Raw genomic sequence first — 144,179 nt, 5'->3', positions numbered from 1 at the left:
TTTAGAATGTGAGTCTATCGCACTCTCTGGAGCAGAAAATGGCGGTAATGCACCACTAAGCTGGGTGCCAACCGCCGTAAAACAAGACGGACAGAGAGAGAGCCTCTGGCTGCGGGGTTGTTCCTGTCCAAACATGGTGTCTGTATCCCTTCTCTTCACCTTCATTGCCTCTGCCTGGAGCCTTGCCTTGCCTCGCCTCGCCTTACCTCTGCCTGGAGCCGAGCCTCGCCTCGCCTTGCCTCTGCCTGGAGCCTTGCCTCGCCTCGCCTCGCTTTGTCTCTGCATAGAGCCTTGCATCGCCTCGCCTCGCCTTGCCTCTGCCTGGAGCCTTGATTCGCCTCGCCTTGCATCTGCCTGGAGCTTTGTCTCGCCTCGCCTTGCCTCTGCATGGAACCTTGCCTCGCCTCGCTTTGCCTCTGCCTGGAGCTTTGCCTCGCCTCGCCTTGCCTGTGTCTGGAGCCTCGCCCTGTTTGGAACTGTCTGTCTATGCCCATGCCTTCGCTAGGTTGGTCCGGCCGTTTTGCCGCTACCTACTGTTGGGAACTGTCACTCGGTGTCCACGCCTTCGCTAGGTAAGTCCGGCCGTTTTGCCGCTACCTAGCGTTGGGAACTGTCTCGTCGTGTCAGTGTTCTGTGTAATGACTCCCCGCCCTACGTCCTGTATCCAAGGAGGGATCCCGGTTCGGTGTTCCATGTTCCTGTTTCTCCCTCGACAAAGGCTCTGGGTTCTCGTCATTTTCAGTGCCTCGCCCAGCACAGGAATACCTTGCCCAGCCCGGTGCTAGGATTCCCTTGTCCTGTCCTTGTCCCGTCCAGGAGTCTCGCGTCCAGCCCTATGCCTCTCCTCGTCCTCTAGCCACGTATTGTCCTCGCTGGGTTTTGGAGTCCGAGCCCAAGTCAGGACCCAGCTTCTGGGTCCTTCTCCAGCCTCTGGCTCGGAGTCCACCCGAGGCTCATAGTCCCCAGTTCCATGTCCAGGTTCCCTATCCTAGTCAGGTCCTAGCCCAGGCCCGGAGTCCTTGTCTCGTCCGGTGCCGGTGACATGTCAAGCATCTTTTCTTCCTCTCTTCCCTTGTTTCCTTCTCACGCCTAGTCCTGTTCCTGGTAGGTCAGTAACTGTATATTGCTTTTGGGTCCACTCCCAAAGCCCTCGCAATGACACATGTAGTATTCACAGAAGTTTTCCCCTCACCAGAAAACCCACTCTTGCGGATTAACCAAGTGACAATCACACTTCCGCAGCCAAATGAAACCAAACTCACCCTTACGGGCTACTTAGAGAGCGAGAGTCCAAACACTGATCTCTTTATCACTAGCTTTCTTCTGTTCCAAACCTTTCTTTCCTCTCCTCTCTTCCTGCCAACTTCTTCTCGTTGCAGAAAATATGTGAGAGTCATTTATCAATACTCGGGATCGAACTTAACTCACCCCTTTTGGGCTACTTCCATTGACCGAATCCATCTTGACTCTAATCAGAATCAGAATCAGAATCAGACTTTAATCGCCAAGTACCTATGCACATACAAGGAATTTACTTCCGGCAGATGTTGTCTCTCTGCTCATAACAATAATAATGATAAATATAAATGAAAATATGGATTATACATACAGGTAGTGCAATCCAAGTAATAGTTAGCCGACAGTTAACCGGCAGTTAACTGTTCAGCAAAGTGACCGCAGTAAGGAAAAAACTTCTCCAATGCCTATTAGTCTTAGTCTGGAGGGATCTGAAGCGCCTACCAGACGGAAGCAGATCAAACAGTCCGTGCGCAGGATGGGAGGAGTCCTTTATGCTGTTCCCCGCCCTCTTCTTCAACCCGGAAGAGTACAGGTCCACAATAGAGGGCAGGGACGCTCCAATGATGCGCTCGGCAGTCCTCACTGTGCGCTGTAGTCTGGTTCTATCCTGCTTGGTGGCGGCTCCAAACCACACAATGATGGAGGTGCTCAGGACAGACTCAATGACTGCAGTGTAGAACTGCAGCAGCAATTCCTGAGGCAGACCGTATTTCCTCAAGAGCCGCAGGAAATACATCCGCTGCTGGGCCTTCTTCAGGATGGAGCTGATGTTCTGCTCCCACTTCAGATCCTGAGAGATGGTGGTTCCCAGGAACCTGAAGTTCTCCACGGTGGACACAGGGCGGCTGAGGACTGTGAGGGGAGACATAGCGGGGGGATGTCTCCTGAAATCCACTATCATCTCCTTTATCTTGAGCGTGTTCAGCTCCAGATTGTTCCGACTGCACCAGAGCGCCAGTTGGTCCACCTGCTGTCGATATGCAGACTCATCACTATTCTGGATGAGTCCGATGACGGTAGTGTCGTCTGCAAACTTCAAAAGCTTCACATAGGGGTTGGAGGAGGTGCAGTCATTGGTGTAGAGGGAGAACAGCAGTGGAGAGAGGACACACCCCTGGGGGGCGCCGGTGTTGGTGATTCGAATATCCGAGGTGACCTGTCCCATCCTTACCTGCTGACTTCTGTTGGTCAGGAAGCTGTAAATCCAATCGCAGAGGTCAGGTGGCACAGTAAGGTGAGACAATTTGGAGCAGAGGGTATGAGGGACGATGGTGTTAAACGCCGAACTGAAATCCACAAACAGCATCCGAGCATAGGTCCCAGGATGATCCAGATGTTGCAGGATATAGTGCAGTCCCAGGTTGACTGCATCGTCTACTGACTTATTTGCCCGGTAGGCAAACTGCAGGGGATCCAGCAGGCTGCTGGTGAGGGTCTTCAGGTGGTTCAACACCAAGCGTTCAAAGGATTTCATGACTACAGATGTCAGTGCGACAGGTCTGTAGTCGTTCAGTCCTGGTGGGTTTCTTGGGGACCGGGATGATGGTAGAGTGCTTGAAGCAAGCCGAAACCTCACTCAGCTCCAGAGATCTGTTAAAGAGCTGAGTGAAGATGGGAGCCAGCTGATCAGCACAGGCTCGTAGACAGGAGGGGGAGACCCCATCTGGGCCTGGAGATTTTCGGGTCTTAAGTCGCTGGAACAGTCGACATACTTCTCCTTCGCTGATTCTAAGCTGTGATCCAGGGGGGCTGGGCAGAGATGGTGGGGAGGTGATTGCAGTGATTGGGGGATGAGTGCCAGTGAGTGATGGTCGAGGGAAGGCAGGAAGAGAGACCGAAGAGGGGGGAGGGACAGGTGTCTTTCTGTGTCTTTCTGTGTGTCCTTGTATATTCAAAAGAAAAAACCGCGGGAAAAGTGTAAACAAGCTGCAGAGAAACCATAACATCGATTATCCATCAAATAACTCCACCTCTCTTCGCCATAGCAACTCAGAAGATGGTAGTGCTCTTGCATAAGTCCAATCATACTGTAGTCAGTAGAAATCCAAAAGTCAGTCTCATTCTCCCGGCGTTTTAAAGTGATGGTCCACAGAAAAAAAAATGAACCCTTGGGGTACAGAACACTTTTCCTTTTTCAGCTTGTCTAATTTGATTGTATTTCCTCCCGATCTATAAATCGTCAGGACATTCCTCATGTCTTCCAACATGCTGATAACTTGCAATTTACTGGGCTCAACTGCGACATCTTGACTATTGACATATGATCCTTGTCTAAGATGAAAAATCTTTAGGGCCTTGTATTTCTTGAACAAAGAAGCACAAAATTCTCTTTCACTAACTTTTATCCCCATGAACGAACTTGTCCTTACTCTTAACAATTTCGATTTCACTTCTTTACACATCTGAATATCAAAGGTGTTGACATTCACACATGCATGGGCCTCAGCTGCAGCTGTCTTTTTGTTCGCTGCATGATATCGCTGTTCAGGAACATCATAGAACTCTTTCACTACTACTTCAATGGCAGCTCCTGTCTTTGTACTGCAGTGTTGTGGAAATCATGAACTTCATTACCTATACAAACTACTTTCAATTCAACTGGACCATTTCTGATTCGCGAGCTCTCTTTCGGGGTCTTTCTGCATCCAGCTCAGGAGACAGACTACTAGTAACATCTTCCATATGTCGATTTATTCCCAGAGTTTCCTCTTTCAGCATCAGGTCTGACCCCAGTGTTGACCCATTCTGGATGACATCCTTTTTTCCCAATTTTTCCATCTCTAGCCGGATCATTTCTCAAGAGGTGGCCTTTTTCTCCATGTCATCGGAAGTATCTTCCTTCATTCTCTATGCAGCCTCCTCTCCGCCGTTGCTGGTAGAGCGCACGCACACATTGCCTTCATTTCCTGTATGGCTACTCTTGTCACTTTACCCCTTTTAGTGAGACAAAAAGAAATCAAGATCCCGTAATCCACCATATACATCCCACTGGCCTTTGCGCACAATTAGTGCTACAATTCCCTCTGGCTCCAGCTTGATCTGTGGTGTCACTTGTATCGTACTCATCCACTGTCTAACTTCGGCTGGGCTAACTGTCTGGTCCTGCTACTCCAGCTATGCCTCTTGTCTCGTATCGCCTTCTCCTGCAACTGCAGGAGTAGTAACACCTGTCCTGCCATGTTTGCCCTCTGTGTCATGATGACCTGTGCTCGCTCTGCATACCCGTTATGACCTTGCAGCTGCATGTCATTAGAACTGTTATTCTAAGCTGTAAACGCATCATGCTAACCGCCACACTACTGAGGTGCCCTACTTTGCTAACTAATTGTTCTTTGATCTTAAACCGGAGCCTACTAGTTTTAGCACCTTTTCACCAACCTGATTTAGCGGTCTCTCTGTCCCTCGTGATCTTATCTACTTGTATATGGTCACCTCTCCAGCCTCTACCTTCCAAGGAATAAAGTCCTAGTCCATGAACCCTTTGTAACTCAGTTCCCCAAGTCCGGGTAACATACAGTTAAATCTGCACGCTTCCTAGTTAAATTGCATCTTTCACTTAACGGGGTGACAAGAGTCACGAGAAAATAGTAACAGCTTCATCTCCTTTCCTGCCAGAGATCTGAACAGTCCACAAACGCATGGACACTAACTTATTCTTCCTATTTTTGCACTATAATTTTTCTGAGCTGGAGCACTGGCTGGATTTTCTGAATTTAATCTATAAGGTCTATGTAAATTATATAGACAAGAATGGGTTCAGTGGGACATCGGCCAAAGACAGGGAAATGGGAATAAATTCGTGGAAACCCTGGTCAGGCATAGAGCCTGTTTGCATGCTATTACTCGATAACTCTGCAGATTAAAGAAAGACAGTCACAGAAGGCCACCGAATAGAACAAGAGTGACTGCAGTATGCTTACAGACCATTTCCCCATGTATCTTTGAGGAGCCCAGCCAGAGTTAAGCTAAACATGAGAGAAGCAAGAGTCCACGGGCAATGTTGGTGGAAAACTCGACAGTGAGGAAATATAGAGAGTTGCTTCTGCAACTATGCATGTAAATCCAAAAAATGTGTATTTCGGCCACCGTAAGTAACATTTACTACAAATAAGTTCCGGGATCTAGGATACCAGAGAATCTGAAAGGATAGGTCCAGCAGAAAAGAGTCGTGATAAAAATAAGAAAGCTGTGGCTCTGCCACAGTATAACTGTTAAGAAACTTCGACTAAAAGTGGATTTATTTGCCAAACTACAAGTATTTTTTTTAATTTTCCTGTATTTTCTTTCTGCTCACAGACCTATAATTCCCAGACTACATAAATACTTATAGCCTGGCAATGAAAGGCAGTGGTCCTAAGCTCAGCAAAGGAAAGGTTAATGGAAGAGATTCCGTGTTCCAGTACAATAAAGCAGATGGGATTCATAATTTATTCATAGAAAGCACAGGGTGATGACCGAGGGGTGCCTCCTCTGAAGGGCTGTGTCTACTAGTTTGACACACTGGTTGGTGCTGGATACTTTGTTTCTTATAAAGTATATAAATTACTTGCGTGTGAATGTACAAAGCATGCTTAGTAAACTTTCAGATGATACTAAAATAAGTGACGTTACAGACAGTGCAGGATGTTATGAAAAATTGCAGTGTTATCGTGATCAGATGGAAATGTGATCCAATACTTGGAAAATGTACTTTAATCCAGATAAATCTCAGGTGTTGTATTTTGGAAGATGAAGCAATGTTAGGACTTATAAATTGAATGATAGGACCTTGGCAAGTGCTGTGCTTCAGAGGGACCATCGAGCAAAAGTTTGTGGAAAGTAGCATCTCTGCTCGAAAACTAAGTAGTAATTGGGAGACATTGTGAGACATGAGGTCTCACTTTGATGATTGTGCACTTTGAGTCATTATCACCGAAGAATTATGGAACATTTGTTGTTCTTCAGTAGCCTGAAAGCATTCCTTTCTCCTGAGGAATCCTTGCGTATTAAGGATGGGCAATTTCAACCCCGGCGGAATCGAACTGGACTGAACAATCTAGAGACGTCCCATAACGAATCGGCAGGTGGGGGAGACCCGCAAATAACCGACTGTTGTCGGTCTACCTTGGGACTCCGCATTTCGCACACAGAGTGCCCCTCTCTTAAATAATCTTCGAAAATCTACATCTTCCATTCTATCCCCAAATCCTGCTCCCAGCGCCTAATGTTACGAGGAATGGGGTAAATGAGACGGAAGATACTGATTTCGAATAAGCACATTAATCATTTATTTACAAACAGATTCGGCCAATCATCTAAGCAACCGTAAGTTACAGAAACTACAAAACTAAACATTCAGTAATACTTTAACAGGCTTTAACTTCCCCTAAGATACGGAACTACTAAACTAAATATTCAGCAATCAGATGCTCAGCTAAGAATGCACGTGCGCCCAAAATATATCTACAGCATATTTTCCCATTGCTTATTAAATCGGGAACTCAGCGTGGAGATCAAACTTTAAAGACAAAGGGAAGTCCCTGTGGCACACAAGAAAATCAATTAAAGCAGTTACTGCATCATTCCAATGAGCAAGCGATGACTGGTACAGCAGAACAGCTTTCCATCGGCATGTGAACAAACCGTTCACATTACAACATTTGAAAAAGCACTTGAACTTATTTTCCAGTTAGAAAAGGGTTGACTAGAAATCCACTGCCAAAGTTTGTTGCCCAGTCGCTCTTTTAATCGTACCATATAACACCCGGATGTAAGCAACATGCAGATAAACAGAAAGAAAGGTTGTATAAAATGTGAAGGAGCGTACATTTCACGCACATAGGAACAAAATAATGTAAGAAATCATGTAATTAATTCTGCCTTGTTTGATGCCTCATTCCGGGAAGATGGCGCTGAATTCGATTTCAGCAGTTTCAACGGGGCAACCAAATGTGTTATTGTCTTTTTAAAACGTACATTATTTTTTATTTTCACAAGACCTTTACTTCTTGAGCCTCTGTTTCTGTTGTCAATAGAAACAGGGCTTCAGCAACCACATAATATTTGCAAGATTTTTTCCTCAGTTTAATACGTTGCCTAGCAAATGCTTGTATCCAACCGTTTTAAAACATTTCCTTCCGCAGAGTATTCCTTGTCTTCTGAGTTGTTGCTCTGCCACCGCAGCTTCTCTATCGATACCTGCAAGTGTTTGGGCACTATGGAATTACGCAATCGAAGTGGGCTTGTAGTTCTTTTTGAATATAGTCACCATCATACATAGTGCTTCGAAACAGCCATTGTATCACATCACCTAGCATTTGTTTCTCTGGCCGGTGTGTGTGGGTGTCAAAAAGAAGATAATGATCTCCCTTCCATACGGCGATTCCCTCTATACCAATTCTCGTTCTGGCACACCGAAATAATACCTCACCTGCCAGTTCCTTTTCTAATTCACTGCGCTAAAAGTTGCTGTCTACAGACTATCTGGTTCCATCTGTAAACGACTTATGTCTACGACAGCCCCCTACCTACTGCTATAAACAGTCTTTTTTTTCATATACCTCTCACCGCTGATCCGAAAAGTCGACACAGATCTCCTATCTGCACAAATGCTGCTCGAATTGCCTAATTCATCCAACGGCACTTTTATAATCTTACACAGTTCTGTACCTTGAAGTGGATGTGACTTGAATTCGTATAGTTAGTTCCAAATCTAAGTCTGAAAGTCCCCATTGCTGGCTGTCCTGTGCTCTCCATAGTTTGTTCGCAAATTCCGAATTTATATGGCTGAATCCCACATTCAGCACACCAAAAAAATGTCCGTAGAACTGAGTAACGCCTTTTACGAATATTCCCTTAAGTCTAGTTTCATCCAATAAAGCTATGCATTCGAACCCATTAGTACAATTTTGCGCTGAAGGGATTTCGTGATAGCAACTTTGCACTTGGACAAGTATTTCCTAATCGTCAGAATTTGCTGCAAAACCTTGGTGAAACAGTAAAAAGAACGTACTCAGTAACATGTATTCTGGGGTTATCTCTTTTGCAAAGAATTCACTTTTTTGGATAAATCCTTTAGATGAGATCTCGTGGTCTCCTGAATGTTGTAGCTGCACATAATGTAGCAAATTGCCGAAATACATATCAGAAAATAGATCGGTTCCGGATATGGGCGTAGAAATGGCAGGTGAAGTTTAGTGCGCTCTAGGGTCAGGTCTTATACACTGGGGAATCAAATATAAAGGGACCATACGCGGTTAATAGTTAGACACGCGGCACTGTTAACGGACAAGTGAAAGTTGTGGTGCAAGTCCATACTCGCTGAAAGTGGCAACGCGGTTTGAAAAGCTGGTAATAGCAACATAGAAACATCGAAAAGCTACAGCACAGTACAGGCTCTTCTGCCCATAATGCCGTGCCGAAAATGTACTTACTTCAGAAATTACCCACGGTTACCCATAGCCCTCCATTTTTGTAAGCTCCATGTACCTATCTAGAAGTCTCGTAAAAGTCGTTATCGTATCCGCCTCCACCACCGTCACGGGCAGCCTGTACCAGGCACTCACCATTTTCTGCCCAAAAATACTTACCTCTACATCTCTTTTCTACCTGCTTCCAAGCACCTTAAAACTGTGCCCTGTCGTGTAGCCATTTCAGCACTGGGGATAAGCCTCTGACTATTCACACGATCAATGCCTCTCATCATCTTATACACCTATATCAGGTCACCTCTTATCCTACGTATCTCCAAGGAGAAAAGGCCGAGTTCACTCAATTGGTTCTTGTTAGGCATGCTCCCCAATCCAGGCAACATCTTCGTAAATTTCCTTTGCATCTTTTCTATAGCTTCCGCATCCTTCCTGTAGTCAGTTGACCAGAACTGAGCACAGTACTCCAAGTGGGCTCATACCAGTGCCCTATATCGCTCTAACATTACTTCTCGGCTATTGAACTCAATCACACGCTTGATAAATGCCAATACACTATATGCCATCTTGACCACAAGTCAACGTGAGCAGCAATCCCATGGTCTCCGACCACAAGTCCCTCTGATCTTCCACACTACCATTAATACTATATTCTACCATCATATTTGACCTACCAAGATGTACCAGCATGCACTTCTCTGGGTTGATCTCCAACTGCCACTTCTCATCCCAGTTTTTCATCCTATTGATGTCCCGTTGTAATCTCTTACAGCCTTCCACACTATCCACAACCCCTGAACCTTTATGTAAACAGCAAATTAACTAACCCATCCGTTCACTTCCTTATCCAGGTCATTTTTTATAAAAATCACGAAGGGAAGGGGGTCACAGAACAGATTCCTGACGCACACCACTGGTTACCAACCTCCATGCAGAATATGACCCGTCTACAACCACTCTTTGCCTTTTGTGGGCAAGCCAATACTGGATCCACAAATCAAGGTTCTCTTGTATCCTATGACTACTTACTTCCCCAATAAGCCTTCAGTGAGGCACCTTATCAAATGCCTTGCTGAAATCCATATACCATACATTTACTGCTCTATCAGCTTCAATGTGTTTTGTCACATCCTCAAAATGTTCAATCAGCCTCATAAGGCACAACGTGACTTTAGCAAGGCATTGCTGACTATTCCTAACTATATTATTCCTTCTAAATGTTCATAAATCGTGTCTCTCAGGATCTTTTCCATTCACATATCACATTGAAGTAAGACGCACTGGTCTATAATTTCATGGGCTATCTCTACTGCCTTTCTTAAATAAGGGAACAAGATCTGCAACCCTCCAATCCTCTAGAACCTCTCTTGTCACCATTGATGATGCAAATATCATTGCCAGAGGCTCAGCAATCTCCTCCCTTGCCTCCGACAGTAGCCTGGGATACATTTCGTCCAGTTCCGGAGACTCATCCAACTTGATATTTTCCAAAAGCTCAGGCACATCCTCTTTCTTAACATCTACATGTTCAAGCTTTTCAATTCGATGTATGTCCCTACTATCGCCAAGATCCATTTCGGTAGTGAATACTGAAGGAACGTATTCATTAAGTACCTCTGATATCTCCTCCGGTTCCATACACACTTTCCCACTGTCATACTTGATTGGTCCTATTTATTCACTCATGTCCTATCCTCTTGTTCTTTAACTACTTGTGGAATGCCTTCTGCTTTTCTTTAATTCTGCTCGTCAAGGCATTCTCATGGGTCCTTCTGTCTTTCATAATTTCATTCTTAAGCTTCATCCTGCTAGCTTTATAATCTTTAGATCTCTATCATTACCTAGTTTTTGAACCTTTCGTAAGCTTTTATTTTTTTCTTCACTAGAGTTTTCAACAGCCTTTGAACAGCACGGTTCCTGTACCCTTCTGTACTTTCTATACTTCCCTTGACTCATTGGAATGTATCTATGCAGAACGGACATTTCCCTGGGAACATATGTTCCCAATTTCTGCTTGCAAGTCCCTACCTAATAACTTCATATTTCCTCTTACTCCAAATAAACGCTTTCCTATCCCTCTGCAATGCTATGTTAAAGGAGATAGAATTGTGATCACTATCTCCAAAATGCTCTCCCACTGAAAGACCTGACACCTGACCAGGTCCATTCCCCAATACCAGATCAAGTGCAACCTGTCCTCGCCTCGGCTTATCTACATATTCTGTCAGGAAACCTTCCTGAACATACATAAGAAACTCCTCCTCAACTAAACCCCTTGTTCTAGGGAAATGCCACTCAATATTTCGGAAATAAAAATCTACCTCTACGACAACACTGTTATTATTACACATTTCCAAAATCTGTCTCCCTGTCTGCTCCTCGACGTTCCTATTACTATCGTGTGGTCTATAAAACATCCCAGTAGAGTTATTGACCACTCACTGTTTCTAACGTCCACCCATAGAGATTCAGCGGACAATCCCTCCATGACTTCCTCCTTTTCTGCAGACGTAACAGTATCTCTGATCAGCAGTGCCTCGCCCCCACCTCTATTGCCTCAGTACGTGTCCTTTCTGAAACATCTAAAGCCTGGCTCTCTAAGTAACCATTTTGGCCCTGAGCCATCTGAGTGTCTCTAATGGCCACATCACCATAACTCCAAGTACTGATCCAGGCTTTGTTTATGATGCTTCTTTCATTAAAATAGACATATCTCAAGCCATCGGTCTGTGTGTAAACCGTCTCTATCACCTGCCTATCCTCCCTCTCGCACTCTCTGCGAGCTTTCTCTATTTGTGACCCAACAGCACCTTCCTGCGTCTCTTCAGTTCGGTTCCCATCCACCAGCAATTCTAGTTTAAACTCTCCCCAATTGCCTTAGCAAACCTGACTGCCAGGATATTGATCCCCCTCGGATTTAAGTGAAACCCGTCCTTTTGCAAACGGTCACAATGACCTGTCGCAAAAGAAGTCCCAATGACTTCAGAAATCTGAATCCCTGGCCCCTGTTCCAATCTCTCAGCCACGTACACCTCACCTCACATTATACTCACTGTCCCGTGGCACAAGCAGTAATCCCGAGACTGCCAACTTTGAGGCCCTGCTTCTCAACTTCCTTCCTAACTCCCTGCATCTGTTTTCATGAATCGTCTTTTTTCATACCTATGTCGTTGTTTTCAATATGTACCACCACCTCTGGCTGTTCACCTTCCCACTTCAGGATAACGTGGACGCGATCTGAAACATCCCGGCCCTGGCAGTTGTGATGAAAACTACCTTCCGTGCTTCTTTCCTGCGTCAACAGAATCTCCTATCTGACCCCTTGACTATAGAACCGCGTTTTATACCTATCCCTCTTCCTTTCCCTACACTTCTAAGACACTGTTGCTTTCCCCAGGTAGGTCGTCGCCCGAAACAGTACTCAAACAGAAGTAATTATTTAAAAGGGGTCAGCCACAGGGTACGCTCAAGTACCTGACTCTTGCCTTTTCCCACTCCCGACGTATTTGCGTCCCGAGGCCACGATGTGATAACTTGCGTATTGCTCCTCTCTATCACTTCCTCACTTTCCCATATCAGACGAAGGTCATCGAGCTGCATCTCCAGTTCCCTAGCCCTGTCTCTAAGGACTTACAGGACGCAGCTGGCGCAGATGTGGCCGCCCGGGCGGCTTGGAGTCCCCGGACTTTCCACATCCGGCACCCTCTACAGAAGACCCAGTACAAAGAATGTGTACAGCATGCTTGCCTTTATTAGTCCAGGCACTGAGTTCTAGAGTCGGGAAGTTATGCTGCAGCATTATAAATCTCTAGTTATGTTCCATCTGGAGTACGGCATTCAATTTTGGTCGCCACAGGATGTGGAGGATCTGTTGAACAAGACAGCTGACCTGAAACGACGTATGTGTGTGAAGTGGTGCTGAAAATGTGACTGTAAAATCCAAGAGCTCTTGATATGCCGCATTGTTCAAGTCAGAGGGTTATAATTTCTCCCGTTATCCTTTTAGATATGTGCAAATGCACAGACTGTACGCTTGAACTTAGAGCTAACGAAGGGCCACATGCAGTAGGGATTGTACTTGCGGACTCAAAAGATATTATCATTCACAAAAATTATCCAGACTCTGCTAAAATTAATGAATTGATTGTAACAACGCTCTATTAATTTACCGTCTTCATGTGCCGCTGCTGCTGCAGTTATAAACATTCTGTTTAATTGGATAAAAATTAAATGGATAATCTTCTGAAAGTGACAACACTGGCCCAAGTATTTTTGAAAAGCCACAAGGTATTAAATTCTTTCCACTCATTAAAAAGGAAGCAATGAATTTTGGAACCCAAGTTGTACTTTCATGAATTAAATGCTTGGTTTTGCATGGATCTTCGGAGCAGGAAGAGAGCAACTGAAACGGAGCTTTAACAAATTCAATCACGGCTTGTAAAATATTTTACATATGGCAGCATTCCTGAATATTAGAACACAAAAAAATTGAGAGAAATGACGTTCAGAAAAATGGACAGTTCTAATGCTGGAAGAACAAATCACCTAAAGTTTGAGCTTCGACTACGAACGGAAGGCTTGAATGTGCCCTGACTTGTCCTTCAAACTTGCACTCATCCATACTGCGCAAGATGTCACAGGCAAAATAACCAGAAAGTATGTAATTTAATGCATACCAGTATTATAAGGAAATCCTTCAACTGTAGATTGTAAAAAAAGAACATATAGATGCAGTTAGAATAAACCGGAAACCTGGCAAACACACGTTTGCAGGCAGTGACAAATATTGCAACTTACTGTGTTCAATATAAACATTCATTAATTTTACAGCATTAAGGGGAAAAATGGCCTGGGGTTAATTGGGGAAAAATGGAGCTGAAGCCCAAAGTCATCCATCTTCTCAATGAACGTCTGATACCGGAAGGGGCCCTGAAAGGTTTTTCCATGGACATGTTCAGACCTCGTTAAGCACTGCAGAACTTGTAGTGAATTACCACGTGTTCTAAAGACAATTTCAGTTGTTCCTTGTGAGATAAAGGCACCATATGCACTCAATTATTAGAATTTACAGAATCCGGCTATTCGATTCCCAAACCATTTTAACCCGTTCTTTAACTCTTTTCTGAATTGACTCTGGGTGCCCACATAAATAAATGGATTTATACAAAAACTCAAAAATTGAAGCATAAACGAACTTTCCTCCAGTATAAACTTTGAGTTACTAGCATTGGAGCCTGAGAAATAACTAAGCTTTGCAATTCGAACATAAAGGAATCGAATCAGAAACAAAAGCCAGAAAAGGATGAATCCGCCAGAAACACAGAAGAGCAGCAGAATAGATTTTCTGCGGCTCTCCAACTCTCCGTCTGTCCGCCTCTCTGCATTTTTATTGACTAGGATTCTGCTTCGGATTTTCATCGTCATGATGATGTGTCTGACGGTGAGTACATTAAACAGTAATATAAGAATGAATGGAAGACACGGGGCACAAATGCGCTGAAAGATGTCAAATGCAATCCACCACCGAGAGGTGTAAAATAAACGCTTTAGATCGCAAAGCCAAGGTATACCGTTAATTACAACGACTGGATCATATACGAAATAATAAGGGATATGTGTAACACAGCTGAGTACACAAATCGTTCCGACAACCACTACAGCCGTTCTCTCTGTACAATACTTCGTCTTCAGCTTTTGGCAACAAATTGCAACATATCGATCAAAAGTAAATGCGACAGTAATCCAAACGGAGCAATTTCTGAATCCGTAAATAAAAGCAAAGTTAAGTTTACAAACCGGTGTGATGGAAAGGAAGCTGTATTCAAAAAAGTTACCCACAGTTCGGTTCAATATCGATCCCGTTATAATGAAAAAGATATCGGTCACAGCCATCGCCACCAGGTAACAAGAAATACATCGAGACAAGTTACATTTTCCCAGTCGCAGGATCGCAATCACTACCAAGTTCGCTGTAAGAGAGACAGGATTTATGGTCAATTAACAGTTGAGTGTGAGGCGGAAGAAAGGAGCGCAGAAATAAGCGAACTGACCACAGGAATGTCAGATTTTGTAATGAGGAAAACGGGATGGAGATTATATTATTTTACTAATTTAACCATTCCTGCAACCTGAATGCGGTTATTAATATCATTTCGTGGTATCCATTTTTGTTCATGGATTAAAGGATGGATTGATGGATTGAAGGAGCAGCTAAGGACAATTGTGGCTTAGCATTCACGTAGACCTGAAGCAGATAAGGACCTTAGATTTCTTTCCTCGACTTACATCAGCGAACCCGAAAATCTTGATGTTACATGATTAGGATTACAGAGATGAAAATTTTTATATAAAATTCTAGAAACAATATTTACAGCAATCCATTTCCAGGCGAAGGAGGCATCCTACGCGGAAAGGTGGGGTGCAATAAAACTCATCTCTTCAGTGTGGAACATCCACATTCCCCTCAGTGCGTGACAAATAACAATACATGCTCCCACAGCAACATCACTGGCTGCCAAGATCTCACATTTTGGGGGATGCGTTCTGATATGCAATGGGAGCTGCAGCAAAGCAAGAATAACCTACTTGAACTAATAAGCTACCTGAGTTCTACGTTTACAGATACGTTTAAATAACGGAATAGGCGAACTGAACGGCTGATTCGACGCCGTCTTGCTTTGCCTTTGAATTAATTAACAGAATGTGACAGAACACTATTTTTCTTATACGTTAGGTTGAGCTCAGATTACAGAAAATACCTGATGGAACTGCGTACGACTGAATTTAAAATAACTAAATAGGAACATTAAAAGGAAGGAGGTACAGGATCCGACACTTGAACACCCAAAATCATAAAAGATCTGCAGATTACGTTCTGAAGAATTGAGAGAGAAAACCATTTCACCACTCTTCAAAGTGATTTTCCTCAGGCGGTGGTACAGACCGTGTTGGAAGGTGGGACGAACTTGCTCAGTTTAATTTCGACAGATTCAGCGCGAGGGAATGGATTGCAATCTTTAACGTCGTAGCCTTTCTCGGGGAATCGATTCAAGGGTTTGTCGAGAGCACAAAGAAGTGGCTTGCATTAAATGCGATGGAGTGCATTGTAGCACAGACATCGCACGAGCAGCAGTAACAAACGAAGTACATAGTTACACCGAATATCAGTCTGCCGTTCTTCTGTAGTCATGATAAGAATAATTTCTATAATGTCGAGTCGTGTTACTATATGATCACTTGCATTCAGCTATAGCGAAGATTGTAGATAACAAGCAATAATACAGCTCAACAGCAAACTCCTTGGAACATCATTGTCGTACATTACCTGGAATGCCGATAGCTGCAACGCCAGAATAGTAAAGGGCAAACAGCAAACCTTTCGGTATTCCGTGCATTTCTTTCTGCAGTTCTCAGCACATTAACTGCTGTGTAAAATCGGTTTCATATTTATACCTGATGTCATTCTCCGGATTTGATGTAACATTTCATATTATCAGTAACCGAACAAAACTGCGCAGCCACTCATGGGACTAACGTTATGCTCCTCGGAACTGAACTGCGTAAAGGGATCTGGCACGGAACCAGAAAATGTTATGAAAATTGTTTTCATTTAATAAGAGACAGTTTATAGTGATATATTTTTGCAATATTCGCATTACGTTGACAAACGCCTGTTTCAAGCCTTTTAACCCAGAGATTCACAATATTAGCATAATAAGGCATTAATGTTATATCCTATTGGCTACTCAACCAAGCTTTAGAGCTGGGCAAAATTCAGCTTTTGCATATTTGACATCAGCTGCGTGCCCTTGCTGCAATATATGTTGTAAGAGTAGAGACACTTTACCGGTGTATCAGGAGCGTATGTATATTGCGGTCGTCCGTTTTGTAATGTATTATGTCAGTATTCGTAAGTCAGAGTGCCAATGTAGTCAGAACGCGGGGGTTTTATGAAATGGAAGTCTGGTGATTAAACGTGTGTGTTTAATACTGCGGTGTCCGAGTCACATTAACGCTACATGGTGTCAGAAGAAAGCGGAAAGGAAAGGAAAGGAAGAGAAGACACGTAAAAAGATGTCACAGTTACAGCCACCGTCAAGTTTAAGCCTACGAGGTAATATTGCTGAGAATTGGAAGGTCTGGCTCCAGCAGTTTGAGCTGATTTGCACCGCTAGTGGCGTAGATGACAAGACGGAGAAAGTGCAATGTGCTACGTTTCTGCATGTGGCTGGAGCAGAGGCAATAAAGGTTTGCAACACGTTTGTCTTCCAAGAGGGTGAGCGAGATAAAATTGAAGTGTTGAAGAAAATGTTTTAAAATTACTGCGAGCCGAGAAAAAACCTACTGTACACTCGACACATATTTTTTACGAGGGCTCAACGACCGACAGAGTCAATGTAACAGATTTGAAGAACAAGGCAAAAAACTGTGAATTCGGGCAACTGCATGATTCTTTAATACGCGACAGGATTGTATGCGGTAGACGAGATGATCATGTGAGAGGCAGGCTGTTGAGAGAGGCGGAGCTTACATTGGAAAAAGCGATTGATATGTGCCGTGCTAGCGAGATCACGTCGAGTCAGGTTAAAATGCTTAATGAAGAGACTGATGTATACAAAATAAAAGCTGTGAAAACTGACAAGAGTAGGACAAAGCCTGCTCCACAGGATAATCAAAAGGAAGTTAACTGCAACAGATGTGGTTATAAACATGGATACAGAAAATGTCCAGCCTTTGGTAAGACATGCAAGTTATGCAGAAATAATGCATGCTGTAGAAATCGCAGGAGCAAGCAAGGAAAATGCATGCTGTGGAACAGAGTGAGTGCAACAGTTACATGTTCATTGGAAAAATTGAAGTGGAACGGGAGGTCAGTGCTCCACTTCGAAAGCTACTAGAGAGCAACACTGAATGGCATTTGGAAGATGAACAAAAGAAAAGTTTTGATACATTGAAGCAGTTGGTCACCAATGCACCAGCACTCAAGTTCTATGATGTCAATAAATCGGTGACAATGTCTGTGGATGCCAGTTCGGAAGGAATAGGAGCTGTTATACTGCAGGATGGGAGGCCTGTGGCGTATGGATCACGAGCACCTACAGACTGTCAACGCCAATATGCTCAAATCGAGAAGGAATTACTTGCCATAGTTTATGGGTGTGAGAAGTTCCACCAGTATGTATATGACAAAGAAATCCAGGTTGAGAGTGATCACAAACCACTTGAGAGCATCTTCAAAAAGCCACTTCATCAAGCTCCTACGAGGCTGCAAAGGATGCTTCTCAGGCTACAGAGGTACACTCTCACAGTTACCTACAAGCCAGGAAAAGAACTGCACATCGCTGATGCTTTGAGCCGTGCTTACCTCAAAGGGCAAAAGGAAGAGTTGCTAGGAAGAGTGCTGGAGGTCAGCTGGGTTACACCTCAGCTACCTATTTCTGAGGAGAAGTTGGACATGTTCAGGAAAGCGACTGCAGAAGATCCTGAAATGCAAATGCTGAGAGACATTACAATGAATGGATGGCCAACGGAATGAAAAGATGTTCCAAAAGAAATACAGTAATACTGGACATTTAAAGAGGAAATTAGATATGCATCAGGACTAATGTTCAAAGTGGCAAGACTCATAGTACCAAATCAAATGAGACAGGAAGTGCTCAACAGAATTCATGAGACACACCTGGGGATAGTGAAATGTAAAGAAAGAGCAAGGGGCATTCTCTATTGGCCAGGTATGTCAACTCAGATAGAGGACATTGTGTCTCAGTGTGCTGTTTGTAATGAAAACAAAAGCAGCAATCCAAGAGAGCCTTTGCTTCCCCATCCACTACCAGGAAGACCATGGGAGAAGCTTGGCACAGATCTCTTTCACTACAATGGTGCAGAATATCTGCTTTGTGTGGACTACTATTCAAAATATCCGGAAATCACCAAGTTAAGTGACACGTCCAGTCAAGGAGTCATTACCGCAATGAAGACGACATTTGCAAGACATGGTATTCCAGATATTGTCGTCAGTGACAATGGTCCACAATATGCCAGTGGTGAGTTTAGAGAGTTTTCAGAAAGCTGGGAATTTCAACATGTTACTTCCAGTCCTGGGCACGCTCAGTCTAATGGACATGCAGAGAGATCTGTACAAACTGTGAAGAACCTGCTCAAGAAGGTACATAGCAGTAACAGTGACCCGTACATTGCTCTGCTTGAATACCGCAACACACCGATTGAAGGTGTGGGGTTCTCTCCTGCACAGTTGTTGATGGGACGTCGTCTGAAGTACAAGCTGCCAACATCCACAACTCTACTGACTCCTAAAAGTAATGCTCATGTACATGACAAGCTAAAGTACAAGCAAATAAAGCAAAAGAGCTACTATGACAGACATACAAGACAGTTTCCAGATCTGCATATAGGTGAAAATGTCAGAATACAGAGAGGAGACACTTGGCAGCCAGCTGTGGTTGTGAACAGGCATCAGCAACCAAGATCCTTCATAGTTCGCACGCCGGATGGAAGAGTCTACAGGAGGAACAAGAAGCCTCTGCTGAAGACAGGTGAGAGGGTGTTTCCACCTACAGATACTCAGGACATTTCCACGGATACAGACATGGAAACAAACGACACCAAGAGTGAGGGGCGTGACGAAACCCCACGACGCAATGACGGTGAAAGTTCGGCGCAAACAGTCCGAGGTGGAAATGCAGACACAAAGGTTACTCGAGAGACTGACTCTGAAGGACAAGCACATTCACAGTTCTATCGTACAAGGTCTGGGAGTCAAGTCAAACCTCCAGCTAGATACAGAGACTAGATCTACCTACAGTCTCGCACAGTTTGAGACAAAATCACAGAAGTTATAAGTTCCAAGGTGTGAAATAAAAGGTTTATTAGTCTATGTTAGTATTGTAAGATACAATGTAGAATACAGTATAAGAAGTTAAGATTTTTAATAGTTTATGTCATGGCTGTTGTAGTGTTAGAAAGTCATACCTAGAAGTATTGTTTTGGTAATTCAAAGTATTGTAAAAAAAAAAAACTTGAGAAGGGGGATGTAATGTATTATGTGAGTATTCGTAAGGCAGAGTGCGTTTGACGTCAGAACGCGGGGGGTTTGTAAAATGGAAGTCTGGTGAATAAACGTGTATGTTTAATACTGCGGTGTCCGAGTCGCATTAACGCTACACGTTTTAGCGGTTACGTTCAATGCATGTTGATCTAGTTAACAAACGGAATGGGGAAAGAAAAGCTTTGTGAGTTTAATGTTAACGGGTCAGAGTCCAGAAGAGTGCGCTTAATTCTGATGTGCAACCATGAAAACTCTGTTCAGAACTGTAAAGTTGTCATATCAGCTGTATATTCAGAGGCAACAATCCAGATTTGACATCCACTCCAGTCAGTCTGGCTCAGTGTCTGAGTGTGCAGATCAGTGGCCTTGAACAAAGGCCTGGACGCCAAATCGTAATTCCACAGAGGCTACCAAACCTGCAAGGTGCTTCCAGTATTTTCCGTTTTTATCACTGGTTTCCGATTAGTGTCACAGAGCACGCATTAAATAGGGCATAAACGGCCAGTCACTGGCAACGTGAGTTTCTGATTTCAAATGGGACAGTACCAGATAACTCATGTGCAACTCAAGCTAAGTCCCAAATTCGTATAGCCTACCTGGTGACAAGGCGTTATGGGAAGGACCCACCTGAAAGACCTACATACTGTATGTTGCTGCCATTTTGATAGAGAAGCTTGAGAAGCCACATTCCCACACTTAACACTAAAACCTCTTTCCTGTGTAGAATGCTTCTGGTTAAGCGATTTGTCCTTCAGAATAAACATATTTATATGATTAATGATCAGTGCTTTGAAGGGCCATCGGGCTTTGCTTTGCTTAGCTTTTCCATATAGTTCCAAAATGCATGAAATGCAATATCAGCATACAAACATTTAGATTTTGAAGTTAAATTAAGTCTGGTGAATAGCAGAATCGGTGAAGAATTGCTGAGAATGTAGAGAATATAATCAAAAGGATGTAATAGAGTATTGGTTCATTGTATTGTGCGGTTCGTGGTTGCGATGGACTCGTAGGACAAAGGTTTATTTCATAAATACACCTAGGGCATGATTAACCCGAGCGTAAGGATCGATACGAAAGTCATGCCTCGGTAGCAAAATATGTATGGTCCGAAAGTGGCTACATGGTTTGATAGGGTGTTAATAGAAACATCGAAAAGCTACAGCACAGTCCAGGCTCTTCTGCGCATAATTCCGTGCCGAACATGTACTTACTTCAGAAATTACCCAGAGTTCCCCATAGCCCTCGATTTTTCTAAGCTCCATGTACCTATCTTGAAGTCTCTTAAAAGTCGTTATCGTATCCGCCTCCACCACCGTCACCGGCAGCCAGTTCGAGGCACTCACCATTCACTGCGCAAAAACTACTTACCTCTACATCTCTTCTCTACCTGCGTCCAAGCACCTTAAAACTGTGCCCTGTCGTGTAGCCATTTCAGCACTGGGGATAAGCCTCTGACTATTCACAAGAACAATGCCTCTCATCATCTTACACATCTCTATCAGGTCACCTCTAATCCTTCGTATTTCCAAGGAGAAAAGGCCGACTTCACTCAATTTGTTCTTGTTAGGCATGCTCCCCAATCCAGGCAACATCTTTGTAAATCTCATTTGCACCTTTTCTGTAGCTTCCGCATCCTTCCTGTAGTCAGGTGACCGGAACTCAGCACAGTACTCCAAGTGGGCTCATACCAGTGCCCTATATCTTTCTAACATTACTTCTCGGCTATTGACCTCAATCACACTCTTGATAAATGCCAATACACCATATACCATCTTGACCACAAGTCAACGTGAGCAGCAGTCCCATGGACTCGGACCACAAGACCCTCTGATCTTCCACACTACCATTAATACTATATTCTGCCATCATATTTGACCTACCAAAATTTACCAGCACACACTTCTCTGGGTTGAACTCCACCTGCCACTTCTCATCCCAGTTTTTCATCCTATTGATGTCCCGTTGTAATCTCTGACACCCTTCCACACTATCCACAACCCCTGAACCTTTATGTAAACAGCAAATTAACTAACCCATCCGTTCACTTCCTTATCCAGGTCATTTTTTAATAAAAATCACGAAGAGAAGGGGTTCACAGAACAGATCCCTGACGCACACCACTGGTTACCAACCTCCATGCAGAATATGACCCGTCTACACCACTTTTTGCCTTTGTGGGCAAGCCAATACTGGATCCACAAATCAAGGTTCTCTTGTATCCTATGACTACTTACTTTCCCAATAAGCCTTCAGTGAGGCACCTTATCAAATGCCTTGCTGAAATCTATATACCATACATTTACTGCTCTATCAGCATCAATGTGTTTAGTCACATCCTCAAAATGTTCAATCAGCCTCGTTAGGCACAACGTGCCTTTAGCAAGGCGTGTCTGACTATTCGTAATCATATTATTCCTTCTAAATGTTCATAAATAGTGTCTCTCAGGATCTTTTCCATTCACATACCACATTGAAGTAAGACGCACTGGTCTATAATTTCATGGGCTATCGCTACTGCCTTTCTTAAATAAGGAAACAAGATCTGCAACCCTCCAATCCTCTAGAACCTCTCCTGTCCCCATTGATGATGCAAATATCATTGCCAGAGGCTCAGCAATCTCCTCCCTTGCCTCCGACAGTAGCCTGGGATACATCTCGTCCGGTCCCGGAAACTCATCCAACTTGATGTTTTCCAAAAGCTCAGGCACATCCTCTTTCTTAATATCTACATGCTCAAGCTTTTCAATCAGATGTATGTCCCTACAATCGCCAAGATCCATTTCGGTAGTGAATACTGAAGGAAAGTATTCATTAAGTACCTCTGATATCTCCTCCGGTTCCATACACACTTCCCCACTGTCATACTTGATTGGTCCTATTTATTCACTCATGTCCTATCCTCTTGTTCTTTAACTACTTGTGGAATGTCTTCTGCTTTTCATTAATTCCGCTCGTCAAGGCCTTCTCATGGGTCCTTCTGGCTCTTCTAATTTCATTCTTAAGCTTCATTCTGCTAGCATTATACTCTTTAGATCTCTATCATTACCTAGTTTTTTGAAACTTTCGTAAGCTTTTATTTTCTTTTTCACTAGAGTTTTCAACAGCCTTTGTACAGCACGGTTCCTGTACCCTTCTGTACTTTCTATACTTTCCTTGACTCATTGGAATGTACCTATGCAGAACGTACATTTCCCTGGGAACATATGTTCCCAATTTCTGCTTGCAAGTCCCTACCTAATAACTTCATATTTCCTCTTACTCCAAATAAACGCTTTCCTATCCCTCTGCAATGCTATGGTAAAGGACATAGAATTGTGATCACTATCTCCAAAATGCTCTCCCACTGAAAGACCTGACACCTGAACAGGTTCATTTCCCAATACCAGATCAAGTACAACCCCTCCTCGTCTAGGCGTATCTACATATTGTGTCAGGAAACCTTCCTGAACATACATAAGAAACTCCTCCCCAAATAAAACCCCTTGTTCTAGGGAAATGCCACTCTATATTTCGGAAATTAAATTCTACCTCCACGACAACACTGGTATTATAACAATTTTCCAAAATCTGTCTCCCTGTCTGCTCCTCCACGTTCCTATTACTTTCGTGTGGTCTATAAAACAACCCAGTAGAGTTATTGACCACTCCCTGTTTCTAACTTCAACCCATAGAGATTCAGTGGACAATCCCTCCATGACTTCCTCCTTTTCTGCAGACGTAACAGTATCTCTGATCAGCAGTGCCTCGCCCCCACCTCTATTGCCTCAGAACTTGTCCTTTCTGAAACATCTAAATCTGGCTCTCTAAGTAACCATTCCTGGCCCTGAGCCACCTGAGTGTCTCTAATGGTCACATCATCATAACTCCAAGTACTGATCCAGGCTCTACGCTCATCCGCTTTGTTTATGATGCTTCTTTTATTAAAATAGACATATCCCAAGCCATCGGTCTGTGCGTAACCCGTCTCTATCACCTGCCTATCCTCCCTCTCGCACTCTCTCCGAGCTTTCTCTATTTGTGACCCAACAGCACCTTCCGGCGTCTCTTCAGTTCGGTTCCCATCCCCCAGCAACTCTAATTTAAACTCTCCCCAATAGCCTTAGCAAACATGACTGCCAGGATATTGACCCCCTCTGATTCAAGTGTAACCCATCCTTTTGCAAACGGTCACAATGACCTGTCGCAAAAGAAATCCCAATTACTTCAAAAATCTGAATCCCTGCCCCCTGTTCCAATCTCTCAGCCACGCACACCTCACCTCACATTATACTCACTGTCCCGTGGCACAAGCAGTAATCCCGAGACTGCCAACTTTGAGGCCCTGCTTCTCAACTTCCTTCCTAACTCCCTGCATCCGTTTTCATGAATCCTCTTTTTTCATACCTATGTCGTTGTTTTCAATATGTACCACCACCTCTGGCTGTTCACCTTCCCACTTCAGGATAACGTGGACGCAATCGGAAACATCCCGGCCCTGGCAGTTGTGATGAAAACTACCTTCCGTGCTTCTTTCCTGCGTCAACAGAATCTCCTATCTGACCCCTTAACTATAGAGCCGCCTATTATACCTATCCCTCTTCCTTTCCCTACACTTCTAAGACACTGTTGCTTTCCCCAGGTAGGTCGTTGCCCGAAACAGTACTCAAACAGAAGTAATTATTTTAAAGGGGTCAGCCACAGGGTAGTCTCTAGTATCTAACTCTTGGCTTTGCCACTCCCGACCTATCTGCGTCCCGAGGCCACGATGTGATAACTTGCGTATTGCTCCTCTCTGTCACTTCCTCACTTTCCCTGATCAGACGAAGGTCATTGAGCTGCATCTCCAGTTCCCCAGCCCTGTCTCTAAGGAGGTACAGGTCGCAGCTGGCGCAGATGTGGCCGCCCGGGCCGCTTGGAGTCCCCGGACTTTCCACATCTGACACCCTCTACAGAAGACCCAGTACAAAGTATTTTTATAGCATGCTTGCCTTTATTAGCCCAGGCACTGAGTTCTAGAGTCGGGAAGTGATGCTGCAGCATTATAAACCTCTAGTTATGTTCCAGCTGGGGTGCGGCATTCAATTTTGGTCGCCACAGGATGTGGAGGATCTGTTGAACATAGACAGCTGACCGGAAACGACGTATGTGAGTGAAATGGTGCTGAAAATGTGACTGTAAAATCCAAGAACTGATGATATGCCGCATTGTTCAATTCAGAGGTTTATAATTTCTCCCGTTATCCTTTTAGATATGTGCAAATGCACAGACTGTACGCTTGAAATTAGAGCTAACGAAGAGCCACATGCAGTAGGGATTGTACTTGCGGACTCCAAAGATATTATCATTCACAAAAAAATATCCAGACCCTGCTTAAATTAATGAATTGATTGTAACAACGCTCTATTAATTTACCGTCTTCATGTGCCGCTGCTGCTGCAGTTATAAACATTCTGTTTAAATTGGATAAAAATTAAATGGATAATCTTCTGAAAGTGACAACACTGGCCCAAGTATTTTTGAAAAGCCACAAGGTATTAAATTCTTTCCTCTCATTAAAAAGGAAGCAATGCATTTTGGAACCCAAGTTGTACTTTCATGAATTAAATGCTTTGTTTTGCATGGATCTTCGGAGCAGGAAGACAGCAAATGAAAAGGAACTTTAACAAATTCAATCACGACTTGTAATATATTTTACATCTGGCAGCATTCCTGAATATAAGAAAACAAAAAAAAAATGAGAGAAATGACGTCCAGAAAAATGGACAGTTCTAATGCTGGAAGAACAAATCACCTAAAGTTTGAGCTTCGACTACGAACGGAAGGCTTGAATGTGCCCTGACTTGTCCTTCAAACTTGCACTCATCCATACTGCGCAAGATGTCACAGCAAAAATAACCAGAAAGTGTACAATTTAATGCATACCTGTATTATAAGGAAAACCTTCAACTGCAGATTGTAAATAATAACATAGAGATTCAGTTAGAATGAACTGGAAACCTGGCAAACACATGTTTGCAGGTAGTGCCAAATATTGCAACTTACTGTGTTCAATATCAACATTCGTTAATTTTACAGCATTAAGGGGAACAATAGCCTGGGGTTAATTGTGGGAAAATGGAGATGAATCCCAAATTCATCCATCTTCTCAATGAACGTCTGATACCGGAAGGGGCCCTGAAAGGTTTTGCCATGGACATGTTCAGACCTCGTTAAGCACTGCAGAACTTGTAGTGAATTACCACGTGTTCTAAAGACAATTTCAGTTGTCCTTGTGAGATAAATGCAGCATATGCATTCAAATATTAGAATTTACAGAATCCAGCTTTCGATTCCCAAACCATTTTAACCCGTTCTTTAACTCCTTTCTAAATTGACTCTGGGTGCCCACATATATAAATGGATTTATACAAAAACTCAAAAATTGAAGCATAAACGAACTTTCCTCCAGTATAAACTTTGAGTTACTAGCATCGGAGCCTGAGAAATAACTAAGCTTTGCAATTCGAACATAAAGGAATCTAATCAGAAACAAAAGCCAGAAAAGGATGAATCCGCCAGAAACACAGAAGAGCAGCAGAATAGATTTTCTGCGGCTCTCCAACTCTCCGTCGGTCTCTGTATTTTTATTGACTAGGATTCTTCTTCGGATTTTCATCGTCATGATGATGTGTCTGACGGTGAGTACATTAAACAGTAATATAAGGACGAATGGAAGACACGGGGCACTGATGCGCTGAAAGGTGTCAAATGCAGTCCACCACCGAGAGGTGTAAAATACAGGCCTTATATCGCAAAGCCAAGGTATACCGTTAATTACAACGACTGGCTCATATACGAAATAATAAGGGATATGTGTAACACAGCTGAGTGCACAAATCATTCCGACAACGACGACAGCCGTTCTCACTGTACAGTACTTCGTTTTCAGCTTTTGGCAACAAATTGCAACATATCGATCAAAAGTAAATGCGACAGTAATCCAAACGGAGCAATTTCTGAATCCGTAAATAAAAGCAAAGTTAAGTTTACAAACCGGTGTGATGGAAAGGAAGCTGTATTCAAAAAAGTTACCCACAGTTCGGTTGAATATCGATGCCGTTATAATGAAAAAGATATCGGTCACAGCCATCGCCACCAGGTAACAAGAAATACATCGAGACAAATTACATTTTCCCAGTCGCAGGATCGCAATCACTACCAAGTTCGCTGTAAGAGAGGCAGGATTTATGGTCAATTAACAGTTGAGTGTGAGGCGGAAGAAAGGAGCGCAGAAGTAAGCGAACTGACCCCAGGAATGTCAGATTTTGTAATGAGGAAAACGGGATGGAGATTTTATTATTTTACTAATTGAACCATTCCTGCAACTTGAATGCGGTTATTAATATCATTTCGTGGTGTCCTTTTTTGTTCATGGATTGAAGGATGGATTGATGGATTGAAGGAGCAGCTAAGGACATTTGTGGCTTAGCATTCACGTAGGCCTGAAGCAGATAAGGACCTTAGATTTCCTTCCTCGACGTAAATCAGAGAACCCGAAATTCTTGATGTTACATGATTAGGATTACAGAGATGAAAAATTTTATATAAAATTCTAGAAACAATATTTACAGCAATCCATTTCCAGGCGAAGGAGGCATCCTACGCGGAAAGGTGGGGTGCAATAAAACTCATCTCTTCAGTGTGGAACATCCACATTCCCCTCAGTGCGTGACAAATAACAATACATGCTCCCACAGCAACATCACTGGCTGCCAAGATCTCACATTTTGGGGGATGCGTTCTGATATGCAACGGGAGCTGCAGCAAAGCAAGAATAACCTACTTGAAGTAATAAGCTACCTGAGTTCTACGTTTACAGATGCGTTTAAATAACGGAATAGGCGAACTGAACGGCTGATTCGACGCTTTCTTGCTTTGCCTTTGAATTAATTAACAGGATGTGACAGAACACTATTTTTTCTTATACGTTAGGTTGAGCCAGATTACAGAAAATACCTGATGGAACTGCATACGACTGAATTTAAAATAACTAAATAGGAACATTGAAAGGAAGGAGATATATGATCCGACACTGGAACACCCAAAATCATAAAAGATCTGGAGATTACGTTCTGGAGAATTGAGAGAGAAAACCATTTCACCACTCTTCAAAGTGATTTTCCTCAGGCGGTGGTACAGACCGTGTTGGAAGGTGGGACGAACTTGCTCAGTTTAATTTCGACAGATTCAGCGCGAGGGAATGGATTGCAATCTTTAACGTCGTAGCCTTTCTCGAGGAATCGATTCAAGAGTTTGTCGAGAGCACAAAGAAGTGGCTTGCATTTAATGCGATGGAGTGCATTGTAAAACAGACATCGCACGAGCAGCAGTAACAAACGAAGTACATAGTTACACCGAATATCAGTCTGCCGTTTTTCTGTAGTCATGATAAGAATAATTTCTATAATGTCGAGTCGTGTTACTATATGATCACTTGCATTCAGCTATAGCGAAGATTGTAGATAACAAGCAATAATACAGCTCAACAGCAAACTCCTTGGAACATCATTGTCGTACATTACCTGGAATGCCGATAGCTGCAACGCCAGAATAGTAAAGGGCAAACAGCAAACCTTTCGGTATTCCGTGCATTTCTTTCGGCAGTTCTCAGCACATTAACTGCTATGTAAAATCGGTTTCATATTTATACCTGATGTCATTCTCATGATTTGATGGAACATTTCACATTATCAGTAACCGAACAAAACTGCGCAGCCACTCATGGGACTAACGTTATGCTCCTCGGAACTGAACTGCGTAAAGGGATCTGGCACGGAACCAGAAAATGTTATGAAAATTGTTTTCATTTAATAAGAGACAGTTTATAATGATATGTTTTTGCAATATTCGCATTACGTTGACAAACGCCTGTTTCAATCCTTTTAACCAAGAGATTCACAATATTAGCATAATAAGCCATTAATGTTATATCCTATTGGCTACTCAACCAAGCTTTAGAACAGGGCAAAATTCAGCTTTTGCATATTTGACATCAGCTGAGTGCCCTTGCTGCAATATATGTTGTAAGAGTAGAGACACTTTACCGGTGTATCATGAGCGAATGTATATTGCGGACGTCCGTTTTGTAATGTATTATGTGAGTATTCGTAAGTCAGAGTGCGTATGTAGTCAGAACGCGGGGGTTTTATGAAATGGAAGTCTGGTGATTAAACGTGTGTGTTTAATACTGCGGTGTCCGAGTCACATTAACGCTACATGGTGTCAGAAGAAAGCGGAAAGGAAAGGAAAGGAAGAGAAGACACGTAAAAAGATGTCACAGTTACAGCCACCGTCAAGTTTAAGCCTACGAGCTAATATTGCTGAGAATTGGAAGGTTTGGCTCCAGCAGCTTGAGCTGTTTTGCACCGCTAGTGGCGCAGATGACAAGACGGAGAAAGTGCAGTGTGCTACGTTTCTGCATCTGGCAATAAAGGTTTGCAACACGTTTGTCTTCCAAGAGGGTGAGCGAGATAAAATTGAAGTGTTGAAGAAAAAGTTTCAAAATTACTGCGAGCCGAGAAAAACCTACCGTACACTCGACACATATTTTTTACGAGGGCTCAAGGACCGACAGAGACTATAGACGCCTACGTAACAGATTTGAAGAACAAGGCAAAAAACTGTGAGTTCGGACAACTGCATGATTCTTTAATGCACGACAGGATTGTATGCGGTAGACGAGATGATCATGTGACAGGCAGGCTGTTGAGAGAGGCGGAGCTTACATTGGAAAAAGCGATTGATATGTGCCGTGCTAGCGAGATCACGTCGAGTCAGGTCAAAATGCTTAATGAAGAGACTGATGGATACAAAATAAAAGCTGTGAAAACTGACAAGAGTAGGACAAAGCCAGCTCCACAGGATAATCAAAAGGAAGTTAACTGCAACAGATGTGGTTATAAACATGGATACAGAAAATGTCCAGCCTTTGGTAAGACATGCAAGTTATGCAGAAAAAAAATGCATGCTGTGGAAATCGCAGGAGCAAGCAAGGAAAATGCATGCTGTGGAACGGAGTGAGTGCAACAGTTACATGTTCAATGGAAAAATTGAAGTGGAACTGAAGGTCAGTGCTCCACTTCGAAAGCTACTAGAGAGCAACACTGAATGGCATTTGGAAGATGAACAAAAGAAAGGTTTTGACACATTGAAGCAGTTGGTCACCAATGCACCAGCACTCACGTTCTATGATGTCAATAAATCGGTGACAATGTCTGTGGATGCCAGTTCGGAAGGAATAGGAGCTGTTATACAGCAGGATGGGAGGCCTGTGGCGTATGGATTACGAGCACCTACAGACTGTCAACGCCGATATGCTCAAATCGAGAAGGTATTACTTGCCATAGTTTATGGGTGTGAGAAGTTCCACCAGTATGTATATGGCAAAGAAATCCAGGTTGAGAGTGATCACAAACCACTTGAGAGCATCTTCAAAAAGCCACTTCATCAAGCTCCTACGAGGCTGCAAAGGATGCTTCTCAGGCTACAGAGGTACACTCTCACAGTTACCTACAAGCCAGGAAAAAAACTGCACATCGCTGATGCTTTGAGCCGTGCTTACCTCAAAGGACAAAAGGAAGAGTTGCTAGGAAGAGTGCTGGAGGTCAGCTGGGTTACACCTCAGCTACCTATTTCTGAGGAGAAGTTGGACATGTTCAGGAAAGCGACTGCAGAAGATCCTGAAATGCAAATGCTGAGAGACATTACAATGAATGGATGGCCAACGGAATGAAAAGATGTTCCAAAAGAAATACAGAAATACTGGACATTTAAAGAGGAAATTAGATATGCATCAGGATTAATGTTCAAAGTGGCAAAGCTCATAGTACCAAATCAAATGAGACAGGAAGTGCTCAACAGAATTCATGAGTCACACCTGGGGATAGTGAAATGTAAAGAAAGAGCAAGGGGCATTCTCTATTGGCCAGGTATGTCAACTCAGATAGAGGACATTGTGTCTCAGTGTGCTGTTTGTAATGAAAACAAAAGCAGCAATCCAAGAGAGCCTTTGCTTCCCCATCCACTACCAGGAAGACCATGGGAGAAGCTTGGCACAGATCTCTTTCACTACAATGGTGCAGAATATCTGCTTTGTGTGGACGACTATTCAAAATATCCGGAAATCACCAAGTTAAGTGACACGTCCAGTCAAGGAGTCATTACCGCAATGAAGTCGATATTTGCAAGACATGGTATTCCAGATATTGTCGTCAGTGACAATGGTCCACAATATGCCAGTGGTGAGTTTAGAGATTTTTCGGAAAGCTGCGAATTTCAACATGCTACTTCCAGTCCTGGGCACGCTCAGTCTAATGGACAAACAGAGAGATCTGTACAAACTGTGAAGAACATGCTCAAGACGGTACACAGCAGTAACAGTGACCCGTACATTGCTCTGCTTGAATACCGCAACACACCGATTGAAGGTGTGGGGTTCTCTCCTGCACAGTTGTTGATGGGACGTCGTCTGAAGTCCAAGCTGCCAACATCCACAACTCTACTGACTCCTGAAAGTAATGCTCATGAGCATGACAAGCTAAAGTACAAGCAAATAAAGCAAAAGAGCTACTATGACAGACATACAAGATAGTTACCAGATCTGCATACAGGTGAAAATGTCAGAATACAGAGAGGAGACACTCGGCAGCCAGCTGTGGTTGTGAACAGGCATCAGCAACCAAGATCCTTCATAGTTCGCACGCCGGATGGAAGAGTCTACAGGAGGAACAAGAAGCATCTGCTGAAGACAGGTGAGAGGGTGTTTCCACCTACAGATACTCAGGACATTTCCACGGATACAGACATGGAAACAAACAACACCAAGAGTGAGGTGCGTGACGAAACCCCACGACGCAATGACGGTGAAAGTTCGGCGCAAACAGACCGAGGTGGAAATGCAGACACAAAGGTTACTCGAAAGACTGACTCTGAAGGACAAGCATATTCACAGTTCTATCGTACAAGGTCTGGGAGTCAAGTCAAACTTCCAGCTAGATACAGAGACTAGATCTACCTACAGTCTCGCACAGTTTGAGACAAAATCACAGAAGTTATACGTTCCAAGGTGTGAAATAAAAGGTTTATTAGTCTATGTTAGTATTGTAAGATACAATGTAGAATACAGTATAAGAAGTTAAGATTTTTATTAGTTTATGTCATGGCTGTTGTAATGTTAGAAAGTCATACCTAGAAGCATTGTTTTGGTAATTCAAAGTATTGTAAAAAAAAACTTGAGAAGGGGGATGTAATGTATTATGTGAGTATTCGTAAGGCAGAGTGCGTATGACGTCAGAAAGCGGGGGTTTTGTAAAATGGAAGTCTGGTGAATAAACGTGTGTGTTTAATACTGCGGTGTCCGAGTCACATTAACGCTACACGTTTTAGCGGTTACGTTCAATGCATGTTGATCTAGTTAACAAACGGACTGGGGAAAAAAAGCTTTGTGAATTTAATGCTAACGGGTCAGAGTCCAAAAGAGTGCGCTTAATTCTAATGTGCAACCATGAAAACTATGTTCAGAACTGTAAAGTTGTCATATCAGATGTATATTCAGAGGCAACAATCCAGATTTGACATCCACTCCAGTCAGTCTGGCTCAGTGTCTGAGTGTGCAGATCAGTGGCCTTGAACAAAGGCCTGGACGCCAAATCGTAATTCCACAGAGGCTACCAAACCTGCAAGGTGCTTCCAGTATTTTCCGTTTTTATCACTGGTTTCCGATTAGTGTCACAGAGCACGCATTAAATAGGGCATAAACGGCCAGTCACTGGCAACGTGAGTTTCTGATTTCAAATGGGACAGTACCAGATAGCTCATGTGCAACTCAAGCTGAGTCCCAAATTCGTATAGCCTGCCTGGTGACAAGGCCTTATGGGAAGGACCCACCTGAAAGACCTACATGCTGTATGTTGCTGCCATTTTTATAGAGAAGCTTGAGAAGCGACATTCCCACACTTAACACTAAAACCTCTTTCCTGTGTAGAATGCTTCTGGTTAAGCGATTTGTCCTTCAGAATAAACATATTTACATGATTAATGATCAGTGTTTTGAAGGACCATCGGATTTTGCTTTGCTTAGCTTTTCCATATAGTTCCAAAATGCATGAAATGCAATATCAGCATACAAACATATAGATTTTGAAGTTAAATTAAGTCTGGTGAATAGCAGAATCGGTGAAGAATTGCTGAGAATGTAGAGAATATAATCAAAAGCATGTAATAGAGTATTGGTTCATTGTATTGTGCGGTTCGTGGTTGCGATGGACTCGTAGGACAAAGGTTTATTTCATAAATACACCTAGGGCATGATTAACCCGAGCGTAAGGATCGATACGAAAGTCATGCCTCGGTAGCAAAATATGTATGGTCCGAAAGTGGCTACATGGTTTGATAGGGTGTTAATAGAAACATCGAAAAGCTACAGCACAGTACAGGCTCTTCTGCGCATAATTCCGTGCCGAACATGTACTTACTTCAGAAATTACCCAGAGTTCCCCATAGCCCTCGATTTTTCTAAGCTCCATGTACCTATCTTGAAGTCTCTTAAAAGTCGTTATCGTATCCGCCTCCGCCACCGTCACCGGCAGCCAGTTCGAGGCACTCACCATTCACTGCGCAAAAACTACTTACCTCTACATCTCTTCTCTACCTGCGTCCAAGCACCTTAAAACTGTGCCCTGTCGTGTAGCCATTTCAGCACTGGGGATAAGCCTCTGACTATTCACAAGAACAATGCCTCTCATCATCTTACACATCTCTATCAGGTCACCTCTTATCCTTCGTATTTCCAAGGAGAAAAGGCCGACTTCACTCAATTTGTTCTTGTTAGGCATGCTCCCCAATCCAGACAACATCTTTGTAAATCTCATTTGCACCTTTTCTATAGCTTCCGCATCCTTCCTGTAGTCAGGTGACCGGAACTGAGCACAGTACTCCAAGTGGGCTCATACCAGTGCCCTATATCGCTCTAACATTACTTCTCGGCTATTGAACTCAATCACACGCTTGATAAATGCCAATACATCATATACCATCTTGACCACAAGTCAACGTGAGCAGCAGTCCCATGGACTCGGACCACAAGACCCTCTGATCTTCCACACTACCATTAATACTATATTCTGCTATCATATTTGACCTACCAAAATTTACCAGCACACACTTCTCTGGGTTGAACTCCACCTGCCACTTCTCATCCCAGTTTTTCATCCTATTGATGTCCCGTTGTAATCTCTGACAGCCTTCCACACTATTTACAACCCCTGAACCTTTATGTAAACAGCACATTTACTAACCCATCCGTCCACTTCCTTATCCAGGTCATGTTTTTGTAAAAATCACGAAGAGAAGGGGTTCACAGAACAGATCCCTGACGCACACCACTGGTTACCAACCTCCATGCAGAATATGACCCGTCTACACCACTCTTTGCCTTTTGTGGGCAAGCCAATACTGGATCCACAAATCAAGGTTCTCTTGTATCCTATGACTACTTACTTTCCCAATAAGCCTTCAGTGAGGCACCTTATCAAATGCCTTGCTGAAATCCATATACCATACATTTACTGTTCTATCAGCATCAATGTGTTTAGTCACATCCTCAAAATGCTCAATCAGCCTCGTAAGGCACAACGTGCCTTTAGCAAGGCGTGTCTGACTATTCGTAATCATATTATTCCTTCTAAATTTTCATAAATCGTGTCTCTCAGGATCTTTTCCATTCACATACCACATTGAAGTAAGACGCACTGGTCTATAATTTCATGGGCTATCGCTACTGCCTTTCTTAAATAAGGGAACAAGATCTGCAACCCTCCAATCCTCTAGAACCTCTCCTGTCCCCATTGATGATGCAAATATCATTGCCAGAGGCTCAGCAATCTCCTCCCTTGCCTCCGACAGTAGCCTGGGATACATCTCGTCCGGTCCCGGAGACTCATCCAACTTGATGTTTTCCAAAAGCTCAGGCACATCCTCTTTCTTAATATCTACATGCTCAAGCTTTTCAATCCGATGTATGTCCCTACAATCGCCAAGATCCATTTCGGTAGTGAATACTGAAGGAAAGTATTCATTAAGTACCTCTGATATCTCCTCCGGTTCCATACACACTTCCCTACTGTCATACTTGATTGGTCCTATTTATTCACTCATTTCCTATCCTCTTGTTCTTTAACTACTTGTGGAATGCCTTCTGCTTTTCTTTAATTCCGCTCGTCAAGGCCTTCTCATGGGTCCTTCTGGCTCTCCTAATTTCATTCTTAAGCTTCATTCTGCTAGCATTATACTCTTTAGATCTCTATCATTACCTAGTTTTTTGAAACTTTCGTAAGCTTTTATTTTCTTTTTCACTAGAGTTTTCAACAGCCTTTGTACAGCACGGTTCCTGTACCCTTCTGTACTTTCTATACTTTCCTTGACTCATTGGAATGTACCTATGCAGAACGTACATTTCCCTGGGAACATATGTTCCCAATTTCTGCTTGCAAGTCCCTACCTAATAACTTCATATTTCCTCTTACTCCAAATAAACGCTTTCCTATCCCTCTGCAATGCTATGGTAAAGGACATAGAATTGTGATCACTATCTCCAAAATGCTCTCCCACTGAAAGACCTGACACCTGAACAGGTTCATTTCCCAATACCAGATCAAGTACAACCCCTTCTCGTCTAGGCTTATCTACATATTGTGTCAGGAAACCTTCCTGAACATACATAAGAAACTCCTCCCCAACTAAACCCCTTGTTCTAGGGAAATGCCACTCTATATTTCGGAAATTAAATTCTACCTCCACGACAACACTGTTATTATTACAATTTTCCAAAAATCTGTCTCCCTGTCTGCTCCTCCACGTTCCTATTACTATCGTGTGGTCTATAAAACAACCCAGTAGAGTTATTGACCACTCCCTGTTTCTAACTTCAACCCATAGAGATTCAGTGGACAAACCCTCCATGACTTCCTCCTTTTCTGCAGACGTAACAGTATCTCTGATCAGCAGTGCCTCGCCCCCCACCTCTATTGCCTCAGAACTTGTCCTTTCTGAAACATCTAAATCTGGCTCTCTAAGTAACCATTCCTGGCCCTGAGCTACCTGAGTGTCTCTAATGGTCACATCATCATAACTCCAAGTACTGATCCAGGCTCTACGCTCATCCGCTTTGTTTATGATGCTTCTTTTATTAAAATAGACATATCCCAAGCCATCGGTCTGTGCGTAACCCGTCTCTATCACCTGCCTATCCTCCCTCTCGCACTCTCTCCGAGCTTTCTCTATTTGTGACCCAACAGCACCTTCCTGCGTCTCTTCAGTTCGGTTCCCAACCCCCAGCAATTCTAATTTAAACTCTCCCCAATAGCAAACATGACTGCCAGGATATTGACCCCCTCGGATTCAAGTGTAACCCATCCTTTTGCAAACGGTCACAATGACCTGTCGCAAAAGAAATCCCAATTACTTCAAAAATCTGAATCCCTGCCCCCTGTTCCAATCCCTCAGCCACGCACACCTCACCTCACATTATACTCACTGTCCCGTGGCACAAGCAGTAATCCCGAGACTGCCAACTTTGAGGCCCTGCTTCTAAACTTCCTTCCTAACTCCCTGCATCCGTTTTCATGAATCCTCTTTTTTCATACCTACGTCGTTGTTTTCAATATGTACCACCACCTCTTGCTGTTCATCTTCCCACTTCAGGATAACGTGGACGCAATCGGAATCTTCCCGGCCCTGGCAGTTGTGATGAAAACTACCTTCCGTGCTTCTTTCCTGCGTCAACAGAATCTCCTATCTGACCTCTTAACTATAGAGCCGCCTATTATACCTATCCCTCTTCCTTTCCCTACACTTCTAAGACACTGTTGCTTTCCCCAGGTAGGTCGTTGCCCGAAACAGTACTCAAACAGAAGTAATTATTTTAAAGGGGTCAGCCACAGGGTAGTCTCTAGTATCTGACTCTTGGCTTTGCCACTCCCGACCTATCTCCGTCCCGAGGCCACTATGTGATAACTTGCGTATTGCTCCTCTCTGTCACTTCCTCACTTTCCCTGATCAGACGAAGGTCATTGAGCTGCATCTCCAGTTCCCTAGCCCTGTCTCTAAGGAGGTGCAGGACGCAGCTGGCGCAGATGTGGCCGCCCGGGCGGCTTGGAGTCCCCGGACTTTCCACATCTCACACCCTGTACAGAAGACCCAATACAAAGTATTTGTATAGCATGATTGCCTTTATTAGTCCAGGCACTGAGTTCTAGAGTCGGGAAGTGATGCTGCAGCATTATAAATCTCTAGTTATGTTCCATCTGGAGTACGGCATTCAATTTTGGTCGCCACAGGATGTGGAGGATCTGTTGAACATAGACAGCTGACCTGAAACGACGTATGTGTGTGAAGTGGTGTTGAAAATGTGACTGTAAAATCCAAGAACTGATGATATGCCGCATTGTTCAATTCAGAGGTTTATAATTTCTCCCGTTATCCTTTTAGATATGTGCAAATGAGCAGACTGTACGCTTGAAATTAGAGCTAACGAAGAGCCACATGCAGTAGGGATTGTACTTGCGGACTCCAAAGATATTATCATTCACCAAAAAATATCCAGACCCTGCTTAAATTAATGAATTGATTGTAACAACGCTCTATTAATTTACCGTCTTCATATGCCGCTGCTGCTGCAGTAATAAACATTCTGTTTAATTGGATAAAAATTAAATGGATAATCTTCTGAAAGTGACAACACTGGCCCAAGTATTTTTGAAAAGCCACAAGGTATTAAATTATTTCCTCTCATTAAAAAGGAAGCAATGCATTTTTGAACCCAAGTTGTACTTTCATGAATTAAATGCTTTATTTTGCATGGATCTTCGGAGCAGGAAGACAGCAAATGAAAAGGAACTTTAACAAATTCAATCACGACTTGTAATATATCTTACATATGGCAGCATTCCTGAATATAAGAAAACAAAAAAAAATGAGAGAAATGACGTCCAGAAAAATGGACAGTTCTAATGCTGGAAGAACAAATCACCTAAAGTTTGAGCTTCGACTACGAACGGAAGGCTTGAATGTGCCCTGACTTGTCCTTCAAACCTGCACTCATCCATACCGCGCAGGATGTGGCAGGAAAAATAACCAGAAAGTGTACAATTTAATGCATACCTGTATTATAAGGAAAACCTTCAACTGCAGATTGTAAATAATAACATAGAGATTCAGTTAGAATAAACTGGAAACCTGGCAAACACATGTTTGCAGGCAGTGCCAAATATTGCAACTTACTGTGTTCAATATCAACATTCGTTAATTTTACAGCATTAAGGGGAACAATAGCCTGGGGTTAATTGGGGAAAAATGGAGATGAATCCCAAATTCATCCATCTTCTCAATGAACGTCTGAGACCGGAAGGGGCCCTGAAAGGTTTTGCCATGGACATGTTCACACCTCGTTAAGCACTGCAGAACTTGTAATGAATTACCACGTGTTCTAAAGACAATTTCAGTTGTCCTTGTGAGATAAATGCAGCATATGCACTCAAATATTAGAATTTACAGAATCCAGCTATTCGATTCCCAAACCATTTTAACCCATTCTTTAACTCTTTTCTGAATTGACTCTGGGTGCGCACATATATAAATGGATTTATACAAAAACTCAAAAATTGAAGCATAAAAGAACTTTCCTCCAGTATAAACTTTGAGTTACTAGCATCGGAGCCTGAGAAATAACTAAGCTTTGCAATTCGAACATAAAGGAATCGAATCAGAAACAAAAGCCACAAAAGGATGAATCCGCCAGATACACAGAAGAGCAGCAGAATAGATTTTCTGCGGCTCTCCAACTCTCCGTCTGTCCGCCTCTCTGTATTTTTATTGACTAGGATTCTGCTTCGGATTTTTATCGTCATGATGATGTGTCTGACGGTGAATACATTAAACAGTAATATAAGAATGAATGGAAGACACGGGGCACAAATGCGCTGAAAGATGTCAAATGCAATCCACCACCGAGAGGTGTAAAATAAACGCTTTAGATCGCAAAGCCAAGGTATACCGTTAATTACAACGACTGGATCATATACGAAATAATAAGGGAGATGTGTAACACAGCTGAGTGCACAAATCGTTCCGACAACCACTACAGCCGTTCTCTCTGTACAATACTTCGTCTTCAGCTTTTGGCAACAAATTGCAACATATCGATCAAAAGTAAATGCGACAGTAATCCAAACGGAGCAATTTCTGAATCCGTAAATAAAAGCAAAGTTAAGTTTACAAACCGGTGTGATGGAAAGGAAGCTGTATTCAAAAAAGTTACCCACAGTTCGGTTCAATATCGATCCCGTTATAATGAAAAAGATATCGGTCACAGCCATCGCCACCAGGTAACAAGAAAGACATCGAGACAAATTACATTTTCCCAGTCGCAGGATCGCAATCACTACCAAGTTCGCTGTAAGAGAGACAGGATTTATGGTCAATTAACAGTTGAGTGTGAGGCGGAAGAAAGGAGCGCAGAAGTAAGCGAACTGACCACAGGAATGTCAGATTTTGTAATGAGGAAAACGGGATGGAGATTTTATTATTTTACTAATTTAACCATCCCTGCAACCTGAATGCGGTTATTAATATCATTTCGTGGTATCCTTTTTTGTTCATGGATTGAAGGATGGATTGATGGATTGAAGGAGCAGCTAAGGACATTTGTGGCTTAGCATTCACGTAGGCCTGAAGCAGATAAGGACCTTAGATTTCCTTCCTCGACGTAAACCAGCGAACCCGAAAATCTTGATGTTACATGATTAGGATTACAGAGATGAAAATAGTTATATAAAATTCTAGAAACAATATTTACAGCAATCCATTTCCAGGCGAAGGAGGCATCATACGCGGAAAGGTGGGGTGCAATAAAACTCATCTCTTCAGTGTGGAACATCCACATTCCCCTCAGTACGTGACAAATAACAATACATGCTCCCACAGCAACATCACTGGCTGCCAAGATCTAACATTGTGGGGGATGCGTTCTGATATGCAATGGGAGGTGCAGCAAAGCAAGAATAACCTACTTGAAGTAATAAGCTACCTGAGTTCTACGTTTACAGATACGTTTAAATAACGGAATAGGCGAACTGAACGGCTGATTCGACGCTTTCTTGCTTTGCCTTTGAATTAATTAACAGGATGTGACAGAACACTATTTTTCTTATACGTTAGGTTGAGCCAGATTACAGAAAATACCTGATGGAACTGCATACGACTGAATTTAAAATAACTAAATAGGAACATTGAAAGGAAGGAGATATATGATCCGACACTGGAACACCCAAAATCATAAAAGATCTGGAGATTACGTTCTGGAGAATTGAGAGAGAAAACCATTTCACCACTCTTCAAAGTGATTTTCCTCAGGCGGTGGTACAGACCGTGTTGGAAGGTGGGACGAACTTGCTCAGTTTAATTTCGACAGATTCAGCGCGAGGGAATGGATTGCAATCTTTAACGTCGTAGCCTTTCTCGAGGAATCGATTCAAGAGTTTGTCGAGAGCACAAAGAAGTGGCTTGCATTTAATGCGATGGAGTGCATTGTAAAACAGACATCGCACGAGCAGCAGTAACAAACGAAGTACATAGTTACACCGAATATCAGTCTGCCGTTTTTCTGTAGTCATGATAAGAATAATTTCTATAATGTCGAGTCGTGTTACTATATGATCACTTGCATTCAGCTATAGCGAAGATTGGAGATAACAAGCAATAATACAGCTCAACAACAAACTCCTTGGAACATCATTGTCGTACATTACCTGGAATGCCGATAGCTGCAACGCCAGAATAGTAAAGGGCAAACAGCAAACCTTTCGGTATTCCGTGCATTTCTTTCGGCAGTTCTCAGCACATTAACTGCTGTGTAAAATCGGTTTCATATTTATACCTGATGTCATTCTCCGGATTTGATGTAAAATTTCATATTATCAGTAACCGAACAAAACTGCGCAGCCACTCATGGGACTAACGTTATGCTCCTCGGAACTGAACTGCGTAAAGGGATCTGGCACGGAACCAGAAAATGTTATGAAAATTGTTTTCATTTAATAAGAGACAGTTTATAGTGATATATTTTTGCAATATTCGCATTACGTTGACAAACGCCTGTTTCAAGCCTTTTAACCCAGAGATTCACAATATTAGCATAATAAGGCATTAATGTTATATCCTATTGGCTACTCAACCAAGCTTTAGAGCTGGGCAAAATTCAGCTTTTGCATATTTGACATCAGCTGCGTGCCCTTGCTGCAATATATGTTGTAAGAGTAGAGACACTTTACCGGTGTATCATGAGCGTATGTATATTGCGGACGTCCGTTTTGTAATGTATTATGTGAGTATTCGTAAGTCAGAGTGCGTATGTAGTCAGAACGCGGGGGTTTTATGAAATGGAAGTCTGGTGAATAAACGTGTGTGTTTAATACTGCGGTGTCCGAGTCACATTAACGCTACATGGTGTCAGAAGAAAGCGGAAAGGAAAGGAAAGGAAGAGAAGACACGTAAAAAGATGTCACAGTTACAGCCACCGTCAAGTTTAAGCCTACGAGGTAATATTGCTGAGAATTGGAAGGTCTGGCTCCAGCAGTTTGAGCTGATTTGCACCGCTAGTGGCGTAGATGACAAGACGGAGAAAGTGCAATGTGCTACGTTTCTGCATCTGGCAATAAAGGTTTGCAACACGTTTGTCTTCCAAGAGGGTGAGCGAGATAAAATTGAAGTGTTGAAGAAAATGTTTAAAATTACTGCGAGCCGAGAAAAAACCTACTGTACACTCGACACATGTTTTTTACGAGGGCTCAACGACCGACAGAGTCAATGTAACAGATCTACGTAACATATTTGAAGAACAAGGCAAAAAACTGTGATTTCGGGCAACTGCATGATTCTTTAATACGCGACAGGATTGTATGCGGTAGACGAGATGATCATGTGAGAGGCAGGCTGTTGAGAGAGGCGGAGCTTACATTGGAAAAAGCGATTGATATGTGCCGTGCTAGCGAGATCACGTCGAGTCAGGTTAAAATGCTTAATGAAGAGACTGATGTATACAAAATAAAAGCTGTGAAAACTGACAAGAGTAGGACAAAGCCAGCTCCACAGGATAATCAAAAGGAAGTTAACTGCAACAGATGTGGTTATAAACATGGATACAGAAAATGTCCAGCCTTTGGTAAGACATGCAAGTTATGCAGAAATAATGCATGCTGTGGAAATCGCAGGAGCAAGCAAGGAAAATGCATGCTGTGGAACAGAGTGAGTGCAACAGTTACATGCTCATTGGAAAAATTGAAGTGGAACGGGAGGTCAGTGCTCCACTTCGAAAGCTACTAGAGAGCAACACTGAATGGCATTTGGAAGATGAACAAAAGAAAAGTTTTGACACATTGAAGCAGTTGGTCACCAATGCACCAGCACTCAAGTTCTATGATGTCAATAAATCGGTGACAATGTCTGTGGATGCCAGTTCGGAAGGAATAGGAGCTGTTATACTGCAGGATGGGAGGCCTGTGGCGTATGGATCACGAGCACCTACAGACTGTCAACGCCGATATGCTCAAATCGAGAAGGAATTACTTGCCATAGTTTATGGGTGTGAGAAGTTCCACCAGTATGTATATGACAAAGAAATCCAGGTTGAGAGTGATCACAAACCACTTGAGAGCATCTTCAAAAAGCCACTTCATCAAGCTCCTACGAGGCTGCAAAGGATGCTTCTCAGGCTACAGAGGTACACTCTCACAGTTACCTACAAGCCAGGAAAAGAACTGCACATCGCTGATGCTTTGAGCCGTGCTTACCTCAAAGGGCAAAAGGAAGAGTTGCTAGGAAGAGTGCTGGAGGTCAGCTGGGTTACACCTCAGCTACCTATTTCTGAGGAGAAGTTGGACATGTTCAGGAAAGCGACTGCAGAAGATCCTGAAATGCAAATGCTGAGAGACATTACAATGAATGGATGGCCAACGGAAAGAAAAGATGTTCCAAAAGAAATACAGTAATACTGGACATTTAAAGAGGAAATTAGATATGCATCAGGACTAATGTTCAAAGTGGCAAGACTCATAGTACCAAATCAAATGAGACAGGAAGTGCTCAACAGAATTCATGAGTCACGCCTGGGGATAGTGAAATGTAAAGAAAGAGCAAGGGGCATTCTCTATTGGCCAGGTATGTCAACTCAGATAGAGGACATTGTGTCTCAGTGTGCTGTTTGTAATGAAAACAAAAGCAGCAATCCAAGAGAGCCTTTGCTTCCCCATCCACTACCAGGAAGACCATGGGAGAAGCTTGGCACAGATCTCTTTCACTACAATGGTGCAGAATATCTGCTTTGTGTGGACTACTATTCAAAATATCCGAAAATCACCAAGTTAAGTGACACGTCCAGTCAAGGAGTCATTACCGCAATGAAGACGACATTTGCAAGACATGGTATTCCAGATATTGTCGTCAGTGACAATGGTCCACAATATGCCAGTGGTGAGTTTAGAGAGTTTTCAGAAAGCTGGGAATTTCAACATGTTACTTCCAGTCCTGGGCACGCTCAGTCTAATGGACATGCAGAGAGATCTGTACAAACTGTGAAGAACCTGCTCAAGAAGGTACATAGCAGTAACAGTGACCCGTACATTGCTCTGCTTGAATACCGCAACACACCGATTGAAGGTGTGGGGTTCTCTCCTGCACAGTTGTTGATGGGACGTCGTCTGAAGTACAAGCTGCCAACATCCACAACTCTACTGACTCCTAAAAGTAATGCTCATGTACATGACAAGCTAAAGTACAAGCAAATAAAGCAAAAGAGCTACTATGACAGACATACAAGACAGTTTCCAGATCTGCATATAGGTGAAAATGTCAGAATACAGAGAGGAGACACTTGGCAGCCAGCTGTGGTTGTGAACAGGCATCAGCAACCAAGATCCTTCATAGTTCGCACGCCGGATGGAAGAGTCTACAGGAGGAACAAGAAGCCTCTGCTGAAGACAGGTGAGAGGGTGTTTCCACCTACAGATACTCAGGACATTTCCACGGATACAGACATGGAAACAAACGACACCAAGAGTGAGGGGCGTGACGAAACCCCACGACGCAATGACGGTGAAAGTTCGGCGCAAACAGTCCGAGGTGGAAATGCAGACACAAAGGTTACTCGAGAGACTGACTCTGAAGGACAAGCACATTCACAGTTCTATCGTACAAGGTCTGGGAGTCAAGTCAAACCTCCAGCTAGATACAGAGACTAGATCTACCTACAGTCTCGCACAGTTTGAGACAAAATCACAGAAGTTATAAGTTCCAAGGTGTGAAATAAAAGGTTTATTAGTCTATGTTAGTATTGTAAGATACAATGTAGAATACAGTATAAGAAGTTAAGATTTTTAATAGTTTATGTCATGGCTGTTGTAGTGTTAGAAAGTCATACCTAGAAGTATTGTTTTGGTAATTCAAAGTATTGTAAAAAAAAAACTTGAGAAGGGGGATGTAATGTATTATGTGAGTATTCGTAAGGCAGAGTGCGTTTGACGTCAGAACGCGGGGGGTTTGTAAAATGGAAGTCTGGTGAATAAACGTGTATGTTTAATACTGCGGTGTCCGAGTCGCATTAACGCTACACGTTTTAGCGGTTACGTTCAATGCATGTTGATCTAGTTAACAAACGGAATGGGGAAAGAAAAGCTTTGTGAGTTTAATGTTAACGGGTCAGAGTCCAGAAGAGTGCGCTTAATTCTGATGTGCAACCATGAAAACTCTGTTCAGAACTGTAAAGTGGTCATATCAGCTGTATATTCAGAGGCAACAATCCAGATTTGACATCCACTCCAGTCAGTCTGGCTCAGTGCCTGAGTGTGCAGATCAGTGGCCTTGAACAAAGGCCTGGACGCCAAATCGTAATTCCACAGAGGCTACCAAACCTGCAAGGTGCTTCCAGTATTTTCCGTTTTTATCACTGGTTTCCGATTAGTGTCACAGAGCACGCATTAAATAGGGCATAAACGGCCAGTCACTGGCAACAGGAGTTTCTGATTTCAAATGGGACAGTACCAGATAACTCATGTGCAACTCAAGCTAAGTCCCAAATTCGTATAGCCTACCTGGTGACAAGGCGTTATGGGAAGGACCCACCTGAAAGACCTACATACTGTATGTTGCTGCCATTTTGATAGAGAAGCTTGAGAAGCCACATTCCCACACTTAACACTAAAACCTCTTTCCTGTGTAGAATGCTTCTGGTTAAGCGATTTGTCCTTCAGAATAAACATATTTATATGATTAATGATCAGTGCTTTGAAGGGCCATCGGGTTTTGCTTTGCTTAGCTTTTCCATATAGTTCCAAAATGCATGAAATGCAATATCAGCATACAAACATTTAGATTTTGAAGTTAAATTAAGTCTGGTGAATAGCAGAATCGGTGAAGAATTGCTGAGAATGTAGAGAATATAATCAAAAGGATGTAATAGAGTATTGGTTCATTGTATTGTGCGGTTCGTGGTTGCGATGGACTCGTAGGACAAAGGTTTATTTCATAAATACACCTAGGGCATGATTAACCCGAGCGTAAGGATCGATACGAAAGTCATGCCTCGGTAGCAAAATATGTATGGTCCGAAAGTGGCTACATGGTTTGATAGGGTGTTAATAGAAACATCGAAAAGCTACAGCACAGTCCAGGCTCTTCTGCGCATAATTCCGTGCCGAACATGTACTTTCTTCAGAAATTACCCAGAGTTCCCCATAGCCCTCGATTTTTCTAAGCTCCATGTACCTATCTTGAAGTCTCTTAAAAGTCGTTATCGTATCCGCCTCCACCACCGTCACCGGCAGCCAGTTCGAGGCACTCACCATTCACTGCGCAAAAACTACTTACCTCTACATCTCTTCTCTACCTGCGTCCAAGCACCTTAAAACTGTGCCCTGTCGTGTAGCCATTTCAGCACTGGGGATAAGCCTCTGACTATTCACAAGAACAATGCCTCTCATCATCTTACACATCTCTATCAGGTCACCTCTAATCCTTCGTATTTCCAAGGAGAAAAGGCCGACTTCACTCAATTTGTTCTTGTTAGGCATGCTCCCCAATCCAGGCAACATCTTTGTAAATCTCATTTGCACCTTTTCTGTAGCTTCCGCATCCTTCCTGTAGTCAGGTGACCGGAACTCAGCACAGTACTCCAAGTGGGCTCATACCAGTGCCCTATATCTTTCTAACATTACTTCTCGGCTATTGACCTCAATCACACTCTTGATAAATGCCAATACACCATATACCATCTTGACCACAAGTCAACGTGAGCAGCAGTCCCATGGACTCGGACCACAAGACCCTCTGATCTTCCACACTACCATTAATACTATATTCTGCCATCATATTTGACCTACCAAAATTTACCAGCACACACTTCTCTGGGTTGAACTCCACCTGCCACTTCTCATCCCAGTTTTTCATCCTATTGATGTCCCGTTGTAATCTCTGACACCCTTCCACACTATCCACAACCCCTGAACCTTTATGTAAACAGCAAATTAACTAACCCATCCGTTCACTTCCTTATCCAGGTCATTTTTTAATAAAAATCACGAAGAGAAGGGGTTCACAGAACAGATCCCTGACGCACACCACTGGTTACCAACCTCCATGCAGAATATGACCCGTCTACACCACTTTTTGCCTTTGTGGGCAAGCCAATACTGGATCCACAAATCAAGGTTCTCTTGTATCCTATGACTACTTACTTTCCCAATAAGCCTTCAGTGAGGCACCTTATCAAATGCCTTGCTGAAATCTATATACCATACATTTACTGCTCTATCAGCATCAATGTGTTTAGTCACATCCTCAAAATGTTCAATCAGCCTCGTTAGGCACAACGTGCCTTTAGCAAGGCGTGTCTGACTATTCGTAATCATATTATTCCTTCTAAATGCTCATAAATAGTGTCTCTCAGGATCTTTTCCATTCGCATACCACATTGAAGTAAGACGCACTGGTCTATAATTTCATGGGCTATCGCTACTGCCTTTCTTAAATAAGGAAACAAGATCTGCAACCCTCCAATCCTCTAGAACCTCTCCTGTCCCCATTGATGATGCAAATATCATTGCCAGAGGCTCAGCAATCTCCTCCCTTGCCTCCGACAGTAGCCTGGGATACATCTCGTCCGGTCCCGGAAACTCATCCAACTTGCTGTTTTCCAAAAGCTCAGGCACATCCTCTTTCTTAATATCTACATGCTCAAGCTTTTCAATCAGATGTATGTCCCTACAATCGCCAAGATCCATTTCGGTAGTGAATACTGAAGGAAAGTATTCATTAAGTACCTCTGATATCTCCTCCGGTTCCATACACACTTCCCCACTGTCATACTTGATTGGTCCTATTTATTCACTCATGTCCTATCCTCTTGTTCTTTAACTACTTGTGGAATGTCTTCTGCTTTTCATTAATTCCGCTCGTCAAGGCCTTCTCATGGGTCCTTCTGGCTCTTCTAATTTCATTCTTAAGCTTCATTCTGCTAGCATTATACTCTTTAGATCTCTATCATTACCTAGTTTTTTGAAACTTTCGTAAGCTTTTATTTTCTTTTTCACTAGAGTTTTCAACAGCCTTTGTACAGCACGGTTCCTGTACCCTTCTGTACTTTCTATACTTTCCTTGACTCATTGGAATGTACCTATGCAGAACGTACATTTCCCTGGGAACATATGTTCCCAATTTCTGCTTGCAAGTCCCTACCTAATAACTTCATATTTCCTCTTACTCCAAATAAACGCTTTCCTATCCCTCTGCAATGCTATGGTAAAGGACATAGAATTGTGATCACTATCTCCAAAATGCTCTCCCACTGAAAGACCTGACACCTGAACAGGTTCATTTCCCAATACCAGATCAAGTACAACCCCTCCTCGTCTAGGCGTATCTACATATTGTGTCAGGAAACCTTCCTGAACATACATAAGAAGCTCCTCCCCAAATAAAACCCCTTGTTCTAGGGAAATGCCACTCTATATTTCGGAAATTAAATTCTACCTCCACGACAACACTGGTATTATTACAATTTTCCAAAATCTGTCTCCCTGTCTGCTCCTCCACGTTCCTATTACTATCGTGTGGTCTATAAAACAACCCAGTAGAGTTATTGACCACTCCCTGTTTCTAACTTCAACCCATAGAGATTCAGTGGACAATCCCTCCATGACTTCCTCCTTTTCTGCAGACGTAACAGTATCTCTGATCAGCAGTGCCTCGCCCCCACCTCTATTGCCTCAGAACTTGTCCTTTCTGAAACATCTAAATCTGGCTCTCTAAGTAACCATTCCTGGCCCTGAGCCACCTGAGTGTCTCTAATGGTCACATCGTCATAACTCCAAGTACTGATCCAGGCTCTACGCTCATCCGCTTTGTTTATGATGCTTCTTTTATTAAAATAGACATATCCCAAGCCATCGGTCTGTGCGTAACCCGTCTCTATCACCTGCCTATCCTCCCTCTCGCACTCTCTCCGAGCTTTCTCTATTTGTGACCCAACAGCACCTTCCGGCGTCTCTTCAGTTCGGTTCCCATCCCCCAGCAACTCTAATTTAAACTCTCCCCAATAGCCTTAGCAAACATGACTGCCAGGATATTGACCCCCTCTGATTCAAGTGTAACCCATCCTTTTGCAAACGGTCACAATGACCTGTCGCAAAAGAAATCCCAATTACTTCAAAAATCTGAATCCCTGCCCCCTGTTCCAATCTCTCAGCCACGCACACCTCACCTCACATTATACTCACTGTCCCGTGGCACAAGCAGTAATCCCGAGACTGCCAACTTTGAGGCCCTGCTTCTAAACTTCCTTCCTAACTCCCTGCATCCGTTTTCATGAATCCTCTTTTTTCATACCTATGTCGTTGTTTTCAATATGTACCACCACCTCTGGCTGTTCACCTTCCCACTTCAGGATAACGTGGACGCAATCGGAAACATCCCGGCCCTGGCAGTTGTGATGAAAACTACCTTCCGTGCTTCTTTACTGCGTCAACAGAATCTCCTATCTGACCCCTTAACTATAGAGCCGCCTATTATACCTATCCCTCTTCCTTTCCCTACACTTCTAAGACACTGTTGCTTTCCCCAGGTAGGTCGTTGCCCGAAACAGTACTCAAACAGAAGTAATTATTTTAAAGGGGTCAGCCACAGGGTAGTCTCTAGTATCTAACTCTTGGCTTTGCCACTCCCGACCTATCTGCGTCCCGAGGCCACGATGTGATAACTTGCGTATTGCTCCTCTCTGTCACTTCCTCACTTTCCCTGATCAGACGAAGGTCATTGAGCTGCATCTCCAGTTCCCCAGCCCTGTCTCTAAGGAGGTACAGGTCGCAGCTGGCGCAGATGTGGCCGCCCGGGCCGCTTGGAGTCCCCGGACTTTCCACATCTGACACCCTCTACAGAAGACCCAGTACAAAGTATTTTTATAGCATGCTTGCCTTTATTAGCCCAGGCACTGAGTTCTAGAGTCGGGAAGTGATGCTGCAGCATTATAAACCTCTAGTTATGTTCCAGCTGGGGTGCGGCATTCAATTTTGGTCGCCACAGGATGTGGAGGATCTGTTGAACATAGACAGCTGACCGGAAACGACGTATGTGAGTGAAATGGTGCTGAAAATGTGACTGTAAAATCCAAGAACTGATGATATGCCGCATTGTTCAATTCAGAGGTTTATAATTTCTCCCGTTATCCTTTTAGATATGTGCAAATGCACAGACTGTACGCTTGAAATTAGAGCTAACGAAGAGCCACATGCAGTAGGGATTGTACTTGCGGACTCCAAAGATATTATCATTCACAAAAAAATATCCAGACCCTGCTTAAATTAATGAATTGATTGTAACAACGCTCTATTAATTTACCGTCTTCATGTGCCGCTGCTGCTGCAGTTATAAACATTCTGTTTAAATTGGATAAAAATTAAATGGATAATCTTCTGAAAGTGACAACACTGGCCCAAGTATTTTTGAAAAGCCACAAGGTATTAAATTCTTTCCTCTCATTAAAAAGGAAGCAATGCATTTTGGAACCCAAGTTGTACTTTCATGAATTAAATGCTTTGTTTTGCATGGATCTTCGGAGCAGGAAGACAGCAAATGAAAAGGAACTTTAACAAATTCAATCACGACTTGTAATATATTTTACATCTGGCAGCATTCCTGAATATAAGAAAACAAAAAAAAAAAAATGAGAGAAATGACGTCCAGAAAAATGGACAGTTCTAATGCTGGAAGAACAAATCACCTAAAGTTTGAGCTTCGACTACGAACGGAAGGCTTGAATGTGCCCTGACTTGTCCTTCAAACTTGCACTCATCCATACTGCGCAAGATGTCACAGCAAAAATAACCAGAAAGTGTACAATTTAATGCATACCTGTATTATAAGGAAAACCTTCAACTGCAGATTGTAAATAATAACATAGAGATTCAGTTAGAATGAACTGGAAACCTGGCAAACACATGTTTGCAGGTAGTGCCAAATATTGCAACTTACTGTGTTCAATATCAACATTCGTTAATTTTACAGCATTAAGGGGAACAATAGCCTGGGGTTAATTGTGGGAAAATGGAGATGAATCCCAAATTCATCCATCTTCTCAATGAACGTCTGATACCGGAAGGGGCCCTGAAAGGTTTTGCCATGGACATGTTCAGACCTTGTTAAGCACTGCAGAACTTGTAGTGAATTACCACGTGTTCTAAAGACAATTTCAGTTGTCCTTGTGAGATAAATGCAGCATATGCATTCAAATATTAGAATTTACAGAATCCAGCTATTCGATTCCCAAACCATTTTAACCCGTTCTTTAACTCCTTTCTAAATTGACTCTGGGTGCCCACATATATAAATGGATTTATACAAAAACTCAAAAATTGAAGCATAAACGAACTTTCCTCCAGTATAAACTTTGAGTTACTAGCATCGGAGCCTGAGAAATAACTAAGCTTTGCAATTCGAACATAAAGGAATCTAATCAGAAACAAAAGCCAGAAAAGGATGAATCCGCCAGAAACACAGAAGAGCAGCAGAATAGATTTTCTGCGGCTCTCCAACTCTCCGTCGGTCTCTGTATTTTTATTGACTAGGATTCTTCTTCGGATTTTCATCGTCATGATGATGTGTCTGACGGTGAGTACATTAAACAGTAATATAAGGACGAATGGAAGACACGGGGCACTGATGCGCTGAAAGGTGTCAAATGCAGTCCACCACCGAGAGGTGTAAAATACAGGCCTTATATCGCAAAGCCAAGGTATACCGTTAATTACAACGACTGGCTCATATACGAAATAATAAGGGATATGTGTAACACAGCTGAGTGCACAAATCATTCCGACAACGACGACAGCCGTTCTCACTGTACAGTACTTCGTTTTCAGCTTTTGGCAACAAATTGCAACATATCGATCAAAAGTAAATGCGACAGTAATCCAAACGGAGCAATTTCTGAATCCGTAAATAAAAGCAAAGTTAAGTTTACAAACCGGTGTGATGGAAAGGAAGCTGTATTCAAAAAAGTTACCCACAGTTCGGTTGAATATCGATGCCGTTATAATGAAAAAGATATCGGTCACAGCCATCGCCACCAGGTAACAAGAAATACATCGAGACAAATTACATTTTCCCAGTCGCAGGATCGCAATCACTACCAAGTTCGCTGTAAGAGAGGCAGGATTTATGGTCAATTAACAGTTGAGTGTGAGGCGGAAGAAAGGAGCGCAGAAGTAAGCGAACTGACCCCAGGAATGTCAGATTTTGTAATGAGGAAAACGGGATGGAGATTTTATTATTTTACTAATTGAACCATTCCTGCAACTTGAATGCGGTTATTAATATCATTTCGTGGTGTCCTTTTTTGTTCATGGATTGAAGGATGGATTGATGGATTGAAGGAGCAGCTAAGGACATTTGTGGCTTAGCATTCACGTAGGCCTGAAGCAGATAAGGACCTTAGATTTCCTTCCTCGACGTAAATCAGAGAACCCGAAATTCTTGATGTTACATGATTAGGATTACAGAGATGAAAAATTTTATATAAAATTCTAGAAACAATATTTACAGCAATCCATTTCCAGGCGAAGGAGGCATCCTACGCGGAAAGGTGGGGTGCAATAAAACTCATCTCTTCAGTGTGGAACATCCACATTCCCCTCAGTACGTGACAAATAACAATACATGCTCCCACAGCAACATCACTGGCTGCCAAGATCTCACATTTTGGGGGATGCGTTCTGATATGCAACGGGAGGTGCAGCAAAGCAAGAATAACCTACTTGAAGTAATAAGCTACCTGAGTTCTACGTTTACAGATACGTTTAAATAACGGAATAGGCGAACTGAACGGCTGATTCGACGCCGTCTTGCTTTGCCTTTGAATTAATTAACAGGATGTGACAGAACACTATTTTTCTTATACGTTAGGTTGAGCCAGATTACAGAAAATACCTGATGGAACTGCATACGACTGAATTTAAAATAACTAAATAGGAACATTGAAAGGAAGGAGATATAGGATCCGACACTGGAACACCCAAAATCATAAAAGATCTGCAGATTACGTTCTGGAGAATTGAGAGAGAAAACCATTTCACCACTCTTCAAAGTGATTTTCCTCAGGCGGTGGTACAGACCGTGTTGGAAGGTGGGACGAACTTGCTCAGTTTAATTTCGACAGATTCAGCGAGAGGGAATGGATTGCAATCTTTAACGTCGTAGCCTTTCTCGAGGAATCGATTCAAGAGTTTGTCGAGAGCACAAAGAAGTGGCTTGCATTTAATGCGATGGAGTGCATTGTAAAACAGACATCGCACGAGCAGCAGTAACAAACGAAGTACATAGTTACACCGAATATCAGTCTGCCGTTTTTCTGTAGTCATGATAAGAATAATTTCTATAATGTCGAGTCGTGTTACTATATGATCACTTGCATTCAGCTATAGCGAAGATTGTAGATAACAAGCAATAATACAGCTCAACAGCAAACTCCTTGGAACATCATTGTCGTACATTACCTGGAATGCCGATAGCTGCAACGCCAGAATAGTAAAGGGCAAACAGCAAACCTTTCGGTATTCCGTGCATTTCTTTCGGCAGTTCTCAGCACATTAACTGCTGTGTAAAATCGGTTTCATATTTATACCTGATGTCATTCTCCTGATTTGATGGAACATTTCACATTATCAGTAACCGAACAAAACTGCGCAGCCACTCATGGGACTAACGTTATGCTCCTCGGAACTGAACTGCGTAAAGGGATCTGGCACGGAACCAGAAAATGTTATGAAAATTGTTTTCATTTAATAAGAGACAGTTTATAATGATATGTTTTTGCAATATTCGCATTACGTTGACAAACGCCTGTTTCAATCCTTTTAACCAAGAGATTCACAATATTAGCATAATAAGCCATTAATGTTATATCCTATTGGCTACTCAACCTAGCTTTAGAACAGGGCAAAATTCAGCTTTTGCATATTTGACATCAGCTGAGTGCCCTTGCTGCAATATATGTTGTAAGAGTAGAGACACTTTACCGGTGTATCATGAGCGAATGTATATTGCGGACGTCCGTTTTGTAATGTATTATGTGAGTATTCGTAAGTCAGAGTGCGTATGTAGTCAGAACGCGGGGGTTTTATGAAATGGAAGTCTGGTGAATAAACGTGTGTGTTTAATACTGCGGTGTCCGAGTCACATTAACGCTACATGGTGTCAGAAGAAAGCGGAAAGGAAAGGAAAGGAAGAGAAGACACGTAAAAAGATGTCACAGTTACAGCCACCGTCAAGTTTAAGCCTACGAGGGAATATTGCTGAGAATTGGAAGGTATGGCTCCAGCAGTTTGAGCTGTTTTGCACCGCTAGTGGCGCAGATGACAAGATGGAGAAAGTGCAATGTGCTACGTTTCTGCATCTGGCAATAAAGGTTTGCAACACGTTTGTCTTCCAAGAGGGTGAGCGAGATAAAATTGAAGTGTTGAAGAAAAAGTTTCAAAATTACTGCGAGCCGAGAAAAACCTACCGTACACTCGACACATATTTTTTACGAGGGCTCAAGGACCGACAGAGACTATAGACGCCTACGTAACAGATTTGAAGAACAAGGCAAAAAACTGTGAGTTCGGACAACTGCATGATTCTTTAATGCACGACAGGATTGTATGCGGTAGACGAGATGATCATGTGACAGGCAGGCTGTTGAGAGAGGCGGAGCTTACATTGGAAAAAGCGATTTATATGTGCCGTGCTAGCGAGATCACGTCGAGTCAGGTCAAAATGCTTAATGAAGAGACTGATGGATACAAAATAAAAGCTGTGAAAACTGACAAGAGTAGGACAAAGCCAGCTCCACAGGATAATCAAAAGGAAGTTAACTGCAACAGATGTGGTTATAAACATGGATACAGAAAATGTCCAGCCTTTGGTAAGACATGCAAGTTATGCAGAAAAAAATGCATGCTGTGGAAATCGCAGGAGCAAGCAAGGAAAATGCATGCTGTGGAACGGAGTGAGTGCAACAGTTACATGTTCAATGGAAAAATTGAAGTGGAACTGGAGGTCAGTGCTCCACTTCGAAAGCTACTAGAGAGCAACACTGAATGGCATTTGGAAGATGAACACAAGAAAAGTTTTGACACATTGAAGCAGTTGGTCACCAATGCACCAGCACTCACGTTCTATGATGTCAATAAATCGGTGACAATGTCTGTGGATGCCAGTTCGGAAGGAATAGGAGCTGTTATACAGCAGGATGGGAGGCCTGTGGCGTATGGATCACGAGCACCTACAGACTGTCAACGCCGATATGCTCAAATCGAGAAGGTATTACTTGCCATAGTTTATGGGTGTGAGAAGTTCCACCAGTATGTATATGGCAAAGAAATCCAGGTTGAGAGTGATCACAAACCACTTGAGAGCATCTTCAAAAAGCCACTTCATCAAGCTCCTACGAGGCTGCAAAGGATGCTTCTCAGGCTACAGAGGTACACTCTCACAGTTACCTACAAGCCAGGAAAAAAACTGCACATCGCTGATGCTTTGAGCCGTGCTTACCTCAAAGGACAAAAGGAAGAGTTGCTAGGAAGAGTGCTGGAGGTCAGCTGGGTTACACCTCAGCTACCTATTTCTGAGGAGAAGTTGGACATGTTCAGGAAAGCGACTGCAGAAGATCCTGAAATGCAAATGCTGAGAGACATTACAATGAATGGATGGCCAACGGAATGAAAAGATGTTCCAAAAGAAATACAGAAATACTGGACATTTAAAGAGGAAATTAGATATGCATCAGGATTAATGTTCAAAGTGGCAAAGCTCATAGTACCAAATCAAATGAGACAGGAAGTGCTCAACAGAATTCATGAGTCACACCTGGGGATAGTGAAATGTAAAGAAAGAGCAAGGGGCATTCTCTATTGGCCAGGTATGTCAACTCAGATAGAGGACATTGTGTCTCAGTGTGCTGTTTGTAATGAAAACAAAAGCAGCAATCCAAGAGAGCCTTTGCTTCCCCATCCACTACCAGGAAGACCATGGGAGAAGCTTGGCACAGATCTCTTTCACTACAATGGTGCAGAATATCTGCTTTGTGTGGACGACTATTCAAAATATCCGGAAATCACCAAGTTAAGTGACACGTCCAGTCAAGGAGTCATTACCGCAATGAAGTCGATATTTGCAAGACATGGTATTCCAGATATTGTCGTCAGTGACAATGGTCCACAATATGCCAGTGGTGAGTTTAGAGATTTTTCGGAAAGCTGCGAATTTCAACATGCTACTTCCAGTCCTGGGCACGCTCAGTCTAATGGACAAACAGAGAGATCTGTACAAACTGTGAAGAACATGCTCAAGAAGGTACACAGCAGTAACAGTGACCCGTACATTGCTCTGCTTGAATACCGCAACACACCGATTGAAGGTGTGGGGTTCTCTCCTGCACAGTTGTTGATGGGACGTCGTCTGAAGTCCAAGCTGCCAACATCCACAACTCTACTGACTCCTGAAAGTAATGCTCATGAGCATGACAAGCTAAAGTACAAGCAAATAAAGCAAAAGAGCTACTATGACAGACATACAAGATAGTTACCAGATCTGCATACAGGTGAAAATGTCAGAATACAGAGAGGAGACACTCGGCAGCCAGCTGTGGTTGTGAACAGGCATCAGCAACCAAGATCCTTCATAGTTCGCACGCCGGATGGAAGAGTCTACAGGAGGAACAAGAAGCATCTGCTGAAGACAGGTGAGAGGGTGTTTCCACCTACAGATACTCAGGACATTTCCACGGATACAGACATGGAAACAAACAACACCAAGAGTGAGGTGCGTGACGAAACCCCACGACGCAATGACGGTGAAAGTTCGGCGCAAACAGACCGAGGTGGAAATGCAGACACAAAGGTTACTCGAAAGACTGACTCTGAAGGACAAGCATATTCACAGTTCTATCGTACAAGGTCTGGGAGTCAAGTCAAACTTCCAGCTAGATACAGAGACTAGATCTACCTACAGTCTCGCACAGTTTGAGACAAAATCACAGAAGTTATACGTTCCAAGGTGTGAAATAAAAGGTTTATTAGTCTATGTTAGTATTGTAAGATACAATGTAGAATACAGTATAAGAAGTTAAGATTTTTATTAGTTTATGTCATGGCTGTTGTAATGTTAGAAAGTCATACCTAGAAGCATTGTTTTGGTAATTCAAAGTATTGTAAAAAAAAACTTGAGAAGGGGGATGTAATGTATTATGTGAGTATTCGTAAGGCAGAGTGCGTATGACGTCAGAAAGCGGGGGTTTTGTAAAATGGAAGTCTGGTGAATAAACGTGTGTGTTTAATACTGCGGTGTCCGAGTCACATTAACGCTACACGTTTTAGCGGTTACGTTCAATGCATGTTGATCTAGTTAACAAACGGACTGGGGAAAAAAAGCTTTGTGAGTTTAATGCTAACGGGTCAGAGTCCAAAAGAGTGCGCTTAATTCTGATGTGCAACCATGAAAACTATGTTCAGAACTGTAAAGTTGTCATATCAGATGTATATTCAGAGGCAACAATCCAGATTTGACATCCACTCCAGTCAGTCTGGCTCAGTGTCTGAGTGTGCAGATCAGTGGCCTTGAACAAAGGCCTGGACGCCAAATCGTAATTCCACAGAGGCTACCAAACCTGCAAGGTGCTTCCAGTATTTTCCGTTTTTATCACTGGTTTCCGATTAGTGTCACAGAGCACGCATTAAATAGGGCATAAACGGCCAGTCACTGGCAACGTGAGTTTCTGATTTCAAATGGGACAGTACCAGATAGCTCATGTGCAACTCAAGCTGAGTCCCAAATTCGTATAGCCTGCCTGGTGACAAGGCCTTATGGGAAGGACCCACCTGAAAGACCTACATGCTGTATGTTGCTGCCATTTTTATAGAGAAGCTTGAGAAGCGACATTCCCACATTTAACACTAAAACCTCTTTCCTGTGTAGAATGCTTCTGGTTAAGCGATTTGTCCTTCAGAATAAACATATTTACATGATTAATGATCAGTGCTTTGAAGGGCCATCGGGTTTTGCTTTGCTTTTCCATATAGTTCCAAAATGCATGAAATGCAATATCAGCATACAAACATATAGATTTTGAAGTTAAATTAAGTCTGGTGAATAGCAGAATCGGTGAAGAATTGCTGAGAATGTAGAGAATATAATCAAAAGCATGTAATAGAGTATTGGTTCATTGTATTGTGCGGTTCGTGGTTGCGATGGACTCGTAGGACAAAGGTTTATTTCATAAATACACCTAGGGCATGATTAACCCGAGCGTAAGGATCGATACGAAAGTCATGCCTCGGTAGCAAAATATGTATGGTCCGAAAGTGGCTACATGGTTTGATAGGGTGTTAATAGAAACATCGAAAAGCTACAGCACAGTACAGGCTCTTCTGCGCATAATTCCGTGCCGAACATGTACTTACTTCAGAAATTACCCAGAGTTCCCCATAGCCCTCGATTTTTCTAAGCTCCATGTACCTATCTTGAAGTCTCTTAAAAGTCGTTATCGTATCCGCCTCCACCACCGTCACCGGCAGCCAGTTCGAGGCACTCACCATTCACTGCGCAAAAACTACTTAGCTCTACATCTCTTCTCTACCTGCGTCCAAGCACCTTAAAACTGTGCCCTGTCGTGTAGCCATTTCAGCACTGGGGATAAGCCTCTGACTATTCACAAGAACAATGCCTCTCATCATCTTACACATCTCTATCAGGTCACCTCTAATCCTTCGTATTTCCAAGGAGAAAAGGCCGACTTCACTCAATTTGTTCTTGTTAGGCATGCTCCCCAATCCAGGCAACATCTTTGTAAATCTCATTTGCACCTTTTCTGTAGCTTCCGCATCCTTCCTGTAGTCAGTTGACCGGAACTAAGCACAGTACTCCAAGTGGGCTCATACCAGTGCCCTATATCGCTCTAACATTACTTCTCGGCTATTGACCTCAATCACACGCTTGATAAATGCCAATACATCATATACCATCTTGACCACAAGTCAACGTGAGCAGCAGTCCCATGGACTCGGACCACAAGACCCTCTGATCTTCCACACTACCATTAATACTATATTCTGCCATCATATTTGACCTACCAAAATTTACCAGCACACACTTCTCTGGGTTGAACTCCACCTGCCACTTCTCATCCCAGTTTTTCATCCTATTGATGTCCCGTTGTAATCTCTGACACCCTTCCACACTATCCACAACCCCTGAACCTTTATGTAAACAGCAAATTAACTAACCCATCCGTTCACTTCCTTATCCAGGTCATTTTTTAATAAAAATCACGAAGAGAAGGGGTTCACAGAACAGATCCCTGACGCACACCACTGGTTACCAACCTCCATGCAGAATATGACCCGTCTACACCACTTTTTGCCTTTGTGGGCAAGCCAATACTGGATCCACAAATCAAGGTTCTCTTGTATCCTATGACTACTTACTTTCCCAATAAGCCTTCAGTGAGGCACCTTATCAAATGCCTTGCTGAAATCCATATACCATACATTTACTGCTCTATCAGCATCAATGTGTTTAGTCACATCCTTAAAATGTTCAATCAGCCTCATTAGGCACAACGTGCCTTTAGCAAGGCGTGTCTGACTATTCGTAATCATATTATTCCTTCTAAATGTTCATAAATCGTGTCTCTCAGGAACTTTTCCATTCACATACCACATTGAAGTAAGACGCACTGGTCTATAATTTCATGGGCTATCTCTACTGCCTTTCTTAAATAAGGAAACAAGATCTGCAACCCTCCAATCCTCTAGAACCTCTCCTGTCCCCATTGATGATGCAAATATCATTGCCAGAGGCTCAGCAATCTCCTCCCTTGCCTCCGACAGTAGCCTGGGATACATCTCGTCCGGTCCCGGAAACTCATCCAACTTGATGTTTTCCAAAAGCTCAGGCACATCCTCTTTCTTAATATCTACATGCTCAAGCTTTTCAATCCGATGTATGTCCCTACAATCGCCAAGATCCATTTCGGTAGTGAATACTGAAGGAAAGTATTCATTAAGTACCTCTGATATCTCCTCCGGTTCCATACACACTTCCCCACTGTCATACTTGATTGGTCCTATTTATTCACTCATGTCCTATCCTCTTGTTCTTTAACTACTTGTGGAATGTCTTCTGCTTTTCATTAATTCCGCTCGTCAAGGCCTTCTCATGGGTCCTTCTGGCTCTTCTAATTTCATTCTTAAGCTTCATTCTGCTAGCATTATACTCTTTAGATCTCTATCATTACCTAGTTTTTTGAAACTTTCGTAAGCTTTTATTTTCTTTTTCACTAGAGTTTTCAACAGCCTTTGTACAGCACGGTTCCTGTACCCTTCTGTACTTTCTATACTTTCCTTGACTCATTGGAATGTACCTATGCAGAACGTACATTTCCCTGGGAACATATGTTCCCAATTTCTGCTTGCAAGTCCCTACCTAATAACTTCATATTTCCTCTTACTCCAAATAAACGCTTTCCTATCCCTCTGCAATGCTATGGTAAAGGACATAGAATTGTGATCACTATCTCCAAAATGCTCTCCCACTGAAAGACCTGACACCTGAACAGGTTCATTTCCCAATACCAGATCAAGTACAACCCCTCCTCGTCTAGGCGTATCTACATATTGTGTCAGGAAACCTTCCTGAACATACATAAGAAGCTCCTCCCCAAATAAAACCCCTTGTTCTAGGGAAATGCCACTCTATATTTCGGAAATTAAATTCTACCTCCACGACAACACTGGTATTATTACAATTTTCCAAAATCTGTCTCCCTGTCTGCTCCTCCACGTTCCTATTACTATCGTGTGGTCTATAAAACAACCCAGTAGAGTTATTGACCACTCCCTGTTTCTAACTTCAACCCATAGAGATTCAGTGGACAATCCCTCCATGACTTCCTCCTTTTCTGCAGACGTAACAGTATCTCTGATCAGCAGTGCCTCGCCCCCACCTCTATTGCCTCAGAACTTGTCCTTTCTGAAACATCTAAATCTGGCTCTCTAAGTAACCATTCCTGGCCCTGAGCCACCTGAGTGTCTCTAATGGTCACATCATCATAACTCCAAGTACTGATCCAGGCTCTACGCTCATCCGCTTTGTTTATGATGCTTCTTTTATTAAAATAGACATATCCCAAGCCATCGGTCTGTGCGTAACCCGTCTCTATCACCTGCCTATCCTCCCTCTCGCACTCTCTCCGAGCTTTCTCTATTTGTGACCCAACAGCACCTTCCTGCGTCTCTTCAGTTCGGTTCCCATCCCCCAGCAATTCTAATTTAAACTCTCCCCAATAGCCTTAGCAAACATGACTGCCAGGATATTGACCCCCTCGGATTCAAGTGTAACCCATCCTTTTGCAAACGGTCACAATGACCTGTCGCAAAAGAAATCCCAATTACTTCAAAAATCTGAATCCCTGCCCCCTGTTCCAATCCCTCAGCCACGCACACCTCACCTCACATTATACTCACTGTCCCGTGGCACAAGCAGTAATCCCGAGACTGCCAACTTTGAGGCCCTGCTTCTAAACTTCCTTCCTAACTCCCTGCATCCGTTTTCATGAATCCTCTTTTTTCATACCTATGTCGTTGTTTTCAATATGTACCACCACCTCTGGCTGTTCACCTTCCCACTTCAGGATAACGTGGACGCAATCGGAAACATCCCGGCCCTGGCAGTTGTGATGAAAACTACCTTCCGTGCTTCTTTCCTGCGTCAACAGAATCTCCTATCTGACCCCTTAACTATAGAGCCGCCTATTATACCTATCCCTCTTCCTTTCCCTACACTTCTAAGACACTGTTGCTTTCCCCAGGTAGGTCGTTGCCCGAAACAGTACTCAAACAGAAGTAATTATTTTAAAGGGGTCAGCCACAGGGTAGTCTCTAGTATCTGACTCTTGGCTTTGCCACTCCCGACCTATCTGCGTCCCGAGGCCACGATGTGATAACTTGCGTATTGCTCCTCTCTGTCACTTCCTCACTTTCCCTGATCAGACGAAGGTCATTGAGCTGCATCTCCAGTTCCCCAGCCCTGTCTCTAAGGAGGTACAGGTCGCAGCTGGCGCAGATGTGGCCGCCCGGGCCGCTTGGAGTCCCCGAACTTTCCACATCTGACACCCTCTACAGAAGACCCAGTACAAAGTATTTTTATAGCATGCTTGCCTTTATTAGTCCAGGCACTGAGTTCTAGAGTCGGGAAGTGATGCTGCAGCATTATAAACCTCTAGTTATGTTCCAGCTGGGGTGCGGCATTCAATTTTGGTCGCCACAGGATGTGGAGGATCTGTTGAACATAGACAGCTGACCGGAAACGACGTATGTGAGTGAAATGGTGCTGAAAATGTGACTGTAAAATCCAAGAACTGATGATATGCCGCATTGTTCAATTCAGAGGTTTATAATTTCTCCCGTTATCCTTTTAGATATGTGCAAATGCACAGACTGTACGCTTGAAATTAGAGCTAACGAAGAGCCACATGCAGTAGGGATTGTACTTGCGGACTCCAAAGATATTATCATTCACAAAAAAATATCCAGACCCTGCTTAAATTAATGAATTGATTGTAACAACGCTCTATTAATTTACCGTCTTCATGTGCCGCTGCTGCTGCAGTTATAAACATTCTGTTTAAATTGGATAAAAATTAAATGGATAATCTTCTGAAAGTGACAACACTGGCCCAAGTATTTTTGAAAAGCCACAAGGTATTAAATTCTTTCCTCTCATTAAAAAGGAAGCAATGCATTTTGGAACCCAAGTTGTACTTTCATGAATTAAATGCTTTGTTTTGCATGCATCTTCGGAGCAGGAAGACAGCAAATGAAAAGGAACTTTAACAAATTCAATCACGACTTGTAATATATTTTACATCTGGCAGCATTCCTGAATATAAGAAAACAAAAAAAAATGAGAGAAATGACGTCCAGAAAAATGGACAGTTCTAATGCTGGAAGAACAAATCACCTAAAGTTTGAGCTTCGACTACGAACGGAAGGCTTGAATGTGCCCTGACTTGTCCTTCAAACTTGCACTCATCCTTACCGCGCAGGATGTCGCAGGAAAAATAACCAGAAAGTGTACAATTTAATGCATACCTGTATTATAAGGAAAACCTTCAACTGCAGATTGTAAATAATAACATAGAGATTCAGTTAGAATGAACTGGAAACCTGGCAAACACATGTTTGCAGGTAGTGCCAAATATTGCAACTTACTGTGTTCAATATCAACATTCGTTAATTTTACAGCATTAAGGGGAACAATAGCCTGGGGTTAATTGGGGAAAAATGGAAATGAATCCCAAATTCATCCATCTTCTCAATGAACGTCTGATACCGGAAGGGGCCCTGAAAGGTTTTGCCATGGACATGTTCACACCTCGTTAAGCACTGCAGAACTTGTAGTGAATTACCACGTGTTCTAAAGACAACTTCAGTTGTCCTTGTGAGATAAATGCAGCATATGCATTCAAATATTAGAATTTACAGAATCCAGCTATTCGATTCCCAAACCATTTTAACCCGTTCTTTAACTCCTTTCTAAATTGACTCTGGGTGCCCACATATATAAATGGATTTATACAAAAACTCAAAAATTGAAGCATAAACGAACTTTCCTCCAGTATAAACTTTGAGTTACTAGCATCGGAGCCTGAGAAATAACTAAGCTTTGCAATTCGAACATAAAGGAATCTAATCAGAAACAAAAGCCAGAAAAGGATGAATCCGCCAGAAACACAGAAGAGCAGCAGAATAGATTTTCTGCGGCTCTCCAACTCTCCGTCGGTCTCTGTATTTTTATTGACTAGGATTCTTCTTCGGATTTTCATCGTCATGATGATGTGTCTGACGGTGAGTACATTAAACAGTAATATAAGGACGAATGGAAGACACGGGACACTGATGCGCTGAAAGGTGTCAAATGCAGTCCACCACCGAGAGGTGTAAAATACAGACTTTACATCGCAAAGCCAAGGTATACCGTTAATTACAACGACTGGCTCATATACGAAATAATAAGGGATATGTGTAACACAGCTGAGTGCACAAATCATTCCGACAACGACGACAGCCGTTCTCACTGTACAGTACTTCGTTTTCAGCTTTTGGCAACAAATTGCAACATATCGATCAAAAGTAAATGCGACAGTAATCCAAACGGAGCAATTTCTGAATCCGTAAATAAAAGCAAAGTTAAGTTTACAAACCGGTGTGATGGAAAGGAAGCTGTATTCAAAAAAGTTACCCACAGTTCGGTTGAATATCGATGCCGTTATAATGAAAAAGATATCGGTCACAGCCATCGCCACCAGGTAACAAGAAATACATCGAGACAAATTACATTTTCCCAGACGCAGGATCGCAATCACTACCAAGTTCGCTGTAAGAGAGGCAGGATTTATGGTCAATTAACAGTTGAGTGTGAGGCGGAAGAAAGGAGCGCAGAAGTAAGCGAACTGACCCCAGGAATGTCAGATTTTGTAATGAGGAAAACGGGATGGAGATTTTATTATTTTACTAATTTAACCATTCCTGCAACCTGAATGCGGTTATTAATATCATTTCGTGGTATCCTTTTTTGTTCATGGATTGAAGGATGGATTGATGGATTGAAGGAGCAGCTAAGGACATTTGTGGCTTAGCATTCACGTAGGCCTGATGCAGATAAGGACCTTAGATTTCCCTCCTCGACGTACATCAGCGAACCCGAAAATCTTGATGTTACATGATTAGGATTACAGAGATGAAAATAGTTATATAAAATTCTAGAAACAATATTTACAGCAATCCATTTCCAGGCGAAGGAGGCATCATACGCGGAAAGCTGGGGTGCAATAAAACTCATCTCTTCAGTGTGGAACATCCACATTCCCCTCAGTGCGTGACAAATAACAATACATGCTCCCACAGCAACATCACTGGCTGCCAAGATCTCACATTTTGGGGGATGCGTTCTGATATGGAATGGGAGCTGCAGCAAAGCAAGAATAACCTACTTGAACTAATAAGCTACCTGAGTTCTACGTTTACAGATACGTTTAAATAACGGAATAGGCGAACTGAACGGCTGATTCGACGCTTTCTTGCTTTGCCTTTGTATTAATTAACAGGATGTGACAGAACACTATTTTTCTTATACGGTAGGTTGAGCTCAGATTACAGAAAATACCTGATGGAACTGCGTACGACTGAATTTAAAATAACTAAATAGGACCATTAAAAGGAAGGAGGTACAGGATCCGACACTTGAACACCCAAAATCATAAAAGATCTGCAGATTACGTTCTGAAGAATTGAGAGAGAAAACCATTTCACCACTCTTCAAAGTGATTTTCCTCAGGCGGTGGTACAGACCGTGTTGGAAGGTGGGACGAACTTGCTCAGTTTAATTTCGACAGATTCAGCGCGAGGGAATGGATTGCAATCTTTAACGTCGTAGCCTTTCTCGGGGAATCGATTCAAGAGTTTGTCGAGAGCACAAAGAAGTGGCTTGCATTAAATGCGATGGAGTGCATTGTAGCACAGACATCGCACGAGCAGCAGTAACAAACGAAGTACATAGTTACACCGAATATCAGTCTGCCGTTCTTCTGTAGTCATGATAAGAATAATTTCTATAATGTCGAGTCGTGTTACTATATGATCACTTGCATTCAGCTATAGCGAAGATTGGAGATAACAAGCAATAATACAGCTCAACAGCAAACTCCTTGGAACATCATTGTCGTACATTACCTGGAATGCCGATAGCTGCAACGCCAGAATAGTAAAGGGCAAACAGCAAACCTTTCGGTATTCCGTGCATTTCTTTCTGCAGTTCTCAGCACATTAACTGCTGTGTAAAAACGGTTTCATATTTATACCTGATGTCATTATCCGGATTTGATGTAACATTTCATATTATCAGTAACCGAACAAAACTGCGCAGCCACTCATGGGACTAACGTTATGCTCCTCGGAACTGAACTGCGTAAAGGGAACTGGCACGGAACCAGAAAATGTTATGAAAATTGTTTTCATTTAATAAGAGACAGTTTATAATGATATATTTTTGCAATATTCGCATTACGTTGACAAACGCCTGTTTCAAGCCTTTTAACCCAGAGATGCACAATATTAGCATAATAAGCCATTAATGTTATATCCTATTAGCTACTCAACCAAGCTTTAGAGCTGGGTAAAATTCAGCTTTTGCATAATTTGACATCAGCTGAGTGCTCTTGCTGCAATATATGTTGTAAGAGTAGAGACACATTACCGGTGTATCATGAGCGAATGTATACTGCGGACGTCCGTTTTCGCGGTTACGTTAAATGCATGTTGATCTAGTTAACAAATGGACTGGGGAAAAAAAAAAGCTTTGTGAGTTGAATGTTAACACGTCAGAGTCCAAAGGAGTGCGCTTAATTCTGATGTGCAACCATGAAAACTCTGTTCAGAACTGTAAAGTGGTCATATCAGCTGTATATTCAGAGGCAACAATCCAGATTTGACATCCACTCCAGTCAGTCTGGCTCAGTGTCTGAGTGTGCAGATCAGTGGCCTTGAAGAAAGGCCTGAACGCCAAATCGTAATTCCACATAGGCTACGAAACCTGTAAGGTGCTTCCAGTATGTTTGTTTTTATCACTGGTTTCAGATGAGCGTCACAGAACACTCATTAAATAGGGCATAAACGGCCAGTCACTGGCAACGGGAGTTGGTGATTTCAAATGGGACAGTACCAGATAGCTCATGTGCAACTCAAGCTGAGTCCCAAATTCGTATAGCCTGCCTGGTGACAAGGCCTTATGGGAAGGACCCACCTGAAAGACCTACATACTGTATGTTGCCGCCATTTTTATAGTGAAGCCTGAGAAGCCACATTCCCACACTTAACACTAAAACTTCTTTCCTGTGCAGAATGCTGCTGGTTAAGCGATTTGTCCTTCAGAATAAACATACTTATATGATTAATGATCAGTGCTTTGAAGGGCCATCGGGTTTTGCTTTGCTTGGCTTTTCCATATAGTTCCAAAATGCATGAAATGCAAAATCAGCATACAAACATTTAGATTTTGAAGTTAAAGTAAGTCTTGTGAATAGCAGAATCGGTGAAGAATTGCTGAGAATGTAGAGAATATAATCAAAAGGATGTAATAGAGTATTGGTTCATTGTATTCTGCGGTTCGTGGTTGCGATGGACTCGTAGGACAAAGGTTTATTTCATAAATACAACTAGGGTATGATTAACCCGAACGTAAAGATCGATACAAAAGTCATGCCTCGGTAGCAAAATATGTATGGTGTGAGACATATGAGATTACTCTTAGTAATGTCATGGATTCTACGTGTCGAATGTTCGGCATCTATGTCTTGAAAAATGGCTATCTTTTTTCCATCACTAAAAGCATAGTCTAAAAATGCAATGAAGAATATTTTAATACGTATGGTGAGCAAGCACTTTCCCACATCACTTTTCACTTTTAAACTGTCACATGCACGGACTCTGCTCCGCAGGAAGTTTAACAACTATGCTCGTGAACAGGCACGCGTCAGCTAATTATAATTTCTTTACGGCTGTTTTTAACTCCCCACTTTTCGTCGTAGCGCTTATCTAGACGTGAACAAAGTACATCAATGTTACGCTGCCTTCTTGTATTCGGCTTTTACTGGGAAAAGTGGACTAGCGAGCCGATTGCCGCTGAAGTCTAAGCTGTATTCTTTTTATATTAAGCAGGCGTCTTAATGTTGTTTTATAAGGTTGATATCAATAATATAGTGCATATTCAGCTGAAATGTTTTTGTAATTTTGATTCTGTTCTTTCTTTCGGGATGTAGGGTCTTTTGCTGTGTAAAAGCCCATATATCCTGCTAGTGTGATGTTAATTATTAAGAAAATTTTGTCTGCAAACTCAGCTGCGTAATCAGCAGTTTGTGATGGCTCTACATCTGTGCAATTGGCACCGTCCAGCTGTGAAGCAATAGGAAAAATTGTATTTTCACCAATTCTTCAATGGGTTTCATCTTCATTATTTTCTTGCATAGCTTTGTTGTAGCCTTTAGGTTGGTGGTTTTCTTGCTTTTGTGCAACCGCATGTTTGATTTTGTTCAACATGTCTAACAGGATTAAGTCATTTTTACTATCACTCTGCGTTGATATGCTATTCGTTGTGCATTTACTTCAATGAAGGATAATATGCTGGATTCCATTCTCCCGTCACCACAACAGGGACCGAGTTCCCCTTGTCCTCACCTACGACCCCACCAGCATCCGGATCCAGCATATTATCCTCTGCAACTTCCGCCACCTTCAACAGGACCCCATCACTAAGCACATCTTTCCCTCTCGACCCCTCTCCACTTTCCGCAAAGATCGTTCTCTCCACGACTCCCCGGTCCATACGTCCCTCCCCACGGATCTCCCACCTGGCACTTATCCCTGCAAGCGTAATTGCTACACCTGTCCCTAGACCTCCACTCTTACCACCAAACATTCCTTCCAGGTGAGGCAACACTTCACTTTTGAGTCTGTTGGGGTCATCTATTGCATCCGGTGCTCCCGGTCGGCTTCCTCTACATCGACGAGACACGACGCAGATTTGGGGACCGCTTCGTCGAGCACCTCCACTCCGTCCGCTACAACAGACGAGATCTCCCGGTTGCTACCCACTTCATAGCTCATGTAGCTCTGTTGTTTAAAAAAGGCTCAAAAAGTAAGCCAGGAAATTATAGGCCGGTAAACTTGACATCGGTAGTAGGTTACTTATTGGAATGAATACTAAGAGATAGAATCTACAAGTATTTGGATAGACAGGGACTTATTAGAAAAAGTCAGCATGGCTTTGTGCGTCGTAGGTCATGTTTAACCAATCTGTTTCGAGTAAGTTACCAGGAAAGAGGATGAAGGGAAGTCAGTGGAGGTTGTATACATGGACTTCAGTAAGGCCTTTGACAAGGTCCTGCATGGGAGGTTACTTAGGAAGACTCAGTCGCTAAGTATACATGGAAAGGTAATAAATTTGATTAGACGTTGGCTCAATGGAAGAAGAAAGAGAGTGGTAGTGGAGGATTGCTACTCTGAGTGGAGGCCTGTGACTAGTGGTGTGGCACAAGGATTAGTGCTGGGTCCATTGTTATTTGTCATCTATATCAATGGTCTGGATGATAAAGTGGCAAACTGGATCAGCAAATCTGCTGATGATACAAAGACTGGAGGTATAGTGGACAGTGAGGAAGCTTTTCAAAGCTTGCAGAGGGATTTGACCAGTTGGAGGAATGGGCTGAAAAATGGCAGATGGAGTTTAAAGCGGACGAGTGTGAGGTATTGCACTTCGGAAGGTCAAACCAAGGTAGAACATACAAGGTAAATGGTAGGACAATGAGGAGTGCAGTAGAGCAGAAGGATCTGGGAGTACAGATACATAATTCCCTAAAAGTGGCGTCACAGGTGGAAAGCGTCGTAAAGGGAGTTTTTGGTTCATTGGCATTTATAAATCGAAGTATTGAGTATAAGAGTTGGAATGTAATGGTGAGGTTGTATAAGATATTGGTGAGACCGAATATGGAATATTGTGTGCAGTTTTGGTCACCAAATTACAGGAAGGATATTAATAAGGTTGAAAGGGTGCAGATAAGGTTTACAAGGATGTTGCTGGGACTTGAGAGACTGAGTTACAGAGAAAGGTTGAATAGGTTAGGACTTTATTCCCTGGAGTGTAAGAGAATGAGGGGTGATTTGATAGAGGTGTATAAAATTATGATGGGTATAGATAGAGTGAATGCAAGCAGGCTTTTTCCACTGAGGCTAGGGGAGAACAAAAACAGAGGTCACGGGTTAAGGGTTAAGGGGGAGAAGTTTAAAGGGAACATTGGGGGGCTTCTTCACGCAGAAAGTGGTGGCAGTGTGGAATGAGCTGACAGATGAAGTGGTGAATGCAGGCTCACTTTTGACATTTAAGAAAAACTTGGACAGGTATATGGATGAGAGGGGTTTGGAGGGATATGGCCCAGGTGCAGGTCAGTGGGACTAGGCAGAGAAATGGTTCGGCACAGCCAAGAAGGGCCAAAAGTCCTGTTTCTGTGTTGTAATGTTCTATGGTTCTGTGGTTCTATGGTGAAACGCTGCTTCACATTCCCATTCGGATATGTCCATATGTCTCCTCTACAGTCATGATGAGGCCAAACTCAGGTTGAAGGAGCAACACCTCATATACCGCCTGCCTAGTCTCCAGCCTCTTGGCATGAACAGTGAATTTTCCAAATTCCGGTAATACCCTCCCTCTCTCTTCACCCATCCCAGTTTCACTCTGCCTCCTCCTCCAGGTGCCTATCACCTCTCTCATGATTCTGCCTTCTTCTACTACACAGTGCTTTCACCTTACATTCCTTCTTCAACTTTCTTGCTTATCCCCTCCCTGTTTCCCCTCCCCCACCCCTTGATCTTTCCTCTGATTGTTTTTTAACCTGACACCCACCAGCCTTCGCCTTCCCACCTCCCCCCCCTCCTTCTTTATAGGGCCCCTGCCCCGTCTCTCTTCAGTCCTGGCGAAGGGTCTCGGCCCGAAACATTGACTGCTCGTTTCCAAGGATGCTGGCCGACCTGCTGAGTTATTCCAGCTTGTTGCAGGAACTGTTGATGAGGTTTGTCCCAGTATGCTGTCGTGCCAGTCTCAGGGTCCGTTAATCGATAATATATATATATATGTGTGTGTGTGTGTGTGTGTGTGTGTGTGTGTGTGTGTGTGTGTGTGTGTGTGTGTGTGTGTGTGTGTGTGTGTGTGTGTGTGTGTGTGTGTGTGTGTGTGTGTGTGTGTGTGTGTGTGTATATACACAATATATAATTCTGTTTATTTATAATGACAATTTCAAGCGCGTCTTTCTTCTCTTCACTACTGGTGTGGTCTCAGTTTTAAATGGACTACTCGCCAGAGAAACACCTGAGCAGTCACAGCCAAAGGAGTTTGTGGTCTACTTTGAGAGCTGGCTGTACCTTCTTCAGATTTCCTGGTGCCTATACACCTATTCAGCAGTGCACTATTCGCAGTTCGCTTCGTGACATGCCCAGCGCTAACTCAGGCATGCCCTGGGGAACCCCTGGTAGTGGCCATATCAAGCTTTTCCATAGACATCGCTCCACTTACGAAGTGAATTCTGCACAAGGACCCCCAAGTGCATTTGCACATGTCATTGTTTTAACTTTCTCAACATTGCGAAAATACTCTTATTTATTCTACCAAAGACAATTATCACACAGTTTCCGACATTGTATTGCACCTGCCACTACTTTGCCCATACTCCTAACTTCTTTAAGTCTTTCTGTATCTTCTCTACCTTATCAAAACTACCAGCCCTTCCAACTATCTTTATATCGTCCACAAACTTTGCACAGAGCTATCGATATACTCATAAAATACTGTACCTCACGCCCATTCTCTACATCCAAATGCTTCAATCTTTATCCTTGAGTGGTCCTACTCACTCTCTAGTTATCGTGCTCTTGATGGAGGTCTGTCTTGGGATTCACAATAATCCTACTTGTCAACGATTTTTCATGTCCCCTCCTGTGTTTCGTAATTCCCTTCTTTACATCTTGTTTCTTTATAATCCTCATCTGGCTCTGCTGGATTTTAACTTCCCAATCTTTACATACTTTTCCTTTTTCATCTTGTCTAATTTGATAGTATTTCCTTCCGATCGATACAACTATTTCACTATTTTAATGATTATCTCGTTCAAATTTTCTCACTTGTATCCAGGTCATTTCTCATGTCTTCCAACATGCAGATAACCTGCCATTTTCTGGTCCCAACTGCTACTTCTGACTATGGACATATAGTCTTTGTCTCAGACGGAAAGTCTTTAGGGCCTGGTGTTTCTTGAACAAAGAAACAAAGAATTCTCTTCCACGAACATTTATCCCCTTGACATAACTTGTCCTTACTCTTAACAATTTCTTTTTGACATGTTTACACATCTGCAGCTGCAGCATGCATGGGCATCAGCTGCAGCTGTCTTTTTGTTCGCTGCATGATATTCCTGTTCAGGTACGTAATAGAACTCTTTCTCTGCTACTTGAACTGCAACTTCAGTCATCTTCCTGCACTGTTGTAGAAAGCACGAACTTCATCACCTATACAAACAACGTTCAGTTCAGCAGAACAGTTTCTCATTCGTGTCTTCCCTTTCGGGGTCTCTTTGCCCCCAGTGCAGGAGACAGACTACTCGTGACAACTTCCATATGTCCATTTACTCCCACAGTTTCCTCTTCTATTATCAACCCTGACCCCAGTGTTGACCCAACCTGGACGGCATCTTTTTTCAAAATGTGGCCTTTTTCTCCAGATCATCTGAAGCATCTTCCTTCTTTCTCTATTTAGCCTCCTCTCCGCCGTTGCTGGCAGAGCGTTTGCACACATTACCTCCATGTCCTGCATGGATAATCTTGTCACTTCTCCCCTTTTAGGAAGACAGAAAAGCAATCAAGGTGCTGTAATCCATCATCTTCTTCCCACTGGCCTCTGCACACATTCAATATCACTATTCCCTCGAGCTCCAGCGTGATCTCTGTTGTCACTTCTATCGTTCTCATTCACTGTCTAATTTCTGCTGGGCTAACTGTCTTACGATTCACTGGTCCATCTCACCAATGCCTCTTGTCTCCTATCACCTCCTGCTGCAACTGCAGGAGTAGTAACGCCTGTCCTACCATATTTTCCCTCTCTTTCATGGTGACATGTGCTCGGTCTGCATGCCCGTTATGAACTTGCAGCTGCATGTCATTATCAATGTCATTCTAAGTTGTAACAGCGTCGTCTGAACTGCCATACTACTCTGGTGCCCTGCCTTTCTTTGCAATTGATCTTTGATCTTAAACCTGCGCCTACTAGTTTTAGCACCTTTTTCACCTTCATGGTTTCATGGTCTCTCTGTCCCTCATGATCTTATCGACTTGCATAAGGTAACCTCACAGGCCTTTAACTTCCAGGGAATAAAGTCCTAGTCCATGAACCCTTTGTAACTCACATCCCCATGTCTGGGTAACATACATCTCTACACTTCCTAGTTAAATTGTATCTTTCACTTAACAGTGCGACATGAGTCTGAAGACTTACACTGAATTTTATAGTAACAGTTCCATCTCTTTTCCTGTCAGATATCTGAAAAATCCACAAGCCCATGAACACTTCCTTCTATTCCATTCTAACACTATTAAGTTTTCTGAGCTTGAGCGCTGGCTGGAAGTCTAAAGTTAATCTATAAGTGAGAAACTATGTAGAGTATATGAACCGGAATGGGTTGTGTGGGACATGGGCCAAATGCAGGGAAATGGGACTGCACTGGTGTACATCATGGTCGGCCAAAGAGCCTGTCTGCATGCTATTAGTCGATAACTCTGCAGTTTAAAGAAAGACCGTCACAGAAGGACACCGGATAGAACAAGAGTGACTGCAGTATGCTTAAAGACCATTTCTCCATGTGGTGTTGAGGAGCCCAGCTAGACTAAAGCTACACAAGGGAGGAGCAAGAGTTCACAGGCAACGTTGGTGGAAAACTCGACAGTGAGTAAATATAGAGAGCTGTTTCTGCAACTATGCATGTAAATCCAATAATGAGTATTTTGGGCCACCGTATGTTACACAAACTACAAATATGTGGCGAGTTCTAGGATACCAGAGAATCTAAAAGAATATTTCCAACAGAAAAGACTCAGACAAAAATAAGAAAGCTGTGGCACAGACACGGTATAGCTTTTAAGCAACCTCGACTTAAAATAATTTCATTTGCCAAGATGCACATATGTTGTTTATTTTCCTGTATTTTCTTTAAGCTCATAGGCCTATAATGACGCGACTACATGAACACGTATATCCTGTCAATTATAGGCGTGTGATCCTAATATCAATTAAAGAAAGTTCAATGGAAGAAAATCCGTGATCCAGGACGATAAAGCAGATGGGATTCATAATTGAGTCATAGAAAGCAGAGGATGATGACCGAGGGCTGCTTCCACTGAAGGATTGTGTCTAGTGGTGTGACACACTGGTTGGTGCTGGGTCCTTTGTTGCATATAATGTATATAAGTTGCTTGCATGTGAATGTACAAAGCATGACTAGTAAACGAGGATGATACTAAAATAGATGATGTCACATACAGCGTAGTGGGTTATGAAAAATTGCAGGGTTATCTTGATCAGGTAGAAAAGTGAGCCAAGAACTGGCAAGTGTACGTTAATCCAGAAAACTGAGGGAAATGAAGCGATGTCTGGGCTTGCACATTGAATGACAGGAAAGTAACATACCTTGGTAAAGTATGGGAATTGGGAAAATACTTGCAGTTATATAAGACTTTGATTAGTTCTAACTTTAATGACAATGCACTTTGATTTATTTTCACTGATGAATTATGCAAAATTTGTATTTTTTCAACAGCCCGAAAACATTCCTATCGTTATCCATTCTGCTATGGAATCCTAATGTATTGAGGATGGACAATTTCAACCCTGGGGTAATCGAACTGGTGTGACCAATCGAAAGACGCCCCATAATGCATCGGTAGGTTGGGTGGAAGCGATGTAGATCGTATGGACAAGAATAGGTTCAGAGCGATATGGGCTAAATGTAGGAAAATAGGTGTAGCTTGGTAGACACCGTGTTTGCATGTTATTACTCTATAACTCCGCAGTTTAAAGATAGATGGTAAATCACAGAAGGTATTGATTACCACCAGACAGAGGAAGAGGTAAAGGCAGATAGTCATTGAACCTGCGGATTACAACATGCTTGAAAGTCCAGTTTAGATAAAAGCTGCATAAGGGAGGAGCGAGATTCACAGGGAATGTTACTGGAAGACTTAATAATGAGGAAAAATAGACAGCTGCTTCTTCAACTATGCATGTAAAATCCAAAAATGTTTATTTGTTCCGGGATCTGAGATACCAGAGATTCTTTGCAGGACAACTAAAAGGACAGGTCCAACAGAAACATGCCGTGGCAAAAACGGCCATGGCCCTGCAATAGTATGCCTGTTAACCTCCTTGATTTCAAATGGTATCAGTTGCAAAGTTACGCATATGGTTTTCTCATGTACTTTCATTAGGCCCACGGGAATATAATTGCCAAGGTGCATGAACACTTATAGTCTGCAATTATAGATATGTGAGCCTAATATCAGCAAAGGAAGAGTTACTGGAAGAAAGATTTGTGATGATCAGAAGACGTAGGAAAATATTTAGGCCATTTGGACAATCGAGTCCTCTCCGCCATTAATCATGGCTTATCCCAGATCCCATTCAACCCCACACACCTGCCTTCGCTCCAACCCCATTGATGCTCCACCCAATCATTAATCTGTCATCTTATGCTTGTTTCTTATACCCCTCATGTGCTCAGTTTGATCCTAACATCGGAAGATTTACATTTTTCCTTTTTCTTGACTAATTTGATTGTAGTTCTCTATGGTCTATACAGCTACTTCACTATTTTGTTAATTATCTTGTTCAAACCCTTCTCACTTACATGCCTTCTAACATATTGATCACTTGCCCCCACCGCCACATCTTTACCATGGACGTCTTGTCCTTATCTCTATTATTCCACCTCGAAAATCGGTAGGTCCCAATGTTTATTTTTTAAGCCTAGAAGCAAAGAGTGCTCTTGCACTAACATTTTCTACTTGACTGAAATTGCCCTTACTCTGTACAATTTTGTTTCTCTACTTTACACCTCTAAATATCAAAGGCGTACTCTGTCACACATGGATGGAACCTAGCTACAGCTGCCTTTTCGTTGGCTCTATGTTACCCCTGTTCACGTATATCACTGAACTCTTTCTCTACACATCAATGGCAACTTTATTCTGCTTCCAACACCGTCGTAGAAGGCATGAATTTCATCACCTTTGTATCAACCTCCAATTCTCATGAAACATTTCTGATTCTTCTCTTCTCTTTTGGGATCTTTTTTCCCCCGCTCAGGTGGCAGACTACCTCAGACAGACTCCATAAATACACTTGTTCTCACAGTTTCCTCTCCCAGCATCACCCTGACCCCAATGTACGAACAACCTGGATGGCATCTTTTTTTTCCCAATTTCTCCATCTCTTTCCGGATTATTTCTCCAGATAAGAAATTCTTATTCTCTAGGGCTTCTGAAGTGTCTTCCTAATTGTTCTACTTAGTCTCCTCTCGGCTATTGCTGGTAGAACGCTCACACGCATTGCTTCCATTTCCAGCACATCTGCTCTTGCCACCCCACACCTTGCTGGAGACAGAAAAGCAATTGACATCCCGTAATCCTCCATTTTCATCTCGCTGACCTTTGTACCCATTCAATATCGCTATTCACTCTAGATCCAAGGTGATTCCAGCTGCCATCGCTCTCATCCACCTTCTGCTTTCAGCAGTGTCAACTCTGTTTCTGATTTACTAGTCCACCTCTTCCACCCATTCCCTTCCTCTCCTGTCACCTTTTACTGCAGTACACAACACCTGCCCTGACATCATCGCCCCCAATGTTATGCTGAGCTTTATTGTGAAACACCTGTGGTCTGCCTGCAATCTTGATCTCACAGCTGTTGTTAATATAATTAGCATGATAAGCTGTCATAGCCTCGTTGGAAGCGCTATACTACCGTGCTGCCATACCTTTCAAATTAATTATTAATCATATCACAGAGTCACTGAGTCCTTGAGTCTTACAGTATGAGGACAGAGCAGCCTATTTGGCCCAACTCATCCACGTGACTGTGTTGCCCAGCGAGCTTGTCTCTCTCGCCCAAATTCTAACTTTGTCCCTCTAAATGTCTCTTACCAATGTATTAATCTAGGTGGCTTTTAAACGTAAATCTAGGTGGCTTTTAAACTAATGTGCTGACTTTAACCACTATTTCGGGCAACCCATTTCAAATACGAACCACGAATAGTGAAGAAGATACCCTTGATCATTCTTTGCGGGTCATGATCATGATCATGGTCATGCGGGTTTAAAGACCATGATCATTCTTTGCGGGTTGGATATTGTGGGTGCTCAAGGTCTTTAGCCATGATTGTGCTTGGCAATTTTAGTTTGCCATTGCCTTCTTTAGGGCACGGTCTTAACAAGACAGTTGGCCGCAGCCATTATCAATACTCTTCTGATATTATCAGCCTGGCATCAGTGATCGCATAATTAGGACTTCTGATGTGAACCAGCAGCTGATAAGGTCCTCCACCGCTCGCTCCCATGGCTTCACGTAACCCTGACTTGGAGGTGGGGGAGGTAACCCAGTGCTACACCTTGCTTAAGAGTGCCATGTAGGCTAGTGGAGAGAAGGCGAGCCTTACACCTCCTTTGGTAGAGATGTATCTCCACCCCACCAGCCAGGGTGAATCTCTCATCTCTGATATTAAACCTATGACAACTGCTTTAACACCTCCTCACTTACGTACTGTCACCCTGTCTCTGCCCCTCATGATCTTATCTACTTGTACAAGGTCACCTCTCAAACTTCTACATTCCATGGAATAAAGTGCTATTCCATTAACTCTTTGTAACTCAAGTTCCGTTAAATCTGTACACTTAAATAGCATCTTTCCCTTAACAGGGTGACATGAGTCTGAAGACCTACACTGAATGGTTTAAGAACAACTTCTTTTCCTTTCTTTCCACATTTCTGAACGGGACATAAAGCCCTGAACACTATCTTATTATTCCTACTTTTCACTATTAGTTTTCTGAGCTTGAGCGCTGGCTGAAGGTCTAAAGTTAACTTAAAAGATGGAAGCTATGTAGATTGTACGGACAAGAATGGGTTCAGAGCTATAGAGGCCAAATGTAGGAAAGCAGCAGTACCTCGATGGACACCTGGTCGGCTGAAGAGCCTGTTTGCATGTTATTACTCTAAAACTCTGCAGCTTAAAGAAAGATGGCAAATCACAGAAGGTATTGATTACCACCAGACAGAGGAAGAGGTAAAGGCAGATAGTCCTGGAAACTGCTGAATACAGCATGCTTGAAAACTACTTCTCCGTGTGTCTTTGAGTAGTCCAGCCAGATAAAAGCTGCACAAGGGAGGAGAAAGAGTCCACGGACAATGTTAGTTGAAGAGTTGATAGTGAAGAAAAATAGATAGCTGCTTCTTGAACTATGCATGTAAATCCAAAAATTTGTATTTGTGCCGGGATCTAGGATACCACAGATTCTTTACAGAACAACTAAAAGGACAGGCCCAATAGAAAAATTTCGTGGGGGAAAAAAACAAACAAATAAACTCTGGCCCTGTAACAGTATAACAATTAACCACCTTGATTTAAAATTAAATCAGTTGCTAAGTTACACATATGATTTGTTTTCATGTACTTTCATTAGGTCCACAGGACTATAATTGCCAGGCTGCATGAACACTTGTCGCCTGGCAATTATAAGCTTGTGAGCCTAATATCAGCAAAAGGAAAGTTACTGGAAGAAAAATTTGTGATGAACATAAGACATAGGAAAAGATCTAGACCATTTAGACCATGGAGTCCGCTCTGCCATTTATCATGGTTGATCCCAAATCCCATTCAACCCCATACACCTGCCTTCTCTCCATCTCCTTTGGTGCTCCAACCAATCATGAATTTAGCAATTTATCCTTTAAGTATACCCACGGACTTGGCCTGCTCCGCAGTCCTCAGCACTGCCTAACCCTCCACCCATCTTTGCATTATCCACAAACCTTGTTACAAAGCCGTCAATTCCACTATCTAAATCATCGACAATGCGAAAAGTATCGGTCCTTATACTGACCCGTGAGGACCGCCATTAGTCACTGACGGCCCTTTATTCCCAGTCACTGCCTCCTGTATGTCAGCCGTTCCAACTCCATTCCAGTATATTTGCTATAACACCATAAGATTTTATCTTTTTAAGAAACCGCATGTGAGGCACCTTATCAAATACTTTTTGAAAACGACATCCACTGCCTCCCCTTTGTTCACCCTATGTGTTATTTCTTTGAAGAATTCCAACAGATATTTCGGGCAAGATTCCCCTTGACCATGCCTAAAGACTTATTATATCATTAGTCTCCATGTACCCCGAAACCTCATCCTTAATAATGACTCCAACAATTTCCCTACAACTGAGGTCAGGCTAACTGGCCTGTAATTTCTTCTCTTTTGCCTTTCGTCATTCTTAAAAAGTGGAGTGACATTTGCAATTTTCCATTCCTCCAGAACCATGCCAGAATCAAGTGATTCTTGAAAGACCGTGTCCAATGTATCCATTATCTATTCAGCTACCTCGTTCAGGACTCTGGAATGTAGTCCATCTGGTGTAGATGACCTACCCACTTTAATACCATTCAGTTTCCCTAGCGGTTTTACCATTTTTATAGCAATGGTACTTACTCCTGCTCCCTGTCACTCAGGGACCTCTGGCATACAGCTAGTGTCTACCACAGTAAACAGTGAAGCAAACTACTTATTTAGTTTATCTGTCATTTCTTTGCCCCCCCCCCCCAACCATTACTAACTCACCAGCATCATTTTCGAGTGCTCAAACAGTAACTCTCACCTCTCTGTTATTCTTTATATAGCTGAAAAAACTTGCAGCATCCTGTTTTAGCTTATCGGTTAGTTTGCCCTCATATTTCTTCATATTTCTTCTTTTCCCTTGTAATACCTTCTTAGTTCTTTTTTGTTGGATTTTGAAAACCCATTCATCCAACTTCCCATTCTCTTTTGCTACCTCATATTCCTTTCTCTTGACTTTTATGCAGCTTTAATGTGATTCGGGAGACGTAGAAGATGGGATTCATAATTGATTCATAGAAAGCAGAGGATGATGGCCGAGAGTTGTTTCATCTGAAGGCCTATATCTAGTACTTGGTTCTGGGACAGTTTGTTGCTTATAATGTATAGAAATTATTTGCATGTGAAGGTACAAATCATGGTTAGTAAACTTGCGGATGGTACTAACGTAGGTGATATTCCAGACAGCGTCATTTTATCGCAGTGTTATCTTGCGATCAAATGGAAATGCGAGCCAAGAACTGGCAAATATATTTCAATCCAGATAAATCTGAGGTGTTATATTTTGGTAGGTGAAACGATGCTAGGACTGATACATCGAATGTTAAGACACCGGCGAGTGTTATGGTACAGAGGGACCTGCGAGAAAACGTGCATAATTTGCTGAAATCTTCATCTCCAGTAGATAGGTTGATGAAGGATAGGAATTGGAAAATTACGTTGCAGTGATATAAGACATTAGTGAGGTCCCACTTTTATTATTGAGTACTTTGATTCATTATAACTGAGAAATTATATGAAATTTGTAGATTTTTGGCAGGCAGAAAACACTCATATGGCTATCCTTTCTCCGAGGGAATGCTAGCGTATTACATATGGACTCGATGTGGCGTCCAGTTTCAACTCCGACGGAATCCAACTGGTCTGATCAATCTAGGGGCGCCTTGTAACGCATTAGTAGGTTGACGAGACTCCCAATCCCTCATTATTGTAGATCTACCCCCGGTCTCTGCATTTCTCATACAGAGGGTACTCTCTCTTAAATTTATACATCTATCATGCTCGCTGCTCCAAATGTTACGAGGAATTGGGTTTGGTGATTGAGACAGAAGACGCTGATTACAAATCAACACATTAATCATTTATTTACAGGCAATCAGTAACACACTCGACCAAACATCTAAGTCACCGTAGTTACACAAAGGACAAAAATAAACATTTAGTAATACTTCAAACTCAACAGGTACTTCATTAAGTCTTTCCAAGTTATGCAACTACAAAACTAAACATTCCACAAACAGGTTCTTAGCTAAGAGTGCGCAGGCCCTCCTGTATCTGCAGCATACATCCCCATTAGTTCCTTAGCACTGGTCGTGGCCTCAGTGTGAAGATGAGTCACTGGAGACAATGAAGAGCCCCTGAGGTGCCTGAAAACTGATATCGGCGTCTGGTACACATGGAAACCAACGGCAAAGAGCTGCTGTATCCTTCGAATGGGCAATCGATCACCGGCACAGCAGAAACAGCTTTCGACCAACACTTTACAGCATGTGAAAAGGCAGTTGAACTTACGTTCATGTTAGCAATAGGGTAACTGTAACACCACTGCCAAAGTTGTTTTGTTTATTGCTGAGTCTCTCTTTAATTTGTGCCATGGAACACCCAGTCGTAAACAGCTTGCAGGGAAACTGAAAGAAAGGCTGTATAAAACATAAACGAGGCGTACATTTCAGGCACGTCAGTACAAAATAATGTATGAGATGACATAATTAATTCTGCCGCTTAATACCCCATTCTGGTAATTTCCGGTAAGATGGCGGTGCATTCGATCACAGATAATCTCTCTGTTTCACCAGCACGACTCAGCTGTCTAGACGTTTGTATTGTTTGATTTGAAAAAAAAATTGTTAAAATAATATCAGTCCCTGTGCGATCGCCCATGTGTCAGAGAGGACTGAACAACGGTTATATTTGCAAGTTTGTTCCACAGTTCCGTACGTTAGTCAGCAAATGCTTGTATCCAACTGTTTTAAAACATCTCCATCCACAGCACATTCTTTGTCTTAAGAAGTGGTGCAATGCCACTGCGGCTTCTCTAACGACGCTTGGAAGTGTCTGGGCACTGTGGAAACACAGAATCGAAATGGGCTTGCAGGTCTTGTTCAATATAGTCACTATTATTTTCAGTTCTTTGAAACAGCCTTTGTATCACATCAATGACCACTTGTTTCACTGGCCAGGTTGCACACATGTAATAAAGAAGATAATGTTCACCATCGCACACCACGATTCCCTCTACACCATTTCTCCTTCTGCAAACCTAGACAATATATCTCCCTGCCGCGCCCTCACACCGCAATTTGTCGTCCAAAACTCGTTTCTCATTTAGAGTTTTTCTAACATCTGGTGTTAAGATATTGGATTGAACACATTAAGCATAATTTTGGTGGTGCGGTAAATTCTGGAAGAAGTCTGTTGATTGAAGAGACTGCGAAATGTGTCCCTTGGTCTAGGCGAGAGGAGAGAAGATAAGAGCAGGAGATTGCGTAGTTCACAACAAAACGGCATGAATATATTTTCCCATTGCAGGTGACCCACGCCAACACTCTTTATTCTATGCACCTAGATTTTTTTTTGTTTATTCACCCATTCCCGTGCAGTACTTCCTTGCTTCCGCCGACAATTCACACTATGTTTCGTCCCACACATCACCTACAGAGTTCCTTTTCTAACCCACTTCCCCAAAGGATCCTATGTACTCACCATCCAGTCCCCAGCTGGTTCCATCTATAAACTACTTGTGTTTATCACATCCCACTACATACTACTATAAACTGACATTTTTTCTTATACCTCTCACTCTTGATCCGAAACGTCCGCACAGATCTCCTACCTGCACAAACACCGCTTGAATTGCCGAATTCTTCCAGAGTCTCTATTATAATCTTACACAGCACAGTGCTTTGATGTGGATCTAACTTGAACTCATGTAATCCGTTCCAATTCAGAGTATGAAAGTAAGCTCTTTCCCCAGTGTTGGCTGGTCCGATATCTCCATAATGGTTCACAAATTGCGAATTATTACCGCAGAGCCCTACATTTAACACACCAAAGAATAATGCCCGTTAGAACTGATTGACGCCTTTTTGCGAATATTCCCCCCAGCCTACTTTATTCCAAGAAAGCTATGCATTCGAAACTATTAGTCCAGTTTGTCACGTGCCACTCCTTGTGCGCTGAAGGGAACTTGTGATGGGAGTTTTAACTCCGACAAGTCGTCCCGAGTCTGCAGATGCTGCCAGATCTTGAAGAAATAGAAAAAGAGCATACCACGTAAACTGTATTTCTGGGTTAATCTTGTGAAACTAAATGACTTCTCAAACGGCAGTAATTTTTAAAGATAAATTGTTTCATGAGATCGCCTAAAAATTTTGGGCCTATGGATAATGTAGAAGATTGCCAAAAGATATATCTGAATGTAGATCGGTTGCAGATATAGACGGGGAAATAGCAGGAGAAGTTTAATCCGGTCAGGGGTGAGGTGTTAAACTTTGACAAATCAAAAATAACGGGACAATACGCAGTTAATAGCAAGACACTCAGCCATGTTAATGTACAAGAGTGGATGTTGGGTTCCAAGTCTATACTCGCTGAAAGTGGCTGCACGGTTTGATAGAGTGGTAAAGGATGTATACGGCATTCTTGCTTTTATTAGTCGAGGCATTGAGTTGCAGAATCGGTAAGTAATGCTGTAGATTTAGAAAACTCTAGTTATGGAGTATCGCATTCAATCTGGCATGCGAAGGAGCTGTTTAACACAGATAACTGGCCTGAAAGATGACTGTTAGTGCAGTGATGCTGAAAAAGTGAATGTAAAATCCTCGAATTCCTGATGTGCCAAATTCTTCAATTCAATCTGAACTTCAGAGACCAATAATGTGTCTCGTTATAATTTTGGAATCAAGATTGAACGTTTCGACTGACAGCCAGCGAAGGGTATTAGGCGCTAGGGAACATACTTGCGGCCAAAAACAAATATTATTGTTCATGAAATAAATTATCCAGACCCCGCATAAATTACTGAATTGATTCTAACTCAGCTACATTAATTCAATGTTTTTATGTGCTGCTTCTGCAGTTATAAACCTTCTGTTTAAGTCGTTTGAAATTAAATAATAGTCTTCTGAAATTGACAACATTAGCCCCAAGTATTGGTTGAAAAGCCACGAGGTATTCAATTCATTCCTCTCATTAAAAAGATGACAATGCATTGTGGAACCCGAAGATGCAGTTGTGAATGAATTACTTTCAGAGAATCTTTGGAGCAGCGACAAGTGCTGCTGGCACGTAAGTTTAAGAAATTTAATTCTGAGTTGAGTAATATATACATATGGCGAAGCTGCATATGGTAGCAGGTCTGAACATAAGATCACAAAAAGATGTGAGACAAATAAAGTCCGGCAAAGTGGCCAGTTCTTTGTTGAGAGAGCAATGCCCCTAAAGTTTGAGATTCGACAATGATCCACGAGGCTTCAACGCGCCCAGACTTCTAACTCAAACTTGCACTGAGTCATATTAGTGCAGGAGGTCACAGGCAAAATGACCAGAGAGTATGTAATTGAATGTGTTTCTGTATTATAAACAAAGCTTACAAAGGCAAATTGAAATCAAGGACACATAGGTTCAGTTAGAATGAACCAGGAACCTGGAAAACCTACATTTACCAGCAGTGTTAAATTTTGCAAACTATTGTATTCAAAGTAAACATTCGTTAAATTTTCAGCATTAAGAGAAACAGTGGAGATGGGCTAATTAGGGAAAACGGAGCTGAAACCAAAGATCGCTTATTTTCTCAGTGAAAGTCTGAGACGGGAATAGCATCTGCAACGCTTCGACTTTTTCGGACTTTCTGAAGGACTGCCGAGTTTGTACTGAACTATTGGACGTTCCAGAGGCATCGTTCAGCTACCTTGGTTCGAAAAATATATCATAAGCACTCAAATATTAGAATTTACAGAATCCAACAATGCGATTCACCAACCATTTTAACCCGTTTTTTAACTCCTTTCTAAAATGACTCTGGGTGCCGACGTAAATAAAAGGATTTATACAAAAACTCAAAAGTTGAAGCATAAATGCACTTTCCTCCAGAATAAACTTTGAGTTACGTACATCGGAGCCTGAGAAATAACTAAGTTTTGCAATCCGAACATAAAGGAATCTAATCAGAAACATAAACCATAATAGGATGAATCCACCAGAAACGCAGAAGAGCAGCAGTATAGATCTTCTGCGGCTCTCCAACTCCCCGTCATTCTGCCTTTCTGTGCTTTTATTGGCTAGCATTTTTCTCCGGATTTTCATCGTCATGACGATGTGTCTAACGGTGAGTACATTAAACAGTAAAATCAGGGTGAATGGAAGTAACGGGGCACAAATGATCAGAAAGGTGTCAAATGCAATCCACGACCGAGAGGTGTAAAATACAGACTTTACATCGCAAAGCCAAGGTATACCGTTAATTATAACGACAGGCTCATATACAAAATAATAAGGGATATGTGTAATACAACTGAGAACACAAATCGTTCCGACAACCACGACAGCCGTTCTCTCTGTACAATACTTCGTTTTCAGCTTTTGGCAACAAATTGCCACATACCGATCAAAAGTGAATGCCACAGTTATCCAAACGGAGCAATCTCTGGATCCGTAGATAAAAGCAAAGTTAAGTTTACAAATAGGTGTGATGAAAAAGAAGCTGAATTCAAAAAAGTTACCCACAGTGCGGTTGACTATCGCTGCCGTTACAATGACAAAGAGATCGGTCACGGCCATCGCCACCAGGTAACAAGAAATACATCGAGACAGACTACATCTTCCCCGTATCAGGATCGCAGTCACAGCCAAATTCGCTGTAAGAGAGACAGCATTTAATATCAATTAACAGTTGAACGTGAGGCGGAAGAAAGGAGCGCAGAAGTAATAAAACTGACCCCAGGAATGTCAGATTCTGCAATCAGGAAAACGTTTGGAGTTTATATTGACTTCACTAGTTTATTCGTTCATTCAATCTGAATGTCTTTATTAAAGCCATTCCGTGCTGTCCCTGTTCGACCATCGATTGAAGAAGCAGTTAAGCATCAATAACATTTATAGTTTAGATTTCATGTTTGGCTGAAGCAGGTAAAGACCGTAGATTTCCTTCCTTGAAGTACATCGGCGAACCCCAAAATCTTGATGAATTATCGAGATGAATATTTTTATTTTAAATTTTAGCATAATATTTACATCAATCCATTTCAGACGAAGTCGGCGTCATCGGCGGGATGATCGGGTGCAATGAAACCCGTGTCTTAGGTGTGAAATCTCACCATTTGCCTCAGAACATTACCAACAATGAACCATGCCATCCTGCCTCGCTACACACCATCATGACTGGCTGCCGATACTTCAAATTTTGGGGGATACATATTTGGAGAAAATACTTATATGAGATAATATCAAGACTCTCATACGTACATTCTTCATATGTTCATGAACTCAGGTCCCCTAGATAACGATGATGCCTTTCTTTTCCTTTCGCCTTTGACTAAAGATGGAACCACACATAAGATGGCAGGCCAAGTGTCATTACCACCTTATCTTTTCTGTTTCATTACTGTAATTGTGTTGACGTCACCAGTGAGCGTAAATCTAGCAAAGGTTCATAGATTTTAGATGGAAACCTGCAAAATCCCACATGACAACCCAGTCAACAAATCTGCGTTCTTGACGTTTAGAAGCAAGTTACAATTGGGATACTAGACTTGAGAGACCGAAAACACATACCAAAGAAAAATTTTTGAGCTGACAAGTCTTTACTAAAAGATCTCACAAAATGCAGTTTGAAGTAATTTCAGAATAGGAGAACTAATTCGATTCGTTCTTGTTTAGCCTGCGCAATGAATTCATAAACAGGGACGCTACCACTACATTTAACACATTTTTTCTTATCCGCTGAGATGAGCTCACTTTACAAAGAATACCTGGTGGAAATATTTACGAGTGAATTTAAAATAACAAAATAGAACGATTAAAGGGAAGGAGGGACAGGATTGGAAACTTTTCAACATCTAAAGCATAAAAGATCTGCAGATCTTTTAGAAGAAATCGCTCAACAATCTTTGAAGTGACTATGTTTAGTCGGTGGTCTGGACCTTGTTGGAAGGTAGGATGAGTTTGCTTGGGTCTATTTCGGCAGATTCATCGCAAGAGAAAAGGTTGCTTTTTTGGGGGTTGTAGTATCTCCAGGACTGTTTGATTTTCTGTAAATCTATTCGGAAGTATGCCAAGGGCACAAACCAGTCACATGGATTTCAGGCGATGGAGTTTCATTGCTTGTCATCAGTGACAAGCAAAATACATCTTTACACCGAAAATCAGGCAGCTGTTCTTCTGTAGTCCTGGTAAAAAATAATTTATTTCATGTCCGATTTTGTTATTCTGTAACTATTTGCATTCAGCTATAGCGAAGATTGCAAATAACAAGCAATGTTACAATTCAACAGCGAACTCCTTAACTAGAACATCACTGTCGTACATTACCTGGAATGCCGATAGCTGCAACGCCAGAATAGTAAAGGGCAAACAGCAAATCTTTCGGTATTCCGTGCATTTCTGTCGGAAGTTCTCATGACTCTAAGTGCTATGTAAAATTAGTTTCATATTTATACCTGAAGTTATTACCCAGATATGATGTAACTTTTTATATTATCGGGAATTGAACAAAACAGTGCAACCACTCATGGGATTAAGACTATGTTCCTGAGAACTAAATTGCGTAAGGGGATCTGGCATCCAACCAAAAAACGTGTTATGAATAATATTGTCATTTAATTAGAATCAATTTATAATTGCATGCTTTTTGCAATATTCACATTCCATTGAGAAACACCGGTTTTAAGCCCTTTAACCTAGAGCTTCACAATATTAGCACAATGAGCCGGTAATGTTATAGACTGTTGGCTTCTGAGCCAAGTTTTCAGCTCAGATATTCAGCTTTTGCATAATTTGGCATTAGCCGAGTGCCCTTGCTGCACTATATGTTGTAAGAGTGGGGACATTTTACCGGTGCATCCTTAGCGGAAATAGATTGCGGACATCCGTTTTAGCGGTTATGTTAAATGCATGTTAATGTAGTAACAAGCGGACTGTAATAGAAAATAAAAGTTTTGTGAGTTTAACATTCACGCGTCGAAGTCCAAAACAACTAATTTTGATGTGTAGAAATACATCTGAGCAAACTTACAACCATGAAAACACTGTTCAAAACTGTAGAATGACCACATTAGCTGTGCATTCATTGGTAAAACAATCAATAAGGAGATTGTCTGAGGTGGAGGTAACGAAGCAGAGAGTTCAGTATTAGCCTGCACGGGTTAATTTTAGTTGTACCATTTCAGTGTGCAGCGATCCAGTTTAACATGTATTTCTCCGGTGTTGCAAGATAGTTACCAGTGCTACGGATAAGTGTGGACAGATCAGTGGCATTGAACAAAAGGTCTGTACGCCAAATCCTAATTCCATAGATTCTACCAGACGTGCAAGGTGCTTTCAGTATTTTCCGTTTTTTATTGCTGGCTTCAGATGTGCGTCAAATAATACTAATTAAATACTGCTTAAATTGGCAACGGGAGTTTGTAATTTCAAGTGGGACAGTACCAGACAGCTCCAGTGCAACACTGCTGGAACCGTAGCCCTTGCACTTATAGAACAGCTGCGAGGATCTCACTGTACGAGATCAGACAATTCATGGATTTTGCACAAACTGACAACAGCGTGCAAAAGAAATGTAGCAATGTTTGGAGACGGTGTGGTTGAAAATGTAGTTGACGTGATCAGCACCCGAGGTTGAGTTCCAAATTTGGCAAGCCTGATGGTGTCAGGGCTCATATGGGTATGATCCATCTGAAATACTGTATGTTGCTGGCTTTTTGTACAGCGCCACGTTCCCACACATGCCATTGGTTAAGCGATTTGTCTGTGAAAAATAAATATTTACATGATTAATGTTACCTGCTTTAACGGACCATTGTTTTTGTTTTGTTTATGTTTTCCATATATTTCCAAAATGCATGAACTACAATATCAACGTACAAACATTTAGGCCTGAAAGTTAAATCTAGTGAATGGTAGAATCGGTGATGAATGGCTGAGAATGTAGGGAAAATAAACAAAGGGATTAAGACAGTATTGGTCTATTGTATTGTACTGTTTGTGATCGCTATGGACTCGTGGAACAAAAGTTTAGTTTTGAATATGACTCGGGTATCATTAACCCTAGGCCGGCTGGTGGCACAGTGACATCAGCACCGGACTCCTGAGCGAAGGTTCCCGAGTTCGATCCCAGTCGGTCCGCTCCCGGGCATGCTTTCCATCCGAGCTCGGCCTCGTAAAATAAAAACAAACAACTGCGCTGTGAGAAGGACGTGGGGTCCGCTCACAGAATCTTTCCTCCAAGACAACCTCTTGAAAAAACAGTGGTCGCCGAGGCTCTGGTAGAGTATGGCGCACAAAGATAAATGATTAACCCTAGTGTAAGGGCCGATACGAAAGTTGTGGCTGGGTGGCATAATAACTGTGGACTGAGAAATATGAGAATGCCCCGAGTAATGTTATGGATTCAATGGCCCGAAAGGTCTGCTTCTATGTTGTGGTAAACGTCTATCTTAGTTTCATCATTAAAAGCATAGTTTAAAAATATGGTGAAGAATATTGCCGCAAGTGCTGCACAGAGCGGCTTAATGTTGTTTTATAAAGTGGTTATTTATAATGTTGGTGCGCATTCAACTACAAAGAAGCATTCCTCAGATACATTCTAAATTTCTTACCCCTGGCCTATATTCTCAAATTTTGCCCATTGTTCCAAGTTATTGAACTGCAAACTCCTGAAACTTGCGGATCATTACAGTAGGTAAAGATGTTGTTGAGGTAAGTATTTCTATGCAAGCAAGCGTAGTTAGATAGATCGTGGAGGCAACTATCAGGAAGGAGGGATAGGAGCCTCAGGACCCACACCACCCAGTTCACAAGCAGTTATTACCCCTCAACCATCGGGTTTTGAACCACAGCTGATAATTTCACTCACCCTAACAGTAAACTGTTCCCAGAACCTATGGAATCAGTAACTACTCATCTCATGTTCCCGATATATATATGTGCGTGTGTGTGTGTGTGTGTGTGTGTGTGTGTGTGTGTGTGTGTGTGTGTGTGTGTGTGTGTGTGTGTGTGTGTGTGTGTGTGTGTGTGTGTTGATGTTTATTCATCAATCCATGTATCTGTTCCTCTATCTATCGTTGTATGTATTTATTTAATCATACAGATTGTTGTCTTTTGTGCATGTATTGTTTTTTCCGTCTTCTTGGGTGTGGTCTTTAATTGAATCTATGGCATATCTTTGTACTTACTGTGAATGTACTCAAGTAAATGAATCTCAGAGTTTTCTATGGTGCCATATATCGACAATGATAATAAATTTACTTTGAACTTTGTAGTTCAATTAGGGAAAGAACAGATGATTCAGCTTCACTGACAATATTATGTTATGGACGAACAATCTTAGATGATAGCAACTGTTTCCTGAAAAAGCAATATCATGGGGTCAAAGTGCTATATGGAATTGAAGCAGAACTTAGTGAGCTTTGAAGAACAGGGTGACATTGGAGTACGAGTTCAGAAGTCCTTCAAGGAGGCTCTGGAAGTAGGCAGGTAATGGAGAATGCATATGAGATCCTGGCCTTCATTATTATCAGTAGTGAAACAAAAATAAACACAGAGATTATGCTCCAATGTTTTCAAGATTTAATTAGGCATCAGCTGAAGTACTGAACACAGTCCCGGGCGGTACACTATATGGAGGATTAACTACGCTCCGGATGTTACAGAGGTGATTCACCAAGATGTTGTTTTAATGGAACCCTTCATTTATGAGAGGATCTGAAGAAATTAGTTTAAACCATAAGACCATGAGATATAGGAGTTGAATTAGGGCATGGCAAATCGATTCTGCTCTGCCACTCCATCACAACTGATTTATTATCTCTCTCAGACCCATTCTCCTGCCTTCTCTCCGTAACCTTTGACAACCTGTCTAACCAAGAACTTATCAACCACTGCTTTGATTCCCCATCCCCTTTGATTCCACATTATATTGCTCGGCTTTGTGCCTTCAATGCTAAGGCTATTAAAGTGCTTTCAGAGATTCTGTTTTGTACCGCAGGTATTCAACGATGTCTAGTCAAAAAGCTTTTACTCAGATATATTCTAAATTTCTTACCCCCTGATATTCTGTATCCTCAAATTTTGTCTATAGTCCCAAGTCGAAGTTGATCCGGAAATTCCTGAATCATGTTAGTGATTACAGGTCGTGAAGATCTTTTAAGCATTCCTCGACGTGCAGACGATATGTAGATAGATACATACCGTGGAGAAATAGAGAGGGAGAGAGAAGAGATTGATTGAAAGACATAATTGATTGAAATATTAAAATTTGCTCGACGTATGCAATTTTTAAAATGTTTATAAAACAATAGGCTTCTTTTATTTAAGCAAACGCTTTCTTTCATGCTTGATTCTCGCAGCAGCATTTGGAATACTTTACATCACTAGAGAAACAAACAAAAAGAGAGAATATGCTCCAACGTTTGACAGTCTGTCCAACCAAGAACCTATCCACCTCTGCTTTCAATATACTCTAGAAAATAGCCTCCACAACCTTCCGTGGCAATGAATTCCAAAGATTCACCACTCTGGCTAAAGAAAATCTTTCTCATATCAGCTCTAACTGGATGATCCTCTATTCTGAGACTGTGCCTTCTGGCCCTAAGCTCATTCACTGTAGGAAAAATCCCCTCCACATCTACTCTATCTAGAATGTTCAATATTTGATAGGTTTCAGTGAGATTCCCCCTCATTATTGCAAGCTCCAGCGAGTACAGGCACAGTTATCACGCGTTAACCCTTTCATTTCTGGAATCTATCTCGTGAAACTCCTTTGCATCTTCTCAATGCCAGCACATCTTTTCTGTATATGGAGCCGAAAACTGCTCACAATACTCCATGCACTCTGACCAACCCCTTATAAAGCCTTAACATATCTTTGATCTTATATTCGAGCCCTCTAAATATTAATGCTAACATTACAATTGATTTCCTTACCACCTGCAAGTTAATCTTTAGGGAATCTTGCACAAGGACTCCTATGTCCCTTTGCATCTTTGATTTTTGCATTTTCTTCCCTTTTAGAAAATGTCTTTATTCCTACTGCAAAAGTGTATGAGCCTGCACTATATTCTACCTGCCACTTCTCTGCGCATTCTCCTACACACAACCTACCCTTCCCCCTCCCCTGTACCTAATCTGAAAATGTAGCCACAAAGCCATGAATTCTGCCATCAAAATCATTCACATACAGTATAACTTGAAAAGACGCGATCCCAGTAACGATTCCCTGTGGATCGCCATTATTACTGGCAGCCAACTAGAGTAGGCCTCTTTATTCTGGCTCTTTGCCTTCTGCCAGACAGCCAATCATCTACTGATGCAGTATATTTTCTGTAATACCACTGATTCTTACCTTGTTAAGAAGCATCATGTGTGGCACCTTGTCAAAGGCCTTTTGATAACATAGGTCAACAAAGATTTTGCTTCCTAAATACTTATGTGTGGACCTTTTGGATTTTGGGCTGCTGATCATGAAAATCGCCATAAAATTTTCCTATCAAGCACCATATTTTTGAAATTGTCTGTATTTATTATTTCAATTCCTAAATCAAGCCTAGGTGCAGCTAGTTGACAATATGCTTCAGGAATACAAATAACACGAAGTGCAATATGTCACTGAAGATTCATTTGCTGCATTCCTATTTAGACTTATCTCCTGCAAATCTTGGCGCTGTCAGTAATGAGTATGGTGAAATGTTTCACCAGGACATTGTGATCATGGAGAAATGGTATCGGGGCCATTTGAATTGATAGCTGATTATTGTTGGACTCTTAAGCTAAAAGACTCAGCTACTGAATACAAATGGAAATGATCAATAAAACATTTTAGGTTAGTGGAACTGTTGCAAAGTGCCAGCACCGTTCATTATATTCAATACAATTTAATTTCTTGTTTCTCCAAATTCCTACATGAAACAAGTAGTCTGGAATTATTTTTGAGTTCAGCTTCAAGTAGTGTATCATTAGCAAAAAAAAAAAAAAAATGAGGAAGCTACACTTTCGAAAAAAAGTAGTTGTTTGTCCTGTGTAATCCAAGTAAACAACATCCACTGACTCTCCTTTCCTTATCCTGCCTGCTATTTCCTTAAAGAATTCAACAACTTTATCAAGTAAGATTTCCCCTGAAGGAAACCATGTTAACCCGCATGTTTCATCATATGCCCCAGTGTATGCTGAAACCTCAGCCTTAATAATGGAATAAATGTGCACAAGTACCATGTGCAGTGCTTGTCAGCTGGGTATACGATGGATGTCATTAAGCGTGATAGATCAAGAAAAGATTCATCAAGATGTTACCAGAACCTGGAGGAATTATAAAGAAATGGGGACTTTTACCCTGGGAAGTATGAATCTGAGCCTTGACAGCGAATGTTTGTAAGATTATGAGTGGCATAAACAAAGAGAATTGTCGGTCTTCGCTCTCCCCAACTATCTGCCTCATATAGAGGAGTCTAAAAATAACTTCCAAGTTGCCGGAAACATCATCTTTAATAACAGACCAACGGCTTCCCAGCCACTGAAGTCCGGATAAGTTGTCTATCATTCATTAATTCCACCTCCCTTTACTTGCTCTTTTAGACCATAAGACATAGGAGCAGAATAAGGCCATTCAGCACATTGAGGGTTCTGCCGTTCCATCACGGCTGATGTCGGATCCCACTCAACCCCATATATCTGCTTTCTTACCATAACTTTTATTGCCCTAAACAATCAGGAAACTATTAATTTTCACTTTAACCATACTCACTGTTTTGGTCACAGCTGTTTGCGGCAGAACATAACACAGATTCACTACTCTCTGGCTAAAATAATTCCTCCTTACCTCTGTTCTGAAGGGTTGCCCCTCAATTTTGATGTTGTGCCCTTTAGTTCTGGACACTCAACGTAGAAAACATCCTCTCTACATTTACTTTATCTAGTCCTTTCAACATTCGCTACGTTTCAATGAGATCTCCCAGCAGTCTTCTAATTTCCAGTGAGTACACGCCCAAAGCTTCCAAATGCTCCTCATATGTTTACCCCTTCATTTGAACTCTGTCCAAAGTTTTGTTTGTTTTCTTCTTCTGTTGTTTTAAAGCTCTACTGTTACATTTTTAAGATTCCCCGAAGTGAACATCTGAAGTCTCATGGACGTGAATTCAATTATCACCTCTTGTGCAACTGAACGCAAGGATTGCTGATTTTCAAAATGAGATTCCGAATGGCTGTCAGCGTATAATTTGAATAATTTGAAGTACCTTGGGACTTTTATTGAGTTGGCACGGTGGCATAGTGGTCAGCACAACGGTTTACCATACCAGCAACCCGGGTTCATTACCCACTGCTCCCTGTAAGGAGTATGTATATTCTCCCTGTGACCACATGGGTTTCCTTCGGGTTCTCAGGTTTTCTCCCAGAGTCCAAGGTTGTATCGTTTGGTAGATTAATTTCTCATTGTCAACTCTCGCATGACAAGGCTAGGATTAAAATGGGGATTGCAGGGTGGTGTGGCAGAAAGTTATGGAAGGGTCTACTCTAAGGTGTATCCCAATGTTACGTACTCGTGACACGTGACAGTGGTACCCTTGTCACGTGACTGGGGTTGAAGTTATACTGGACTTGAGGCAATGGTCTTGTGATGCGTCATTTTCCCGCCAGTAGAGGTCATGTGACAGGTTTTTTTTACAGGGTATAAGAGGAGGACCCCACCCTGTGGGGAGGGGCAGTTCGTGGCTGGATTTGCCAAGCTGACTTCATGCCACTGCGTGATTTAGTGTGATGACGCAGTTTAGTTGAAAAATGAAGTTTTATCTAATGCCTAAAAAAGGTCATTGCCAGCAGTTTCTTACAATACTGCTAGTGGAGAGTGAAGTTTGGAGTTCGGAAGTTAAAGATCGAGGAGAATCGATTTTCGACGGTGGATTGGGTTCGACCTTGTGTGATCCTCATTCGGAAGGATTTCGTTGACTGTTCTCGCGTTAATCTCTGCTGAGATAGCAGGAGATTGAGGACAGTGTGGAAGAAGAGGTCAGTGCCTTTAAACCCGTTACGTTTCATAAAATTTCTTCGTGGGAAAAGTTCGACGCCGGGGATCGAAGGAAAACTACGTGGAAGAGAATTTAAATCGCCTTAAAAAAGTCTCTCCTTTTAAATGGACTGTGAGCATTTTGAACTTTCGGCATACCGCTTTAAAGAACTGTTTTTTTCAACATCGCTGTAAGAACTGTTTTTGCTGCATCGCTTTAAGAACTGTGAAGCTGCCGCACAGCAGCTGTTTTCCGGTTACGTTAGTGTTTGTTTACTTTCGGGGGGTTTGTTTTCAGTGTTTAATAAACGTGTTGTTTGTTATAAACACCCTTGCCTAACTCATATACATTTATTGTTGCCTGAATACGTAACACAATAAATAAATAAACATCAACTTAACTGTCTTCCTCAATGTGGATGATTCCTTAAGTGAACAGTAATTTTGATAAAACTACCCGATTTTGTATTCTATTCTACATACTTCGGACTTCAGATGAGTTTTAAAAGTCAAAATTTAGTGTGAATTAATGCATTTATTTTTATGCAACCTCCTTATGCTTAAATGCAAACAGAGTAGATAACTGGCAGCAATATTAAACCCTTGCACAAAGAACTATTTCATAACAATAATACCTTATTAATCCAAATGGGAAATACTTTCTCCCATAGCAGCAATATTTAAAAACACATTTAGCAGTTGGCTTAACTAATAATAAATACAGAATATTAATCATGTAAAAAAGTAATAATATATAAATAATGTACCAACATACAATAATAACCATATAAACCATATAACCATATAACAATTACAGCACGGAAACAGGCCATCTCGGCACTTCTAGTCCGTGCCGGACGCTTGCTCTCACCTAGTCCCACTGACCCGCACTCAGCCCATAACCCTCCATTCCTTTCCTGTCCATATACCTATCCAATTTTACTTTAAATGACAATACCGAACTTGCCTCTACCACTTCTACTGGAAACTCGTTCCACACAGCTACCACTCTCTGAATAAAGAAATTCCCCCCTCGTGTTACCCTTAAACTTTTGCCCCCTAACTCTCAACTCATGTCCTCTTGTTTGAATCTCCCCTGCTCTCAATGGAACAAGCCTATCCACGTCAACTCTATCTATCTAACTTTAAATACCTCTATCAAGTCCCCCTCTCAACCCATTACGCTCCAAAAAATAAAGACCTAACTTGTTCAATCTTTCCCTGTAACTTAGGTGCTGAAACCCAGGTAACATTCTAGTAAATCTTCTCTGTACTCTCTCTATTTTGTTGATATCTTTCCTATAATTCAGTGACCAGAACTGTACACAATACTCCAAATTCGGACTTACCAATGCCTTGTACAATTTTAACATTACATCCCAACTCCTATACTCAATGCTCTAATTTATAAAGGCCAACATACCAAAAGCTTTCTTCACCACCCTATCCACATGAGATTCCACCTTCAGGGAACTATGCACCATTATTCCTAGATCACTCTGTTCTACTGCATTCTTCAATGCCCTACCATTTAACATGTATGTCCTATTTGGATTATTCCTACCAAAATGTAGCACCTCTCACATATCAGCATCAAACTCCATCTGCCATCGTTCAGCCCACTCTTCTAACTGATCTAAATCTCTCTGCAAACTTGGAGAACCTACTTCATTATCCACAACGCCACCTACCTTAGTATCATCTGCATACTTACAAATCCAATTTACCACCCCATCATCCAGATCATTAATCTATATGACAAACAACATTGGACACAGTACAGATCCTTGAGGGATTTGAGCTCCTCCCTCTCCATACTAGTCTATCTTCCAGCCTAACAATTCCTGTGCATGTGCAAGTAGACAAAAGGCTAGCAATTGTAGGAATTGAGCAAGTATAAGTATGTTTTCAAATGACAGGCAGTGGCCAGAAGGGATATGAAGGAATCAGTAATCCATGCATTCTTTCTTCTTTTATTTTTTCTTTTCAAATCTTTTTATTAATTTTAAGAAAAACATAAGTGAAATATGAGTACAAAACATTTGAGAGTACACAATTAATAGTTTAAATAAACAATCAGATATGTAATAATCAATATATAAGGCCTCCCAAACTCATAGTATTAATGTAAAGGAATTAAGAAAAAGAGAAAAAAGAAAAAAAACAAAAAAAAAAACTAAAAGAGAACTTAAAAAAAAACTAATAAAATAAAACTAACCAACATGGGCAATTGCATAATGTTAAATACATACAGTAGTGCCGATAACTCCGAACCTCCATCCACACAATTAAGGATAGTAACAATAAGGTTCAGGATCAGACCATTTAATTCATATGAAAATGTTGAATAAATGGTCTCCAAGTTTCCTCAAATTTAACTGAAGAATCAAAAACCACACTTCTATTTTTTTCTAAACTCAAACAGGAAATAGTTTGAGAAAACCACTGAAATACAGTTGGAGGGTTAATTTATTTCCAATTCAGTAAAATAGATCTTCTAGCCATTAATGTAACAAATGCAATCATTCGTTGGGATGAAGCGGATAAACGCTTATTGTCTATCACTGGTAAACCAAAAATTGCGGTAAAAGGATGTGGTTGGAAATTAATATTTAAAACTCTTGAAATAATATTAAAAATATCTTTCCAATAGTTTTGTAAACAAGGACAAGACCAACACATATGAGTCAATGAAGCAACATCAGAATGACATCTATCACAGGCTGAATTAACATAAGAATAAAATCGAGCAAGTTTATCTTTAGACATGTGAGCTCTATGTACAACCTGAAATTGTATTAGAGCATGTTTAGCACAAATAGAGGATGAGTTTACCAATGATAAAATTTTTCCCATTGCTCAGTAGATATAGGACAATGCAATTCTTCCTGCCATTCCTTCTTAATTTTTTCTGATACATCTGGCTGTACATTCATAATCATATTGTAAATGATAGCTACTAAACCCTTTTGACAAGGATTGAGAGCTAAAATTCTTTCTGTAATGTCCAATGGACATTCTTTCGAAAAAGACTTTAATTCATTATACAGAAAATTTCTAACTTGCAAATATCTAAAAAAAATGGGTTTTAGATAAATTATATTTATTAGATAGCTGTTCAAAGGACATAATGTTATCATCCAAAAACAGATCACGAAAACATGTTATGCCTTTTGTTTTCCATAAAAGAAAAGCTTGATCTATAGATGATGGTCGGAAGAAGTAGTTAGATATTATAGGACTTGACAGCATAAACTTATTCAAGCCAAAAAATTTACGAAATTGAAACCAAATTCGTAATGTATACTTGACTATAGGATTAGTTATCTGTTTATTCATTTTGAATAATGAAAAAGGAAGTGAAGATCCTAAGATTGAGGTCAATGAGAAATCTTGCACAGATTTACATTCCAAATTTACCCATTGTGGGCCAGTAACTGTAGTCGATTCTTGTGTCCAAAATATCAAATACCGTATATTAACTGCCCAATAGTAAAATCTTAAGTTTGGTAGAGCCAAGCCGCCCTCCTTCTTAGGCTTCTGTAAATATTTTTTGCCTAGTCTAGGATTTTTGTTCTGCCACAAATACGAAGATATTTTAGAGTCAACCATATCAAAAAAAGATTTAGGAATAAAAATTGGTAATGCTTGAAATAAATATAAAAATTATGGCAGTATCATCATCTTAATGGCATTAACTCTGCCTACCAAAGACAAAGATAGTGGAGACCACCTATTAGCAAGTTGCTTAATTTGATCTATTAAAGGTAGAAAAGTAGTTTTAAATAAATCTTTATGTTTTTTAGTAATTTTAATACCTAAATAAGTAAAATAATCTGTAACAATTCTATATGGTACATGATTATAAATTGAAACATGCATATTTAATGGAAATAGTTCACTCTTATTAAAATTCAATTTATAACCAGAAAAATTACTGAATTGAGCAAGCAAAGAAGAAATAGCAGGAATAGATCTTTCAGGGTCAGATATATATAATAACAAGTCATCCGCACATAATGATACCTTATACGTCGTCTCCCCACGGGTAATACCTAAAATATTGGGTGATTCACGAATAGCTATAGCCAAGGGTTCTAAAGCAATGTCAAATAATAAAGGACTTAAAGGACAACCTTGCCTTGTACCCCGAAATAATTGAAAAAAATGGGATCTTTGATTGTTGGTAAAGACCGAAGCTAAAGGTTTATGATATATTAATTTAATCCATGATATAAATTTTGAACTAAAATTAAAATGTTGCAATGTATTAAATAAGTATGACCATTCGACTCGATCAAATGCTTTTTCGGCATCTAAAGAGATGACACATTCTGGTATTTTAAGTGAAGAGGGTATAAATAATATTAATTAATTTTCTAATGTTAAAAGATGAATAGCGATTTTTAATAAATCCAGTCTGATCCTCAGAAATAATCCGAGGCAATATATTTTCTAATCTAATAGCCAAAATTTTACTAAAAATCTTAAAATCCGTATTCAGCAAAGATATAGGCCGATAGGATGCACATTCAGTAGGGTCTTTATCTTTTTTAAGAATTAAAGAAATAGAAGCTCCATAAAAAGATTGTGGTAGTTCGCCTATACTTAATGCATCTTTAAAAATTTTACAAAGCCAAAGGGAAAGTATGGAAGAAAAGGATTTAAAAAATTCTACAGAAAAACCATCCGGACCCGAAGCTTTACCCGAATTCATTGAAAAAATAGCCTTTTCTAATTCAGACTCCGTAATAGGTGTATCCAAAAATACACTATCCTCAACAGTTACTTTTGGAATATTCAATTTCCTTAAAAATTCATTCATTATAGAAGAGTCCTTAGTACATTCTGATTGATATAAGGAATTATAAAAATCTTGAAAGGCTTTGTTTATCTCTTTATGATCAATTGTCAGAGTACCATCTTGTTTACGAATCCTAGTAATCTGTCGCTTATCCGAAGCAATTTTCAATTGGTTAGCTAGTAATTTACCAGACTTATCTCCATATGTATAGAATTGAGCTTTCGATTTAATTAACTGACTTTCAATCGAGGAGGATAATAGTAAACTATGCTCCATTTGAAGTTCCACTCTTTCTTTATAAAGTTCTTTGCTAGGGGTCCATGAATAGATCTTGTCAATTGCCTTAATTTTATCAACTAATGTTAATATTTTAGAATTAGTTCGTTTCCTAACTCCAGCAGAATATGAAATAATCTGTCCACGAATATATGCCTTAAAAGTATCCCACAAAATTCCACTAGAGATCTCTGCTGTAGAATTTGTTGAGAAAAACAAATCAATTTGCTGTTTAATAAAGTTGACAAAGTCAGAGTCCTGCAGTAAAACAGGATTAAACCTCCAACCTTTAGTATTAATATATGAATCCGTCATCTTAATAGATAACTTCAAAGGTGCATGATCAGATATAGTAATAGAGTCATATTTACAATCCATAACATCTGTGAGTAAATGCTGATCAATGAAAAAGTAATCAATTCTTGAGTAATTATGATACACATGGGAAAAGTATGAAAACTCTTTGTCATTAGGGTGTAAAAAACGCCAAATTTCACAAATAGCTGAATCAATCATAAAAGAATTAATAAGAGAAGCCGATTTATTCGGAAGAGTTTGGGTGGGCTTGGATCTATCCATCAAAGGGTTTAGACAACAATTAAAATCCCCACCCATTATCAATCTATATTGATTCAGATTGGGAAAGGATGTAAATAAGCATTTAAAAAATTCAGGACAATCAGTATTTGGAGCATAAACATTAACTAAAACAACTTTTTGATTAAAAAGTAAACCAGTAATAAGCAAAAATCTACCTTGCGGATCTGAAATTGTTTCATGATGTATAAAAGAAGTTGATGAGTCTATAAAAATAGAAACACCTCTCACTTTGGCTTGCGAATTTGAGTGATACTGTTGGCCCTTCCAAAACCTAAACAACCGCTGACTATCCACCTTCCTTACATGAGTCTCTTGTACAAAAATAACATTAGCATTCATTCTATGGAATACTTTGAATGTTTTTTTTCCGTTTGATCGGATGATTTAAACCATTAGTATTCCAAGAAACAAAGTTAATAGTCTTATCCATATTGACAATATATATTACAGTTAACACATAAGTTTGAAAGAAAAGTGAACTCATGAACCCGGAAGAAGGAAGTAAGTTCAAGGGGAAACCGGAAGTCACAGCACTGCAACCATTTTTGTAGTTTCATATAAGCCCATGAAATAAAACTAAGCAAAAAGCAAGCGAAAAAAAAAAGCAAAAAGAAAAATCCCCCTCCCACCACCCTCAAAACCCCAGGAAAAAAGCCAAAAAGAGGCAAGCAAGCAATCTAATACTAAAATTACCCCCTTGTCTCAAGACGGCAACTCAAACGTAACAAAGTTAAAAAAAAATAGAAACAACCCACATTATAAAAAAGGGTTGATATAACAAAAGTTAAAATATAAAATTAGTGTTATAAATGTATATAAACAAAAGGGTTAAAAAAGAATTAAAACAATAAATGAAAGTTTAAAACTTTCAAACACATCAAAACAGTTATGACGCTCCAAACACTAAAGTCTGTCGGGAAGAAGAAACGTCATTTTATTTTTTTTTCAAATCTTAATATTTAAATGTTAAAAGTATAAAAGAGAGCGTATATCGATTTAAAAAAGAAAAGCAAAAAGAAAAAAGAAACCCTAATAAGTTATTTTCAACACTAATAGATTAATAATATGAAAAAATATTAAAGTCAAAATAAACCCAGCAAAAAAAAACTTTAACCGTATATAAGAAATACATGTAAACCATACCCCCCAAAAAAACCAAACGTCATTCTATAACAGATCGAAATCTATAGGCTAGATTACATTGGTGAGCCCGATAGAATGTCATTGTTCCAGGAAACCTTGAGCATCCGCTGGAGATTTAAACAGCTGAAAAGTTCCAACCTGAAGAGTAACTCTCAAGTGTGCTGGAAATAACAGCGCTTGCTTGTAGCCTTTCTGGTAAAATTTCGACATAACCGATCTAAAAGCCAGCCTAGCCCTTAAAACCTCAGGGCTATAATCTTCCAAAATGCGAAACTTGAATTCTTGATAGCATATCATACCTTTTTTCCGAGCTGCCCGAATCAAACGTTCTTTGATATGGGGATAATGGATCCGGAGAATTACATGTCGTGGATTCAAACTTGAATCAGACCGAAACCGGGAAACACGGTGTGCCCGATTGATTACCGGGGGAGTATCCAGTACCCCTGAACCCAGGACATCCATTAGAAATTTAGAGAAGAAAACGGTAAGATCACCGCTTTCAAATTTTTCCGGAATCCCAATTAGCCGAAGATTTTGTCTTCGAGAGCGATTTTCCAAATCAGTAATTTTAACTTTATAGCGATCCATCTGTTGAGACGTCGAAGTTTGCTCTTCTTGTATTTTTTCGATTATACGATCTTTCTTACGAGCGGCTTCTTCAAGAGCCGAAATACTTGCTTGTTGTTTTTGTGATTCCAGCGTAAGTGTCTGGAGCTGTTCTTCAACCACCTTCAAACGTTCGCCAAGCGGAAAAAACTTTGCGGTTAATTTTCTCTCTTGTTCTTCAAATTTGTCTTCTATAAACTTCATAATTGTTTCTAAAGTTATCTGTTCTTTCGTCTGTTTCGATTCTTTTGCTTTAGACATTTCAACAAGTTGAGAATAATTCCAATAATTAAAAGGAAAAATTCTATATGTTTAAACCCCTTTATAATAAGTATAAAAAGATCCTTTAAGGGGTGTTTGTAGGTTAAAAAGACGTAAAAGGTTGGGAGCAAAGCCTAGAAGCGGTTTACTCCATGAGCGCTATCTTGAGACCGTGCATGCATTCTTAATATATTTTCATGTCTAAGATCAGAAAAAATAAATGTAATATTGATTCGATTTATATTCGCGAAAGAACAAGCGAGGGGTCTCGTGAAAATCTCGTTATATATAATCAAGAAAACAGTGTTTTTCACCTACATCGTCAGTAAGTGATGACAATCTGGCCTGATAGCCTGCACTTCTCCTGCATAATCTGATACTCAGGGACAGTCAGGCTAAGGGACAGCTGGAGAGATTACACCAAGGCAGGGCTGCTGGACTAGATGGTATCAAACCCAGGGTACTGAGGACCTGAGCGAGACAGTTGTCTGGAATTTTGTAGCACCTTTACAGTCAGGAAAAGATACCAGTGAGATGGAAAACTTCCCGCGTGATTCCTGTACCCAACGACTCCATCTGGTCTTAATGACTACTGATCAATTGCCCTCACATCTCATGTAAGGAAGGTGCCAGAGAGGCTGGTCCTGACTTAACTTGGACTGCAGGAGAGATCTCCACCTGACCCTGTATAATTTGTCGTCGAATCTTCGGTTAACTTCATGTCCTCTATGGTCACCGACTGTGACCCCGCACGACTGCTCTTCAGTGGTAGGCTTGTCACCCAGGCAAGGGTGGACAGACAGACAAGTCCCCATCGGTCGCACCTTCACACACTGTGAGCCTCTGATCGATTCCCCCGAATCGATCCTCCAGACCCCCACCTTCGCGTGGGTGCGCAACGCTCTTTCAGTTACCCGTGGTGTGTCTGCCTGCGGCTTCGCAGACCTGCTTTTTATCTCCCCTTGCAGGGTACCGGTCGTCCATCAACTGTCCATCACATGGTCCCGCCTTGCTGTCTCAGCAAGAATCCACACAAGCAGGCAAAGAAAGTGTTCTTGAAGCAAGATAAACAATTAGCGAAGAAGCCATAATACTAAATTATGTCTTTCTCCCTTTCTCATCTGCAGCAGGATGCCTCCCCCCTCGTCTTCTTTCTCTCTCGTTAGCAGCATAGTTCATAGGGGGGTCAACTCTGGACCCCATCTCAGCCTGGTTTACTCATCACATTGTACAAAAATTTTCAGATAAAAATTCTTGTCAATGTGACAATTATTAAAAACCCAAAATGCATCCTATTATTTGTTTCTACTTTACAAAGGTATTTTAACTGAGGATTTGCAACAGGCGATGAAGCAATTTCACTATCTGAACTGAAAAGATCCGATACAATGCGGCGACATTTTGGCCTTATAACTGTTTTCAGATTGGAAGGAACATGTTCAGTTTCATTTGGTATTACTCATAAAGTATGAAGGAAAACATTTAGCTGATATTTCAGGGAATAAGTAAAGTAACTGTGTATATGAAAACAATAAACACATTCAACGATTTCTCCATATAGCAAAGGCCAACGTTAGTGAGGAAGAAATGCAGTTTACTAAATCATGGAACCCTTTCTACCAAATGGAAAGTCTTCGAGAAGCTTTTGAAGCGGGATTGAAATTGTGTCACGTGAATTTGGCTGGGTTGTTTCAAGAGATCATCATGTTACAGACATACAAACAGTTGCTTTGATCATATATCAGAATACTGTATCCATATGTTGTCCTGAGTACCAATATCTCTGAGGATCTATCCTGAAATCAACTCATCAATGCAGCTACGAAGAAGGTATGACAGTGGTTATATTTCATTAGGAGTTCGAGGAGATTTTGTATGTCACCAAAGACACCCACAAATTTCTACAGATGTACCATGGAGGGTACTCGAACTGGCTGCATCACCGTCTGGTATGGGGGTGGAGGGGAGGTTGGCTACTGTATAGGATTAAAACAAGCTGCAGAGAGTTATAAACTTAGTCAGCTCCATCACGGGCACTAGCCTCTATAGTCCAGGGCATCTTCAAGGAGCAATGCCTCAGAAAGGTGGCATCCATCATTTTGGACCTCCATCACCCTGGCCATGCCTTCTTCTCATTCCTACCATCAGGAAGGAGGTACAAAAGCCTGAAGGCACACACTCAATGATTCAGGATCAACTTCTTCCCCCCTGCTATCGGATTTCTGAATGGACATTGAGCCCATGAACGCCATCTCACTACATCTTTACTTCTATTTTGCACTATTGATTTAAGTTAACTATTTAGTATATATTCTTACTCTAGTTATTGTTTTTTTCTATAATTATGTTTTGCATGGTACTGCTGCCACAAAGACAACAAATTTCTTGACATATGCTAGTGATATTGTTGGACAATCCACGTCAGGGCTGCATAAAAAGACCTCAAACAGGAGAACGATCAAGATTTCAAAGACCGATTTCGTGGCAATTTCTTTGAATCGACGAGCAACCAATCAGCGAAAAGCAGAGCGTCAAAAGAGCGACCTTTCAGTCAGGTCCGCATTCAAGATTTAAAAACAGAGCTCTGCGCCCGTTTTCAGCGAGTTGGACAATCCACATTAGGGCTGCATAAAAAGAGATACATTTTAATCTGGAGGGCAATCGAGATTTCAAAGGCAGAGTTTTGCAGCAGTTTCTCTGAATTGTGGAGTGAATGATCAGCAGGGGGGATTCATTAGAAAGGGGCAATAAAGATAATTCAAGCGCAAGCGGAGCAGCCATTCTTATGAGTTTGCCCGTGTGTAGAGTGGCATTAGCTCATCACGCTTGGATGAGGTAAATTGTCTTGTAATTACTCTTTCTCTGTCCTCATTTGTTCGTCCCTCATCTATTAGGGCATAGTAGTTCAGTAAGAATGGCTCCAAGAGCAGTGTTATGTACTCGGTCTGGGATGTGGGAAGTCTGGAAGACCTCCAGTGTCCGAGATAAACACATTGAGCCAGGTGCACTGAGTTACAGCTCCTGAGAGAACGTAGTAAGAAAATAAAGCTACAACTGAAGGACGTTGAATATATCTGGGAGAATGAGGAGGTGTTAGACAGGTGCTTCAGAGAGGTGGTTTCCCAAGGTTGCAGGAGATGGGTAAATGGGTGACTGTCAGGAGAAGGAGGGGAAATGCACAACCAGTGCCGAGTACACCTGTGGCCATTTCTCTCAATAATAATAACTTTAGATGCTATTGAGGTGTCGACCTAACAGGGTGGAGCCAAAATGACCAGGTCTCTTGTGAACTGAAATGACTTTATTTCATACATCTTTCACATACATGAAGAGTAAAAATCTTTATGTTATGTCTCCATCTAAATGTGCAATGTTTTATCATAGTAATTTATAATAACTTATAATAAATAAAACAGTCAATGTAATATAGAGTACACTCAAATCAGCGTGAGTTCATCAGTCTGATGGCCTGGTAGAAGAAGCTGTCCCGCAGCCTGTTAGTCCTGGCTTTTATGCTGCGGTATCGCTTCCCAGATGGTAGCAGCTGGAATAGATTGCAATTGGGATGGTTTGGGTCCCCAGTGATCCTACGGGCCCTTATTACACACCTGTCCTTGTAAATGTCCTGAATCATGGGAAGTTCACATCTACAGATTGCTGAGCTGTCCGCGCCGCTCTCTGCAGAGCCCTGCGATTAAGGAAGATACCGTTCCCATACCAGGAAGTGATGCAGCCAGTCAGGATGCTCTCAATTGTGCCCCAGTATAAAGTTCTTAGGATCGGGGGACCCATACCAAATTTCCTCAACCGTCTGAGGTGAAAGAGCTGGTGTGCACAGACCATGTGAGGTCTTAGGTGATGTAGATGCCGAGGCACCTGAAGGGGTGTTTACCCTCTCAATCCCAGATCCATTGAAGTCAATAGGAGTTAACCAGCTCCTTTGTTTTTGTGATATTGAGGGAGAGGTTGTTTTCTTGACACCACTGTATCGGGTAGATGGAGCTCGTCAGCCTGGGAAGGCAGTCCATCAAAGAGAGGGAAAACTGATTTCAAACCTCCGCTGCCTTGCGGCCATACCCACTCATGGGAAAGGCTTCAGGAGTAAACCCTGAGGACAAATCTGGAGCTGTAGTCCCTAAGGCAGTCCTTCAACCTCGTTCTGGCAACTCCTGCGACGACACTGGTGCCGAGCTGTATCGGCCCTTGCCCTTCCCTTGGACAACATCGGTGTCGTGGAGAGGAGAGACTTGCTGTATGGGCAACTGCTCGTCTACCATACGACCATTCCGGGCGAAGATCTATGGTCTCACGAGACTAACGGATGCCACCATAACTGTGTCAGAGAGATGACTTCTTCCCTGTAGGCAACCTCGTTATTGTTTGAGATAAGGCCAATCAATGTAGTGCTGTTGGCAAATTTAATTAGCAGATTTAACTAGCACTGAATCTGGTGTTCTGGCTCAGAAAATCAGAGAGATGAAGAGGACTGCAGTGTTGAACGGAGATTACTTTGTCAGAGGAACAGAGAAGAGAATCTGTGGGCACAACAGAGTCATCCAAATTGTATGTTGTCTCCCTGGGAACAGGGATGTCTTGAATCAGGTCCATGGCATTCCATGGGCAAGGGTGAGCAGCCAGAATCCTTCGTACATATTTGCACCGATAACATAAATAAACAGGATGAAGAGAGATTTTAGGGAGCTGGGTAAAAGCTAAAAATGAGGACCTCCAGGGTAGTTATTTTCTGCATTGCAGCCTGTGCCGCATGCCAGTGGGGTTAAGAATAGGATGACGTGTCAGGGGATTGCGTGACTGAGAACTGTAGCCTGTAGATTCAGGTCTTGCCCTATTGGTCTCCTAATATGCTCAACCAAAGGAGCCTGGGCAAAATGCCTCCATAAGCACTTTGAGAAATCAAAGCCTCTGAAATTTACTGTCCAAGTTCACAAAAATGGTTTGTTACAGCATATCAGATTACCTACAAACAGGAATGACCAACTTATAAAAATGTTGATCAGTTCTGTCAGTGGAACAGTATTTCAAAAATTGACCTGAATATACTGAGTGAGGATGTTTCAATGGAATGATTATGGAAACAACTTTATGCAGATCCACATTCAAGAGAAACATGGGTAAGATTTCAACTGAACACTTCATGTAGGGATGTGCAGATCACAGAGGAAAACATAGAAGTAAGCAGACTGGGGAAAACATAGACAGATTCAATAACTCGCTGACCTTTACCAGGAGATTGTTTAAATAGCACTTGTATGGAGTTATTGATAGAGTTATTGGAGAAAGATTGGAGCAGACAGTATGAGAATATGTTTAATTGGGGAGGGGGAGATGATGCTATGTGGCACGTCCTTGGGTACACGAATTGGGAACAGATGTACTCAGGGAAATGCACAACACGACCTCCCTAAGAGGTTGCTTAGGGAGAACTTAACTGGGTTATTGAAAGATTTGTCCCATTGAGGCAGGGAGATGAAGGACTCGTGGTTGTCAAGAGATGTGGAATATCTTGTCGAGGAAGAAAGAAATGGTTAATGAGTTGTAATTAAGCTATGTTAACACAGGAAACATGGCAACACTTGCCAACTGCTGCGAGCACATCAAAAATAATGATGTAAATGACACTCTTTACTGTATTTTTTGATGTTAAGATGTAAATATGACTAATAAAAATAATCTTTAATCTCTGCTATTCTATGCAGATGCAGCAGCAAGCAAGCGACGCGTGTAACACATGTTAGATTTTGTAAGAATTTACTTTATTAGAGCTATATATAGAAAAAATACAGAAAGAAAGAGTAACAGTTAACAAGTTTGTAGAAGAGACAAAATAATCCTTATATACCAATTACTAGGCTGAAACGCTTACTATACTGCCGAAAGGAATCACAACTGTCCAAGAGATTTTCCAGTTCCTCTCTCTACGTCCTTGTCTGTATCTCTAGCTCTTCAAACTAGTCGTGACTCAGACAAAAGGGACGTTCCGTCATGCCCGAAAATTTTGATGGTTCATGATTAGAATTACCGAGATGAATATTTTTATCTTAAATTCTAGAACAACATTAACGCCAATCCATTTCCAGGCGAAGGAGGCATCATCAGCGGAAGGGTCGAGCGCAATGAATCCCATGCCTTGTGAAATCTCCCCATTTGCCTCAGTACATGACCAAGTACAATCCACGCTCCCTTGGTTCTCCGGACAGCATCATTACTGGCTGCCTAGACCTCACATTTTTGAGATTACGAATTAGCTGAAAATTGTTATATGAATAACATTAAGAGCCTATACTTATATATACATGAACTCAGGTTCCCTAGCTGACGAAAGTCGTCACCTGAATGATGTCTATCTTTTCCCTTCGCCTTTAACTAAAGATGGAACCACGCATAAAATGGCATGACAATATTTATTACCACATTGTTCTTTTATCTAATAAGGGCGTAGTATTCATAGATTTTAGATGGAAACCTGCAAAGTCCCACATGACAAGCTAACCAACAAAATTGCATTCCTGACATTTAGAGGCACGTTGCAATTGGGATACTAGACTTGAATAGAGTCCGAAAGCATACAAAAGGGTTTGGGGACTGGCAAGGCGTTAGTAAAAGAACCCACACAATTCAGTTTGAGATCATTTGCTGTTGTAATGGGCATTAATATTTTGGATATAAATGTATGTGAGTGTACAGTTTTGGTCTCCAGGGTTAAGGGAGGACATCCTGGCTATACAGGAAGTGCAGCGTAAATTCACGAAGTTAATCCCTGGGGTGTCCGGACTGTCTTACGCAGAGAGGTTAGAGAGACTGGGTTTGTATACGCTGGAATTAAGGAGATTGAGAGGGGATCTGATTGCAACATATAAGATTATTAAGGGATTGGACAAGATAGAGGCAGGAAATATTTTCCAGATGCTGGGAGAGTCCAGTACCAGAGGGCATGGTTTGAGAATGAGGGGTAGGTCATTTAGGACAGAGTTAAGGAAAAATTTCTTCTCCCAGAGAGTTGTGGGGGTCTGGAATGCACTGCCTCGGAAGGCAGTGGAGGCCAATTCTCTGGATGCTTTCAAGAAGGAGCTTGATAGGTATCTTATGGATAGGGGAATCAAGGGATATGGGGACAAGGCAGGAACCGGGTATTAAAAGTAGATGATCAGCCATGATCTCAGAATGGTGGTGCAGGCTCGAGGGGCCGAATGGTCTACTTCTGCACCTATTGTCTATTGTCTATTGAACTGTTCCGTAGCCTATGGAATCACAATCAAGGACTACTCATCTCATGTTCCTGATGTATATATTAATTTTTTAATTTATCTTCCCGATGTCAGTCCATCTATCGATTTATATATTTATTTAATTACACAGATTATTGCCTTTTGTGCATGTGTACTTTTTCCATCTGGCGTACGGGTTTTTCATTGAATCTATGGTATATCTTTGTACCTTCTATGAATGTCCCCAGGGTTATCTAGGATAATAAATTTACATTGAACTTTGAAGTTCCATTTGGGGAAGCATAGATGATTCAGCTTCACTAACAATATTATGTGACTTGCATCAACTCAAACAATTTTAGATAATGATAATGTTTTCCTGAAAAAACAATATCATGGGATCAAAGTGTCATACAGAATGGAAGCAGAACTTACTTCAAAACGAGATTCCCAATGGCTATTATTTGGTTCTATTTTTCCAAAGGTATTTATACTGAGGATTTCCAGCAGGCGATGAAACAATTTACATATTTTAAATGAAAACATCCGATATAACTTAGCGACAACGTGGCCTTATGGCTGATTTCGGAATGGATGGGACAGATTCGATGTTTGTTATTACTCAGAAAACATGGAAGAAAACACTTTGCTGATATTTCAGGAAATAAGCAAAGCAACTATGCAAATGAAAACAATGAACACATTCAACTATTTCTTTACATTGCAAATTGAAGCGGGATTATAATTCATGGACTCCGTGGTTTGAATTTCGAGTTTGTGTCAGGAAAAGTTGGGTCACATATGTTTAGTTTGAAATCTGGTAAGCAAGCAGCTGAGATTGGTCACGAACATGGAAGGAAGCCAAGGAAATTGTTTTACTGTTTACCTGTGCTGTGCACCACATGCAATTTTGAATTATATTTTGATGGCAGTGATTTGTTTTATGTGCTGTGTGTGATATATGTTTTGCGGGTGCACTGTGATGTGGACAAATCTGCTGTATTTACAGACAGATGAAAATAAATTTGAATGTGAATTTGGAAATGCACAGAATTTGCACAGAATAATGAATTTCAGACAGGTTGAGTGATCTGACAGAAAAATGTAAAATTATTCACATCTGATGAGAAATATTTGTCTGAATCATGAAGATATGAACAAAACTTATTGGAGGAAATTACACTAGAACAATTCAGTTACGATTATTAAGACAGATCACAGAGAATGAGCCAAATAGATGGGTAATCCAGATTGGAATATGAGAAGGCAAAACAGAATTATTCATAACTGGCTTTCATGAGACAGAAACATCTGCGAAGGGACACTTTATTACCATGCAGCAATGTAGCTTCCTTTGCTATATACACGCTGTTTAGAAGAAAGTAACATCCAGTTAAGTGCTCATGTGTCTTGGTGAAAGCAGTAGGCTTTGTAAAGATTAAGGCAAATAAAGCAAATGTTATTTCTAAATTACCTTAGGACATTGTGGCAAGCCAGGAAAGAAGATGCTGTGACACTGAAGAGATTTTTGTATCCCTAATAGATACAGCTGATGTTCTTGCACTCTGAAGGCTGTCTGTATTTGTGCCTTTATTCAAGATGGGCAGCCCAACATCAGCCCTGGGAAAGTGCTGCATTTGGAAAGGCAAGACAGTTAGGAGTAGTTCACCATGACGTTCTACACAGGAAATTGAGTCTCACAAATTTGACTTTTTTTCCAAAGAGCTGACGAAGAAGATTGATGAGGGTAGGGATGGTGAGGTGATATTGTCTACAGGGTATTTAACAAGGCCTACCTGTGGGCAGACCCGTCTGGAAAGTTAGATCACATGGAATCTTGGATAAATTAGTTAATTGGACTCAAACTTATCTTGGTGGTGGGAGCACCAAGGTAAGTTTGTAGATTTATTTAAATATTGGATGCCTTTGACCACAGGTATGCCTAAAGGAACCATGCTAACTCCTTTATTGTCCTCAATCTGATCAATTTGGAAGAGAATATCAGTGGCACAGTTAGTAAGTTTCTGGATGAGAATAAGTTGGTGGTTAAGTGCCCAAGGAAGATTGCTATCTTAAAATTACAAAAGGGTGTACAACAGGAAAGTGAACCAATGCATGGCAGAATTTAACTTAGAAGATGTAAAGTGGTGCATTTTGATAACTTAAACCAGGGCAGGATATACAAAGTAAACAGCATGGCATGGAGAGTGTTGTAAAACAAAGAGAGCAAGGGGTACACAGAAATACAGTAGTCTCCAGAAAGTGACAACAGAGGTAAGCATATTGGAGAAGACATTTACCATGCTTGCTTTTATTGATCAGGATATTGTGTAAAAGAATTGGGGTGTCAAGTTACAACTGTACTTGATGTTGGTGAGATCACAGTTAGTGTACATTGTGCTTCTTTGATTGCCTTGCCATAGGAAGCATGTCACTAAGCTGGAAAGGGTGCAGAAATTATTCATAAGGATGCTTCTGGAAGTGACTGTAAAGTAAATCTTCCAGCTGTTTTCTCTGGAGTGTGTGAGACTGAGGTGTGATCTTATAGATGCTCATAAAATCATGAGGGGTATAGATAAGGATTTTTCCCCCAGGTAATACAGTCATAGAGTAGTACAGCACAGAAATAGGCCCTTTGGACCAAGTGGTCCATCCTCTCTGGTCATTCTAGTTGCCATGAGGGATCTAAAACGAGAGGGTAAAGTTTTGAGGTGAAAGGGTAAAAGTTTAGTAAGGACATGAGGGACAATATTTTCTGCACAACAGGATGAGAATATAGAACAAAGCACCAGAAGAATTGGTGGACATGGGTATAATTACAATGTTTCAAAGTCATTTAGTTGGATAGGAAAGGTTCCGAGGAATATGGGCCACATGTTGTCCAATGGGATTAACATTGGCTGGTATGCATGAGTTGAGCTGAATTGCCTGTTTTCATGTTTATATTGTGATGTTGTGGCGACCTTTTTTTTGGTAATTTATTTTTTATTGAAGTTCATCAAACAAACATTTCCATAAGATGTATTTCAGACATTGTACATATATATCATGTAATCATATATATCACAAACCACAAAGTATTTATCTGAGGTATACACTTATAGAAAATAGTGGAAAGAAAAAACAAGCAAAAGGAAAGAATATGCACAAGTAGGGAGTGATTTCTTTTTAAAACAACATATTCACTGATTTGTGAGAATAAAATCAGGCCTATGAGGCATCCAATTCTAAGAATAATCTAATCCATCTTCCATTTTTCTATCATTCACGAGCCTATTTAAGACTTTATTAAATTTCCTAATGTATCTCCTTCTACCACCAGCTTTGGCAGGGTGCCCCAAGCACTCGCCACTCTCTGTGTAAAAAAACTACCTCTGACATACTCCCTATATGTTCCTCTAATCCTGTTAAAATTATGCTCCTTTGAATAAGCCATTTCTGCCCTGGGGAAAAAAGACGGTCCACACAATCTATGCTTCTTATCATCTTGTTTTACTATGGCTATTAATGCAAAGGTGTAAAGTGCATTTTGACAAGTCAAATTCCAGAAGTTCATATAGAATAAATGGCAATAAATTAGGAGCATTGACTAAAAATATTGGGGCTGAAAATTCTTTTGCTATGCTTGTCTTCATTAGCTAAGGTGTTGATTATCAGGAGCTATGTTCAATTTGAAAGGCAAGACAAATTAAGTATCGCCAGCATGTCTTTGTGCATGAGAGATTGTGGCCAATGAATTTGGCTGGGTTGTTTCAAGAGATCATCTTGTTACAGCTGTACAAAAATTTGGTGTGAATATGGTCTTATGGTCTTAAGTGATCCTGGGGGTCAAGATCTCTAAGGATCTATCCTGGACATAACACATCCATGCAGCTACAGAGAAGGCATGACAGTGGCCATGTCTCGCTCAGGTCTTTAGTACCCTGGGTTTGATACCATCTGGTCCAGCAGCCTTGCCTTGATGTAATCTCTCCAACTGTCTCCTAACCTGACCTGCAGTCACAGTCAAGTAGGCGAGGGTGGTCATCCACATGGAGGCATTAATTGAAGTTGCTTACTTTCTGATGAAAATTATTGTCAAAGTGACAAACTATTAAGAACCCACATGCATCCCATTATTTGTTTCTATTTTTCAAAGGTATTCTAACTGAGGATTTGCAGCAGGCGATGAAGCAATTTTAATATTTGAACTGAAAACATCCGATACAATGTGGCAACATTTTGGTTTTATAACTGATTTCGGATTGTAAGGAACAGATTCAGTATCATTTGGTATTACTCATAAAGTATGAAAGAAAACATTTAGCTGATGTTTAGGGGAATAAGTAAAGTAACTATGCAGATGAAAACAATGAACACATTCGACCATTTCTCAACATAGCAAAAACCAAAGTTAGTGAGGAAGAAATGCAATTTGCTAAATCATGGAACCCTTTCTACCAAATGGAAAGTCTTCGAGACGTTTTTAAAGCTGGTTTGAAATTGTGTCAAATGAATTTGTCTGGGTTGTTTCAAGAGATCATCATGTTACAGCCATAAGAAAATTTAGTTTCATCGTGCATCAGAATACTCTATACAAATGTGGGTCCTAAAGGCCAATATCTCTGAGGATCTATCCTGGACCCAACACATCAATACCGCTACAAAAAAGGTACAACAGTGGCTATATTTCATTAGGAGCTTGAGGAGATTTAGTATGTCAACAAAGACACTCACAAATTTCTTCAGATATACCATGGAGAGCACTCTAACAGGTTGCATCACCAGCTGGTATGTGGGGTGGTACAGGATTGAAGTGAGCTGCAGAGAGTTCTAAACTTAGTCAGCTCCATCATAGACACTAGCCTTTGCAGTATCCAGGACATTTTCAAGGAGTAATGATCAAAAGGGCAGCATTCACCATTATAGATTCCCATCACCCAGGCCATGCTTTGTCGTCATTGCTACCATCAGGAAGGAGATACGGAAGCCTGAAAGCACACACTCGATTCAGGAACAGCTTTCTGGCCTCTGATATCTGATTCCTAAATGGACATTGAACTCATGAACACCACCTCACTACTTTCTTATTATTATTTTTCACAACTTATTTAATTTAACTGTCACACACACACACACACACACACACACACACACACACACACACACACACACACACACACACACACACACACACACACACACACACACACACACACACACACACACACACACACACACACACACACACACACACACACACACACACACACACCCCTACCTTTTCTATTATTATGTACTGCTGCCATAAAGACAAATTTCACGATTTTGGACAATCCATGTCAGAGCTGCTTAAAAAGAGTTACCTTTCAGTCATGTCCGTGTTCAAGATTTAAAAGCAGACCTTCATACCAGATTTTTCTGATAATCCCCATCAGGGCTGCATAAAAAGAGCTACCTTTTGCTCAGGGAGGGTGATCATGATTTCAAAGGCAGAGTTTCACAGCAGTTTCTCTGAGTTGAGGAACAATCAATCAGCAAGAGGGATTCATTAGAAAGGACCAATAAAAATAACGTAAGTACAAGTGGAGTGGCCATTCTTGTGAGTGTGTCACAATATGTTTAGGGTAGCTTTGGTTCATCAGGCTTGGGTAAGTTACATTGTGTTGTAAGTTACTCTCTGCCCTTACTTGTTCATTCCTCATCTATTAGGGTATGGTAGATTAGTGAGAATGGCTCAAGGGACAGAATTTTGTACCCTGTGTACAATGTGGGAAGTCTGGGAGACTTCCAGTCTTAGATAAAGCGTATTTGCACTGAGTGCACCAAGCTGCAGCTCCTGAGAGAACATATCAAGGGAATGGAGCTGCAGCTCACTGGCTCTCGGCTCCTACGGGAGAATGAGGAGGTGATAGACTGGAGCTACAGGGAAGTAGTCACCCCTAGGTTGCAGGAGTGGCTGTGAGGAGAAGGAGGGGAAATGCACAGCCAGTGCAGAGTACACCTGTGGCCATTCCCCTCAATAATAATAACTTTAGATACTATAGAGGGTAACAACCTGCCGGGGGGAACCACAGTGACTGGATCTCTAGCACTGAGCATGCTACTGTGGCTCAGAAGAGCAGAGAGGTTAAGTGCATTGTAGTGTTAACAGGAGATTTCTTAGAGGAATGGAGTTGAGGTTCTGTGGGCACAATAGAGACATTCAGATGGTATGGTGCCAGGATCAGAACTGTTTCGGATTGGGCCCATGGCACGCAGTTGTGTTGGGCACGCAACTGTTCATGATAATCATTAACATTCTGAAAGAGGGGACTGAGTGTAGTGTATCTGATGACATTATCTTGTGTGGAAAAGCAAATTGTGCAGAGGATACAAAGGGTCCACAGAGAGATATAGATAGATTGATTGAGTGAGCAAGGGTCTGGCAGATGAAATGCAATGTTGGCAAATATGAAGTCATCCACTTTGGAAGGAAAAATGGAAGATCAGATTATTACGGTAAATCAGATTAAATGGTAAAAGGTTGGAGCATGCTGCTGTTCAGAGGGATTTGGCAGTGCTTGTGCGTGAATCGCAAAAGGTTGATTTGCAGGTGCAACAGGCTATCAAGAAGGCAAATAGAATGTTGGCCTTCATTGTTAGAGGGTTTGAATTTAACAGCAGGGAGGTCATGCTGCAACTGTATAGGATACTTGTGTGTCTGCTTCTGGAATACTGTGTGCAGTTCTAATCTCCTTACTTGAAGAAAGATACACTGTCTTTGGAAGCAGTGCAGAGGAGTTTCACCAGGTTGATTCCGGAGATGAGGGGATTAGTCTATGAGGAAAGATTGAGTGACCTGGGACTGAATTGAATTGAATTCACTTCATTTCTTACATCCTTCACATACATGAGGAATAAAAATATTTATGTTACGTCTCCATCAAAATGTGCCATGTGCAATCATAGTAATTTATAATAACTTTTAATAAATAGAACAGTTAATGTAACATAGAAATATACTCAAATCAGTGTGAGTCAATCTGATGGCGTGATGGAAGAAGCTGTGCCAGGGCCTGTTGGTCCTGGCTTTTATGCTGTGGTACCATTTCCTGGATGGCAGCAGCTGGACTAGAGTGTGGCTGGGGTGACTCTGGTCTCCAATTATCCTTCGGGCCCTTTTTACACCTGTCTTTGTAAATGCCCTGAATCAACTACAGATGTGCTGGACTGTCCGCACCACTCTGCAGAGTCCTGCGATTAAGGGAGGTACAGTTTCCATACCAGGCAGTGATGCAGCTGGTCAGGATGCTCTCAATTGTGCCCCTGTAGAAAGTCCTTAGTATTTGGGGGCCCATACCAAACTTCCTCAACCATTTGAGGTGAAAGAGGCACGGCTGTGCCTTTTTCATCACACAGCTGGTGTGTACAGACCACGTGAGATCCTCGATGATATGCATGCCAATGAACTAGAAGCTGTTTACCCTCTCAACCCAATAGAGGTTATCCCATCTCCATTCCGCCTGTAATCCACAATCAGCTCCTTTTTTTTTGCGACATTGAGGGAGAGGTTGTTTTCTTGACACTGCTGCGTCAGAGAGATGACATCTTCCCTGTAGGCCACCTCATTATTGTTTGAGATAAGGCCAACCAATGTAGTGTTGTCAAATTTAATTAGCAGACTGGAGCTGTGGGTGGCGATACCGTCATGGGTATACAGGGAATAAAGCAGGGGACTCAGTACACAGCCCTGAGGGGCTCTAGTATTGAGACTGTGCTCACTGGAATTCAGAAGGATGAGAGGGAACATATAAAATTATGAAAGGGCTAGATAAAATAGAGGAAGGAAAGCTGTTTCCACTGGTAGGTGAGACTAGAACTAGGGGACATAGCCACAAGATTTGGGGGAGTAAATTTAGGACAGAGATGAAGAGGAATTGCTTTTCCCAAAGAGTGGTGAATATGTAGAATTCTCCGCTCATTGAAGCAGTGGAGGTTACCTCAGTAAATATATTTAAGACAAGGATGGATAAATATATGCATAGTAGGGGTATTAAGGGTTATGGGGAAAAGGCAGGGAGATAGAGATGAGTCCATGGACAGATCAGCCATGATCTTTTTGAATGGTGGGGCAGGCTCGATGAGCCAGATGGCCTCTTCCTGCTCCTATTTCATACGTTCTTACGGTCATATGATTTGACAGGTGAATGCATAACTAAGAAACTGACGCAGGAGGCAGGGGTTCAGATTTCTGAATCATTGGGATCTCTTCTGGGGCAGGTATGACCCAGAAGGACTGGTTACACCTGAACCCCACGGGGTCTAATATCCTTGTGGCAGGTTGGCTAGAGCTGGTTGTGAGTGCTGAAACTGATTAGGCAGAAGGATAAGAACCAAAGAGGTAGTGCTGAAGATGAGGTAGCTTGCTTAAAATGGTTGCAATGTGTAGTTGAACTCCTGTGAAGGAGAGGCTGTTGATAGAGCAAAATTGCAGTCAACAGAATGAGTAGCAAAATAAATGTGACAAAATCGAGAAGGGTAAATACAGGACTGAAAGTGTTATATATGAATGCATGCAGTATAAGATAAATTAATTTGTAGTGAAAGGACAGGCAGGAAGACAGAGAGGACGGAATTGTTCTGTTGGTAAAAAATGATATCAAATCATTAGAAATAGGTGACAAAGGGTCAGAAGGAATAGAATAGTTGTGGATGGAGCTATGGAACTGCAAAGGTAAAATGGCCTTGATGGGAGTTACATACAGACCTTGAAACATTAGTAAGGATATGTTCTATAAATTAAATTGGAAGATAGTAAATGTGTGCCAAAAGTAACAATGTTACAGTAGTCATGGGGATTTCAATATGCAGGTAGATTGGGAAAATCAGGTTGGTGTTGGATTCCAAGAAGGGGAATTGCTAGAATTCCTAGGAGATGGCTTTTTAGAGCAGCTCGTGATTGAGCCCACTGGGAGATGAGCTATTCTGGATTGGGTTTTGTGCAATGAACTGAAATTGATTAGAGAGCTTAAGGTAAAAGAACCCTTAGGGCCAAATGATTGTAATATGATCAACTTCATCCTGAAATTTGAGAAGAAGAAGCTAAACTCAGATGTATCAGCTTTACAGTAGAATAAAGTGAATTGCTGAGGCATAAGAGAGGAGTTGGCCAGAATTTATTGAAGAAGAACACAAGCAGGGATGATGGCAGAACACCAATGGCTAGAATTTCTGGAAGCAATTTGGAAGGCATAGGATATATGCATCCCAAAGAGAAAGAAGTATTCCAAAGGCAAGATGACACAACCGTAGCTAACAAGAGAAGTCAAGGTCAACACAAGTGCCAAAGAGAGGGCATACAATCGAGCAAATATTAGTGGGAAGTTAGAGGATCAACTGAAGTTGTTTATTTGGATTTTCAGAAGGCCTTTGACAAGATGCCACAGATGAGGCTGCTAACAAGCTATGAGCTCATGGTATTACAGAGAAGATTCTAACACAGATAAAATGGTGGCTGACTGGCAGAAGACCAAGAGTGGGAATAAAGGAAGCATTTTCTGGTTGGCTGCCAGTAACTAGTGGTAGAAGAAATGTAAGGGTTAACTATTTTCTAAATGGAGACAAAGTACAAAAAACTGGAGTGCAATTTGTTATAGGCCTCCTGAAAATCCTAGTACACATTGACTGATTCTCCTTTGTCTATCCTGTTTGTTACTTCGTCAAAGAATTCCAACAGATTTGTCAGGCAAGATTTTCCCTTTAGGAAACCATGCTGACTAAGGCTTATTTTATCATCTGCCTCGAAGTACCCTGAAACCACAACCTTAACAATCAACTCCAACATCTTCCCAAGCACTGAGATCAGACTATGTGGCTTATCATTTCCTTTCTTCTGCCTTTCTCTCTTCTTGCAGAGTAGAGTGATCATGACTGGTTCCTCTGCAATCTCTTAAGCCACCGTTTTAGAACCTTTAGGTGTACACAATCTGGTCTGGTGATTTAACTACCTTCAGACCTTTCAGTTTCCCAAGAATCTTCTCCCTAGTAATGGCAACTTCACCCACTTTTGCCATCTAACACACTTAAACTTCCACCATACTGATTGTGTCTTTCACAAGGAAGACTGATGCAAAATACTTATTCAGTTCATCCGCCATTTCCTTGTTCCCGAGTACTACCTCTCCAGCATCATCTTCAGTATCCACTCTCTCCACTTTTTACACTTTACATATCTGAAGAAACTTCTGGTATCCTCTTTAATATTATTGGCTACTGTACTTTTGCATTCCTTCTGTTCTTCCTTAATGACTATTATATTTGCCTTTTCGAACAACACACAGAGAATGCTGGATGAACTCAGCAGGCCAGGCAGCATCTAGGAAAAGAGTAAAGTTAACGCTCCGGGCTGAAACCCTTCAACAGGAAAGGTTTCTGCCCAAAACGTTGATGAGCCCTGCTGAAGGGTTTTAGCCCATCTTTTCCTAGATGCTGCCTGGCCTGCTGAGATCCTCCAACATTCTGCATAGCAGTACATACAGAAGGTAAAATAAACAATATCAGAATCACACATAGTGTTGATCTACAAAGTATGATTTTAATATAGAATGTATAATTCTCCTCTTATCAATTTATGAAGAAAGAAAGGACTATTAATTTTTTTTATATAAAAGAAAAGAGAAAAGATACACTATTCCAAACAGTAAAAAAGGACTGGGCAGTCCATCCTGAGAGAAAAACCAAGAGAAGAGAGACTCTCTGATCAAAGGGATAAATCTCAATACCACATGTAAGACTCACGAAAACAAGTCCTTAAGTTCATCAGTCTCATTCCACATTTGATCATTAACAATATCCGGTATACACAGGGAAAACAAATCATTGGAAAAATAAGGGGGATTTCTTTAAAATCCATTGAATATTGAAAGGCCAAGATAGTGTGGACATTAAGAAGATGTTTCCTATAGTAGCAGAGTCCAGGACCAGAGGACCCAACCCTTAGCTACCATGTCCTTACTTTCACTCGCCCTGAAACCTGATCCTTCACCCTGCCAAATCCTTCTGACACACTAGGGTGGTTTGTTGGGATTCAGCTTTACCAGCCTGTTCATGGGTTGGCTTAGCCAGTTCAGTCACGGTGACATTCTGCTTTCTGTAAAGAAGGCCACTCTTTACTCTGCTACTCAATACCTGCCATATGTCTTTTTCCATTGTAAGGCCCATAAGGTCATACCCTCTCTCTCTCCCTTCCTGTTTAGAACACCTCAGATCATTCACCAGAGAGGCTACTATACCCAGGATGTTGCCAATAGTGCTGTCCACCTTGGCTTTCCAATATGGGGAGGAAAACACAAAGTACACTGCAGATGCTGTGGTCAAATCAACACGCACAACACACTGGAGGAACTCAGAAGTTCAGACAGCATCCATTGACTACACATTTCAACGGATGCTGTCCGACCTGCTGAGCTCCTCCAGCGTGCTGTGCGTGGAGAGGAAAACAGTTGCTGCTCGAAAACCAAGACTCAGGGACCAGAACAATCATGGACTCAGAGTCATGAGCTATGTTTTTTATGTGTCTAATTTTTACTGCTATGTATGTGTTGTGTATGGTTGTTGGCCCTGGACAAATGCTGTTTAGTTTGGCTGTATTCCTGGGTATTCATGTGTGGTTGAATGACAATTAAACTTGAATTTGATCCTGTCCCTTAGAATACGTTCCAATAGCTTACCAAGTACTGACGTCAAGTTCACTGGCCTACTATTTTCCCGCTTATTCACAGAGCTTTTCTTGAAAAACAGAACAACTGTAGCCATTGTGCAGTGCTCTGCCATTGGTTAAGGATGTTTTAAATACCTCTGCCAGGGCTGCTGCAATTTCTGCACTAGCCTCCCACAAAGTTGAGGGGACACTTTGTTACTGGATGGAGACTTATTCACCCGCATTTGCCTCAAAACAGCAAGCACCTCATCTTCTGTAACCCATATATGGTGCATGACCTCACTGCTAGTTTGCCTCAGTTCTATACACTCAGTGCATACAATACAAAAATTCCATTTAAAATCTCGCCTATCTCTTTCAGCTCCATGCCTAGATGATCATGTTAGTCTACAAGTGGATGAATTTTGACCCTTGCTATCCTTAGAGCATAGAGTTATAGAAAAGTACAGCACAGCAACAAGTCATTCGGCCCATTTAGTACATGTCAAAACCATTTAAACTGCCTGTTCCCATTAACCTATTTTTAATATATCTGCAGAAGCTCTTGAGATTGTCCTTAACTTTGCCTGCCAGAGCAACCTCGCCATGTTGTTGCCCTTCTGTTTTCCCTCTCAAGGGTTCTCTTGCATTTCTTATAATCTTGAAGTGCCTCCTTTGCTCCTTGCTGCTGCTACTTACCTCTTCTTCTTAACCAGAACCTTAATAGCTCATGAAAACTAAGGTTCCCTAAACCTGCTAGACTTGCCTTTTATTCTGACAGGAACATACAACTCTGTACTCTCAATATTTCACTTTTGAAGGCATCCCACTTAACAAGCATCCCTTTGCAGAAAACAATCTGTCCTAAACCACACCTGCCATGTCCTTTCTGATGCCATCAAAATTGGCCTTTCTCCAATTTAGAATCTCAAGCAGGGGACCTGTCTCATCCTTGTCCATAATTACCTTGAAACTAATAAAATTATAATCACTAGATCTTAAGTGTTCCCGACAATACTTTTGTTACCTGGCCTGCCTTGTTCCTAATAGGAGATAAAGTAACACACTTTCTGTAGTTGGGACCTCTATATATGGATTAAGGATTTTTTTTCTGAACATATTTGAAAAGTCTCTGCCATCCAGTCCTCTGCCATCCAGTCCTCTGCCATCCCATCCATCCAGTATGGGAGTCCCAGTCAATAGGTTGAAAGTTAAAGTCACCAATTCCCACAGCCCTATTTTTCTGGCAACTGGTTGCTATCTCTCTAATAATTTACTCTTCTAAATCCTGCTGACTACTGGGTCCCATTAAATCCTATTAATCCCATTTTCATCCCCATCTTATTCCTCATTCCATACAGCTCCAGTAGACAAGTCTTCCAGTCTGTTCTGTCTGAAAAAATGTTCTTAACTAGTAATGACATACTTCTCCTTTTAATACCTCCCCCCATCATGTCTAATACAACAGATACCAGACATTAAGTTGCCAGTCCTGCCCTTCCTGCAACCAAGTCTCACTAATGGCTACAATATCATAGTTCCACATGCTGATCCATGCACAAAGCTTATCTGCTTGCCTACAATACTCCTTGCATTAAAATAGGTGCAATTCAGAATATTTGCCCTGCCATCTCAACCTTTTGATTCCTGCTTTTGTACGTAAGCTTAATATCTTTTTTCTCCACAACCACTCCACTAGCTGCCCTAGCACTCTAGATCCCATCCTCCTGTAACTCTCCCAGAACAGCAAAAGCTAACAATCCCACAAGGATATTGGTCCCTCCAGTACAGGTGCAAACCATCCCATTTCTACATCATCCACCTTCCCCAGAAGAGAGCCCAATAATCCAAAAGCCTTCCCTCCTGCATCATTTCTTTACTCAAGTGTTAAACTGTATTATCTTCCCATTTCTGCCCTCTCTAGTACATGGCAGGAGCTTCAAACCTGATCACTACCTTAGAGGCTCTATCCTTTAACTTAGCACCTAAATCCCCAATCTCACTCTGCAGGACCTCATCACCTTTCTTGCATATGTCACCGATACCGATGGGGACCACTACCTCTCATTGCCCACAATTTTAAGTCTATTAAACCCATTACATTGACTTGGGCAAAGTAATTAATGACCACAAGTATCAATCAGTTTTGTGTTGCAATCACACAGAAAGGCAGGCCACTATACTTGCACAACACATACAAAACGCTGGAGGAGTAAGCAAGTCAGGCAGCGCCTATGCTTGAATAAACGGTCGACATTTTGAGCAACAACCCTTGCATCCAAGTTTATCTGACTAACATGCAATTGCTGGATTTGTATTTACATTCTTTTTAGAACAAGGAATTAAAGTTTGAAATCAGCCTGGTTCCATCTTTGTGTCCAATGCAGATTCAAAAATCTCAGCTCCTACCTTGAAGATTCCAATCTTTGTTTCCTCTTCAAAGTGAAATGTATTCCATCTCAGCCTTGAATACATTGTGCCAATCTATTAACTCCCTACCATAAATGTTCTGCCAAGTACAATCTCAACTCATTCTTTTACACTGAGCATGGCTGCATCATCATATCATTTCCTCAACATCTATAGTAAAATATCATTTATTCATCCCTACCCAAGTCTAGGCAAGTCAAGTCAAGTCACTTTTTTTTGAGACTTCAACCATAACTGCTGGTGCAGTACACAGTAAAAACGAGATGTTTTTCAAGACCATGGTGCTACATGAAACTGTACAAAAAAACTACACTGAACTATGTGAAAACAACACAGAAAAATAAACTACACTAGACTACAGACCTACCCAGGACTGCATAAAGTGCACAAAACAGTGCAGACATTACAATAGATACCAGAAAAGACAATAGACACAGTAGAGGGCAGTAAGTTGGTGTCAGTCCAGTCTCTGGGTATTGAGGAGTCTGATAGCTTGGGAGAAGAAACTGTTACATAGTGTGGTCGTGAGAGCCCGAATGCTCTGGTGCCTTTTTCCAGATAGCAGTAGGGAGAAGAGTATATATGAGGGATGTGTGGTGTCCTTCATAATGGTGTTTGCCTTGCGGATGCAGCGTGTAGCGTAAACGACCGTAATGGCTGGAAGAGAGACCCCGATGATCTTCTCAGCTGATCTATCTTCATATTGTGTTTTCATTTGTAGGTCTATTTAAGATTAAGGCAACTGCTATTTCAAAACTCAGAAACAGACCCTTCAGCCCATCATTGGTGAACTTCAAGCAGCCATCTTCACCAATCCTATTCTAATGTAATTTTATTCTCCAACATTCTCCAAAACTCCACCATTCACAAGGGATAACTTGAAGTTACTAATTAACCCAATGAGCAGCACATCATTCAAATGTGAGAAGAAACAGGAGTAGTCGGAGGAAAGCCTTGCTGTCATAGGGGAACATGTTAGCCTAATACATGCACCATTGGAGGTATGGATTCAAATAAGGTCACTGGGGATATAACGTCAGAGCTCTACTAGCTATACTATAATTCTAAATTAGATGCCAATCTATTTTACATCTTCTATGAACTTTCTGAACCCTGATGTACTTCTGCTTAAACTTGCTTTCATCTTTGGTTCCATATCTCTGCTTTATCTCATCTTGTTTTCTGTTGTTAGAAACAGAAATCAAATGAATTTAATTGGGAGAGGGCAAATTTTTTTAGCATAAATTGGAAACAGATGCTCTCAGGCAAATATACATCAGTTATGTGGAAGTTATTTCGGGAGCACTCGTGTGCGGTTCTGGATAGGTTTGTCCTGAGCCAGGAAAAGGATGGTAAGATGATGGAACCATAGTTTACAGGAGATGTAGAACATCTAGTCAAAAGGAAGAATGACAAATAATAAATTTGAATTTGAACTTGAAAGAAGCATACACAAGGATTTGGAAGCAAGAATCACATAAGGCTCTAGAGAATTACAAGGTAGCCAGAAAGGAGCTGAAGAATGGACTTAGCAGAGCTAGAAGGGGATTTGAAGGCCTTAGTGAGCTAGAATAAGGAAACCCTGAAATGTTCTACACATTTATGAAGAACAGGAAGACAATGAGTCAGGGTAAGATTGATTAGGTATAGAAGAGTAGATGTGCCTGCAGTCAGAGGAGGAAGAGTGATACACTTCGGAAGGTCAAACTTGAAGGCAGAACATAGGATAATGAATACTTTGTTTCAGTATTCACTGGTGAGTAGAATCTTGATGAATCTGAGGACAGCGTAAAACAGGCTGATATGCTGGAACATGCCGACATTACGAGAAAGGATGTGCTGGAACTTTTGTATATATAAATCTCCAGGGTCACAGATATACCTTAGGTTACTATGGAAAGTGAGGGAAGAGATTTCTGTACCTTTGGTGATCATCATTGCAACTCACTGGCTGCAGGAGTGGTACCTGAAGATTAGAGGATGGCAAACCCTCTTCCTCTGTTCAAGAAAGAGATTAGGTATAACCCTGAGAATTACAAACCAGTGAATTATGCCAGTGCTGGACAAATTATTGGACAGGATACTGAGAGACAAGAGTTACAAAACAGCTGGAGCATATCTGATTAGGGATAACCAGCTTGGCTTTGTGAGGAGTGGAACATGCCCTTGAGCTTAAACTGAGCAATTGCCAAAACAAACCGATGAAGGCAGAGCAGTGCACATAGTGTTTGTGGACTTTAGTAAAGCTTTTGACAAGCAGATCTATGGTAGGCTCATTCAGAAAATCAGGAGGTATGGGATCCTGGGAAACCTGTCTGTGCAGATTCAAAATCAGCTTGCCCACAGAAGGTAGAAGATGTTAATACATGGAGTATATTCTTCCTGAAGGATGATGACCAATGGTGTTCTGTAGGGATCTAATTAACCACATTATCATCCAGATCATTGATACTGATGACAAACAACAAGAGACACAGCACCGATCCCTGCAGTACTCCACTAGTCACAGCCCTACAGGCAGAAACAACCATCTACTACCACTCTCTGGCTTCTCCCACAAAGCCAATGTCTAATCCAATTTATAACCTCATCTTGAATGCTGAGAGACTGAACCTCTTTGACTAAACCCCAATGCAGGAGTTCATCAAGTGCCTTGCTAAAGTCCATGTAGACAACATCCACTGCCTTTCCTTCATCCATTTTCCTAGTAACCGCTTCAAAGAACTCTATCATTGGTTAGGCATGATCTGCCTTGAACAAAGCCATGCTGACTATCCTCAATCAGTTCATGTCTATCCAAATACTTATATATCCTGTCCCTTAGAATACCCTTCCAATAACTTTCCCACTATTCAGGTCAGAGTCACCAGCCTATAATATCCTGATTTATCTTTACAGCCTTTCTTAAACAGTCAAACTTTGGTTACCCTCCAATCCTTTGTTACCTCTCCTGTCGCTGATGATTTAAATATCTCTGCTAGGGCCCCGGCAACTTCTGCACTTCACTCCGTAGAGTCGGAGGGAACATAATGTCAAGCTCCAGGGATTTATTCACCCTGATTTGCCTCAGGACTGCAGGCACCTCTCCCTCTGTAATCTGTACAGGGTCCATAAAGTTGATGCGATCTTGCCTTGCTTCTATAGAGTCTGTGTCCCCCTCCTGAATAAATACAGATACAACAAATATATTTATGATATCTCCCATCTCTTTTGGCTCCACACATAGATTATCATTTTGATCTTCAAGAGGACCAATTTTGTCCCTTGCTATCCTTTTTTTCTTAACTGTAGAATCCCTTCAGATTCTCCTTCACCTTTTCTGCTAGGGCAACCTCATGCCTTCTTTTCATCCTTCTGATTCCTTTATTAAGTGTTCTCTGGCAATTCTTATACTCCATAAGCACTTTATTTGTTCCTACCTGCCTAAACCTGTATTGCATCTTCTTGTTTTTCTTAATCAGGGCCTCAATATTTCTTGAAAAGCAAGGTTCCCTACATTTGTTATCTTTATCTTTTATTCTAATAGGCACATAAAAGTTTTGTACTCTCAAAAAGTTCTCATTTGAAGGCCTCACACTTAACAGGTACACCAGAAAAAAGCCTGTCCCAATCCACATTTGCCAGATTATTTCTGTTTCCATCAAAATTGGCCTTTCTCCAATTTATAATCACAATCTGTGGACCAGATCTATCTTTTTGCATACTTACTTTGAAACTAATGGCATTGTGATTACTAGATGCAAAGTGTTCCCCTACACAAACTTGTCACCTGCCCTGTCTCATTCCCTAATAGCAGATTAAGTATCACATACTCTGTCATTGTGACTTCTACGTACTGATTAAGAAATATTTCCTGAACACATTTTACAAACTCTATCGTATGTAGTCCTTTATAATATGGGAGTCTAGTCAGTAAGTTAGAAGTTAAAATCATCTGCTGTAACAACCATTTGTTTCTTGTAACAGTCTGCGATCTTTCTACAAATTTGTTCCTCAAGCTCTTGAACTGTTGGGTGGTGTGTAATATAGCCCCATTAATGTGGTCATACCTTTCTTATTTCTCAATTCCACCCACAAAACCACAGGAGAATACTTCTCCATTCTGCCCTGACCAAGTACTGGCATGAAATTTTCCCTGACTAGTAACACCACCCCTCCTCCTTTAATCCCTCCACTCTGTCACGTCTAAAACAATGGTACCAGGGAATATTGAGCTTTCAGTCTACCTCTTCTGCAACCAAGTCTCACTAATAACTATAATATCATAATTCCAGGTATTGATCCATGCCCTCAGCTCATCTGCCTTTCCTACGATGTTTCTTGCATTAAAATATATGCAGCTCAGCTCACTACACTAGTCACACCACGTTCAACCTTTTGATTCCTGACTTTGTTAGAGTTCCAACCAATATCTGTCTCCACAACCTCATCACTAGCTGTTTTGGCACGCTGTTTCCCATCCCCCTGCAACATTGGTTTAAAGATTAGCCCAACGTAATAACATGAATAGGCCAGCTACTTCTGCTTCTTGTGTTCCTGTGTAAATACAACTGAATGTAAAAGCAGCCTTCCTGATTCTAACTATATCCCAATTTAGAGGCAGGCCAAATTTTCACTTTGTATAGCTGATGGCTCAATAGTGAATACAAATTGTCGCAGCTCCAATCCCGATGAAACACTGCTTCGGTACATTCGACTGCTCAGAGTGATGTTCTCAAAATCTACTCTGTCTACAGCTAGCCTGCGATGCATTCTGTGACCTGCTTCTGACTTAAATCATTAGATTATATGCATCATAATTCTCCCCCTGCCTGACCTATGCTTACCTATAGGGCCAGAAAAATAAACCCAACCTTTGCATAGAAGAATCTTGCATCAGATGAGATAAGCTGTATTTGGAGAACACTAATTCAGCAATTCCCATTCGTCTTCTTTCTGGTGCACTCAGAGGTTGATCATGCATATAATATCCATGGTAAGAACTGTCAACAAGGATGAATGAAAATTTCTGATTGGAGACATTGATTTGTAGGACTTCTCCAGCTGTACTTTGGTAGAATTTTTAAGTTCATGAAATTTTAGACATGAGGTAAATGTTCACAATTTTATTGCAAACAAGTTTCTGAGAATATTTAAGTTAAGGAGAAGCATCACAGAAAGTGATCCTTAAAGGGTATTATAGGCTTAACGTTAATAAGCTAGAACTATACATACCAAGAAAAAAATGCCGGATGTCTATAAGGGTATATTATCTCTATAAGGCAATTGATGAACTCGCTGCTTTCTCAGCAGGGTGGATAACTGAGCAAATGTTTTTCCACACACAAAGTAGGTGAATGGCTTCTCTCCAGTATGAACTTACGTGTATTTCAGAAAGAAGGTGGGATGTATTGTTGAATCCCTTCCCACAGATAGAACCGGTGAATAGCTTCTCCCCGGTGCGTCAGCAGAGTGGACAATTGACTGAAGCCCTTGGAACATACAGAAAAGCAAATGGCTTCTCGCCAGTGTGCATGCACAGGTGTTGTATCCGGTTGGATGAACACCTGAATCTCTTCTTCCAATGACAGCAAGTAAATGATCTCTCATCAGTGTGTACTCTCTGATGTGCCTGGAGGCAAAACAACTATATAAATCCTTCCCACAGTATTGCAGGTGCATCAACTAGTCTGCTCAGTGTGACTAGTTGATGATTTTCCAACTGAAATGGATAATTAATTCCCTTGCCACAGTCCTGGCTTATACATGTTTTTTTTTTCCTACATCATAACAACCTGCTCACAGACAAGAAAAAAAATCTGCAGATGCTGGAAAACCAAGCAACGCACATAAATGCTGGAGGAAATCAGCAGATCAGGCATCAGATACGGAAAAGAGTACAGTTGATGTTTTGGACTGAAATCATTTGGCAGGACTGGAGAAAAAAAAAGCTGTTGAGTAGATTCAAAAGGTGGGGGAGGGGAGTGAGGAACACATGGTGATAGGTGAAACCCGAAGGGGAAAGGATGAAGAGCTGGAAAGTTGATTGGTGAAAGAGACAGAGGCCAAGGAACAAAGAAAAGAGGGGAGGAGCACCAGTGGGAAGCAATGGGCGGTCAAGGGGATAAGGTGAGAAAGGGAAAAGGGAATGGGAAATGGTGAAGGGGAGGAGTTCATTTGCCAGAAGTTTGAGAAATAGATGTTCATGCCATCAAGTTAGAGGCTACCCAAACAAAATATAAGGTGTTTTTCCCTCAACCAAAGTGTGGCCTCATCATGACATGGATGGACATATTGGAATGGGAATGGGAAGTGGAATTAAAATGAGTGGCCACTGGAAGATCCTGCTTTTTCTGCCAATGGAGCAAAGTTGTGCATGTTATTCATAACAACCTATGTTTGTCAGATACTTCTTAAAAATCACTGTAAGGATATGACATTGATTATGACTTTGCTACCACTGGAAATCATTTCACAACATTTTAGTTTATATTCCTCATTGCCTTCAACACTTAAAATATATCTCCATCCTTCTCATATCTAATCACCTCCACCTTTCCGTCACAACCCTGCAATCTTCTGTGTTCCAGTCTCAGCTTTGCCAAACCTGATCCTTTGCATTATTGAGCTAAATCTGCTCTAAATCCTGTTCAATACACATCGTAAATATTACTCTTAACTCAAAGTGCTAGATTCAACAAAATTCCTCTGATTGAAAAACAGGGAATTTAAGTCCCCTGCTCCAGAAAGAAGAGAGAAATGAGGAAATCATAGCCAGTTAACCTGATGTCAGTATTTGGAAAAATGCTTTTTTTCTGTAGTTTGTAATGGGCAGTCAACGTTTCTATATGGAAAATAAATGCTCTTGGAAAGTGAACATTATTTCAAATTAATTTTTAAAAGACAGCAAACAAATGATTCTTATATTAAAACAAGGTATCGAAGGCTTAGACATGGTATTACAATGTATATCTAAAACTATGGCAATAAACAGGTGATTTTGAGTTTGGCAGTTTATTAATTGTCTACTACAAGGACCTATGCACTACTTATAATCAAAAGAAAAAGATGACAGTCTACTCAGCCTTCTCTTTAACTTAAAGTTCTTCAATCCTAGCAACACTCCTGTAAATCTCTACTACATTCTTCATGCTACCATATCCTGTCTGTTATGTATTGATCAGAACTATTCCTGCGGACTGGACATGTGGCTCCACATCTAACATTCTACATCTGTTTTATGTCATGCTTTGGGTAATAAGTGCAAGTATTGGACATGTCTAAACTTTCCATCCAGATATCACTGTGGACTATAGCACTCAAAATTCATTCTGCCTTTACATTCACATCAGAAATTAAATTCCTTGCAATGTTCCTTCCCAAATGTACTACATCTGGACTTCTCTGGACTGGATTCTGTTTTCTTCTTTGTGTCCACATAACTGGTCCATTGAATATTCAACCTTATAATCAACAGCTAGTTATTTAGATTGTCCTCCCTACCACAAACTTGCTGATTAACTGTAAAAACAAGTTAAGCAGCACCCGCTAAAACACAGCCTCCCAATTATTTGAAAATAAACAATGTAGGAACACATTTTCAGATTCATATTCACAACACCAAATTCAGGAACATTTATAACCCTTTGACCATCAAGCTCCTGAACCAACGTAGATAACTTTGTTCACCTGAACACTGAACTAATTTCACAACCCATGGTCTACAACCCATGTGCTCAACATTATTTATTATTTACTATTATTTATTAATTGCACAACTTGTCTTCTTTTGCACATTGACTGCTTTTCCATCTTTGCTTGTGTGTAGGTTTTCATTGAATCTATTGTAATTCATTGTATAATCCTCCAAGAAAAAAAAATCTTAGATAGCTTCTAGTAACATACAGAAACACTGATAATCAATTTACTTTGAACTTTGAATTAAATGGTAAAATGCCAGAAGCATGCCAGAAGTTCAAGATTGTTATGGTGCAGAAGTGAGTGTAGTCACTGCTACTCTAAAGAAGGTGTTTGGGAATCTGAAGTTAGGTAAGTCACCTGGTCGAGATAGACTACACCCTAGGTGAATGAGTGCATTGCTGAAGGGGATCTTGTTGGGCCTCTGCTCCAGGAAAAAACAGATGGCCTTCAGACCAATCTGGCGTGTGACGGAGATGCAAATGAATGATATGGACATCGTAATACTAAGCCTATTGGTTCTGCAAAAAACCAGTCAGAGATTTTCTGGCTAATGACTACACCAAAAGCAAAAGTGTAGAATCAAGGTAGAAAGAAAGAAATTCAGTGGAGAACAGGATGCTGACAAAATCATTCTTCCAGGACTATTCTGCTTATAGATTTTGGGCATATCAGTGCAGTACAGGAACACTGTAAGTCTAGATTTTGTGGAGGGATGATCTTTGGTAGAAATGAGGTCTAGAACACACATGAGAAAATTAGTCCATTTGGCCCATCAAGTCTGCTCTCATAGCTCTCAAATCCATTCTCCTGTCTTCTTCAGTACTATCTACCCCTCTACCTATCTTCGTATCATCCACAAGTTTTGTCCGAAAACCAACAATTCCATTATCTAAATTACTGATAAACAATGTGAAAAGTAGTGGTCCCAATAAAGACCCCTGAGGAACACCACTAGTTATGGGCAGCCAAACAGAAAAGACCCCTCTTACTCCAACTCTGCCTACGCTATCAATGCCAGTATTTTCCCTGTAATGCCATAGGATTTTATCTTGTTCAGCAGCGTCATGTATGGCATCTTATCAAACACCTTCTGAAAATCCAAGTAAATGACATCTACTGCCTCTCCTTTGTCCACCCTACTTGCTATTTCTTTGAAGAACGCTAACAGATTTGTCAGGCAAGATTTCCCTTTACAGAAATCATGCTGACTTTGACTTTTTCTATCATTAGTCTGCAAGTACCTCAAAACCTTATTATTAATAATAGTCTCCAACAATTTCCCAACCACTGAGGTTAGCCTAACTTGCCTAGAATTTCTTTCCATTCGCCTTCCTCCATTCTTAACGAGTGGAGTGACATTTGCAATCTTCCAGTCCCCTGAGACCTTGTCAGAATCAAGTGATTCTTCAAAGATCATGACCAATGTATCCGTTATATCTTCAGCAACATATATGGAAGGGAATAAATAGACAATGTTTCAGAGAAGTTGCACGCTTTTTGTGTGGTCTAATCAAAGTTTTAAACAGCTGCAACATGACTTCTCAATTTGAATACCCAATAGCCTAACCAATGAAGGCAAGCATGCAAACTGCTCTGTTTCATCTCTGTCTACTTGTGTTGCCACTTTCTGGGAGCTATGGACTTGCAAGATACTTCTGGTACACCCCCCCCCCCCCCATTCACTATATACCTTACCCTTAGATTTCTTCTCCAATATGCAACACCTCACTCTTGTCCAGGTAAATTCTATTTGTCTGTCATTTCAATAGGTGACAGGGTGCTGTAGCTTGTAGAACTGCTGTTTCACAGCACCGGCAAGTGAGATTCCGTCCTGACCACTGCTGCTGTCTCTGAGAATTTACACATTCTTCCTATGACCGTTGGGGTTTCCTCCAACTGCTCCAGTTTTCTTCGGGTGGCAAATAGCTGTTAGCACAATGCTATTAGAGCGCCAATAACCCGGGTTCAATTTACTGACTGTCTGTAAGGGGTTTGTACATTCTGCCCATGGGTGTTGTGGTTTCCTCCTGCATTGCAAAAACTAATGGGTTGGTACAATAATTGGTCGCATGGGTGTAAATGGGTGGTGCTGGCTCATTGTCCCAGAAATGCCACTTACTGTGCTGTACCTGTAAAAAATATGTATTTCTCTGATAATATTTCAAAAAGATCTGCAATCTGCTATATCCTTTCATAACCTTTCTCACTATCTGCAATTCTGCCAATTTTTGAGTCATGTGCAAAACTAATAATCAGACAACTAACATTTTTCCATTCAAAGTAAGGTCCCAGAATTGATCCCTAAGGAACACTGATTCGATATCAACAAGGCGCATGAAGGTAGATAAATCTCCAGGGCCTGATCAGGTTTATGAATGTAGACAAATCTTCAGACCCTGATCAAGTGTATCAAGGAACACTATGGAAAGCTGTGGAAGAAAATGTGAGAGCTCTAACTGAGGTAGTGACAGGTAAGACTGCATTTCAGAAAATCTAATTATCTGGCTGTCCTCTTTCCACCTGTATACAGACAAAGGCAAAAGAGCATAGCACCGATGGTAAGGACAATGAAGAGGTGGTCGTGAGAGGCAAAGGAGCTAGTGGACTGGTCCATATTCAAGGACTTACCAGAGGATCTGAATGAATGCACCACAGTTGTCACAGACTTCATAAGGGCACTCATAGATGAGTGTGTTTCCAGAAAATCATTCAGACTTCTCCCCAACCAGAAGCTCTGGCTGAACCAAGAGATCCTCAATCTGCTGAGGGGTAGATAGCCTTCAGGCCTGGTAATGAAAGAATGTACAAGTCCAGGTATGACCTGCTTGTTATACTTTCCTTGTTCATCAGACCTTAAGACAAGGCAGCGTCTCTACTTTTTTAGAAGTTTGGCAGGATCAGCATGTCATCTAAAACTCTGATATACTTCTACAGATGAGCAATAGAGTATATTCCAATTGGTGGCATCAGGCTAGGGAATGGAAACATCGATGCCCATGGAAGGAAAAATCCACCAAAAGTAATGGATACAGCCCAGTACATCCAGGAAAAGACCTCCTCATCACCAAAGAGTACAAAGAATATCTACAAAGAGTACTGCTACAACAAAGCAGCATCTGTCTTCAAGGAATGTCACTATCCAGACCATATGCTTTTCTCACTGCTGCCATCTGGAAGGAGGTACAGGAGCCTTTGGTCCCATACTACCAGATTCAGGAACAGTTATTATCCTTCAACCATCATGCTACTGAACTAACATGGATAACTTCACTCACCTCAACACAGAAATGATTCCACAATTCCACTTTCAAGCGCACTACACCTCGTGTTCTCAATGTTAATTGTTATTTATTTTGTTATTATTATGCTTCTTTTTTGTATTTGCACACATTGACATCTTTTATACATTTGTTTTTTGTCTTTGTATGAGTGTACTTTTTCAATGACACTATTGTATTTCCTTTTACCTACAGTGAATGCCCGCAAGAAAATGGATATTGTGGTACAGACAGACAGATATACTTTATTGATCCCGAGGGAAATTGGGTTTTGTTACAGTTGCACCAACCAAGAATAGTGTAGAAATATAGCAATATAAAACCATAAATAATTTTATTATTATTATTATTGTTGTTATTATTATTATTATTATTATTATTATTATTATTATTATTATTATTATTGTTGTTGTTGTTGTTGTTGTAGTATGGTGACAAATACAGTACGCAATTTGATAATAAATTTACTTTGGACTTTGAACTTAAAGAGGTGGTGTCATTGACAGTGAATATGGTGATCAAGATTTACAGAGGGATTTTGATAAGTTGGGCAAGTTTGCCAAGGAAGGGCAAATGGATTTTAATTTCAGTTAAGTGCAAGGTGTTTCACATTGAGTGGTGTAGCCCATGGGAGTATGGTACTCCTACCCATCTGTTCTGCAAGTGCATGGTCCCACCCCCCGCCATAAGCAACATGGCAGCTAGACAGGTTGGTGAAGAAGGCTCTTGGCATAAAGCTATATAACACATAAGGCATCAAGTGTGAAAGTTGGGATGTTATGTTGTACTTGTTCAGTTTTTCTCACCTGCTTGCTGGAGGAAAGATGTCATTTAGCTAGAAAGAGTGCAGAAGAGATGTATAAAGATGTTACGTGGATTCAAGGGACTAAGTTATGCAGAGAAGCTGGGATATTTTTCATTTGAACATAGGGAAGTGCGGGGTAATGTGCTCAAGAAAATTCTGTTTTGAAGACTGTCATTTTCTGTTTTCCTAATAAACCTTTGTTTCCAGTCTGTATGTGCTAGATTTCTTTCTCAGGTTAGATATTTTCACCTAGATTACGGTTTGGTTGTTTCTATTTTATACTTAATAGTTCTGCTACAACTCCAGGGACCTTATTTTCACCAAACTCTGCATGCTGTGCGGAATTTGCATATTCCTTCATGACTACAGGATTCATCACTTTTCACCTTCAAGGTTTCCAATAATTTGTAATGACCAGTGTGTGCAAAAATCTTCTGCTGTGCATTTTTTTTTTGCCCAATGGCAACATCATGTGTGCACTGAATAGTGTCTTCAAAAAAAAAACAGTATAATAAGCCATTTCTAAAATCTGCAGAAAAATCATCACAAACTCCACGTGGTCAACATTGTCCACATACGAAACCGGAAAAGGAAATGTGATTGTGTACAATCATGAAATATTCCTAATATGCCAACAAGGTAAACGGTGACAACCTTTTGTGTACATTTTAAATTCCTTTGTGTGCTTGTGGCAAAAGATATGTGCATGCCACATGTGTTTTTCAACTTCCTAACAGAAATAAAATAACCATTCACTTGACCCTCCCTATCGGTCATATAGCCAGCTTCATATTTGTACTGGATGGATATAATATTGCACCTGAAAATCTGCTTTACCTCCAGCCAAGCCACTCTAGTCGTAAAGCCAGAAATGATGATGTTTACTGATATTCAATTCATTTTGCAATTATTGATGCCTGTGTTCAGGAGTACTGGTTAACATCCAGGCATCAGTTATCAAGCAATTATCATTCGCACAATAAAGCTTGACAAGTCACATTTGGCATTAGCATCATTCAGCACTTCATTGACAACCACTGAACAACTACTGACTAAAAATGTAACTACTCCTAGTTGTAGAGTATTAGAGTCACTTAGAATCGTGCAATTGTTCAAAATTAAAATAGGATTGTCAGTCCATGCTGAACAAGATGCAAACTCAGCAATTCCTTCTCCCCATTGCCAGGTTAATGCTGCTTGACCCACTGAATTCTTCCAACTGATTGTTGCTCCAGATTGCAGCACCTGTGGCCTCTTGTGGCTCAGTCTGCTGTGTTTGGCCCAATCCGTTGTTACAAAGATGTGGAGAGGTTTCTAGGGATCCAAGTGCAAAGGTCCCTGAAAATAGCTGCACAGGTTGAAAAAGGGATATAAAAGGGAAAAAGGGCGTGTGGTATACTTGCCTTGAGGTAATTGAGATACTCAAGACTCAGGAAGTTATGTTGCAGCTTTAGAAATGTCTGGTTATGCAATTAAGTTTCAACTGGAAAGATACATTTAATTGTTGTTGTCCCATTGTAGGAAGAATATTGAAGCAGTGGAGAGGTTTACAGAATTGTTTTACAGGATGCTGCCTTGAGGCCTGTGCTACAAAGTAGAGGTTGGACGAACCAGGGTTGACTTCTCTGAACCACTTAAGGCTGAGCAGGGAGATCTGATAGAAGTTTATAAGATTATCAGAGGTGTGGATATCTTTTTCCCAGAGTCAAAATATCTATGAAATTGGCTGCACATATCGACATGATGGTAAAGGTGGTGTATGACATGCTTGCCTTTATTAATTGAGGTACTGAGTTAATGAGTAGTCAATTTTATTCTCATATAAATCCGATCTGTGATAGATAGATGTCATTCTGAGGTAGCCTCTTTGACTCATATGTTTTGGTTTTGCCCTGTTTTGAAAAAGGTTTGGAAATTATTTGGAAAGAAGGTTGAGGGGGGACTTGATAGAGGTATTTAAAATTATAAGGGGGATAGAGCTGACGTGGATAGGATTTTTCCATTGAGAGTAGGGGAGATTCAAACAAGAGGACATGAGTTGAGACTTAGGGGGCAAAAGTTCAAGGGTAACATGAGGGGGAATTTCTTTACTCAGTGAGTGGTAGCTCTGTGGAATGAGCTTCCGGTAGAAGTGGTAGAGGCAGGTTTGGTATTGTCATTTAAAGCAAAATTGGATTGGTATATGGACAGGAAAGAAATGGAGGGTTATGGGCTGAGTGTGGGTCAGTGGGATGAGGTGAGAGTAAGTGTTCTGCATGGACTAGAAGGGACGAGATGGCCTGTTTCCGTGCTGTAATTGTTATATGGTTATATTTTTGATATATTCTCTACAATTTTACATATGTATTTATAACCTCATTCAATTACTGCAATTTTTGGCTTACCAATGATTGATTTGCCCTCTCCAGCTCTGTGGATGATTGCATTTGCTACCTTAATGGCTAGAAGATCTATTCTATTGAACTGGAAAAAAGATTAATCCTCCAACCACATCAAAATGGTTCTTCCAAACTATATCTTGTTTAAATTTAGAAAAAAATAGAAGTGGTACATTTGATTCCTTAGTTAAATTTGAAGACACTTGGAGGCCTTTTATTCAACACTTTCATAGAATGTAATCTGACCTTTTCTGATTCCTTTATTTTATTCATTGGCTTGAGTAGAGGAGTGGAGTTAATGACATTAAGGATTCTATTTGATATAATTGAATAGCCCAGCTTTGTTTAATTTTGTGTTAGTTTGGTTTAGTTCAGTTTTTTTTTACTTCAGTTTAGGGCTTTTTTCCATCTTTTTATTTTTTTTATTTTGGGTATCAAGGGTTTGGGAGGTCAATTATATTGGTGCTATTTATAGCTTTTTTTCTTATGTTAATTATCAACAATGTAATCCTACTCCCTTTATACCACTATGATTATTATGTATTTAGTTTTGAAAAACTTAATAAAAAGATTGAAAAAAGAAAAAGAATTAATGAGTTGTCCTGATGAATGATCTCAGGACAAAATATTGACTGAATATTCCTCTCTATGGATGCTGCTTGACCTGCTGAGTCCCGCTAGCACTTTATGTGTGTTGCTCTAGATTTCCAGCATCTGCAGAATTTTGCATTCAATATGTCTATTATCAGATGGCATGCATTTAACATAGAGACAATAAGTTAAAAACAGAAGTAAGGGGCAAGTTTGTTTTTATAGAAAGTACTGGGAGCCTGAGTTGCACTGCCATGAATGCTGACAGCAAAAAAGCTCTGGATGTTTAATAAATATGTGAATGAACATGCATAGAATGCAGGGATACAGACCTTTTGCAGGCAGATGTGGATTAGTGTAATAGACACCATTCACTTAAAAAGTTCTGCATGTCATTGTGGGCCATAGACACACATTTCCTCTACTTTGTGTTCTAATTTGAATGAAAATGGTTCTGGGGATAGATGCAAGGTCAGGGTTTCTTTCCTTGGAAAAGACTGAGTGGATGTGGTGCAGATTACTGGTTTTACCCATTACTCTATGAGAAGCTTGGGCAGTCCTGAAGAAGTCTGGGCCACCTCCCACATCCTACAATCTCCTGCAGTCTCTTGTGGGACTTATCCCACCTCCCTCAGTTACGGCCATAGATACACCACCAAAGCCCGTGTTGACACAAAAATTTGTGCCACTGCAGGGAGCGATTGGATTGCAAATATGAAAAAATCTGGTCCCACCCCAATTCAGATAGGCTGTTTTGTGCCTTGTATTGCATTCTGGGCAGTTGCAAATGTCATGTAAGTACTTGTTACAAAACTGTATAGAAACTATAGTTTTGACCTGAACCTTGGTTAACATAAGAGTCTGCCAGTGTCAGATACCTTCCACAGTTTTGCATGTTGTACCTGAATCTTGAGAGGTCTAATAAAGTCAAGTAAACTGCAACACATAAAGGATTGCAAAACATAAAGGACTGCAAGAACTGCTGAAAGGATCATTGAGGTCTCTCGTCGACCCATGAGAGATATTTATCAGGAGCGCTGCATACTCAGGGCTCAGCATTGTGAATTACGTCTTCCATGCGTCTAACAATCACTTTGACCCTCCACCATTAGGCAGGAGGTGCTGTAGCATTAGGACAAAAACTGCTAGAATGGACAAACTTATTCCTCCAGGCCTTAAGAGTACTGAACTCCCTGCCACCGCCAAGGTCTCATGATGTGTGAAGCGCCAGTTGATGACCAAGTTTGCAGATGATACAAAGACAGGTGGAGGGGCAGGTAGTTCTGGGGAAGCAGAAAGAACTTAGGCAGATGAGGAGATTAGGCAAGGAAGTAGGCGGTGGAATACAGTGTCAGAAAGTGTTTGGTCATGCACTTTGATGGAAGAAATAAGAGCAAGACTATTTTATAAATGAGAGAAAATTCAAAAATCTGGAGTGCAAAGGGACTTGGGATCTTTGTGCAGGATTCTCTAAAAGTTAATTTGCAGGTTGAATTAGTGGTGAGGAAGGCAAATGTGATGTTAGCATCTTTTTGAGAGGGCTGGAATATAAAAGCAAGGAGGTAATGTCAAGGCTTTATAAGGAACTGTTGAGGCTACACTTGACATTGTGAGCAGTTTTGAACTCTTATCTAAGAAAGGATGTGCCCTTTATCTCTTTCATGAATCAATTACCCAGCTCTTTACTTCATCCGTTCCCCCTCCCCCTCCCAGTTTCACCTATCGCCTACCACCTTGTACTTCTTCCTCCCCTCCCCACCTTCTTACTCTGACTTTTCCTCTTCATTTCCAGTCCTGATGAAGGGTCTCGGCCCAAATCGTCGACTGTTTACTCTTTTCCATAGATGCTGCCTGGCCTGCTGAGTTGCTCCAGCATTTTGAGTGTGTTATTTTGTGTAGATACTGGAGTATCTTCATACAATCCTGGATGCTGGAGTATCTTTAACGATTGCATCTTCCAAATCTTCATTTTCATTGCGACATTCAAGCTGATTGTCGATACCTTCAACAGTTTTCTAGATTCTAACTTGCCAAAATAGTGAAAGTTTTATTTTCACTCCCGGCCGTTTTTGTCATCCCCAGGTCTGATTGCTTGAAACCACAGAGAGCAAAACAGTTCTGAATTGTTTTACAGCTTATTTCTCATCAACTTTCAGTGACAAAAGTTACCACCTTTTGAACACAAGTACACGCAACTAATGCTGTTTAAAAACTATGTGGTCTAAGCACAGTGAGGTGTAACGGCCACAAAAGTGAACGCATCTGATGCCGGTTAGAAATTGTTCGGCAACCGAAGCGGACCGAACCGAATTGTTCGTCTGAGAAGCGGCACAGTGTTCCAAATAAAGGAAGTTTTTGTTTTTCAAGGATTGTCGCAAATAAGCATCTACCCGATTAACCTATGGCTCAATTAATGAGAATTCACTGTATTCACATTATGATGAAGGATCGCAGCCTAAAACCTCGTCTGTTTATTAATTTTCATAGATGCTGCCTTGCCTGCTATTTCTCCTGCATTTTGTGTGCGTTGCTCTGGATTTCCAGCTTCTATAGTCTCTTGTGTTTTCAAATATTCACTTTAATATTACACAAGATTCCCTCAAAGTGTGAATGTGCCATATCACAGTGTCCGGGTTTCACAGGCGCTGTGCTGTAGAGGGTCCGGAGCATGCGCTGTGGAATCTCGGTCTCTGGAAGGAGGTGGGGCAAACACTTCAGGTACGGGAAAGGTACGACGGGACACTGGAATACAATAGTTTTGGCTGCAGGCAAAGACATTTAATAATGGTGACCAGTTACAAATGAAATATTCTTCAATGACCATCTGCCGTTATTGGGATCACGAGCGAGAAAAGATGAAATACTCCACAGCGGTCTGTTGTGGGGGGGGGGGGGGGGGGGCGTGAATGTTTGTGTTCATCACGTGATCCGGTGCAAGACGGCCGGAACATATGTAAAACTTAATTGTAATTGGGAAGTGTAGACTCGCACTCAGTTGATTGAAACTGGATTGAACAATTGGAAATAGCTCTAAACTATTTACTTATCGATTTGTGGTGAGCTACATATACCTGTCTGGACAGCCCCCCCCCCCCCCCCCCCCCCGCTGACTGCTGCTGTGGCTCCTCCCACAGACCCACAGACCCACAGACCCCGGTATAAAGGCGATTGGAGGCACAGACCCTTCCTCAGTCTCCAGGATGTTGTGAGGTGGTCACTTGCTGCTTGTGCTTTTTTCAAGCCAATAAAAGTCTACTTTAACCCACGGCTCAGAGTTATTGATGGTGCATCACGATTGATGCGATACACGCACTGCTCAGCAAAACCTGATTTAACGCTAGCCTAATCATGGGACGATTTACAACGACCAATTAACCTACCAACTGGTACATCTTTGGTCTGTGGGAGAAAACTATATTACCCAGAAAAACCCCTTATAATCACAGGCGAAATGTAAAAGCTCTACACACAGAGTTGGAAATTGTAGTGTACAGTTTTACAGTCTTAACAAATTGTATTGTTCCTTACGGGTAGGAACCGTACTGACCTGTGTGTTGACTGCACTCACGCTGGGGATAAACCATTCACTTGTACCCTCTCTGAAAAGGGGAGGGTACCGTTAGGTAGTGCTAGTCAAACAGTGGTCGCCATAATATCTGTGGTAGTTTGAATTCTCATGGCATTTATAGGATGGCTGATCAGTTCTGAGTCATAGAAGTAGGCATGGACATAGACCTTTTGGTTCATTAGATACATATCACCAATCATACCCATTTGAGGGGTACATTGTTAATAAGGCCCAAAGAAAGCAGCAAGCTTTGGTGAAACAGTCCCTGTTTGAAACATGTTGGGTTTGTGTAAGATCTATGATTTTCACAAAACCAGTTCACAATTGTACAGAATCAGAATCAGGTTTATTATCACCGGCATGTGACATGAAATTTGTTCACTTAGCAGCAGCAGTTCAATGCAATATGTAATTTAGCAGAGAAAGAAAAAATAAATAAAATAAAACATAATAATAAATAAACAAGTAAATCAATTATGTATATTGAATAGATTATGTAAAAATGTGCAAAAACAGAAATACTGTATATTAAAAAAGTGAGGTAGTGTCCAAAGCTTCAAAGTCCGTTCAGAAATCGGATGGCAGAGTGCAAGAAGCTGTTCCTGAATAGCTGAGTGTGTGCCTTCAGGCTTCTGTATCTCCTACCTGATGAAAACACGAAGAAAGGCCATTTGGGCCACTGAATTCATACCAGCTCTATGCAAGAGCAATTTTTCTCAACCTATTTCCCTATCTTCTCCATGTAGCCCTGTAAATTCCTTACTTTCGGGTCCATTGTGAACACTATATACTTAGTGTACTCCACAGCACTTTCAGTCATTAAAGTGCTTTTCGTTCTGGAGTGCACAGGTACATACCAAGTGAACCATAAAATGTTATCTGTGCTAGGAATCTGGTATGAAAGCCTGACCTCTGCTGGCTCGAGTAATCTCACCACCACCGAGACAAAGTGCTGCTGGTGATGGCTGGGTGGAGGTCCGCACTGCTGGAGACTTGCATTAGCCACAGTATATACTGACAGACCATTTCAATCCTGTAGTACCTTTGCTGGATTCAAGTGAACCTTCTGTCTTTCTGTTTCCTTGTTTGGCTGCCCAGTATGCGGCAATTAGATCAACTTAACTTCCCCATTGCTGTGGGAACTCCAGCACTGGGTTGAGTCCTTAAAAACAATCACAGCCTAGAAGCATTCAGTAGTTTCTACCTATGCTGTGTTGGCTCACTCTCACACTAATTTCATTTGTACTCTCATTCCTCAGAGATGTGTAATTCAATCTTCCTCCTCTGCTATCCCAGGCAGAGTATTCCAGACTTTAATATCCAATGTGAACAAAGTGCTTCTCATCTTATCTTTGATTTTATTAGTAGAAAATAGAAAAATACATCAGATGAACAGGCTCTTCAGCCTATGATGATATGCCAAATTAATTAAGCTAATGATGCCTAATTAAACTAAGTTCTTCTGCTTACACATTGTCCATGTCCCTCCATACTCTGCATACTCAAATACCTATCTGCCTCTTTATATTTTCTATCTCCACCGCTAGCCAGACAGTGCATTTCAAGCATTCACCACTCTTTCTATGAAAAGACACATTGCCTTTGAATTTTCCCTCTCTCACCTTAAACATGTACTGGGAAAGAGAAGCTGTGTACTCTATCAGATTCTTCTGCTAGACTTCATCACCTGCTCCTCTTCTGTCCTTTTCTCTATTCTGATTTACCTAGGTTCTCTCAAACACATTCTACTTTCCACACCCTTCCCTTACCACCACAGATCTGCATATCTCCTAATATCTTCCCGTTCCTCACTTTCTCTATCTGTCCATCCCTCACACTCATCCCAATCACCAGTCCCCTGCCATTAACTACATAAGTCCTGCCCTGCCTTAATTTCCTATGCAACATTTTGTACTTCTCCAAGTTACTTTGCCTCTGCCATTCCTTGAACACTTTCCCTGGGAATTGGTGGAACCAGATAAGTGGACAATGATAGACTCATGGAGCCACCAAGCGAGGGACAGAAATGGAAAAGGAGAACGAAAAAGCAGGTAACCTTGGAGGAATAATTATCGATGACTTAGTGCATTGTGAAGTTTTTTAAAAAACAACAGAAGGCAACTATAACGCTATGAGGAGAGAACAGCTGAAATCAAAGGCAGTCAATAATATAAAAGAGGATTCCAAAAGTTGGTTTTGAGATATATAAACAATAAAAGAGAGGTGAGAGTAGATATTGGACTGCTGGGAAATGATGCTGGAATGATAATAATGGGGGACAAAGAAATGGTGGTAAAACTTAAGTGTTTTGCATCAGTCTTCATGTAGAATGCACCAACAGTATGCCAGAAATTCCAGTGTGTCACTGGGTAGAAGTGAGTCTAGTGGCTATTACTAAGGAGAAGGTGCTTGGGAAGCTGAAAGGTCTGAAGGTAAATAAGCCACATGGACCAGAAGGACTACACCACAGGGCTCTGATAGTGGTGGCTGTGAGATTGTGAGCGCACTAGTAATGATCTTTCAAAAATCTCTAGCTTGCAGACAGTACAATAATATATAGGGCGTAGAGGGGTAGGTACTATTGCGGAAGCAAGGGGTTTGCAGAAAGACAGATTAAGAGAGTGGGTAAAGTATTGGTAAATGGAATATAATGTGTATAACCATGCACTTTGATGGAAACAATAAAGGCATAGATCATTTTCTAAATGGGGAGAAAA

This window comes from Hemitrygon akajei, chromosome 25 (assembly GCF_048418815.1).
Source record: "Hemitrygon akajei chromosome 25, sHemAka1.3, whole genome shotgun sequence".
Classification (NCBI taxonomy): Eukaryota; Metazoa; Chordata; class Chondrichthyes; order Myliobatiformes; family Dasyatidae; genus Hemitrygon; species Hemitrygon akajei.
The sequence above is the reverse complement of the archived record's forward strand: the minus strand, read 5'-3'. Positions refer to the sequence as shown.